Source organism: Oxyura jamaicensis, chromosome Z, assembly GCF_011077185.1.
Source record: "Oxyura jamaicensis isolate SHBP4307 breed ruddy duck chromosome Z, BPBGC_Ojam_1.0, whole genome shotgun sequence".
Classification (NCBI taxonomy): Eukaryota; Metazoa; Chordata; class Aves; order Anseriformes; family Anatidae; genus Oxyura; species Oxyura jamaicensis.
In genome coordinates this window covers 64,462,141-64,596,907 of record NC_048926.1, presented here as the reverse complement: position 1 = coordinate 64,596,907, position 134,767 = coordinate 64,462,141, and the positions used below count along the sequence as shown (strand labels likewise).

General features: G+C 39.5%; 1 protein-coding gene across 2 annotated transcripts; it reads left to right on the top strand.

Annotated features, from left to right (window-relative positions):
* The first annotated feature begins 13,688 nt into the window (after positions 1 to 13,688).
* Positions 13,689 to 105,118, top strand: SNCAIP (synuclein alpha interacting protein). 2 transcript variants are annotated; one of them, XM_035310107.1, is made up of 13 exons: positions 13,689 to 13,806; positions 14,410 to 14,483; positions 48,454 to 48,556; positions 55,708 to 55,780; positions 70,587 to 71,449; positions 73,168 to 73,347; positions 75,945 to 76,058; positions 80,481 to 80,606; positions 84,056 to 84,225; positions 91,428 to 91,520; positions 94,011 to 95,073; positions 96,789 to 96,859; positions 101,411 to 105,118. In XM_035310107.1, exons 3-13 carry the CDS (start codon positions 48,500 to 48,502, stop codon positions 101,493 to 101,495), a joined length of 2,895 nt encoding a protein of 964 aa, XP_035165998.1. In that variant the 5' UTR covers positions 13,689 to 13,806; positions 14,410 to 14,483; positions 48,454 to 48,499; the 3' UTR covers positions 101,496 to 105,118. The 2 variants fall into 2 exon arrangements, with proteins under 2 accessions (XP_035165998.1, XP_035165999.1); XM_035310108.1 differs by lacking the exon at positions 96,789 to 96,859 and having other exon boundaries at positions 13,690 to 13,806.
* The last annotated feature ends 29,649 nt before the right edge of the window (positions 105,119 to 134,767 follow it).

Here is a 134,767-nt window from a genome sequence, read left to right as displayed (position 1 = left end):
CCTTCCCTTCCCTTCCCTTCCCTTCCCTATATATATTTTTTTTATTTTCTTTCCTATTTTTTTTTTCTTTTTCTTTGGCTCTTGTTGAGCTTTTCATCCACCAGAACCCGCAAGTCCTTCTCTGCAGGGCTGCCCTCAATGAGTTCTTCTCCCAGGCTGTGCTCATGCCTGGGATTGCCCCAGCCCTGGTGCAGCACCTTGCACTTGGACTTGTTGAACCTCACTAGATCCACATGGGCCCATTCATCCAGTTTGTCCAGGTCCCTTTGGATGGCATCCCTTCCTTCTGGTGTATCGACTGCACCACTCAGCTTAGTGGCAGCTGCAAACTTGCTGAGGGTGCACTCGATCCCACGGTCTATGTCGCTGATATTTGTCTATGCCATTTATTCATTCCAGTTCCAGACATTAAAAAAAAAAAAAGTGGGTGACAGAAACAGAAAATATACATACCTATTAAATTTCAATGCCTCCATCTAGACTTATATGCCAAAGGTAAGTGCACAGATAGCAAAGTGGATATTTTTATTTGGTCTGAGTTTTTCTACAATACATTTCTTATTTGGTATCTTTCCCTTTATTTTATTGTCTGTTTTTCCCGTGTTTTGCTTATTTTGGCTGGTTATCCCTTTATTCTTCTGTACCATCTCGTGAATACAGAGCCCTTCTTCTCTAGTCTTTAATAACCTAGATGTGACTTCATACTTCATGAATCTCATTTTGAAACCAATTTAATTGAGAATATAGCAAAAGATGCAATGAGTAACTTTTTTTTTTTTTTTTTTTTTTTTTTTTTGATAGCTTTACTGGATATTTTAAGTGCGTGCTTTTCATCCGTACCTTCAGAAAAGGTGATCATGAAGGATAGGTGAACTTCCCATCACTGTATTTGCAGTGCTCCAAGGAGTATGTAAATTCTGGTGTGCTTTGAGCACCTCAATACTTTGCAGACTATCAGTGTTTCAGGAGGGGTCCTGGTGGGAGGAGGAAGTTGTATTCCTTTTGCTTTGTCTCATTTCCCCCACTAGCAATTTGTGCAATGCACGCAACCAGTGGGGTCTTCAAATATTTCAGGTGACCATACAGTGTAAGCACTTGAATTTGATCTCCACGTATACATAATTTATTGAAGCAAAATGGAAGGTTATGTGATATTTTTCCTTTAATTATCACAAAATTTTATTTAAATAAAAAAGGTAAATTTACTTGCATGCTGAATCATCAGCTGACAACTCGAACTCCTGCCCTAGTTTTCAGACTGTGCTAGTCTCCTCTAGTGAAAATCTCATATGTTAAGCTTTTCATGAATTAGACTTCCAGGATTATAGCTGACAAAAACACTACTTATAAAGGTGTTCTTTCATGTGTTAGGGGAAAGTTTTATCCAGCTTGATCCTGTTAAAGACTCTGTTAGCACAGCTTATACTATTACCATGGCAGTGCTCCCTAACACTTCTGTAGCTGAAAGTCTGTCATTATTTCTCCAAACGTTAATCTCTCTGAACAACACCCACCTCTTCTTTTCTCTCTCCTAGACTTCACAAGCGTACGTGTTTTAAAAATTTGCTTTGGCTAAACAAGCAACAGAGATATCTATAACAGTTGTGTGAGTCCTTAGGTTGCAATGTGTACATTGAAAATGGGCAATAACATCAAAAGCATGTGAACAAAAACAATAGAGTGGTGGTGGACTTATTGCTTGGAATTAAGAAAACAGCTTAGTGGAATAAATGTCTATTTCCATCAAGTATCTGTATTTTGGTATAACCACAAAATGTTCGATCTAAAAGTAAAAATATGAAATGAGAGCCTTGGCCTAAGTTCCACCATAAAATAAAGCACTAAGAGACCTTTTCTTTTGTTTGTTTGTTTGTTTTTCAGCAGAAAAGAGGGAATTGATATTTCAGGACTAATTTGCAATCCAACCCTGTCCCTACAGACCTGTTTCATTCTTCCTATTTTAAACTGTGACAACAGTTTAATTACAACAGTATAGAGTTACATCAAATACAAATTTATTATATTAGCAGTTGTTGCACTCTCTGAATCTCTCAAAAAGATTTGAACTCTAAGTGTCTGCCTCACTGGATCTGCGGAAGGAAAACATAGGTCAAGTAGCAAATCCATTGACTACTATGGTATGGAAGTGTGGCATCTTTCAAGTAAAATCCTGACCCTAGTGAAGCCAGGGGAGGTTTTTCCTTTTTCTTTTTGGTAGAGATAAAATTACTCTGTACATGGGTGCTCGCAACACTTTTTTAACACACTTTGAACCCTGTACATTTTTTTTTTTTTTTCAAAAAAGAGAGGCAGCAAACTGAAAAAGATTGTTTCAACTTAGTTGATCCACTTTTCTTTACCAGAACTAATGGATGTAGTGACAATATATAGTTTACTCTGAAGATCTGTGCCAAAACAACAAAACAAACAATTAACTCAAAATTAATGATAGGTTGTCCCTGAGAGAGTGAATTGATCCATACGTTACTGAAAATGGAACTGCATTACTATGTCTCATTCACAACAAATTGAAAAAAAAAAAAAAAAAAAAAAAACTAATCTTATTCTTTGCTGTGGAAGTCTTCCATCATCTTCAAACCCGAAAATATTCACAAACAGGGAAATGAAATCCGTTAACTGCAGATGAAGGGAACTCAAAAAAATTGTAATATTATCTTTAGCACACTCTTTCCTTAAAATCTTAAATATAGTAGGGTGTCTGTAGCCAACCATAACTCTGACCATAAATCCCCATTTATGGGATGGGTTTTCTCTGTATCTTGAAGTTCACTTTATGTATAATATTTTCAGTATTTGTGACTGATTATTTTGGAAATTTAGTTTGTCTCTAACTCAGAGAGATATGGTGAAAAAGATTTATGTGTCCCTCTCCAAAGGACACATATATTAAAATGTGAGAAATTTATGTTATTTATTGCTGATGTAATAGCTGAAATAGCAGGTCAGGAATTAAATTCATTGCACAGCAGCTTGTTCAGCAGATGCTCTGTGTATCCCTAGTACATTTAGCTTAAAGCCACTCTGCAATTAGATTGAAGATTGAAGTATTCCACTCTAAGTGGCATATACTTTGTCATTATTTCTCATAGCATCATGATGCCATTATGATGCCATTGCAGAAAATGCAGGACAGATGTAGATTGAAAGTATGGAAATGTAGGTCTCCACAGCTGAAGTATGAAAATGCAGAGCTAAGGTAGGAGGAGGAGGAGAAAGGAGATGTGCAATGAATAGATCATGGACACCTTGGAGAAATTTTGAAGTATTTTTTTATTTCCTTTGAGGGACAATTAACTAGATAGCCAGGATTTTAGTTCAGATGCAGTATTTTATTTTTTATTTTATTTTATTTTATTTTTTATTTTATTTATTTGTTTTCCTGATAATACTCTGGTTGAGGTTCTTTACTTGTTTTTCATCCCTAGTTACTGTTACATATGAAAGAATTACATGAACTGAAAAAAAAAGAGGCAAATAGAGTAAATGAAAGGGATAGGTACATAAAGTCAAGAATATTCAATCCAAAGTAGCAGCTGACTGAAAGAATGCTTGGCAAGGCAAATAACAATGACAGAGATATGCATCTGGGTGTTGTGTCAGAATTACTTCATATTCAACTGCACAAAATGTTTTACTGTTTTCTTTAAGTCAATAAGCCTTTGAAAAGCCATCCCAGCAGTCCAGGGACATATGCTATTTATATGCAGTGTCAGAATAGATGACTAAGAATGAGCTGACCCTGGCAACAACATTGGACTTTCGTATAAAAGACTAATAAAAGAATACATGGAAGAATTCTTTTACCTTATCAGTGTCACTTAGGCAGCTGCTTGGGCACTACTCCCTGTTCTCACCAATTAAGGAACAATACATTTTATACCCATATGGTCTGAAATTCCTTTGAGGTATTTATCTTGCATTTAACACTGGTCTGACCCATTTTCTCTGGATCTGCTGACAGTATTCCCATTCTTCTTTCATCTAATAATCAAGTTCTCATCCAGACACACTACACCATTTATAAACCCTCTTCTGGATGCTTGTTGCAGTGTTTCCTATTTCTCTACATTTATTGTGCCTTCCTTTTCTGCTTTCAGGCTTATACCCACTTTCATGTTCCAAAATTTGTTTGGAAAAATTTTGTGAATTTGGGATGATTAATCTTGAGGGGTGCTGAGACTCCAGACTCCCCTACTTTCCTTAACTGAGGTGGCTTCACAGGGAGATGTGGGGTTTTGGCACCTGTCAATGTCAGATCAAAATTACTCTTGGTTTGTCTAGGTTATCCTTAAAACTTACAAATCCTTTCCTAGCTAGTTCATAATTACTTTCATGTTCTCTCCAGTGTTGAACTATTGCCTACACTTGCTTTTGCTAACATCATCCTTAAATGAAATAAGTGACCTCAAACTCTTAGATCCACTTGTGAACTTGGCCTTTTCAAGTACCTGGAATCTACAGGCCAGTCAGCCTCATCTCCGTCCCTGGAAAGGTGATGGAGCAGCTCATCCTGGAGGTCATCTCCAAGCATGTGGAGGGTAAGATGGTCAGGAATAGTCAGCATGGATTCACCAAGGGAAAATCATGCTAAACCAGTGTGATATCCTTCTGTGTTGAGATGACTAGCTGGGTGGATGAGGGGAGAGTGGTGAATGTGGTCTACTGTGACTTCAGCAAGGCTTTTGACACCATCTCCCATAACATCCTCATAGACAAGCTCAGGAAATGCGGCCTTGATGAGTGGACAGTGAGGTGGGTTGATAACTGGTTGGATGGCAGAACTCAGAGGGTTGTGCTTAGTGGTGCAGAGTCTAGTTGGAGGCCTGCAGCTAGTGGTATCCCCCAGGGGTCAGTATGGGGTCCAGTGTTGTTCAACTTACTCATCAAGGACCTGGAGAATGGAACAGAGTGCACCCACAGCAAGTTTGCTGATGAGACAAAGCTGGGAGGAGTGGCTGATACCACAGAGGGCTGTGCTGCCATTCAGAGGGACCTTGACAGGCTGGAGGGTTGGCCTGAGAAGAACCTCAGGAAGTTCAACAAGGGCAAGTGCAGGGTCCTGCACCCAGGAAGGAATAACCCCAAGCACCAATGTAGGCTGAGGGGTGACCTGCTGGAGAGCAGCTCTGCAGAGGGACCTGGGAGGCCTGGTGGACAGCAGGCTGACCATGAGCCAGCAATGTGTCCTTGTGGCCAAGAAGGCCAAAGGGATCCTGGGCTGCATTCGGAAGAGCATTGCCAGCAGGTCAAGGGAGGTGATCCTCCCCCTCTGTTCAGCCCTGGTGAGGCCACACCTGGAGCGCTGTGTTCAGTTCTGGGCTCCCCAGTACAAGAGGGACATGGAGCTACTGGAGCAAGTCCAGAGGGCCACTAAGATGACTGAAGGACTGGAGCATCTGTTGTATGAGGACAGGCTGAGAGAGCTGGGCCTGTTTAGCCTGGAAAAGAGAAGGCAGAGGGGAGACCTCATTAATGTGTATAAATAACTGAGGGGAGGGTGTCAAAAGATGGAGCTGGTCTCTTTTCAGTCGTGCCTAGTGACAGGACAAGAGGCAACTGGCACAAACTGAAGTACAGGAGGTTCTGGCTCAATATGAGGGGACAATTCTGTACTGTGATGGTGACAGAGCACTGGGACAGGTTGCCAAGAGAGGCTGTGGAGTCTCCTTCTCTGGAGATATTCAAAACCCACGTGGATGCCACCCTGCACAACATGCTCTAGGAGCTCCTGTTAGGCAGGGAGTTTGGACCAGGTGATCCTCAGAGGTCCCTTCCAACCCACCCATTCTGCGATTCTATGATTCATGGTTCACCATTACTAGACATCCAAATAGCAATAACTGGCAGAAGTGCCTTGACTATTGTGACTGGACAGGAGACAGCCTGTTTTGGCAGATGGAGAATTGGCTATGATGACCAATGAGCTTGTGAGCCTTCAGGCTTCATTTTTGCAACGTACAATATCTATCCCAGAATAATTTCCCACAGGGTGAAGGAGGTGACAGCCTGTCCCTGTACAAATTCTGGAGTACAGATACACCGTCTGATCCAATAGGTTTCTGGGTTAAACTCCAAGTTCTTGATGTAGATTCTCTGAGGCATTCAGTTTCAACTTGGCAATCACATAAAATGGGGTGTGGGGAGGAGGGCGGAATAGCTTGATCCTCATGCTGGTTCACTGCCAGCTGCCAAACAGTTTAAAGCAACCAAAAGGCATTTCTAAACTACACCAGCTGCTAGCAGCTCCAGAGAAAGCATCTGCCAGGTTAGCACATCCCAGTGCAGTCATGGCCTGATTATGCAGCTTCCAGTTCTTACAATAGGGTGATAAATTGCATGTCAGACATCAGCTAGATGTTAATGTAAGGCTTCCTTGGAAATTAGGAAATTCTGTCCTGGCAGCTGACAAGTTTCAAGCCCCTTTATACTGTGCTAGTATGGCAAAGAGAGTGAAGGAAGAGAGAAAAGATACAATTCCACATCTTCTTTTCCAAACTCTCAATAGGCAAAGTAATCTGGACTTTTCCTCATTACTCTAGCACACCACAGTAACAACAAATATCCAGAACAATGGAGTTGTCACTAAGTGCAGAGGCTGGTACTTCCATGGTGGCCCAAGGGTGTGCAATATGCTGCCAAGAAAGATTCAGATAGATCTGTTTTCTTCTGGAGAAAAATTAGGAACCAATTTCTTTGCCAGTTTGAATAGCAATAATAGCTCAAGGGGAAAGACACAAAAGAAAGAGGAGGAGGAAGGAAACTCTTCCAGAGAAGAAAGAAAAATAACTATAATGTAGTACACAATACTAAAAAGACAAATACAAAGGAAATATGAACATTGTGTAAGCCAATGTGTTATCATTGGCTACTATTAAGATCCTTACTGACTTACTGGAAAGAAGAAAATGAAAGATCAGAGCTGGAATCTCCACGGGTGGAAATCAACATCATTTTCCTTGACTGCAAAAAGCTAGGCCAATTTAGAACAGCTGTTATTTAGCTGGTATTTTTTTTTTCCTCCTTTTATATTTGTAAATCACAGTGATGATCATGGGACAGAGGATGGATTGACAATATGAGCTGTGAATCTCATGGGACATGTCTGCTGTTTTTAGTTTTTGTAGTCCTTTGAATGCTTAATGCAATGCTATTTGAATAACTAACAAGGTTTTCTTTGGCAGAAACCCTATTTGGTATCAGAAGAACTAAATGAGGACTTCAAATTATAGTTAGCTAATTGTGTTATTGCTGGTTCATAATTACATGTTTGAGTGTTGGGAGATTGAAATTAAATTCTGTATCATTGATTGTGTCAGGCGAATTGTTATTCTGAGTTCAAGGGGAGTTAGTTTAGACTTCAACTTCTGCTTTGAAAATATGTTGCTTTTTTTTGTTTTGTTTTGTTTTGTTTTGTTTGTTATGTTTTGTTTCTTTGTTTGGTTGCTTTCCTTAGAGAAAATAACGTGTTGTTTCTTAGTTTACTTTTGGTCTATTTTGCCCCCAGTCCTTATCTGATTGTTAAGGATACTTACAGAGTATCATCATCCAACACATCTTTATAATTGTGATTCTTTTACAAATGAAATATTGCAAGCAAATAAGAGTTCATATTACTTAGTAACATTGGCAGAGTTGTAGAAAAAGAACACATTTTTTTCTTTACTTCACAGTTCTTTAAATAGCTATATGCTAGACTTCAGAGATGGCAAACAGATAAAGAGTTAGAACAGAGACAAAAAAAAAAAAAAAAAAAAAAAAAAAGTGAAAGAAAACATGCCATAGCCAAAAGAAAATGCTGTCTGAAATGATCTGGTTTCTTATCCTCTGTGCAAGGCTGAGAAAGAGGGGCTTTCCCTACACAACTATCAGAAACCCTACACAACCCTTAGTCATGTTAAGTCAACTCTAAGAGTCACAAAATAATTCACTTTATCCACCAAAAATTACAACATTGCTTAAAAATCTTCGATTTGAAGTGTTAATTATGGTAAATGAAGGTATCATTCTCATTATCCTGTGTTCTTCTTTGTCCACATTACTATTTCAAATCTTAGATCACACAGAAGACAGGGAGTTGGTTTTAGCAACTTCTGGTGAACATAGATTTGCTAAGTAAGTCATTTGAATCAGAATTTCTGGGGCTTGATCAACCTGGAGAAGAGAAGGCTCTGGGGAGACCTTATAGTGGCCTTCCAGTACCTAAAGGGGGCCTACAGGAAAGCTGGAGAGGGACTCTTTGTCAGGGAGTGTGGTGATAGGACAAGGGGGAATGGCTTTAAATTAAAAGAGGGGAGATTTAGAATAGATGTTTGGAAGAAATTATTTACTCTGAGGGTGGTCAGGCACTGGACCAAGTTGCCCAGATACTTTCTGGATGCCCAGTTGTTGGAAGTGCTCAAGACCCACCATCTAGTATTCTCCATCAAGTAGGTGGGGGCGGTGGCATCCTTCCATGATTCTGTGATTCTATTAATGCAGCTTTAATGTTCAGTTGTATCTTGGTCATGTCAGCCACATAAAAGGATGAAAACCTCAACACCTGATTACAAAAATGAGACTGTTTTTTTTTGTTGATGCTACAGGTGAAGTGGCTGCTTTCTGCGGCAAAGTACCACATTTAGTAAAAGTTTCCTTAAAGTCCTGTCAACATTCATCCATGAAATGCCTGTACTCTACTTCAGTGCTGTTGTCATGTTCCCTGGATATCATCCTTCTCAATATCTTGAAATTTAGTTATTATTTTTACCCAAAGTAGCATCTTTAGCTTTTATTGGAGTATTTTGAAACGTTGTCTAAGAGGGCATAACAACGTGTGATCTGTGACTAGGTAGTGTAGTGACTATCAGCATCCTTACTTTTATAAGAAGCAAAGCAGACCTCAACAGATGAATCCTACTGCCTCCTACATGATACACAGAGAAGCAAGAGAGAGAAAGAATTGGTGTTCTCTTCCAGGAATCAATTTTCAGGGCTAGTTTTAGATATCACTGTGACAAGTTCCTTTCATATACATAGATAGACAGGCAGATGTATGTGTGTGTTGTCTGAGATCCAGCTGTACAAAGAAAAAGAAAACAGCCACCCCGCTGACTGTTTAGAAACTCCTTATATTATCTCTGTGGCCCGCAGGTTGCTTCCACACAGAACTATTGCAGAACTCCTCATTTTAGCAGGGAAGTACCAGACCCCAGTGCAGACATTTGGTCAACTCCCAGAGTTGAAGCTTCTCCACCCTTAGATTTTTATAAAAAATGCACCTTCTTTCTCATGTAGAGCATCATTGTGAATTAGTCTGGAAGTCTTGTTTTCCTTTTATGCCTTTTTTACACAGTCAGCTGACTTCAGAGATTTCTCCAGACATGTTTTTCATGTCATTATTTTAGCAATTACTTAAAAGTGAAATGTCTTACTTTGACCTAATACAGGAGATGGAACTTTCTGCCAAGAGATTCACAGTAAGCATAGGTTTAAATTTTCTCAGAAACCTGTCATTAATGAGAACATCTTCAAAACAGCTTAATTAGTAGCAATGTATTGGTTATAACTGTAAAAAATCTCATTAATTTGTAGAATTGCTGTGATCAGAATTCACTTACAGCTCTTACAATAAGTTTATGGGAGTACTTGCTTAAGGCTCAAGTGAAACATAATATTTGGCCATAATCCACTTCACAGTGTTGCACAGTCAGGATTTCCTCCAATGACTCATTCATACCCCTACTGAATTGAAAAGGATACATGTGTAAATCAACATTAAACTTAAACTCCAAGACTTTTGACTTTTTGTCTTATGTCTAAATTGGCAACACACAACATCTATCTGTACATTCTAATCATACAAAGAAGTACCTCCTCCTTTTTATTTTTCATTTTTTTCTTTTTTCTTTTTTTTTCTCTCTCTTTTTTTTTTTTTTTTTTCTTTCTTCTCCAATGAGGTCACATCAAAGAATGCAAATTGCACATACAAGAAGAGAGGAAAGCAGAACAGCCAGGACACGTGGACTCTGGACAGCCAGCTACATATGTATTCCTGGTATGACATAGTAGCCAGGCAATCCCACAAGCAAGCTCTGATTATTATCCAAGTCTCAGGAAATTCAAGTAAATATTTGAATATTTTGAAAGGGGGGTTAAAAAGGTACCAGAAAAACATGCATGGTAAGAAAACCTGTGAGAGAGGAGAGCTCTTTTATTTATTTATTTATTTTTGGAAAGGTAATCGGAATCAGAATCAGAATTGGAAAACACAAATATACAAATGAGAAGCTGGACAAAGCACACATAATTTAACAGTAAAGCTAATTATCTATTACAACAATGTTGCAAGGAGTGTGATGATGGGGATTAGATCACTTTCTGAAAAATATTCTCCAGCTCAACCAGGAGTGATGGGCTTTTATGCCAGAAGCTAGAGAAGCTGATTATGGTAATTTTTTTCTGACCTTTTAATCTGTAATGCCATGTATTAGCTTTCCAACCATATGTGTTATATTGAATTATTCTGTACAGTTCTGCTGAATTTGTGAATTTAGGACCTTGGATGTCCCATTGTGAATAATCTGACTGATTCACCCAACAGAACAGACCAAATCAGTAAGCATTTAATAAAGCCCAGGCTTGAGACTTTTCTCCCCTCGTGATAGCTGCCAAGTAAATGGCCTCTGGAGATTGCAGAAAATACCTGCATGCACAATCCCAGAAACAGAACTGAAAATGTCTTCAAATTAATTATTCAAGTTTTCTTAATCTCTTCTTGTTTTATGGGTGAAGATCCCATCTGCTTTCTTTTCAAGGCAATGTTTTGCTTTCTGAAATTCATTGACAGCAGAGCGATCCATTGTGAGCTAACAGATCAGGTTCAGACATCTGAACACTGAGGAGAAAAGAGGAAAAAGGGGAAGGGAAGGGGTACCAGGTACAGAGTGTTATGATTTCTACAGCTGTAGCACTTTCATAAATTTAAGGTGGTATATATGGTACTCTTTGTTGTAAACAGTAACTACAGTACAGTAACTCAGTACTTCTAACAGTTTATGAAACGTTGTCATCATCCTCTTAAAGGGAATTATGCCTATGCTTATATTTGCTACAAGTTTACATTGTTTTCAGAATGAAAATACTTTCACAATTTGAGTAAAATGTTAGATATATTGTAGGGCAAAGTGAAGATGGGAAACCTAAGAATGATTTTTGGAATGTTAGAAGCAAGGTTGTCTTGTCTGGTGTCCCATTTATCTCTACTCAATAGGAACAAAGGTAGGAACGAAGCACGTGGTCTGGGCTCACTCTTTTGAAATGAGTACATAAATTCTGTCAAGCTCTAAAAATAGTCATTACCCTTGCTAAGCCTCTTGTGTATATATATATACACACATATGTGTGTATATATATATATATATGTTTTTTAAGAGAACATCCAAGTGCCACAATGATTGCTCTGAATGACTGTGATTCATCATGAGTCATCCTATGACCAGCCTAAAGCTTGTTCTTTGTTATTTCAGGAGATGCACTTATTCTGTAATTGCTAGTTTTTCCTTAATATGATACTGTCTGCGATGTTCTGTGGTGGGGATATCACACGCCAGCAGTCCTAGGTCACCATCTGGGAGTCCGCTGGCTGCCTTTACATACTTAAAAAAAAAACCCTAGAGCCTCACCAACTGTTAAAACATTTTGTACAGCAGAATGCAGATTCCCAGTCTTGCTGCACTGGAGAAAAACAGGGATGTACTGCACCTTCCTGGGCCCATCTCTCTCAGGTTTCTGCTGTCTCCTTCCTGTTCCTGCCCGCTCTTCCCACCTCAGGAGGACTGCACATTTCCTGAACAAACACAGAGGCACCAGTACTGGTCCTGCACAGGTCAACCAGGCTCGTGGCAGACACTTCTCTAGGGGCTACATGCCTTAACCGGAACGTGGCCACGGCTTCATGAGCAGAATTATCAAACAGCACACTTCTAAACCTGGCTTGAGGTCACCTCCCACAGAAGTTTCAAAACTGATGGAGAGTTTTTCTCATATCGTCATAGAAACCCAGAACCAAAGAATGGCTTGGGCTGAGTTGGCCTGTAGGCCCCCTTTAGGCACTGGAAGGCTGCTGTGAGGTCTCTGTGGAGCCTTCTCTTCTTCACATTGAACAACCCCAACTCCCACAGCCTATACTCATAGTAGAGGTGCTCCAGCCTCTTGATCATCCTCGTGGCCCTTCCCTGGACCTGCTCTAACAGATTCATGTCCTCCTTGTGCTGGGGGCCCCAGAGCTGAATGCAGTGCTCCAGGCGGGGCCTTACAGCAGCAGAGGAGTCATTGCCTTCACTGGATGTGATCAGTGATGGATGGTGTGATCATCACGGCCTTCCACAGACCCGTGACGAAGGCCACAGGATTCAGTTTTTCAAGATGCTGCTGTCCCACACAGCTCCAGCCTTCCCTGCGTGCACCCAGCCGCATGCTGCACAGCCCCTACCCAAACGCCAGCCCCCGCTGCACCGCGCGGGGAATGCTGAGGCTCAGCAAACCGTGAAACGATCCTGCAGAAACTTGCTAGAAAAAACAACATGCAACACGTTTCCAATCCATCTTCCTTTTCTGGGAACAGAGCGACCAGTGGGGAGAAGTTTCCTTTTTTTTTTTCCCCGCAGGCCTTGTGTCTGCAGGCGTTGAACGGGTGGCCCCGAGCATGCCCTGGCGATTTTAAGGACTTTTTTTCTTGACTTTCCCCCCCTCCTGGGAGGCTTTGAGGTGTTTTAGGGTTGCTCCGCACAGTGCTGGTGGGATGCGCCCCCCCGGGGTCCTGCGCACTGCCAGGACCCCCCCAAGGCACTGGGGGAAGCGGGGAGGAGGTGGCATGGGGAGGAGGGGGCTTGAAGGGGACCAAAAAAGAAAAAGAAAAAAAAGGAAAAAAGGTGAAAAGGTGGTGGGGGCAGGGCGGGGGGTGAGTCACAAAGAGAAGCTAAAGGAAAAAAGTTAAAGGAAAAAAAAAGTGAAAAGAAAAAAGATACAAAGAAAAAATAAAGCTAAAAAGAAAAAAAAATAAAAGAAAAAAATAAGGAAAAAGCTTAAAAAGGTAAAAAGAGCTAAAAAGCTAAAAAAAAAAAGGTTAAAAAGATTTAAAAAGCTAAAAAAAGCTGAAAGCTAAAAACAAAGCTGAAAAGCTAAATGAAGCTAAGAAAGGTAAAGAAGCGGAAAATGTAAAAAGCTAAAAAAAAATGCTAAAAGAGGCTAAAGAAAACCCAAATAAGCTTAAAAATGCCAAAATATTTTTTAAAAAGCTAAAAGAAGCTTAAAAAAACGCTAAGAAAAAGCTAAAAGAAGCTAAAAAGGCTAAAAAAAAAAAACCAAAAAAAAAAAAAAAAACCAAAAAGCTTACAAAACGTAAAGACACCTAAAACCGTGTTAGAAAAGGCCAAAAAAAGCGCAGAACAATAGAAGCGATAAATAAATAAAACAAAGCTCCCCCTCGCCCCCCCCCGACCCCCCCCCAAATCCCCCCGCGCCTCGCGCCCGGGGCCGCGCCCCCCCTCCCCCCCCGGTCACGTGCCGCCGTCCCCGCGCCCCCTCCCCTCCCGCAGCGCCCCGCTCCCTCCCGCATTGTGACGCAGCGGCCGCCGCCCCGGGAGCCGCGGGGAGGGGGCGTGGCCACGGATCGGCCGGGGGCGTGACCAGCCGCGGGGGGGCGTGGCCGGGTCCCCCCGCGCCGTGCCGGGGAGGCGTCACCTGGGCCCGTCCCCGTCTCCATCACCCGGCGGCGGCCGTTGAGCGGCCGTTTAACGGCGCGGCGAGGTGAGGCGAGGCGAGGCGGGGCCGCGTTGTGGCGGCTGCAGCGGGTCTGGGGGCACCGGGGAGGGCCGGGGGAGGCCGGGGGGCTCGGCTCGGTGCGGGGCCGCGGCCGGGGCCGGGACCGGGACCGGACCGGGGCTGGGAGCTGCTGTCTCGAGGCGCCCGCGACGCGGGGGAAGGAGGAGGCGGCGGCGACCGGGCCCGGCCCTGCGGACCCGCTCCCCGGCGGGCTCCGGCGTCGCTGTCGCGGGCGCTGCTCAACAAGCCGCCCCCGTCCCCAGAATCCCCGCCGGGAGCCGTGCCGGCGGCCGTGCACGCCGCGCTGCCTGCCTGTGCTGCCGTGAACGCGGCGCGCCGCCCGGCTTCCCGTGCTGCCAAGTCCGCGAGTGCGCCTGGTGCCGTGCTGCAGGCGTGCCCGGGGCTCTGCCCCCTAAACCGGACACCTGGTCCTGAGGGACACCTCGGTACCTAGCTCAGAAAGACTTTCGGTGAGAAGGGCTTCCCGTGCAAAGCAATTAGGGTTTGACCCGTCCAGTTGTCAAGAAGAAACTTGTCTCGCCGCTCTCGTTACCGTTCGGAAATTAAGTAGCAATTTTTCCTTTACAGATTCCTCCGGTTAACGCACAGCATCCGTGCCTGCTGCGAAAAGGAATAGTTTTCAGCGCTCCTCGTAAGGCGTGGTATGTTTCTCGTCTGCACATTCTCTGGTGTCAAAAACTGGCTTATGCGAACAGGCTGCTACGTTTCGCCCAGTCGCTGGTGATACCGTAAGCCAGCAGATCTGTGAGGTTGTTCGGGTCTTTGTGATTTCTGATCTATGCCATTGGCTCAATGTGCAGCAAAAGGGGATGTGGCTTGTATCTTGCTGAGAGGGTGGGTAAAATAGGCACGTTTCAGAGGAAGGGGCCAGTGAAGAGTTCTCTCCCAGTCCGAGAAGCCTCCAGGGGACCAGCCTGTCAGACAGTGGGTAGCCCAGTGTGGGCTACTCAAAATATTGTAATTGGGATTTTGGCGTAGGGAGAAAGACAGTCTTTCAGGTAAGGAAGTCATGTAGAAGGTGATAAACTAGATAGCAATGGCTCCTGTCCTTAGCAGTGTTTTGTCTCTGAGAACAGAAAAGGATGTGGTAAGTATGACTTGATTTCTTTGGGACCTGATTCAGAGCTCGCGAGCCACATGTAAAAGGTAAACCAGTTGGACGAGGTGACTGAATGGTATCTTTGGAGATGCAGAACCTCCCCTGGGTACTGTGAAAAAGTGATGGGTAATTTCTCATTTATTTTTTTTCATGATTGGGGAACGAGAATCCCAAATATCTACGTACTTTATAATCATTTTTGGCAAGGCATGAGCAGAACTTCAAGGAGCTATGAAGTCTCTCCTACTGCCCCTCTGCTTCCCAGTTGTCCAGCCTTACTGGGAGCTAAAACCTGTCCCCACGCAAAACTCTGTAGCACGAGGCAGCTATGGTATTTTGGGATCACTTCTTCCCAGGCATGTGGGATACTGCCCGCGGTGGTACCGTTCACCATCTCACACAGGACATCCCTGTTCTGTCTACACTCACAGCAGCTTCATCCTGTGTGGACATTTGCTTGATTAGAAGCAGGAAAGGGAAAGCATGACAGCCTTGCTGCAGCTGCTTTAGTTTGTGTCCTCTGTAGCAGGGATGTTTGAGTAGTGCTGTCTGATGCTGTGGTGAGATGCCAGCAAGTCGCAGGAGTGCAGAGGCAGAAGCAGCCCTGCGTGGGATGCACAACTGTGGTGGAGAACAGCACAGAAGATGTGTTGGGAATATTGCAGGGGTGCTGGCACTCATAGCGGTGGCATCATTTGGTGTCGCGTATAATTGGACTGGTGACACCAGTGCAGGCGTAGTGCACCTCAGTGCATAAGCACAAAGACCCGTAGTTCCAGCAGTCCCTGGGAATGCAGTGCATTATCTCCCCTCACTCTGTTTTTGGGTGTTTCAGCTGACTAGAAGGAATGTGCAGCAGAGCTCTATTCCCTTGGCCGTCTGTCTCTGATTACCTGCCTGAAGCTCCAGAAGACATCCGTGAATCACTAGCATGGTTACAGGAAGGAGAAGGGAAAGAGAGAGGAAAACCTACCATTTTGATTTCAGCTTTATTTACGGCTTGGTTTTAAATCCACTTTAAATAAATAATTTTTGATTTATTTACCGAAAGTCTGTATCTTTTCTGGGTTACAGTTGAAATTGGCAGAATGGGAATCGTCTCCTCTTCCCTTACAAAGCCATATTAATTGCTGTTAAGTAAAAGAAATCTTCTATTTGGGGGGGGGGGGGGGAAAAGTTTTTTTGTAAGAAGCCAGTTTGCCAATGCTTCACTGTGTTTTACTTAGAAAATAGAGATTTTATACAATTGATATGTATTTTCACTGTCAAGGTGAAAAATATGGTAAGAAAGCATTGGGAATTAATAGATTTTGGAAGGGTGTGTAGCCATTCTTTTCACTCATCAGAACAGGCTCATAGCTAAACCAAGGGAAATTATCCTGAGATAATTGGCAAGAGAACTTGTAAGAAGGTTGTGTCCAGGCTTGCTCTTTTTCTGGCAGATATATCTGCTTCTCAAAGGAGGCAGAGAAGATAGGCTTACATGGAACAGGTGCATAGTAACACAAGGGAATATCTCTTTCAATGCAAATGTAGCTGTGCAATAGATTTGTGTGCACAATGGAAGGAACTGGGAAACCATGAGGATAAAACACATACATCACATACCTTATTGATTTTAGGTCCCAAGAGAGTTTTTAACCGATGGGGAAAAAAATAATTAATTATTCTAGTAGAAATATCACCTGCTGCTTACCTGTCTGAGGTGGAACTGTAAGCTCATCTTCCAAAGTTATAAGTGATTCTGAGGTATGGAAATCTCTCAGTTACTAAAGAGAAGTACAAATTAGGTGTCATAGCTTGGCGGCTGGGACAGTCAGTCATTCATTAGGTATATTTTCTTGTGTATTAAGGACCATTTATGAAAGCTTATTTTGAATATGAACTTGGTGTATTTGCACTTCATATAGAATTGCTGGGTAACACTTGAAATGTGTTTTGCTGGTTAAAATGCAGCATTAGCTTTGTAAGGTTTGCCCTAAGCATTTCCTTTCCAGTTTCGTTTCCTCCTCAGTTCTTGATTGCAGTTGAAATGCTGGCATTATTTTTCTTTGTTTATACACAGAAAAAGGCATTGTCTCACTTATCTTTTAAACTCAATACAATGTATTGCATGACCTCTCCTTGTATATAAATCCCTCCCTCCCCATCTGTTCTATTGTTACTCTATCAATTTGGAACTTGTCCTTTAAAATGAAATTATAGTCAGGAACTTAACACTTCCCTTCAACTCTACCATTTTAGCAATCTGTGTTTACATCTGTGCTGCATAGCTTTCTCGCATGTGCATGACAACACTATGCACATGATTATAATTTGGAGTTATACTGCCCTGTTGGTTATTCATCCATAAGGCCTTTTGTGGGATCTGGCTGTAATGGCGGGCATTTTTCTTAAAAATGGGAAAAACCTTTAACTATCCAGAATAACAACATAAAACTGCTGTCATGTTTCAACATGCATGTACATATCTCACGTTTTCTTTAGTAAAATACAAACCTAAGTGTTCTGCCTTTTGTATGCTACACAGTACCAGTTGTAGTCACAGTAGTAAATTTATAAAAAGCCTAAGAGTTACTTTGATTTGGCCCAAGATTTTGAATATTAAAGCTGTCATTGTGATGAGAGATTTATGTGAATGTTTGTAAGTGCTGTGTCCAGGATTTAATTAAAAAAAAAAAAAAAAAAAAAGAGAGAGAGAGAACAAAGCACAATTGGGAAATACAGTGCACTCAGAAGCAGAAGAGTACTAGCAAGGTAAATAGGCTGCATGTCATACTCTGTGACCTGCAGTTCTATTGTACTTACGCTAGACATTTGATTATTTTTCCCCCCATTTGTGCATTCAGGTAGTCCTAAGATACATGTGCTAATTGCATTGAATATTAGGAAATTGTCATTCTAGTAACTCACATGTTGAGCGCTGGATAGAGCACAATACTTGTGCTTGTTGCTAGGACATGGGCATAAATTTATCTTTAATTACAGCATGGAATCACTACAAAATGGAGTTATACTTACAAAATTAATTATTTGCTTTTGATTAACCTAAACCAGATTTTAAATTAGAGGTGAAGGATTTTTGTGATGGATAAATACAAGCAAATGTGAATACATTTTGCAATCATGAGCTCTGACAATGTTTTTTAGCTTTATATCTGTAGAACCATAGTTACCTAGACCCCCTGGTTAACATCATTGATGTCTAAATTAATGGGCAGTCTTGTGGCAGATGTGAACAAAGAGGGGCAATGTAGCCAAGAAACGAGCAACAGGTTAGACAAAGGAGGATTCAGCTGTTCACTGCCCATTTGGATATGATGCACTCTATAACATCTTGATGCAGTACTTCCTTACAGCAATTTGATAGCAAAATTCTCAGAAGGCTGAGTTTGTTTTTCATTGCTCCATATACGTGCTTGTATTAATTATTTGTGTATGGCGTCTTAGGGCACCCTTAGGAAAGGGAGAACCACCTCTTAGTCTAATTATGGTAACAGTAGTTTCTGTTTTGTTTGAACAGGCCAGATATTGGATAAATATATATATATATATATATGCTGGTAAAGCAATTAGTCACAAGGTAAAATAGAACCAAATTTGTGATGCGCTGTTACAGAGCATGTGGTGCTGTTCCAAAAATTAAACGTTGAAATCTGTGCGTGTAGTTCAATATGTTCCTGTTAATGTTCATTTGTGTTAGTGTATCATGTTGTATCTTTGGTGAATGGTAACGATGCTACTTTTGGCATTAAATTTACTCTTTAGTTCTAGGTTCAGGAAGGCCTTGTTTACAAATTGCTCAATACAACAAATCTTGAGAAGATTTTTGGTAGCACCATTATCTCAGAAATTAATATGAAATCATTACTTATTGTTCAGCATTATGAATGTGCTGCAGGTATATGTGACACAAATTCAGCAGTTTGAAAAGCTTTAATAATGTGTTTCTGTTCATTCCATATGTGCCATCTCCATAAAGTGTCATCTCCAAGACTGAAGAGAGGTAGGAATTAAACCCTCATCCACTTCCTCACAGTTGTTCTTGAAGGTTGCAGTTGAAGCACGTGAGCAAACAATGCAATTGGAACAGTATTTCTGGTCTTTACTGTGGTGTTCCCATTGTGTAGGAGTTAACTCACTGCCTCACTGCACTTCTTATTAAAGTACCTCACAGAACAGTCCTTAGATGAAATGGCTTGAGCAGTGCTGCCCAAGCGTCTGGAGTTCTAGTTGGGACCATATGCTGTGATGCCTGGATCTGAACAGCAAAGTGGAGCGTGGCCGTGTGTGTGCTCAGGGCTTCTGCAGACAGACAGCAGCACTGGATTCTTATCTGTGTGCCCGGAACTTTCTGCCTCTCACTACCTCACTTCTTCCTGTGGTAAATTAGCCCTGATGTAATCCCTGCTGCTGTGATTTGATTCCAACCAGAACTGCTGTTATCTGAGACAAAACTAGCTTGTTTGTCTTTGCACTCCCCTCTTAAGGCAGCTAAGCATGCCTTAAGACTTAACACTTAAGTGTTCCTTCTTAACTTATGTTCTGGCTGTGATTTAGCAAAATGGGCACAAAATCTCCCTGGAGTGTATCACTCAGTATACGGGTTATGAATGTGAGTAAATCCTTCTGGTCACTAGCTGGACAAACTGTCATGAGCCATCCTTGACTGCCCTTTCTTAGTGTTTGTAGCTCCCTGTATGACAAACCACCATTTGAGGGGATAAGGTCCTGAATTTAAAGGACTTTATCAACTGCTGGGTTCCTGCATTGCAGTAAGTTCTGCCTCTGTTAACAGTGGTTATGGTTGAAGGCGTTACTGATGTCTTGATATTCTTCTGAAATAACTGGCCTTGAAACAGCAGATAACTAAAGTGCCTCCTTAGATTAGGATTTAGGCATCTGGCATTAGTCCTTTATGAAGATGAGTGAGTGCCATTTACATCTAATACAGTTGCCTCCAGCTGCCTGGAGAGTATAACAGTATCTCTGCATTAGACATTAAAACCAGGTGAGTCACTGTACCTGAACATTCGGATTAATCTGTCCTGACTCTGCCAATCCCCACAAGAAAGGCCAACCAGCAACTTCTCATTTTGTCCAGGAGTTCAAGGAAAGCAAGTTGTGTTGAGAGAGATCATGCCCTGCTGATGCAATTTAGTAAAATGGACACTCTCTCAAGCATGTGTTCCTCATCAGGTCCCATATGCTTTACACTATGTTCCCAGGCTTTTTTTTTTTTTTTTTTTTTTTTTTTTGCAAATGCAGTCTTTAGACAAATGTATCTACAGTAGCACATTTTCTGTATGTGTCTATGCTGCAACTGAGTAGCGTGACTGCAGCTTCATGTGGTCAAATCTGTACTACTTAAGAGCAGATGATGACAAAGCTGACAGTGACTACAAGAGGTCTCAAAAAAAGGAAAAGAGCAAAACAAGCTGAACAGGTCCAAGGTCCAAAAATGGTCCTTCTCCACTGAGGAAGTTTAGATTGGACACTAAGAGGAATTTCTTGAAGGTTTTCAAGCATTGGAAGGTGCTGCCCAAGGGAGTGGTGAAGTCTCCATCCCTGGCAGTATTCGAGAGGCATGTGGACACGGCGCTAAGGGACATAGTTTAGTGGTTGGACTTGGTAGGTCACGCTGATGGTTGGACTTCGTGATCTTTTCCGAACTAGATGATTATGTGATTCTACCTTTAATGTATAAATGATTTGAAGATATACCAGCCTAGATATAAGGGCGGGCTGTCCAAACAGATCATTAAGCCATGCTGATGGCTGCTTTCATCTGTCTTCACTGCTATTTTTAACTGTGCTGTCTAGATTAGCACTACCATGGATACTCCTACACATGTTGAAATCAGTTCATGACTTCATGCCCACTACTTCTCTGCTATGTTGTCTGTGGATGCTCTGCATCTGGTTATGTGTCCCTTAGTCTTTGTACTGATACTAATTTTCTTTTCCACTGATTTTAGTTGTTTATTTATGAATTCCTTTGTAGGGAATTATAGGGAGGGCACCAAAAGATAGGAGAGACTTCTGGCAATGTTCCACTACAAAATTCATGTTATAGTCAATTTTCCAAGTTAGATTATTTAGCTCAGCCTTAACCTCCAGCCCCAGGCCACAGGTTTTTGCAAGAGGTAAAATCAGTACAAGAGACCAGATTAACAGAGCAATGTCAGAAAGTTATCATTTTATAATATTCTACATGAAAGCATTGAATTTGGACCAGAGTTATATGAAAAAAATATTTTTTTGTGAAAAATATCAGTTACTACAATAACGTGGCTACTTGTGAATCTGCATAACAACCATTTACCATATATAAAACACTGTATTTCATTTTTTAAAAGGTTTGCATTTTCAACCGGTTGTGTGTAAACATTTTTTTTTTTTTTTTAAATATATATATATATATATATATATTTCAAGGAAGAGCCCTGCCCTGCTGAGATTTCCTTGGGAATTTCATTTCATTTCATTATGGGTATAATAATGATTATTTCTTTGCTTTGTCAGATTAATTATTAAGTTAATCCACAGCCTTCTCAGTGAAATGTGCTTCCGCTTAAGGTAGAGAGAACAAAGTTTGACAGCAGCAAGTGTACTTCCACATTAGATTTTAGTATTTTTTATTCAGAAATATACTTTCCTTCTGACTTAAAAGCAAACAAACAGTGACAACAAAAAGCAACAGAAAACAACAAAAATGATCTGTATCTAAGGATATAGTCTGAAAAGATCTGCTGACTGTCACTTTCTTTTTTACTGTGTAATTTCCATATTATTTAACTAAGACCCTTAGAAAAGATGGCTTGGAAATTGAGGTTAGGACATAAAAAAATGTTTTCATGCAATTTTTTTTCATGCCATGAAAATATTTCACATAAAAGTGAGTATTGTCTCACAAAGAGGAGTACAAAATAGACTCTAACAAGGCATATGTTTCTGTGACATGAGGCATGTTATAGAAGAATAAGGTGAAGCTGAGCGTTTCAGCCTGGTGGAATGTTGCACTTACTTATCTGCCAAGAAAATATTTTGTCTCTGGATAAATTATTGTACTGAAATAAATACTCATCTTTCCTTAAGTGGATATACTTTCCTTAAGTATTTTCCTTAATAGTTATCTTTTCCTTAAAAAATGAAAAATAAAAATATTATGGTTGTACTTGATGCCCTCCAGAGGAAAATGCTTTGGTACATTGGATGGAGCACAAGATGTAAGCATGTACCTGCTAAGTCTGATTCTCACACCAGGGGACCTTGAATGAGTTATCTTAAGCTTTTCACTTATCGTTCTGTAAAATGAGGAGAAAATGTATTCAGGAACTGGGGTAATAGAATTGTTACTGGCAGTATCATTTTGTAATATGGAAATCTAACATTACCTATTATTTTGCTTTATGAAAAAGGTCTAGCCCTTTCCTGAACAGCACCAGCACCTTCATGGTTTGAAGGTGCTAGAGTTTGAGTACATTACCTGTGGGGTGCTTAATCTTCTTCATTCCCCTTACTCATCCTGCATAATGCTACAGGAGCCCTCCTGCAGGACTGTGCGTTACACACAAAGCTGGCTATATGCTGGTAGACAACTCGGTGTTTCATTGCAGGTGAAGCTCCTGAGGAAAAAACATCCGTCATTGGAAATCACATACATAGTTAGAAGATGTTAGAAGATGGTAGGTGATGAAGACGATAGTAGATGTTGCGATGGCTACAAAATCAGATGCTCTCAAATTAATAAATGCACAAACGAACAAACATGAGAGAGAGAGGATTTACTGTGGCAGTTTGTGCTGCTCTCACTCTCTCTCCTTTTGGCAGGTTGCATAGTGGTCAGGGTTGTTTAACAGATATCTTGACTCGTTTGACAGGAGAGCTGGAAAGAGCATAGATAATGGGCCAGGCAACACTGTGGAATAAAGAGATGTCATTGTAATTAATACAGACAAGGGAACATTGACCAGTCTGTGTCCCGGCCTCTGTGGTGGCGGTCTTGCATGATGCTAAGCAAGAAACCCAATTTATTATGTGGCAGGTGGCCACAAAACCTGAATGCTGTCACATTCAGGTTGCCTAAATTAAGTCTCTTGGGTGTTTGCTATGTAAAGGAAATGAACTGCAGTGAGAGCTGTCTCCCATTTCTGGCAGTGATAAACACGGTCTGGAGATAGGAAGAGATACACAGGTAATGTTGTATGCCGTTTCTGATCCTAACCCTTCTAGTGCACTATTCTGTGGCTTCCTATAAGTCCCTTTGTCTCTGTTTCCAGTTTCTAGATGGGGTCAATAATGCTTTAATATCTTTTAATGGAGGTTGTGGATGAATTAACAACTGCAGGTGAGATAATTGGACAATACAGATGTGCATCCTTGAAAGTGCTGTGAAGATGTAAATGATCTTCCATTCAGTTTAGGGCTTAGACAAACTAAAATAAACAAGACTTGGCTAGGTAAATGCTGGAAGGGGGAAATAGGAAATGAAAATAGCTTCCTGATTTTCTGAATAGCTTTGGTTCTGCCCCGTATGAGGTAGGTATCCCTTTGAACAACACTAAATTGTGGTAATTCTGTTAGACTATATCAAAGTCAATATGAGTAAAGGAATGTCCCAAATGCACACATTATATAAAATGGTAGGTTTTGATGTAGTGACATCTATTAATTAAATTTCAATTTTGAAACTATGTTAAATTTTTAAAGGTTTTTTTAAGAATCCATAAAAGAAGACAGTACTAAAGTACAACTTAATACTTCTACAGTTAGAATTTAGTTTTGTTATAGTTCTAATGTCTGTACCTCTTAGTGTTAATATTATGCTGTACCTTCTGCCCATATGGTTTAAAACAAATAGTATTCATAGCAATGAAGCAGTACTACAGCACTGTATAACTGCAGAAGTGCAGTGGCAGTCTATTTCCAATTATTCTAATTAAAAAAGAGTCATGACAGTTTAAAAAGACTACTTTCTGATCTCAGGGGCACAAACATGTCTCAAGAATAATTTGGTTGTTAATCTCTGAATTTTCCAATTTCTATGAAACTACTGGTTTAACTTCTAATAATTTTAGTCTGCAACATCATAGGCTCTGTTTAGGGAGTAGAATGTGAAAAATTTGTCACGTTTTTTGTCCTTTGTCCATTTTAATTTTATCAAAATGAAGACACTTGCATAGATGTTAATGATCAAGTTCCAGGGTTAATTGTCAGAAATGAATGCCTTTATTTGTGGTAAAATTGTTAAATGTTTTTTTAAAGTACGTGCTTGTTTTAAAAGTATGTACCTATAGTAATATATGCATACAACCAAATTCATGTAATTCATTCTGCAGTCTCAAATGAAAGTGGGGTGGTCTAAGTAACAAGAAAAGTCAGGTTTTTTGTGGAAAAGCTTTTGACTCAGGGTTTGTTGTTTTTTTGTTTGTTTGTTTTGTTTTGGCTCTGGCCACAGTATACTTAGATACATGCTTTGCATAATGTGCCCTTCCTGAGGCTGACTCATTTACCGAATATAAGTGCATTGCTGGTTGCTCACCAGTGCACCAGATCCCAGCTGAGAGCAAAACCCACTTCACATCACTGGGACATTTCTCTTTGCATTTGGAGTACAGTCTGTATCTGCATGTACTCTTGGTTGGTAGAGTTTAACTGTTTGAACATTCTGGTGAATTTCAGTGTGCAAGTGATGGGGCAGTAAACGTGATTCTCCAAAGGTTGTTGGTTTTGTTTGCGCTTTTTTTTTTTTTTTTTAAAGTGGTGTGTGTGTGAAGAATTGGTTATAGAGAACAGAGTGGGAAAGTGGTTTGGCCATGGCCATGTATCAGAGAAACACGCCTTTTGCATATGAGCAGTGCAGTGCGTAGGCTTTGCACAAATGGTGGATACACTCCACATACTGTGAACATTGAATGGAATGTTACTTACATAGGAGTTTTCCCTTGAATTTATAATTAAAGCTTATATGAAGCAAAAAAATTGTAATGGAACTAAATTCAGGATATATACTTTGGCAGGCAAATATAAATGAGGCAAGTTCTAAATTACTGATTTTTAATACAGTATTTGAATGTTACAGACTTAAGAGAGTACCATTTGGCATTAGTACTTTCCCAAGATATTTCTAAAAGTAATTGAACAGACCACTGTGGGACTACAGGGTGTTGAAATTCTAATGGATGATTATTGAATTGAGCTGAGGAATTTAAATGAGAAAATGAAAGACATAGGGAAGTGTTTGAAAAAAATGCCTTTTTCTGATCTTAATAATAGTAATAATAATAGTAATGAAAAAAACATAACCTAAAGATGCTGTCAGCATTCAAAATATGTTGAGCAATGATATCTCACATTACTTGGTTTATTGAAACAGTTATAGATGAAATGTGTTCTTCAGTGAAAAAGAAGCTTAGGAAGATTTATGGGGATGGTGTACTGATTAAATTAGTTCCATATTTTTCTGTGATCGGGGCCACTGTGGAAGATAAGTTCAATAAGTGTGTTGCATGGCACTAACGAGACAAGCAAAAGTCAGGATGTGAATGTCATGTCATGAAATGGCAGTATCAGGTACTATGATTTAGTTGAACTGATTTTACTGACTGTAGAAATATCTTCTGTACAGTTGCTACTGCAGTGCTAGAGCCCCCAGTGCTGCTGCCATTGATTCAGTGGAAAAAGGAGAGACCTGAATTTCTGATTTTAAATGAGAGTGCAATGAGTCACATCTGCTCTATAAAGCTGTTGACACAGAATTCCCCACCTCCCCAAAGACCAACACATGGTTTGGAAAGACTGAGTTCTGCTATGGTTGATTTCATCCTAACATGAGCGCTGGAGCCTACATTAGCCGTGGTACTTGAAATAAGCCCTTTGCTGCTCCATCGTATTTTGGGGCCAAGTATCTGATTCCTGGTGGATGCCATTGCTAGGGAGTATTATTTTTGGATTTTGCATGAGAGCTAGGCTACCAAAAGAAGGCATCTTTTTTTTTATTTCTGTAGCTCATGAACTTGCAACAGCTCTACAGATGGTGGATATTCATTACCTTTGCCAAATACTTTAGAAGTTGTGAATGTTTTTACAGCACAGTACTTTTCAAATTGTACCTGGAGTACTATATGACTATTGTTAAAACAAAATGTCATGTATATTTCTTCTGGAGTTGATTGGGAATGATATGTCACCATTAAATTTCTCAGTGTTATGTTCAATTTTCCTGAAAATTCATTCTTCTGAAGTTTTGTTCAAGGAAATACCGCTATGCTCACACACACTTTCTCATGTAGTATTTCTTTGCTTTGGTAAAATTTTATGATGTTGTGGAATGGTATAAGGTGATTCATGGGCAGCCACTTTTAGCAGCCGTTGAGGGTGTAGTGGTTGAATTTTCATTTTCCTGTGTGTTTTCCATACAAAGGAGTCATGTTCGTTGTCTTGACTAAAGGTCTATGGTGCATTATGGGACTTGATGTGGAATGTGTAAGAGGAGCAAAGCAAGACTGTGTTGGCATTCAGATAGTTAACTCCCTCTTATTTGACAGTGTTGCTATATAGCTGCACAAAGCTCTGCTGTTTCTTTGCTTACATTAGGAGAGTACCCATGGCATCAAACAACTCAGGAGTTCTGTCAGCTGATACCCCAATTGCCATTTAGTAGTTCCTGAATTAAGGAAAAGAAATAAGCGTTATCTTTAATGTGGATTGTGCTGTATTTCAGTCACTAGTATTCTTTGAAATAATGAAGTGAACTGCAAATAATCTTGACCTGAAATAGAACAACATTTTATGTCTCTGTTCCAGTGTTCCAAGCAACCATGACTTGATTCATATAAGTCTTTGGTTCAGTCTCAAATCTAAGTTTAATGGAGGATTTACAGAAATGTTGAACAGCACTAGTACTTGTACATGATTGATGCAGTGTTCTATATATATTTTACAGTTCTGTATTATAAATTATTTGGTGTTTTAGTATTAAAAACAGATGACAACCTATAGCTTTAGTATTATGTTATGCATAGAAGATGGATAAATACCCATGCGTACTCTTTGTATTTGATTGTTGAACCCCTATACTATATTAAAATGTATTATTCATTTCTGCCAACAGCCATGAGTCAGTGGAAAATAATGAGCGCAATCATTTGAAAAATGCGCATTCACAATTTGCTTGTATTCATCTCAAAGTTCAGACTGCAGATGTGTAACCATTCATTTTACTGTTCTCAGTGATGCATGTAAGCCTCTAGAGTATTCACATTTATGAACTTCCTGCATTGCCATTGATATTTAAAGTAGAGCGGATAGGTAACATGAAATAAAATTTATTTGTGCCATAGAATTTACTGGTATCAGAGGTTGTTAGTTCAGCAGCTAAATTTTCACTTGTAAAGTCATAAATTCAATTTTTAGTGGGCTTTTTCTAGTAATTGCAAATGTGTTGGCTCTCCCCCCCCCGAGGAGTTACACTTTGGAGGATAAAGTGGCTTTTTTTTTTCTTCCTAAAATTGTGCAGAAATTAAAGAAAAAAACAGATGGAATATCTTTTAAGGTTACTTTGTTAAGCCTTTTTTTTTTTTTTTTTTTCCCTTCAAATTTCACATTTCTAAAATGACAGAAGAATTGAATTGTTAATTCCTGATATTTCTGCTCAATCATAATTTTCCAGGAAAAGCTTCATTGTATGCAATCATCCAATCTGTATGCAAATATGTGATTTTGGCCTGGGTTTATTGTTGTCATTAAATTACTGATATTCAGAACAAATATATTGGAAGACTACTTTGGGTAGCTCTGCTTACAAAAATATTTTTAAAGCACAGAGGTTATGCAATGAACTAGTTAACAGTTGTCCAATTAAAATGTGAGATTTTGTATATTCAATGTTCCTAAATATTTCAGTGGCAGATTTCTCACTCTTATTCTTGCTCTGCTTTATTACTGATTGGTCCAGATTTTGTTTCTGGTTGAAATTATTCATAGCTTGACAGGAGATGTATTTTTTTCCCTTTGATTCAGTTGTTTTTGTTTAGTTTTTCTCCACTCATTGACCTTACTGTTTTTATTCATCACTTCGATAAGAAAAGAAAAAAGCCATTCTGTAGGCCTCCTTAACAGAACTACTTTTTACGTGTTATGGAAATCTTGCAATTTCAGAGGCTGTTTTACTTGTAGGGATAGTGCAGTGTGATTAATCATAAATTTAATCCTACGAGAACCTGCAAAAGAAAATACTGCAGTATCAACCTGTTGCTGTAATTTTAGCTCTTTAAGCAAGAGGTCAGGATCTAAGAAAAAAAATAATCCTTCTTTTATAATTTTTAAAACACATTGAGATTGATGACTGTGATGAGGAAGAATGTGAAACAATGTTTTAACTACAGGTATCGTGTAATACAATGTTCCCTAAGTGTATTTTAGATTTCCAACTGCAACATGAAAAATGCAAGTTTCACTAGGACCAACAGACTCAAAAATTCTTTTGCCCTATATGGAGAGGTTTAAAACAAACAGTATGCTTGAAAAATTATAGTACTTGCAAAATCTTTTAAAAATATTTGCAGATCACAAATTTTCCAAGGCATGAGCCTCCTGGATGGCAGCATAATAAATAATTGGCTTTGAGGGAAATTACTTCCATAAAATTGAGAAAGTGAAAAACAAATTGCCAGTACTGTACTTACATCACCGTAATTCTGCAGAGAGAAGGAAGTTATTCTCTTTCTTGCTCTGAAGTCTAAATTTAGTTTATATTAAGAAAGCAATAGTCATCTTTTTATTGCATCCATCATTCTTGCCCTGTGGAATACTCTAAGGTGCCTTGTCCTGGCTGGGAGAGGTGATGAAGCTGAACTGTCAGCGAGCGCCAGAGTTGCTGTGTCCTTCACTGGTTGAAGCATGAGGATAATCAGCTCCTGCTCTTTTCTATACTCAGAGGGAGCTTTTCAAAGTTCTGAACTGGAAAGTGGATGTATATCACCACTTCTAGGGTCTTAGTTACCTTCCCCTGAGTTCAGCTTTTGAGACTGGTTGATTTGGCATTTCTGTTTTGCAGGCTGGTAGGTGAATCTCGGTCATATTAGCCGCAAATCCTTACTGGTTGGTTGTTCAGTGTAATTTTGAATTCTAGGCTCTGTAGTACATTAGATAGTGCATGATATTCAGTAAAATGCTTGTCATATGCACTCTTGGTTTCCATATATACACAAGTACACAACAGTGTCTTTTCTGTCCTAGTGGGCCTGCCAGCTGATTCTGAAAGAGCACATGGATCTTATTTAGATTCAGTTTCCTCATCATGGAAATAACCACTTAAAAGGTTCTGCTACATTTTTAGAGAATTTGTACAAGCTTTAACTAACTTACAGGCAAACAGGACATTCAGTCATCTTGCAGGAAAAAGTGTGGTTTAGTAAGTGGTTTTGGTGATGGGCTCTGTCACCATTTGAATGGTGACAGGGGATGTTACTATCTTTAGCAGTTAAAGGTTTAACAGAATTGACCTCTTATCGAAACTATCCCACAAGTCATAAGCTTAGTAATTTCTTTGAATCTCCTTAATGCCCAGTGGTTCTGCATGTGCACAAAGGCCAGTTTCTCATCTGCACTTGTGACTGTGTTGGATCTTTGAGTGTTTGAACAGCTGAAGAGGGTGAAATTCTTCATTAATGGTCAGAACATTGAGAACTTGGCTGTTAGAGATGAACTCTATTTTGGGACCAGAGTTTCTGTAGTGTGTGGAGGATGACGTCCTGACATAGGTGGTGAGTGAGCCAACTAGGGAAATTCTCTCACCTGACCTGTTATTGGCAATTAGTGAAGGACTTTTGGGTGTTGTGATGGCTGAAGGTCATCTTGGGCATAGCAGTTGTGAAATTACAGAGTTTTCACTCTGGTGAAGTAAGGAAGGTGGTTAGCAGAACTGCTACCTCAGATTTCTGGAGGGCAAACTTTGGGCTATTTACAGACCTGGTTGACAGAGTCCCTTCGTGAGGTGGTTCAGGAAGGCCAGAACTCCTCTTCAAGAACAAAGCCTTAATGGTAAAGGAGTAGGCTATCACAGTGCACTGAAAGTCAAGCTGGCAGGGGGGAAGACTGGCCTGGATGAACAGAGAGCTTCTTCAGGAGCTCATGAAGAAAAAGAGTTTATGAACTGTAGAAAAAAGGGCAGGCAACTCAGGAGGATGACAGAGTTGTTTTGAAGTTGTGTGGGGAGAAAACAAGAAGGGCCAAAGCCCACCTAGAACTCAGTTTGGCTACTGCAAAAAAAAAAAATAATAATAATAAAAAAAATGCATTTATAAATACATCAATAGCAAAGGAGAGATTAAGGTGAATGTCCATCCTGTATTGGATGTGAGGGGAAACAGTGATGGAAGGTGAGAAGGCTGAGGTCCTTAATGCCTTTTTTGCCTCTGCCTTTATTAGTGAGGCCAGTTGTTCTCAGGGAGCTGTCAGAAGTGCTCCCCACTTCCAGTAATTTACCAGCTACCCCATTGACTGGAGGTTAGCTAATGTGACACCAGTCTACAAGAAGGGCAGGAAGGAAGATCCAGGGAATGGCGGGCCTGGCAGTCTGACCTTGGTACCAGGGAAGGTTACAGAGCAGATCATCTTGGATGTCATCATCAAGCATGCATGGGACAATTGAGCAATCACATGCAGACAGTATGGGTTTGTGGATGACAGGTCCTGCTTGACTAACCTGGTCTCACAGAATGGCCAGGGTTGGAAGGGACCTCTGAAGATCTCCTTCTATGACAAGATGACCCACTTAATAGATGAGGGAAAGGTAGTGGATGTTGTTTACTTGGACTTTAGCAAAGCATTTGATACTATTTCCTGGAGAACCGTGCTGCTCATGGCTTAGACAGGTGCACAGTTTGCTGGGTGAAGAATTGTCTGGATGGCCGGACTGAAAGGGTGCTAGTGAAGGGAGTTAATCCACTTGGTGGCCAGTCACTGATGGCACCCCCTAGGACTCAGTCTTGTGGCCAGCTTTGTTTAACATTTTAATCAGTGGTATGGATGAGGGCATCAAGGGTATTCTCAGTAAGGCTGTGGATGATAAGAACTTCAGAAGTGTCAATTTGCTTAAACTTAGGAAGGTTCAGCAGGAGGATCTGGCTAGGCAAGAGCCCAATCACATGGCATTCAACAAGGTTAAGTGTTGAGTCCTGCACTTGGGTCATAACAACCACATGCAGTGGTATAGGCTCGGGGAAGAGTGGTTGGAAAATTGCCCAGGAGAAAAGGACCTTGGAGTGCTGGTCAATGACAGACAGCTGAATGTGAGCCAGCAGTGAGCCCAGGTGGCCAAGAGCATCCTGCCCTGCATCAGAAATAGTGTAGTAAGCAGGAACAGGCAGGTGATTGTTGCTCTGTACTCAGCACGGGTGAGTACCTTGAGTACTGTGTTCAGTTTTGGGCCCCTCACTACAAGAAGGACATTGAGTTGTTCAAGCATATACAGAGAAAGGCAATGAAGTCGGTGAAGGGACAAGACAACAAGAGTTAAGAGGAGTGGCTGAGGGAACTGGGGTTGTTTAGTCTGGAGAAGAGGAGGCTGAGGGGAGACATCATCACTCTCTACAACTATCTGAAAGGAGGCTGCAGCCAGGGGGTTGTTGGTTTCTTCTGTCATGTCGTAAGTGATAGAAAATGAGGAAACAGCCTCAAGTTTCACCGGGGAGGTTTAGATTGAATATCATGAAGAATTTCTTCACAGAAAGAGTGGTTAGGCTCTGGAACAGGCTTCCCAGGGAAGTGGTAGAGTTGCCGTCCCTGGAGGTATTAAGAGACATATGGACATGGTGCTTAACAACATGGTTTAGTGGTGGGTTGATAATGTTAGGTGGATGGTTGGACTGGATGATCTTAAGCGTCTTTGCCAACCTAAATTATTCTATGATTTAGGGTTCACTTGCTTCTGTTATTCTACCTTCTATAAATTCAGTATCATTTTAAGGCAGTAAAGGTACAGTATACGTCTGCATAACTGCATACTCAGCCCAGAATCTGTACTGTAGTTCACATATAATATAATATTGTGACTGTTCACCAAAAAAAAAAAAAAGAAAAAAAAATGGTGATAACATAAAGGACTTTTATATTTTACATGAGTTTGAATCACTGACAAGAAGAGTCTGACAGCTGCAGGCAATGTCTTTTGTTTGTTTGTTTGCTTTTTATTTGCCCAGCAGGGGTTCTTCTGCAATTTTTAAAGACATCATCTTTCATCTCCTAAAAGTACTTGTCAGAGTTACAATTGACTTCTGAGTAGCAAGAGTCTCCTTCTTGGAAGACAGATTTTCTAGATAGCAAGCAACCTAAGATCATGTTCATCAGTGGCAGTTAAATGCTGAATTGACACTGTGATGCAGAGTTCTCTTACAGACTATACAGCTATGATAAAAAACAATGAATCATCTGTGTAATTGAAACACCATATGAACATTCTAGCCACATAAGATTCCCAAAGTCTACAGTACTCCAGAATGCAAATTATGGGATTGGCAACACGTCCATTTGTGTAGTAGGGTGTATGAAACAGGAAATCCATGTTTCTCCCTGCTTTCCAGATATATTGGTAATATACCTTTACCTTGTAACAAGTGAATGGATGAAATTGGAGCTGGTGTAAAATGAATAATCTCTTAAAACAGTTGCAACTGGCACTGATTTGTTCTGAACGGTATTAAAGCTGTCTTTCCTGGAACTGGGACAGGTCCTAACTGGAGCATTGTTTCTTGTTTCAATGTATGTATATGTGGGAAAAAGATGTAGTAAAAGACATTTTTCTTTTCTGGAAAACTGGAATAACTGTCTTACAACATTGCCTAGCCAACTGCATTTATTTCCAGTGAAGTGACTACACTTGCAGCTTGGTCAAATGCCAAGGGTGATGATGTGCTTTATAGATGCAGAAAGTTGTATTAATAAAACTAGAAATTATAGCGCTACTATCCACAAGCACAGACTTTCCTATGACAATATTGTTTACTTAAAAACTAAATATTATAACATTAGTGCTTTTTTTTTTTTTTTTTTTTAAATAATTTGCCCAGATTTTTAACCAAATCTAACCAATCAGTGTTTCTGCTTACTTGTCAGTTGCAGATAACTAAATATTTGCTTATGAAGCTAAGCTGCTGTCTGCCAAACATTCTGAGTTAGATTTTTTTTTTTTCCCTCAGTAAATAGACGTCTTCCCAGTTTCTTGTCTTATTCTTTTACACCCTCCTAGAACTAGAAGTAGAAATATTGTTTGTTCTAATTTTTGGTGAAAAAACAAAGATTGTGGTATTTGGACATACATAGAGTCACAGAACCATTAAAGCTGGAAAAGACCTTACAGATCATCTGGTCCAATCATCTGGTCCACCCTACTACCAATGTCACCCACTAAACCATGTCCCTAGGCACCACGTCCAACTGTTCATTGAACACCTCAAGGGACAGTGACTCCACCACCTCCCTGGGCAACCCATTCCAATGCCTGACTACTCTTTCTGAGAAGAAATTTCTAATACTTTCCAGCCTAAACCTCCCCTGGTGCAACTTGAGGCCATTCCTTCTAGCCCTATCTCGAGATATCTGTGAGAAGAGGCCGACCCCCAGCTCCCCACACCTTCCTTTCAGGTAGCTGTAAAGAGCAGTAAAGTCTTCCCTGAACCTCTTCTCCAGACTAAACAACTCCAGTTCCCGCAGCTGCTCTTCATAGGACTTGTGTCTGGGCCCTTCACCAGCTTCGTAGCCCTTCTCTGGACATGCTTTCAATAATCACTATTAACAGATTATACTAAACATAATAGTTGTTTTGGTAGGCCCAATGGTCATTACCACGGATGCGTTCAAGAGTTGAGTACGGATTATCTCAGTAGAGGTGGAGGAGTTGGGGGAACTGGAAATGGTAGTTCAATAGTGATAGCTCAGTCCTACTCTTTATATGATAAGCAACTCAAGCACATAGTTCCTGTATCTTCTTACACTACAGTCTCTTTCAGAGGTACTCCAAAGGGATATGGTTGCATAATTTGACTTGTGAAGGCAGGTGGCTAGGAAGCAGAATTGGAAATTAGAAAACAGCAATCAGAGTTTAGAGCTGTCTTTTCAGCTTCCTTTGTTGTTGCATTAAACAGAAATGTAGTTGGTGTGGAGCAAAAGTGAAGCTACCAGTGAGTAAAAAACTTAATTACAAATCAGTACCGATTGTTGTCCCAATCTGTTTTATCACTAAGCCATGTCTGCTCATCTTTGTTATACTCCCTAGTTCTCTCTGTGTGGCTCACTACATAGTTTGATAGCTTTATGAATGATTTACACCTTTTTCAGTTAAGCTTGAATAGAGTATATAAAATAAAGTAAAACATGTTCCAACAGTTTTGAAAGGATCATCCTTTTTAATAGTTTTTATTTAAATTTATTTAATATTCATTACCTTTGAAACTCTGACATAATTGCCCCAATTTTTGATCCATTTGAGGATGACTTTTGAGTCATTCGGCTTCTTCATATGCTTCAGTGAGAGGCACTTGACTGTTTTTCTCAGCTGCAAACATTTCCTTATCTAGCACCAGTTTTTCCTACTGTTGTCACCCATATCCATGTATGCTGGTGATTTTTCCAGACAACAAGGCTGCTTTTTGGCTCCTTCATTTCCTTTCCATGTGTCCTTAATTAACAGTGACACCCACTGAAGTAGTTGGAGTCCTTTAGGCAGAGCACTTAAAATCATGAGCTTTAAGAGAGTCACGTGTAATGGAGCAGGGGAGTCTGAATATTAGTTTGGAGAGTAAAATCCTGTATGGAAAGTAACAAAAGTGCAAATGAAAAGTTTTTCTGTTTGTTTAAGTAATTTATAGTGTGGAGTCAAACCCAAGAGATAGATTTAAAATTTAGCAGTAGGACGTCTGTGGTCTAGTTTCCAACTGTAGTAGCAAGTCATTGTGGCCAACTGACATCCAAAAAGTTAAAAATACTGCTGCAATATTTTTGCCTGTGGTAAAGGAAAGCACAGTGGTTTAAAAACTAATCTTACCATCTGTGGTATTTCAACATGGAGGGCATAGGTTACAAATTTCTGTACATTCATTAAACTTTTTTTTTTTCTTCTTTTTTTTTTTTTTTTTTTTTAACTATTTCCATCAACGTAGAGTAAGTGTAAGTAAGAGTAAAATACTGGTAAATCAGAATGTAGGAGTTCTAAATCCATGTACAAATGTAGTGAGTTACTCAAGACAGAAGTGCTCTCCCTCCAGTTACCTGTATTATCTGTATAGTCTTTCAAACACGTTTGAAACATGCACAGATTGTAAGGGTCAGTGTTGCTCCAGTGAGTGGAAGATAATGAAGTATGCTTGTTTATCTGTCTGGTGAACAATTCTGAAAAAATAGCATTTAACAGAGGAGCTGATATATTCTTTCAGACAGAATATACACAGTAGTCCTAGCAGAGTTCTGACTGATAGCGGTTCTATTTTGGGGTAAATATAGGTAATTACCGTAGATGATAGTGGATGCCAATGATGATAGTGACAGAGCTCTTCAGGAAGACTAATTGCTAGGTGTGTAATTTGAGATATGAAAGGAACACATTGAGAATAATAAAAAAAATCACTATATTTTCTGCATATTATTTTTTCTCCAGTTGCATTCAGAATGTTTCCATGTCTTGTGTGATTCTTGTTTTCTTTCTTTAACTGAATTGTTTTGTTTGATGTAAGAGGATGAAAACTCAGAAAAGAAGTAGCAAAGAGAGCAGCTGAGAGAATCATGCTGCCCATTTTAGATTATAAAGAGTGATCTGCATTGTTCAAATGGTGACTTTTTAAAAATTGTCATTGATGTTATCATTTCCCATCTAGAAATTTGTGAATTTTATATGTCCCTAATGGTTTATAGATATTTAGCTGAATGACAATTAGTAAGGGAACTGTTGATCTGTTTGTGTTCTTTTTGATGTATCGGTCAATAGTAAAAAAAAAAAAAAAAAAAAAAAAAAAAGTACAATCAATTTCAAAACCTCTTCCTTCCAATTACATAAAAAATAACGCCTATATTGATTTCTCTGATATTTGTCCTGGCAAAATGATAGGAGTTTAATGATCTAAATGTATTGAAATGCATTTATCAACAGACTATGTATTGGATATACTGCATTAGAAATAGGGGGATCTGGATGTGAACTTTAACAGCTTCTTTCAAGGCTTATAAAAGTGCAGAAATCATGTAAATAGGAGAAAATAATATTGCAGAATACCTGTAGGAAAAGGCAGACATTTCAGAGGAAATGTAAGAGCAAGGTCCTCTGTATTAATCTAGCAAATTCCTTAAAAGGACACAAAACACAGTCTGTTGTACATATGTTCTAGATTTTATAGAAGAGACTTTGTGAGAAATATTTTCAGAGCCTGCTGGGATATAGTTGAGATTATGGCAATTTCCCATAAGAACATGTGTTTACCAGCTCCAGCTTCCTTTTGAAACACTATAAAGAATTGCTTTCATGACTTTTTTTATTTTTTTTTGGGGGGGGGGGGCCGGTTGGGTCGGGGGTAGAGTGGAGTGGTGGTGGTTTTGTTTCTTTTTGAACAGGCAGAACAAACAGGATATCTTGGTCATAATGAGCAGCATAATGCAATGATAAGTGCATCCTAATTGCAGCTTGTTTATATAATGATTATGCCCACAATTATTTCAATGGGTATTCCTGTTTCTACACAACCTAAGAAGTTTTTAAGCACTATTGTCTCTTTTTTGTTCTTTTTTTTTTTTTTTTTTTTTTTTTTTCAGTTGAAGACTTCCATCTATGAGAAGAACGCTAAAATTAGAAGTATTGAAACCAGGCCAATCTGTAAAAATGTATATAGAATGAAAAATTGGTGTTTATCTATATCTTGGTTTTAGTTGTCAGTGTCGGATATCCTACATTACTAGCCTTATGGTATCCAGTAAGCATTTGAAGTTGTAGAATCATTCATATTGGAAAAGACCTCCAAGATCATTTAGTCCAACCATTAACCTGGTACTAAAGTCTACCACTAAATCATGCTGCTAGGTTCTACATCTACATGTTACTTGAAGACATCCAGGGTTGGAGACTCAACGTTTCACTGGGCAGCTTGTTCCAATGCCACACAACTGTTTCAGTAAGGAAATTTCTCCTAATATCCAATCTAAACCTCCCCTGGCACGAATTGAAGTCATTTCCTTTCATCTTATCACTTGGTGCTTGGGAGATGAGCCCGTTTGCTACCCTGCTATAGCCTCCTTTGTGGTTGTTGTAGAGCACAGTAAGGTCTCCCTTGAGCCTCCTTTTGTCCATGCTAAACAACCCCAGTTCCCTCAGCCACTCCTCATTAGATTTGTTTTGTAGACCTTCACCAGCTTTGTTTGCTCATCTTTGGACATGCTCCAGCACCTTGATGTCCTTGTAGCCCAAAACTGAACAGAGTGTTCAAGGTGCATCCTCACTAGAGCTGAGTGCAGAGGGACAACCACTTCCTCAGTCCTGCTGGCCACACTATTCCTGATACAAGCCAGGATGCTGTTGGCCTTCAAGCCACCTGAGCACACTGCTGGCTCATGTTCAGCACGCTGTTGACCAATACCGTCAGGTTCCCTTCCACCAGGTCCATTACCAGCCACTCTTTCCCCAGTCTGTAGCGTTGCCTGGGCTTGTTGTGCCCCAAGTGCAGGACCTGGCTCTTCACCTTGTTGAACCTCATACACTTGGCATTGACCCATTGGTCCAGCCTATCCAGGTCCCTCTGTAGAGTTTTTCTACCCTCAAGTAAATCGACGTTTATTCATAACTTAGTGTCTTCTGCAAACTTACTGAGTGCACTTGATCCTCTCCTCCAGATCATTGATGAAGATATTGAAGAGAACTGGCCCCACCAGTGGAGACAGTGGGAGACACCACTAGTGACTGGTCTCCAGCTGGATTTAAATCCATTCAACACAGCTCTTTGGGCCTGACCATGCAGCCAATTTTTAACCCAGTGAAGCCTACACCCATCCGAGCCTTGAGCAGCCAGCTTTTTCAGGAGAATGTTGGGGGAAATGGTGTCAAAAGCCTTACTGAAGTCTAGGTAGACCACATCTACAGCCTTGCCCTCATCCACTAAGCACGTCACCTTGTCATAGAGGGAGATCAGGTTCGTCTGGCAGGACCTGCCTCTGGTAAAGCCATGCTGACTGGGCCTGATCACCCGGTTGTCCTGTAGGTGCTGCGTGATAGTACTCAAGATAACCTGCTCCATGAGCTTCCCCAGCACCCAAGTCAGACTGATAGGCCTGTAGTTTCCCATAGATTGGCATCACCTTTGCTAGCTGCCAGTCTATCAGGGGCCTCCCCTGATAGGCAGGACTGCTGATAAATTATACTGCCTTTTATTTAATTTCACAGAAATTTACATACTAGCAAAATAATGGAGAATAAATGCTTAAAGGAAGAAGTAATTGTTCAGAGAACAGCCTCCAATACTAATTTGCACATCTCTTCTGAGATCTGTTTGGAAGAATCCAGTGTTATGGCTCTGGAGAAAAGAGGGTTCCAAGAGTCCTGGTCAATATACAGGGATTACCTCCAAGCTCAAGTGATGTCCATCCCAACAGGCAGGAGTTCAGGAAAAGGTGGCAGGAGGCCTACACACTGCATAGATGAACCAGGAGCTCCTGCGTGAATTCTGACATGACAAAGAAATGTACAAGAGGTGGAAGCAGGGGCAAATAACCCAGGAGAAATGCTGAGCTGCTGTCTGGAATTGCAGGGGTAGGGTTAGGAAAGCCAAGGCTGACTTGGGGTTAATCTGACAAAGGATGTGAAAGGCAAGAAGAAAGGCTTCTGCAAAGAAATAAACAGCGTAAGGAAGGATAGGGAAAATGTGAGGCCACTGCTGAATGAGATGGAAAACTGGTGACAAGTGACATGGACAATGCCAAGATACTCAGTGCCTTCTTCATCTCAGTCTTCACCACTCTGGCTGGCTGCAGGAATCTCTGGCTACTGAGACCAGAGTGAAAGTCTGGAGCAAGGAAGACTTGGCCTTGGTGGAGCAGGACCAAGTTAGGGAGCACTTAAACTGGAAACGCTTACAGAGGCAAATGGTTTGCACCAGTGAGTGCTGAGTGAACTGGTTGATCTCAGTGTGAGGCCACTCTCTATTATCTTTGAAAGGTTATGGCAGCTGGGAGAGGTTCCTGAAGACTGGAAGAGAGCAAATGCCACTCTTGTCTCCAGGAATGGCAAGAAGGAAAATCTAGGAAACAGCACTGGTCAGCCTCACTTCAACGACTAGGAAGTCAATGGAGAAAATCTTTCTGCAGAGCACATCCAGAAAGATGAAGGCCAAGCAGGTGATCTAGATTTATGAAGGAGAAATCATGCTTAATCAACCTGATAGTATTGTCACCTACAATGAGGTGACTGGTTTGTGGGTAATGGGAGAGCAGTGGATGTTGTTTACTGAGTCTTATTGATGTTGTCTCCCGTAACATCCACACAGAAAAGCTTACAGAGGGTGTGTTAAATAAGTGGACAGGCGAGTGGATTCAAAACTGGCTCAATGGCTTGGTCCAGAGGGTTGTGATCAATTATGCTTAGTCTAGTTGGAGGCAAGTCATTATTGGTGTATCGTCAGGGCTAGTACTTGTGCTAGTACTAAGTTTGCAGGTGATAGAAACTAGGAAGAGTGAGAGACACACTAGATGATTGTGCTGCTGTTAAAATGGACTAAGGGATATGGGTATAGTTGAAGATAGGGCAGATAGGAATCTCCTGAAGTTCAGCAAACAGAAATGCAAAGTCCTACATCTAGGGAGGTATAACCCTATGCACCAGTACACGCTGGGAGCTGACCAGCAGGAAACAAGCTCTGCTTTTTGTTTTTTGTTTTTGCTTTTGTTTTGTTTTGTTTTGTTTAATAGAATTATTTCATGTACCTCTACATGACTGGATTTTATATTTACAAGTAGATCATTTTAAATTGACATCAGTATTTCACCTATAGCCTAGATTTGATAGCTAGTTGCCTGTTCATCGATCAGAAACACTTCAGCATTTTAGAGTCACAGTGTCATAAAATGTTTAGTGGGAAGACTCTTGAGAGAAGTTTTGAGAACGAGTCATAACTGAGGACAACATGAGGTTAAATATATATCTGTAGAACAGTTTAAAAGAAGAAGCAGAAGCTCATTACCATTTAAAGGCCCTTTCTAAACAAGTGAAGGGAACAGATGTTGTGCCCAAATAGGGTCAGTGACTGGCAGGAAGTAGTTTTCTGTAGCTTAGGTGAATGGAATGAAAGTAGCATGGCAAATAAGCTAGGTAGAACTACAAGATGATTTCTACACTTGACTCGTTTAATACCCTTTGACAAAAAATGACTGAGATGAATGAACAATGCATTGTTTCGTTCTATCCCCCATCAGAGGTAAAATCTCATTCTTTTTCCCCCCCTTATTAATATGGAAAATTACTAAGGAAGGAAGGAACATGATTATTAGTTATGATTACTTTGTGGTCCCTGTGTGCAAAACATGTAACAATATGTAACAGGGAGAGAGGAAAGTATGCTGCTACAGTGTGCTCAGTAGAAAGTATACCTTTGTGCTTGGCACATCAGTGAAAACACTGCTTTTCTTGCTAGCACAAATCGTCAGGTGGATAAGTGGCAGAGCCAGGCCAGGTTCAATTTATAGTGCAAAAGTTAAGATTGTTAGAAGCTGAAGTAAATCACACCACCTGCATTTCTTGCAGTTTGGCTTTGGCCTGCATCAAAAGCAGCAACTATACATTCCAATCCAAATGCACTCAGTTCAGTACATCCATTGTCCTACTGCGGCCTCTGTTTTTACCTGATCACTGCAAACAGTGGCATTATAGAAATAAGTTATAGTAATGGACGTGGAATAGTGTGGCATGTAATATTGCTGTGTGCTCTAGAGAAGTTTCTGTCTGGTCATTCCCTCCATTTATACATACATGTGCAGATGTCATATAAAGAGGTGAGTTGTTGGATCTAGTTTTGATCTGCATATCAATGAATCTTAAAGGCAATAGAGTTAGCTGGTGGGAAATATCTGAAGCAGTTGCCATATGAACTAGAGTACAATGAAGTAAACATATTAATATTGAACAACTGCAGAATATTTCGTATTATGAGTAAATAGGCTTGTACTAGTTCAAAGGAGAAAAAAATCAACAATCAAACAGCTAAACAAACATCTCTTTTTAAAAAGGTCAGTTGATCTCTTATTTATTTTGATCTTTCTATTAAGATTAAGCAGAGAGTGCATTAGCTTTTGTACCGTGCTTAAATCACGTATGCTGTTTCAGTTTTAAAATAACAAATATTAATTTCCAAATCCAAAGGTTTCTTCTTCAAGGCTAATTGAAACAAACATACTTATTTTTCTAGGCCTCATTCCAGAAAACTCAAGTGCATGCATTCTTGCTTAATGCCTGGGGTCCATTCTTCTTTCTGCTTGAATCTTGAAGGAAATATAAAACTGTACGGTGGAAAGGATGGTTTTATTATGAGAAATCTGGAGTGTTTCTGAGTGAAGAGATGCCTTCCAAGTTTTGTTAGAGTACAAACAACTCTTCAGTAAGTCATGTTGCTCAGTAGCCTGAATATTAACCTCATATTTGTTACATTGCTGTTTACTTTTTTGTCACGCTGTGGAACCTGATACGTATGTGCCTGGTACAGTGCCAGTCATTGTAACTGTTAAAAATACTTGATGTTAAAATACCTCAAGTTGTGAAGAATTTTCTGTTCAATTCATAAGAAGATGAAGCAAGCAAACCACACACTATTACCTGTCTTCACATGACTTCTTTAAAATAATTTCCCCTGAAACTCCATAAAATTGTTTTATATGCATGGTTGGTTAAATTTTGAGATCTAGAAGTCTGTTTACATTTGACTAGAAAAAAATACATTTGTTCTCATCTAAAATCTGTGCCGAATATGCATTGACTTCATTAGGAACAGAACTGGGCTCAGTATCTGTGCCTCTTTAGGGCTGCGGGTGCGTTGTTTCTGCGTGTCTGGAATGCAGAGTTTTTCTGAAGTTATATTTTAAAAATAGCATCTTTTGCTTGTTGGAAAATCATTGTATTTTGCTGCATTCCTTCTTCCTGTACTATAAGCGTAGCTTGTGCAATAATGGTACTTGCATGCTGATTAAAAGCAGTGCTTTTACTTTGACTTGCTGTAGAAGTACCATACTGTTATAAATTGCTGCTGTGAACTTTTAAACTCAGGAAAACTTCTGAATAAACGTGATAAGGGATAAGGTAATCCCAGTCTCAGAATTCATTCCTTCACTGAAATAAATCACATCATTTTCAGCCTCACTGTTAACTTCTCATTTTTCTAGCAACAAGATGTTCTTCAAAATTCATCTTTATTTTTCAAAATCTCCTCCTGCTCCTATTAAGCTTTCCCCTATATATTTTTTATATTTTAAAGTTGACTAGACATATAATTTCCTTTGCATGATATATTTTTCTTGGCTTACATAGAAGGAAGAAAAGTAAATAAAACAAACTAGTACAAAAGAGGTGCTCAGTCAGTGAGAGACAATCCAGACACTGAGCAGAACAAGTAATAGAAAAAATGTTATTTTGCATAATTAGAAAAAAAACACTTTGGAAGCCCAAGAAGGTAACAAAAAGTGGTTAAAACTTCAGACTGCATTGTAGTGTCACAAACCTTTGAATGACTTAATAATGTTAACACAGTCTAGCCATGCCAGGTTGTCATGTTATTTCAATGCATGAACCTGAAGTGATACCTTTCAGAAGCAAATAAATCTCTGTTTGTGCTACAGTGTTTCCCTTTACATTCTTAAGTATGCTTGAATTTTTACTGATCATATTCCAGTAATTTCCCCCTCAGTGTTATTGAAGAGAATGTTAATGTGAATGAGGGGTTTTCTAAAAGTACATGTTGGTATAGTATTTAAGGTATTGCTCACACATGTGACATAAAGATGAAGCTGCAAGCTTTTCATGTCTTTGATGCTTTCCTCTTATGTTCTGCGTTTGTTACCTGCAGAGGTGCCCTCTGTATTTAGTGAATAAGAATTTTCAGTTGTTCTGGGGAGCTCCTACACAACTTCATGTAGATCCTCCGCCAAAGTCCATTGCACTGTTTTCGCATCATGTTCATTATCTGAATTCCTCTTGTACTGAGGGGCTCTGTTAACTGACAAGGACACAGACTGTGCAAAAGGCCAGACAGACACAGAGAGGTAGACCCAATACCTGTCCCAAAGAGCATATAGTCTTTAATATCAGACAGTACACAGCAGACAACAGTAGCATAAAGCAGTAAGATAAGTGTGATGGCTGGAGAGGCAGTGGTCTCAGCCAAGACTAGCTGTGCTAGGACCCAGTGACCAAGCTTTTTAGCTTTCATTCATTAGTGCAGTTCCCATGTTCCTTAATTATGGTAGTGCTTCTAAATGTGTTATAGTGCTTTCCTTGTGCTTTGTAGTAAAATAGCTAATACAAGGCCAAATTTATTTGGGTAGAACTTCACTGTTACAGTGGAATACAAGGGTGGAGGAACTGAATTCTAAGTTCTTGGTATTTCCTACTGCTGAAAGATGATGTGCCTTCCTGAACTGTGGGCTTTAATTGGGTGCTAGGCTTTTCACTGTCATTCAACATAATGCAAAATTACACTGTTCTACTTGTTTGACAGTGGAAAAAAAAAAAAAAAAAAAAAAAAAAAAAAAAAAAAGGACACAAAAAGTTTTTCTTTTCTTTTTTTTTCTTTTTTTTAATTCTCCTGACATTTCTTAATGCTAGAGAATAAAATTTGGACAGTTAAGAGATTTAAAGTGTTATTTGAAACATGTATTGTGTCCTAAATTTAAATATGTAAAGCCTTCGTTTTCCTGCCCACGAAGCTAGTTCATCTTGAGCTACTGTAGCATCTGATGCTTATGAAAGGCATCTCAAACATATAATTGTAAGATATAACATTATTTTAATTAAAAAGCAGCCATCATGGCATTCTGGGATTTAAAGTTCTAAGTCTTTAATATTAACTGTGCTTAAGGAAACAGCCTTTTCCAACCACTATAGAAGCATTTACATCTGATTTACTTTACATTTGATTGAAAATTTAAGTAAATCCCCAAATATTTTGGTTTAGTTGTCCTGAGATGTGGAAAATAAAATCCCAAGTGGCATTCAGTAGGATTTCATAGTTACAGCTGAAATAGACATTTAATTGACAGCAAATCTTTATTGTTATTTGTTCTCGCTATTTGTATATCCATAAATAATTAAAATGATACATTCTCAATTACCAGTGATAAGTTGTTTTGTTTTGGTTCAGTAAAGGACATTTCCCTTGTGCACCCTCTTGGATTTAGTCTTTCATGAGCAACTCTGAGGCTGTTCTTGGCTGAGGTACTGGTTCAGATTCCTTTCTAAAGCTACTGAATTCACTACAACTTTGTAACACCATAGTTTTGCGTTGAACAAGCAGAAGAAGAAACTGAACCTGATGCTTATTTACTTTCTGCCTCCATACCAGTCTTTTCATTCACTCACAGTTAATTGACAAACAGGCAAATGTTCATCTGTGTAGCCTTGTTCTTGTTTGATGTCTATGAGCATGGATAAGATAATGGCCATTGACTTTACAATGCAAAATCAGTGGCAGGACTGGCTTTTAAAGCATTCCCAGTGTTCCCACATTGAGTCTTCACCCTCATATGGCAGTCCATACCAGTCCCTTGGGACTGCTGTTGGTGAGGCTGTTTTCTGAGGCTGTGAGGTGAGACAAATCCAGGACTTGATCTAGGTTCAAAGAGAAACGCAAACAATGTAAATTTTTCACCTGTAGGCAATACCTGCCATCAGCGTAGAGTGGAGTTTTAGCGTTCACAGAAAATTATCAGATTTGTTTCCGTTATCTAATACTTCATTGCTTTTTTTGTTTTGTTTTGTTTCATTTTTACCGTGAATTGCTTTCTTTGTCTGTTTTATTATTATTATTATTTATTTTATTTTATTTATTTTCCTGATTCACCTAATTGTATTGAATGTTTGTAACAGGATTTGGGTTCAGACAAATAGTTTTAGCACAGAAGGACAACATCAGAGGAAATCCTCTGTTTTGGAAAAACAGTGACAATTGTTGTTTGAAAAGGAGAAGGATGGTGGTTTTTCTATTTTGTTCTGTTTTGCAACTTAATCACTGTTCAGTAAGTATCTGTTGCAAGGCAACATATGCAAGATATTATTATGCCAATACTACTATTGCCACATTTCTGTGTGGTAATTTTTAGCTGTATGACTTCTCCTAATGGAAATGTCTCATGCAACAATAAAAAACACTTTTTCTTGAGTGATTGTATATCTTTTATGCAGTTTTCTCCTATTTGCTTTGAATTTTTTGGGCAGACAGGATTTATTTTACTTGTGTAAGTATGTATGTGTCTCTCTCTCTGCAGACAGGAAATGCCTTTTGGGGGTTAAAATTTAATAAAATTTTAATGTACATCTTCCAAATTACAGTTAGGAAAATTGATTTGGAAATAAATTATTCATCTACTATCATCTGTTATTGGCAGTTGCAACTTTGATTGTAATTATTTTTACCTTGAATTTCATCAGTTTGCTTATTGTCTGCTTGTGAATGCTATTCAGATTGTGTATACCTCTGATGATATGCTGGATTCAGCCATTGCAAAGGTCTCAAAAACTGTCACAACCCTGGGTACTGTCCTTACCATATGGTTTGCATTACATATGGAGTAGTTCCACCCTCTGAAATTGTTTCAGAAAGTGCACCTCTTGAATGACACTCTAGGTACTGTCATGGAAAATCTTATTTAGTAATAGTATTGTTCACTAAGTTGATGTCCAGTTTCACTGCATTGAGAAAAAAATTGAAAATCTGTAATTACAGCAAACGAAGCATGAGTTTTGTACCCTTTCTTTACACATAACCAAGCACCATCTTCAGAAAGAGAATCTTTCCATAGAGAAAATCTGTTTGTTTTGATTACTGACTTTCTCTTCAACCGTTCTGTGTCTCATAGTCTCTTTTGTGGAGACAGAAGATACTATTTGAGGGAAATAATGTTACAAGGCTGTGGACAGACATGATGAGGTTTATACATCTTCAGCTGAAATACAGCCTTTTCATCAGCACATATGGATGTAGTATTTTTTTTTCCTCTATGGCTTCATGCAATTTAGAATTTAAAAATTTCAAAAGGATGAGATCTTTTCATTTGAGAATCTTGAGATATGTGTTAGCCAGGATTATAGTTCTTTTATCAAAGTTATATTTTTTTCTTGTTTGGGCTGGTGTGTTTTTCCAAAATAAATCAGTTTTAATAATAATAATAATATTTTTTAAAAAAAAAAAAAAAAAAACAATGTTGAGGTTACACACTAGGACGGTTTATTATGTGGCATGTTTAGAGTAGCTTTATTTATCTCTTCCATTAAACATACTGGGATTTTATTTGTATTTTAAAATCCATTTAAAAGGGAGATTCTAGTAGTTCCACAGAAACTATTTTGGCTCTTAAATTGCTCACTCTAAAATGGTTGACAGTGGAGATTTTGTATCATTTGGCAAAATCTAAATTGTACCTATGCAACAGTGATCACCAAGTGTCCATACAAACAATACAGAAATTGTTTTTCTGGGGTCTTGCGCTTGTAAAAGCAACTTGGTTGTTAATGTCATGGTGGTATAGGTGACAGAGCACTTTGCTACAAGTAAGCTGTAATGTTGCCCAGATACAACATGCTAAAGCACAAACCTTAAAAAAAGAAGTATTCTGAAATTCTATGCTTCTGTTAAGAAAGCAAAATCGGTAATGAGAAGAAGAATCTTTAGACTTGAATGTGTTGCCCTTATTCACAGCTAATTCCTTTCTTTGCAAGGATTTTGCCTGGTTTAGGTGATTGCCTCTAATAATAAACTTAGTATTTAGGAAGTTTGAAAAATGAACACCTTCTGATTTGTTTTACTTTATAGCTCCATTTTCTTACATAAGTTTGGAATGAGGGCTTTATACTGTGCTTACCTTTTTGTAGCTATCTCATTTCCCTTGCTTCATTCAAGACTAACTGCCAGAGAGACAAAAATAGGTAGCTGAAGTTGTTCTTTCACTATTATAAAATTATACTGAATACTTTGCCTTCAGTAGTTCAGTGAAAAATAATTTTAAAAAAAGTTTTCCAGCTCATTCAGCTTAAAACTATAGACGTGCTTCTTGGTTCTTCTTTCAATAACTTTTCAACAACATCTGTCTTAGGATCAGCTTTGTGCTTGTCCGGGTTTTTATCAAGGAGAAAGAGACTCATGATTAAGATTTTGTCTGCCAGTAAGTTTAACACCTGCAGAAAAGTGGACAGTCTTACCCACACATAAGTGACTCATACAATGATTTTATTTAGACCTCCACAGCTGACTTGTCATTATTCATAAATGTATTTCTTGGCAATTGCCATATGGGTAATCTGGGCTTGCGTTTTTTTTTCTTCCTTTAGCCATTTCCTTTTGTTATATACAAGTGCTAGCAGGATAAATTTCCTTCCATAATAATACTTAACACTTACGTACTGTCTCACATCATGTAAAAAAGATTATCACTTTTTTTATCAGCTTCTTCTAAAATAGCTTCCTCCTCCACTTTTATTTCTGTTATACTTGTCTTTGGTGACAATGCAAGACTTCGTTCTACTTGGGATTAAGAAAGTTGTGTTTTATCTTTGATCTTCTGAATGATTAAGCTGCAATTTGTTCATAAATATATATTGAATTTTCCAGCCAAATTTCTTGTTTTGGAAGAGAATTTTTGCTTCATTTTCCCCTTCCTGTGAGAAAATGTTGAAGAGCCCTGAAAATCACTGCACATAGATATACTTCTGCTTTTGCCTTGGTTATTGTTCAGGAGGAAGTGAAGTTGCAGGCTGAGGACAGATAAACCACCAGTCTGTAAAGCACTGTCTGCATTACGTGTCTGTATGGAGAGTGGAGATAAGGTGTGATAGGATTGTGGTTTCTGTGCGCAGCATGCTGCTCAGTTCTTTTCTGCCTTCTTGAGCAAAGGAAAATTGTAGTAGCAGAAGTCGCTGTGTTCTGGCCAGTAAAGTAATAGCATTCTTAAGAGAAGATAGGTCATTAATGTCTGTGGTTAAAGGGTGGTGAGGGTGCTCAGCATCTTAGGTGTTTATGCTTATATTGAACTTCTGGAAAGACAGAGTGATGCTGGGTAAAGTAGTTATGACTTCCATTTCAAGTACCACTTAGCTATCCTTTCTAAAAAAAACAAATGACTTTTACGTGATACACGGACTAGAGTTGAAAAAATGTTTAGCTTGTAGTATTAATTTATGGAAGACTTGTCTGTTTACCCTATATGTTTTCAACAGTCTAGTAACTATATTAAACTATTTCTGTGTGGTTTTGACTATTTAGTAGACAATCCATTTTTCTTTTCTTAATTAGGTCTTTACTACTATGCTGAGTCACACAAGATGTCCATAGAAGAATAATGGAAGCCCCTGAATACCTTGATTTGGATGAAATAGATTTTAGTGATGATATATCAGTAAGTACATGTCTTTTTATTTATTTATATTTAAACTTTAATATAAATTGAGGGATTTTTAGGTATCTCAGTCCTGATATAACAAACAAGACACCAAAATGATGTTTTACTTCTTTTTTTTTTAAATCAAATAAATTTCAATTGGAAAAAACAAACAAACAAACAAACAAACCAAAAAAAAAAAAACAAACAAACCAAAAAAAACCTATCTCTCACCTGTGAATTGCTCCTTCTTCATGTAAGTTGTTGTTTTGCCCTTACTGACAGAAGCCAGCTCCAGTCCAGCAAGATTTTATCAGTAAGAGTAATACAGCTTCTTGTGACATGGGAGAGTGCAACAAGAGGCAGAAGGACTTCCATGGATTCAAAGTACTGATCTTTAATGTCAAACGTCAAATAACTGCAACTGTAACTGCCAGCAAAAAAAGGCTGTTTTTCTAAATTATATTGTTAGTGGTTCTTACAGAAAGCACCGATATAGTGTTATTCTGTTACTCATAATAATGTTGCTCCTGCCAATATTCCCGCTTTTTTGAGTTGCCAGTAAGCTGAGTATCTGATAAACAAAGGACTTGAATACACAAATTAAATCCCCCATAAGAAGAATTTATTAATTCAGTTTTCAGGTCAAAGAAAGTATGCTCCTATCTCCTTCAACATTCTTCATAAACTTAGTTTGGGATAGTGTTGTTGTGTTTTGTTTGACTTTTGTTGTAGTTGTTTTTTTAAAAAACAAAACAAAGGCCTGTTTTTTCCTTTAGTATTGGGGACTCTTGATTCATTTTAAAACATTCCAGATGCTTTATTCACAGACAGATTCCTTTTGGAGAGGATTTTAATTTTAGATATTGTAACATTGAAATTTATTAAAGAAGAATATGGCAAATGCCCAAAATATTACAAGACAATAAGCCAGTCTCGAAAGAATACCTTATTCAGGGCAACTTTCTTTTTATTACTGTTATATAGTAGATCATGTCCTGGTATCTGTTTCTATGCTCAGTTTTGCAGAACTGTAAAGCATAATAGATGTAACCTCTCCATGTCTCTCCCGTTGTGACTGTTGCTGCATACTGATGGGTTAGGTTACTCACTTTTCCACTGAACAGCTCAGGCTGCCTGCTTTAATACACTGTTCTCTCATTGGATGCTGAACAATGACTTTAAAAACAGCACAAATTATAGAGGTAGTGGTTTTATTCCCACTTCAGCAGGTAAGGGAACAAAGGATTTGTTGCCAGGAGCCAGATAAATAAGAGAATTCCTAGTTATTCTAGTGCTCTACTCGTCTGTTACTGTGTACAATTTAGAGATGCCTGACATTCACACTTTACTATTAGCCTGCCGTGTAAAGAGCAGCTGCACAGCACTGGAGTCAGCAATTTAAATTGCTCCTTTTGGCCCTCTGGTTTTAATCCAGTGCAGAAAAGTACTGGCTATAAATAAGGGCAGCAAGAAGGTTGTTAAATGATGCACTCGTACCTGAGTTAGAAAGCCACTGTGTTAGCAGAGGTCCTTGTAGACCATTTCAGCAAAAATGATCAGAATGTAATAGGCATAGAAAATGGACTAGGATTTATTTTAAAAGGCAAATGGACTTGTAAGTGTTCTTGCTTTGTTTTTTGATTAACACTGTAAGTAAGTAAATGAAACTACATGTCTCCAAAATAACATGTTTCTTTGGAAAACTAAGATGATAACATTTGCAGATGCATCTGGTATAGTATATTTGAGTGTAATTTAGACAACAGAATAGGTTTATGGGACTCTTGCTTACATTAAACAAAAATAATATTCTGTTCACAGTGACATTAAAAACCAAACTTACTATTTTCATTTATTACTTCATGAATAATTATTCACACCAAAAAAAATAAGAATAAAAAAAACCCTAAGACCTTTATTGCATTAAATGACAGTATGTTTTAAACTTTCCCTTTTTCCCTTTACTACCCCCGATTTTCCCCTAAATTTATCCCTGCTTCTAGGTTGTATACCATTGTTATGGCTACTTGAAGTTTTCCTCATCCTTTAATTAAAATGCAGAATTTCTATTGCACAATTAAGCAAATGGAAACTATTATAATAATTTATTGGTTTACAGAAATAATACCAAATATCTCTACACAATATATATAAACCAGAGCTTCTGGTGCTAGATATTTGTAAGCTACCTGGAGCTGAGTTTGTAGATATTCAAATAGCTTTGTAAGAAAAAAAAAAAAAAAGCCTTGCTCTGTGGAGCCAATGCAGGACTGTGTCTAATGTTTGTGAAATGTGAAAGCAGCGAAAACAGTGAATGAGTTAAAACACAATGAAGAAGCTGCCTAGTTGCCAAATATTTCAAAATACTTAAACTTCATGTCCATCATCAGTAAACTATTTATAGTCAGGATTATGGCCTATCTCCTGACCCCCCAACTTAGCAGGTGCAGGTTATGTCCTGAGCTTGCTGTAGCCCTACCTTGGCTATGGACAGAGTTGGTGCACCCCTCGGGCTTCCACAAGTGTGCAAGTTATACACAGCCAGACTTCCTCTACCCAGCAATCAGGACTTCAGGGCTCAGCATGGAGAGTCCTACACAGCTGTGCAGAGACAGTCACTGACAGCAATGGCTTGATTTGTTTCCCACCCATGTGATTAACACCTACATAACTGTCTTTTTTCCACTCTCTCTCTTCTCAGAATTTAAAAAATGCAGATAGCTACTAAAATGTACTTAGAAAATAGTAGATTCAGGCAGACATTTTGTACCTTTAACAGAATTAGTGTCAGTATAGGTATCTTTTGAAATTAAAGCAAGAATAGCATTAAATGTGTATATAAAATTGTATAAACAATGCATAGCCCAAATAACCGAACTGGTATTCTGAAGATGCTGATCACAGACACTAAGTAAGAAACTTTTTGCATGGGGGAGACCAACTGTTGTTGCCTTACTTGTTCTTAATGTAGCTAGCTGCTCCTAAATAAACATCTAGAACAAAGGGTAGCGTTACAGATTAAGCAAAAGTAATATAAATATATTAACTTAAGGGGCTTTGAATATTAATCATAGAATCAATTAGGTTGAAAAATACTTCTAGGATCATCTACCCCAACCGTTGGCCTAGCACTGCCAAGTCCACTGCTAAACCATGCTACTAAGCTCTACATCTGCATGTTCCTTGAATACCTCCAGGGATGGTGACTCAACCACTTCCATGGACAGCCTGTTCCAGTGCTGCAAAACACTTTCATTAAATAAATTTCTCCTAATATCCAACCTAAACCTCCCCTGGCGCAACTTGAGGCCATTTTCCCTTGTCTTATCACTTGGTGCTTGGGAGAAGAGCCCTATCCCCACCCCACTATAGCCTTCTTTAAGTCTGTTGTAGAGCACGGTAAGGTTTCCCCTGAGGTTCCTTTTCTCCATGCTAAACAACCCCATTCCCTCAGCCACAGCTCATTAGACTTGTTCTGTAGACCCTTCACTGGCTTTGTTTGCTCATCTTTGGACATGCTCCAGCACCTCGATGTCCTTGTAGAGAGCAGCCCCAAACTGAACGCAGTGTTCAAGGTGCGGCCTCCCCAGAGGGCAATCACTTCCCTAGTAATGAAGTGGTTTCTTTTCCACTATAGCAATTAAACTGAAATGAGGCCATTGGATGGCATACAGTAGTAACAACACCTGGGAACATTATGAAGAAGGAGGGTGTCTGTTTTCTCTATCTAAACAAAAACAAGGAGCTGTGAATGTCAGATCAGGACATAATCACAAGGGTCTTGATCCAGTGGAGGTAAATTAGATGAGCTTTGGTACTGACTCCAGATGAACCAGGACATAGTGCTTAGTATTCTGGGGTTGTCATTGTTCTGATGACATGATCTGAGAGTCATGCCACCTGTCCAACTTTGCCATTTGACTCTGTTTCAGGAAATACTAAAGATGTTCTTGACAACAGAAACTTAAAAACTTAAAATGTTATTTTCACTTTTTTTTTTTTTTTTAACTCTCATACATGCATTTCTGTGCCACAATTTGTGATCCAGTATTTCTTCTTTCTGCTACTTCACAGGTATAAGTGAGTCTGCAAGTGGCAGACAAGTTGCACAGCCAGAACGGCCTTGCTAGAGATTGAAATTTTCATTCTCATGTCTTGTGTTAAAATTCTTTGCATTAAAATTTGAGAACCAAGTGAAATGTAAATTGTTGACATTTTCCATTCATTCAAATTTTGTAGCCCAGTTTTACATGACTTACAAATGTTTCTATAACAAAGGAGGTTATATTTTCCCCTTGGTATTGTCTGTTGAAGAAAATTGGGAATGTGGGAATATCTTATATTTAGGCAGTTGTTACTGACTTTTATTTCCTGTTAATACTTTTCCTCCATCTTGCAAAGTTCTTAAGGGTTTTCTAAAATTAACTATGTCAGGTTGGCCATAGGAATGCCTTAAAAGCAGGGGAAAAACAAACAACCCTCACACAGCAGTCAAAAAGGCTATTACGTGCATTAACCTGGGAAGAAGCCTGTTACTGAATTTTACTGTGAACCACAACACACTTTTGTAAAATAGCAAAGACCACAGATACATTAACTGGCAAAGCAGTCTGATGTACTTACCTCTCACACTGTCACCTATGCCTTTATTTATGATCCTCAGCTCTTGGTTGACTTGGTTACTTTGATGGGGAACTGTGAGAAATTGGGTTTATTTTTCATGTAGAACGATTTAAGGTTATAGAACGAGAAGTGGGAAATGATGAATACTAAAAGTCATTGAGTAGGCAGTGAATCTCAGTGATGTTCTGGGGGAGAGCTGCAGTTTCAGCCTCTTTCTCTGTCACTCTGATACTCCTAATAACCTTGAAATTCTGGTTGAAGAAAAGCTAGAAAATGTTACTGATAGATCAGAGTTGGAACTAGAATATGTGAGAAAGTAGTTATAGAAGGAAGAGCTGGCAATGCAGTGTGCTTATGGTTGGGAATGGTCCATTTTAAAGAGCAATTTTAGTTGCTTGCTAGACTGAAAGCCAGTTCTCCACAACTTGGCCACAAAATACAGATGGCAGAAATGTAAATGTGCAAAGTCTTTTTTGTGAGGACAGAGGTGAGTGGGAGGAAATCTGTTAATGAAATCAAACCAATATGGTGAAAATGCATAATCAAATTTATAACATTGAATTAATTTTTGTAGTGGGGAGGGTCAAATGTAATTGAATACATTTTAGTGAATGTATTGAAGCAGAAAAAAAATGTTTTTTATTTTTTATTTTTATTTTTATTTTCCAGGAAAGAACAGGAAAAAAAAAAACAGAGAAGGGTTGTTTTTTTTTTTTTTTTTTTTTCTTTTTCTTTTTTTGAGGGTGCCTGACAAAACACATAGCAATGGAATACAAAAGGCCTCATTCTAATTGAATTACAAACTGTGTAATAGTTTAAACTGCACCAGCTGGTCTTATGAAGCTACCATATTCCTTGGAGACATGTTCCTTGGATTCTCTTAAGAATCTTACTAGACCAGTTCAACATTGCCTTCTGAATCTTTGTGCTGAAATAGCAAGATGTATAGCTTAACAGCTCAATCTTTATTAAACAATAACTACAGTGAAGCAAAGCACATGGTGTTTGTGCATGTGTGTGTTTAACTTGTATTAATTTGTATTTAGTAGCATCTTTCTCTCTCTCTCAGTTCTGCTGTTTGTTGCTTTAAGTTGTCAGATCCTAGAGCAGTCACAGCCTTACAGTCAATCCCATTTTTAATGAGGATTGGAGTCACTGGGTAGGTCTGCTACACATACTAATTAATAAGTTCGTTGTTCATCTTGGGAATACTTATGAGAGGTTCTTGTTGTAGCTGAGGTTTATCAATACATCTCTGAATCAGGCCAGAAAAGGAAAAAGTGAGGCATGGGAGGTTTTTGAGGCTTAATAAAGTAACTACAATCAAGTGAACAACAGTCTTACTTAAACTTGCACCAGAAAAGTAAATAAATTCTGCAATTGATAATGAGGTTGGCTTTAGATTATTTTGAAGTAGAGTGCCAGCTGTGCATTAGAAGCAAATCAAACCCTGAATGACGAGCTGTCAGCAAAAACTAGGACAATGTATGACCATTTATGTTTTGTGCAAAAAGCTGGTGGGGTTGTAGTTGTATAAGTAGTTGTTTTGCTTCACTGGTCAATCACATACCAGCAAAAAATATCTGTTTCCTTGAAAACATATGGAGTTTATGTATTCTTTAAATTTTTTCAGTTGTGCTTATCCTAAGTGCTTTTTTATGTCTTAGTTTCCAAAATGCTGTTTTTAATAGTTTTTTTTAGTGGGCAAAGCCATTGATCTTTCACAGGCATAATGATTTTCATTTGCTTAAGTGAAGATTCCTATAACATTTAAGCATTATGTTAAAGAAGGCTTCATATTAAGTAACTTAATTTCTGGTGTTTTTTTCTTTTTATTTTTTTTTTTCTTTTTTTTTTTTTTCCCCAGAGTTTATAGTTTTATAACTCTGGATCATATGTATTACTGAGTAATTATCATATGTATTCCACAAGTTTATTAAAAAAATAAAAATAAAAAAATCTGTTTTGTAAGATACCCTTTTAATGCTGAATTTAGAGAAAAACATACCGATCATTATCAGTCATATACTGTCACGTCACAGTAATAATGCAGGATTATTTCAATAAAGCCTGAATTACAGAAATTAGTTTGTTGTCTGATAATATACATATATATGTATCCACCCCTGAAAATAGATCTCTTAGCTGTAAATACATGCCAAGATGGGCAAAGTGAGACCCTACATCTTTACTGTGAAGTCTAGATTTATTTTTACCTTTGATATATCTGTGCATTCCATTGAAAGAATGTGTAAAGTATATTTGTGACTTGAATAATGGTGATATACAGGAAGGAGAACTCTGAGGTGGGGAGATGCTTTGCTGTGGCTTTGAAAATCCCTTTGAGATCTCTTGAGGTGGGACACAAAAGCAGACATCATATGCTCTTTTCATGCAAAGATGAGAAACCATCACACCCCCTGAAGTACCCTCAGCTTGGTAGATCTAGACAATGCCAATGGTATCAGGACCTCTCGGAAAGTCTTACGTTTTATCTTTTTAAAGAAATTACTTCATATATTTTTTTTTTCATTTTTTTACAGTATTCTATAACTTCTCTCAAGACCATCCCAGAATTATGTAGAAGGTGTGATTCACAAAATGAAGACAGATCAGGTATGATTCCTACTTCTGTCCACCCATCATTTTCTAGGCTGCTTTTTATCATGTACAACTTGGCAACAATTGCTTCTTGGCAGTGTTCTGTTTTGTTTTCTCTCATTTTTGTACAGCTTTCTGGAAACATGACTTTTTTTTTTTTTTTTTTTTTTTTTTTTTTTTTACAACAGATTTTATTTAATTAGAAGGAAAAAAAAAAGTTCCAAAAAAGGATTTGGCTGTATACAGATAAATGTAGGGCTTCATCTCAGCAGCTCCAAACCACAGTATATGCAACAATTTACTTGAAAACCCGAGAAACCATTGGTGACAAGACGTAATAATGTAGGCGCCAATGAAAAAATGTTGGATACATTTACTACCCATATGGCCATGACCAGTTTGAGGGATGATGTTTTGCCAGAGTCTGAAACTGTATCAAGGATGCTACATGATAGAATCCACTCTAAGGCATACTGTACTAGTTAAGATTAAAGCAGAGTTTTTGAGTTTAATAGTGTAAACTAAATGAAGAATCATGGCATATAGATGAGAACCAGCTGGGGACCTTCCCCCTTCTCTCCCTCCCCCCCAACAAAAAGTGCATTCAGTGTTGTTTTTCACTCTGTAAATCAGATTAATCCCTTTTTGTTTTTCTCTTCCTGATGGAGGAGAAATGAATTGGTGAGAGGAGCATTTTTGTTGAGCTATGAAAAGTTTATTGTGCTTTCATCTGATGCTTTAATTGAATTTTCATTAATGTTGTTGAATCAAAGACTTTTATAACAGAGACGGCAGACCTGGAATTTGTGGGATGATAGAAGGCTTTAGGAACTGTGCTATACTTTGGCAACTTTCATTTCTATATTTCCTTTCAGAGAATTGTAAATTTCTAAGCTGCGTAACTAAGTTGAAACTTTATATGAGCTAGTTCTTCTGCCAGAGTCATTAATGACCAGGTCACCATAGCCCTGTGCCACTGCCCTTGACGAAAAGGGAAGTGAAGCTTTCCTTACCTTATGTTCTTGTGGTGTTTTTGCCCACACAAGGCACAGTGGTTATAGTGCAACCAGCGTTACCTGCTGCAAGCAGAAAGGCATGGAATACGAGGAAAGGGAGAGGGTCCCCAGTCTCCCCACCACCTCAGTTTTCTCTGTCCCATCCTCTCCCTGTACGCTCATTCTCTGCCTTTACACCCTCCATCTTTGACATCCCTTGCCTAAGTCCTTGGCCCCAGTCCTCCCTTCTGTCCTCGTGCCCAATCCATCTTGTTTTGTCTCTGCTGTTGTCTCCTCCCTGTTCTCCAATTTCCCCACACACAATCTCCCTCGTATTCTTGCCTCTATACTTCCATCTCTTTCCTCCCTCTTTCCCCACTTCTTTCCCAGATATTTTCCTTTCTAACCCACATTTCCTCCCCACTATTTTTCCCTCCCATTCCTCTCCCTGTCATCCCCACCATCATCCCACCAAGTCTTTCCCAATATTCTTCCCATTTTACTTCTAGACCATTATTTTTCCCATTCTTCTCACCATTGTCTCCACCATTCTCCTCCCCACTATTCACCACTCTCATTCTTGCTCCCTTAATTTCATCCTCAATGCACTTGCTCTTTTCCCAGCCCTCATTTTCTCCCACAGTGCTATTGTCCTCCCTCTTTCTGCCTATCAGTATTAACGGGTGATTACATGGCAGCAGGGCATTGCCTTATCTTGTCACAAAAAGGGATAGTCATTCATTGACTTCGTTGCTCCAAGAGCAAGGTGAGCCGGAGAAAGAAAGCAAGAATAGCACAAAAGACATATTGTACTCCTAGGTCTATTCATGAGTACTGCTTAGCCAGAGTGACAGAATCAATGTCTTCTTTCAGGAAGGAGAGAGTATTCTTTTAAAAATACAGATAGTAGTCTTAAAGGAAAATACCCACAAATGACAAGGATGGGGCATTGGTCATGAGTTCTTCTTTAAGACCCTGGGATACTGACAGCTTATTGTATAGTCATGTTTCGTGATTGCCTCTGCAATCAGCCATTTTTCAGCGTTGACTTTAATTACATCTCCACTCATCCATTGCCTTGAAAAGGAGTTGACAGAAGTAAATACAGGCATTGCTGGAAGACAGTAGCAGCACTGGGGAGTCTGCCAGTGGAAGTTAATTCAGAGCGTTGTTTAAAATTCTTGAGTCAAAAAATAGGTCTTTATTCTGATAATAATATCAGCAAGCTGGAAACAGTACTAAAATCTATTTTTTTCGATCTATTTATCACTTAAGAGTTTTGGTGAATTGAAAATAGTACTAAAATCTATTTCTTTTATTTTCTTTTTTTTTTCTTCTTTGTTTTCTTTTTACTCAGTCAGTAAGTACACATACATAGTGTTGTACAGGAAAGCATCACTACATCCCTGCACAGACTTCACTGAAATATCAATGGAGTTGCATCAGTCAATGCTGTTTAAGGTCCCATCTGCTGATTGTTCATAGTTGCTTCTGTTGCAGTCTTCTGCCTTCCTTATATCATAGAACATTAAAAATAGTTGCCCAAATTACTGTTGTTGTGTGCTATTTTTGGTGAGGATATATTATATCCTGCACTGAAAGATGTATAAATATACATACATATATCTGTATCTGCACCAATATATATATTTTTTGAGACCCCACCTGGAGCACTGTGTTCATCTCCGTGGGCCCCAAAACAAAAGGGACATGGGCCTATTGGAGTGAGTCCAGCGGAGGGCCACAAGAATGATCAAGGGGCTGGAGCACCTCTCCATTGAAGACAGGCTGAACGAATTAGCATTGTTCAGCCTGGAGAAGAGAAGGCTCCGGGGAGACCTTACAGCGGCCTTCCAGTACCCAAAGGTACTACAGAAAAGATAGGGAGGGACTCTATCAGGGAGTGCAGTGATAGGACATGGGGTAATGGTTTGAAACTAAAAGAGGGTGGGTTTAGATTAGACACTAGGAAGAAATTCTTCCCTCAGAGGGTGGTGAGGCCCTGGCACAGGCTGCGCATAGAAGTTGTGGATGCTCCATCCATGGAGGTGATCAAGGCCAGGCTGGATGGGGCTTTGGGCAACCTGGTTTGGTGGGAGGTGTCCCTGCTCATGGCAGGGGGTTGGAACGGGATGGTCCTTAAGGTCCAGTCCAACCTAAGCCATTTTCTGATTTTATGATACCATAAGGTATTAGTGTGCATGATGTTCCTGCTATGTTGAATCTGTATTCCAGTAGCAATTTAAGTAATTATGCATAGAAAGCTCGTGTAGCTTTTTGCCTCATACTGACTCCTGTTTAGCTGAGGTAACATTTTTTCTCTAAAACAGAGAAGAACATGGAATTAGAACTCTAGAAGAATTAAAACAAAACAAACAAACAAACAAACCCTAAAAGTTAAGAGTAAGTTAGCTGTCAGACTAGACATGTCAGGACCCTAATAATCTAAAAAACAATTGTCTCTTTCAGCCTTTTCTTGGAAAAAATATTTAGTTCACTAAGACAATTAAGACAGAGGTATAGAGAAAATAAGTTTCAACTTAAATATGTATATAAATATGCTGGCAAACATTTTCACCATGAGATTGTTAGAACAGATCTAAACCACAGTTCCTCTTTCTGGAATTATATTTTTTAATTACATGGCTGGTCTTACTGTTCATTGTTCACAGATAAGTTTAGTAAATAGCCTTTTAAGTCCCATTTTCTTTCCACATTTCATCTAAATGTTGAATAATATGTTAGTAATGTATGAAAGTGTTTGGTTACATTGTTTCAAATTGCTCTAAACACTTTCAACCCTAGGCAAACATGCCAGTGTTTACCAGTCAGCACACTTTCTCACGCATTTCTCATAAACCTTTCACAAGATTTTTTTTAACTATTTCTTTCTGCCTGTAACTTTTGCTCAAATTGTTCTTTTGCATGAGGAGAAACTAGAAAGTCTGAGAAACTGAACTGCTTATAGTTCTTCCTCCCTGAATTGATCAACTCCACACTGCCTGCTCCCTTCCTTAAACTTCAGTGGCCATGATCTGTCGCTATGGGAAGTTGTTGTGTTTTTTTTCCCTCGGTATCTTGCAAGATGTGTCTGAAAGTCATGCAGTTAATACAGTCTCACTGTGACTCCTCCATGTTCTTCCTCAGATTAAGGGAATTCTGGCTGGGGAAAATAACGGGATTTCTGGAACCACAGTATATCTGTCAGCAACTGTGGGTTAGAAGGTAAAATATTTACAGGACTGGAGAGAAGGTGTAGGCCAAATCCTGTTTTACCCACAATAATGTGAGAATAAGGATAATCATTTTTTCTTCCATTATCCTTCTAGAGAACAGATCTTTTTAGTTAGTAGAATAACCAATAAGAAGTGCATTGTTCCTCTTCAGAGATCGAGAATTAAAGAACATAGTTTAATTATGTTTAATTAGTTTAATTAAAAGAAGTGTTAGCCAGCCTGCCCACTGAATTCTGGCATCAGAAAACAGTCCTTTATGCCTTTGTTATTAAGCACGAAATTGGTTACTTTCTTTCTGGGCAGGTTTTCTAAGGCCACTTGAGTAAATGGTTCAAGACACCTCATAGGATCATGGAATATCCAGAGTTGGAAGGGACCCGCAAGGATCATCGAGTCCCACATCTGTGTTCAACAGGCTTCTCTAAACCATATCATTGTGCTGAAGTATATCTACCAGCTACAATGACTTTTGGTTGTCCTTAAATGTTTGTCTCAAATAAGAAAAATATTATACTTTAGATCTTTTTTACATGTTGATAAAAGCAAGTTTATTTTTAGCATCCTTCTGCAGTGCTTCATTAATTCCCCACATAACCGTTACTTGTGAAAGAATTCAGAAAATCAATTTTCTATTTGAGAAAACTAAATTAGTGAGTGTAAAATGTCAGGAAATATAAAATTGCACACAATTTTTATCTCAAGCTCTTTGTAATTTTTTAGCTATAACTGAAATTAAATTTTGATTTGGAGGCAGAATCATATGACATTTATTTCTAAGTGTCCACAGAGTTCCAAATACCTCCCAGGGAAGTATGTCTGAAATAGTACCAAATTGATTGATAATTCCTTGGTAGAATTCTGAAGAAGTATCTCAAATAAAAAATTAAAAATATAAAAAAAGGAAAACAAAATTAGAATGGTGACTATACATACATATACACTGACGCTGGTGATAGCTATTCAATTTCTTCTCCTACCTCATTTTCACATCCATCCACTTCCTGTTTTACATATTTGTGCCAGGAAAAGCTCTTCTGATTTTTCAGTAGAACTTGACTTGCTACCAGCCTTTTACATCCTTAGATCTGTCTGGACAAGGGTAAACCCAATTTGCTCATTTTGAAAATTTCCTTGCCTCTTCTATTTATTTACATTAGAAATGACAGCTTTTATAGTGTTCTTCCTCAAGACAAGATATTAAAAATAATTCATTTACCGATGCTCATGTTAAGGTTTAGATTACCTGGAAATAATGTATCATTATTTAAAGGATGAATTATTACTTTTCCTTCTTTCTGTCATTTCCAGGCCCTTTGTTTCTTCTTTACAGTAGCTTCAAATTCCCCTTAAGTGGGAACAAACCCACTCAGTTTTTGTCTGTGCAGGGTTGTTCTTTAATTCAGACTGTCATCCATAACACTCACATTAGGAACCGTAAAATGTACTCTTGGAAGTTATTAATATATTAAAACTGTAAAACAGTGCCACCTTCAGTTACAATTGTTAAATATTATTTCAGTTATATTAATAAAACAAATAGAAAAACAATAAATAGTTATTCATAATTGCTTTTTATTATCCATTGAAGGGACATCACTTCCTCCCTTCTTTGGAAATTCAGTATTGCTGCCTGTTTTGGAGATAAATCAGTGTTAAAAAGTATGAGAAATTTTCTAAAAATTTCCCTAGTGTAGACACCACCTTGTTGCTTGTATACAAAGTCAGAGTTACAGTTCTCTAAATGGATCTGCAATGAGTCATTAGTGACTTAAGACTCTTTACTGAAGTTCTAACACAAAGAAGATGATCAGGTGTTTATTTCAGAGTTTAAAGACGGTAAAACTCCAGATGTGAAACTTTATATATATTTAGTGATCCCAAATAATTACATAGTTCTTGAACAATATGATGAAATATTGCATTTTTAAAAACATAGGTATGTGCATTTTTCAATAGTAATGCCAGACTTCCTTAATGACAATGATGGAAAGTAAACTGCAGTCACGGAGTTTGTGAAACATGGAGGAAGTGTTTTGGATAAGACACTAGAATGCATTCATTCTTTGGTGGCAATAGAGCCAACCTAACAGAGTTTGTTCTCATAAATAATCAGAGCCTACATTGTAAAGAAGCTTGCTGTTATGTTCTTAGTAAGGACAGAGAGTACCTTCCTGTATTTTGTACTGGAAAACTTCCAAATATGTAGTGACAAGTTGTTGAGGCAAAAGCCCCCAAACCGTCTCTTTCTCTTGTCTCTTTGACAGTTTTTCACATAGATTCCAGTCTTGCTGCTATGTGCAAACAGATTGTGTTCTTTCAGGGTGGTTACATCTTCATCATAGAATAACTGAAGTCAGAAGGCACACCTGAATCTGTCTCATCCAACTCCCTGCTCAGAGCAGGTCTAGTTACACCAGATTGCTGTTCTCTGTTCTCTGATGTTCTCAGAATGACTGTTACAACAGAGAACATTCCACCAGCTCACTTTGAGAAGGTGTTATTCAGGGAGCAACCATAGTACTCCTGGCTCATTGTCAGCAAATAATAACCGTATTTAACCTCAAAGATTCATAGACCTTTAGGAAATCTACTAGGCATGATAAAATTAGCAGATGGACCTGCAATGCTGTAGGATTATCAGCTTCATTGCTCAAGCAGAATATTGTTCTCCATTACTCATAATTTTCTTGTGTTTTGTGACTGTGCAGGTATAGATAGAAAGCAAAGGTTGAAATACAGTGAGTTTAGAATTAGCACAGTCTGGATCAGGTCACTGGACAGAAGTAGCATTAATAGCATTTATGACTGATAACTATTTGCATAAAGGGATGTCAGGCAGTTTTTCTCCTGGACAATGGTTCAACACAGTTGACCAGTAAGGTGTTGCTGTCTATCCTGTTAAAGAACAGGGACAGCAGGCTAAAAATGCTACATAGTGATATAACAATGATGAGGGTCACCACTTTCCACCCACAGAACAGGAATGAACTAATACACTTTGTCATTTGTGTTAGAGGTCTATCTGTCAAGTGATCTGCTAGAACAACATGGATTCAATGCCAACTGATCTGCAACTGACTCATATCTTTAGAGCCATTTCCTGCTTGCCTGTACCACTGCCTGTTGTATGTCCCAGTTGTTCAAGAGCAGCAGTCATGGCTACAGAGATCAGTCAGATCATAAACTAAATGAGGCTGTGGTGATGGTGACAGAAACACACTTTTAGTAGTTTGGCCTTTTCCCCCGGATCTGCAGCCAGTCAGTGCTCTGCAAATGTGAATTGTTCTGGGTTCTTTGTTAGGCGGATCCATGAAGATCTTGCATGGCAGCGTCTACAAATTACACTGTGCAGTACTGATGTTAGATATACAGCTCTTTGCCAGCTCTTTCTTGTGCTATAAACTAAGTGCTATAAACTTCATGAAGCCATCAGCAGTTACAGAATGTTATTGTACTCTTGTGCCAGGGAGACGAACTCCTGCATGAACATCAGAAATGAATTTCAGCAGTAGTTTCCCTGAAATAAAAGCTGAGCTCTTTATTTTCATTATAGTCAGGACAATTTAAACATATTCTAATGTCTGGCATTGGGTTGCAAGAAACATAGAAATTGACTGTCAGAATTCGTCTGTGCAGAGAGTAGTCTCAATGGCTGGACAAAACTCATATAATTACTATATATTTCCGTAGATGCTCATATACCAGATAAGACTCTCTCACACACCTCTCCCTGCCCTAGATACTTAGATAACATTGAAAAAATGCCCTGAAGTCAGCAGATGCTTCAAACTGAAAACATGTTTTAAGAATCTCTCTCTGTCTCTCTCTCAAAGTTCAAGGTAAATTTTGAATCTTGAAATAAAACATGTCAAAGTGATTGAATTGGCCAATAAATTAATAAAACTGTAAATATGCCCACAGGCCTCTTTATTCAAGTTTTGTCCTTCTTCCTCATGAAGATCACAAAGCATAATATATGGTAAAGAACTACTTTTGCAAATTTGACTTTTGCAGATTTTCTTCAGATAATATTTTCTGCCAAGGAAATGCTTTGCTACTTCAGGTGTATCAGACCTCCACATCTTTACTGATGGCAATGAAAAGTCTTCCCAATATTTCTGTTCTTCTTTCTTAGTACTTAAGCATCACAACAGTGAGATTACCCAAGCCTCTCATATTCGTGATTAGAAGTTAAGGAAAGAATTTTGACTACACTGTTAGAAAAAAAAAAAAAAAAAAGTGGTCATCACCTTTTAATATTTGAAATATTCTAGCCACATAGCCCAATCCCCGGAAGGCTCCAGAAGGGCCTGGGAGAATGAAGAACCACACACTGTAGGAGAAGATCAGGTTCAAGACCAGCTAAGGAACCTAAAGGTGAACAAGTTCACGGGACCTGATCAGATTCATTCAGGGGTCCTGAGAGAACTGGCAGAAGTAGTTGCTAAGTCACTATTCACCATAGCTGAGAAGTTGTGGCAGTCTGGTGAAGTTCACACTGACTGGAAGAGGAGAAACGTAACTCCTGTTTTTAGAAAGGGAAAAAAGGAAGACCCAGAGAACTACAGGCCAGTCAGTCTCACCTCTCTGTCTGGCAAGATCATGGAGCAGATCCTCCTGGAAACTGTGCTAAGGCACATGGAAAATAAAGAGGTGACAGGTGACAGCCAGCGTGGCTTCACTAAGGGCAGATCGTGCCAGACAAATCTGGAAGCCTTCTACATGGGGGTTACAGCACTGGTGGGTAGTGGAAGAGCAGCTGATGTCATCTACCTCGACTTGTGCAAAGCATTTGACACTGTCCTCCATGATATCCTTGTCTCTAAATTGGAGATGCATGGATTTGATGGTTGGACCACTCAGTGGGTAGGGAATTGGCTGGATGGCTGCTCTCAAAGAATGTGGTCAACAGCTCAATGTCCAGGTGGAGGTCAGTGACAAGTGGTGTTCCTCAGCAGTCAGTACAGGGACCGGTGCTGTTCAACATCTTTGTTGGTGACAGGGACAGTGTGACTGAGTGCACCCTCGGCAGGTGTGCCAATGACCCCAAGCTGTGTGGTGTGGTCGATGTGCTAGAGGGAAGCGATGCCATCCAGAGGGACCTGGATAGGCTTGAGAGGTGGGCCTGTGAGAACCTCACGAGGTTCAACAAGGCCAAGTGCAAGGTCCTGCACCTGGGCCAGGGCAATCCCAAGCACAAATACAGGCTGGGCAGAGAATGGATTGAGAGCAGCTCTGAGGAGAAGGACCTGGGGATGTTTGTGGATGAGAAGCTCCACATGAGCCAGCAATGTGTGCTGGCAGCCCAGAAAGCCACCCGTGTCCTGGGCTGCATCAAAAGCAGCATTGCCAGCAGGTCTAGGAAGGTGATTGTCACCCTCTACCCTGCACTTGTGAGGCCCCACCTTGAGCACTGCATTCAGCTCTGCAGCTTCCAGCACCAAAAGGACGTGGACCTATTAGAACAAGTCCAGAGGAGGGCCATGAGGATGATCAGAGGGCTGTGTACAGACCTTGTCTGTGTTCACAGTGAACAGCTGTCTCTCCATGAGCTTAGTGCTTTTCAACATCCTTTGATGTGTGGACCTTTCAAAAATGTGAACTGGAGGTGGACACCCCCACACAGAGAGTTTAAATCAATGGAAGAGATGGGCCTGTGAAAACCTCATGAAGTTCAGCAAGGCCAAGTACAAAGTCCTACACCTGAGCCAGGGCAATCCCAAGCACAGATACAGGCTCGGTGAAGGATGGATGGAGAGCAGCCCTGAGGAGAAGGACCTGGGAGTGCTGGTTGACGAGAAGCTCAACATGAGCCGGCAATGAGTGCTTGCAGCCCAGAAAGCCAACCGTATCCTGGGATGTGTCAAAAGAAGTATAGCCAGCAGGGTGAGGGAGGGGATTCTCCCACTCATGTGAGATGTTACCTGGAGTATTGTGTTCAGCTCTGGGGTCCCCAGCACAAGAAGAACGTGGAGCTATTAGGACGAGTCCAGGGGAGGGCCATGAAGATGATCAGAGGGCTGGAGCACCTCTCCTATAAACACAGGCTGAGAGGGCTCGGGTTGTTCAGCCTGGAGAAGAGAAGGCTCTGGGGAGACCTTACGATACATAAAGGGGACCTACAGGAATGTAAGAGAGGGACTCTTTGTCAGGCAATGTAGTGATAGGGTATGGGGTAATGCTTTTAAACTAAAAAAAGGTAAATTTAGATTAGATATAAGAAAGAATTTTTTTCCATTGAGGGTGGTGAGGTAGTGGCACAGGTTGCCCAGAGAAGCTGTGGATGCCCCATCCCTGGAGGTGTTCAAGGCCAGGCTGGATGGGGCTTTGAGCAACCTGGTCTAGTGTGAGGTGTCCCTGCCCATGGCAGGGGGGTTGGAATCGGATGGTCTTTAAGGCCCGTTCCAACCCAAATCACTCTATGATTTTGTAAGTACTGGTGCACAGAAGAGATCTGTTTTATCCAAGATTATACCAGACTTATTTTTCAGATTCTGGAATCATTTTAGCTGTTCCACATTCTAGTCCACTGCCTTAAGCTTAAACCATCCTTTATTGTTGTTTATAAGAGAATAAAGCAGTATTTATTTGACCCAGACTTTTAATTGCCCCTGCCTGCGTTCGTAAGTATGGAGAAATGAGCAAGACACTTATCCCCTGGAGCAGCTGTTGAAGACTACTTGCATAACTCCTGCTGTGCTGGTGTTTTGGAGGACATAGGCATTGCTTGCCTTTGCTTCTTCAGAGAACAAACATCTTAGAACAGAAGAGAGGAGATTCAAGCAATGCCGTGGGCCATTCTGATCAATGTTCTCAGTGTTTTGTAGGAGGAAACCATGCTGTAACTGCCTAAGCAGTAATGCAGTCTGTACAGCATCCAAGTGAATAATTGCACCAGGGATTGCATCTACCAGTTTGATTAGCTTTCCTCCCTAGTGCTTATGTGATTAATTACCATGTTCTAATCCTTTATTAAAGGCAGTGTAAATTCATCATCCCATTTAAGTAAAGAATATGTTCATAAGTCAGTAAAAATATTGCTAATTGTTCTTAGTGTCCCAGTTTGTTTTTCTGGAGCTAGTATTTGTAAAGAGATGCTCCACCAATATGTTGGGAAGGAAAACAATGAAGAATGTGATTGCCTTACTCCACTCTAGCTGTAATGAAAGAGAAATATATGACTGTGCAATGATCCAAGACAGATTTGTAACAAAGGTCATTGCTTCTTTGCGGTGTCCGATTTTACAAGTTTATCAGTGGTTTCTGTAAATACTTGTTATTAAGGTTAGAAAGGAGAAAAAACAAAGCAACAAAATAAATGAAAGCTTAAAGAAAGTGACGACAAACAAAATGTTGATGCCTTTTCCTCTGTCTAGACCCCTGTGTTGAAAGCAGTGTTTTCATAAAACGCAGACAGAATTCATTTCCATACTGAGTGCTTAATAGTTCCTGTCAGAACAAAACAGCTGGGAAACATATGGTATCCATTTCCCTGTATCACTTGGAAAAAATTTCACATGTAAATAAAACCAACATAAAAGTGTAGGCCTTTGAACCCTGAATCTTATACAACACATAAATAAATCAGTACAGTGCGTCCTTTGTATTGGCCCACTAAGTTACATGCCTTCTGATTATTATTATTTTTATTTCTTTTTCGGAAACATATTCTTAAGCACTTCCAAAAGTATTAAGGTAATTTTCAGACATCCGTAACTACTAAGCTATACTAATATTTCACTTCAAACATTAAAGTTGCACTGAAAGTGTATATATCTGTTTCCTTAGGAAGGTGTTCATGGCAAATTGTGTGTTTTGACCACAAATTAGATCTCCCTGATATGCAGTTAGCATGTGTAATAAATCTGCTATGTTTAAACTGCATTCTTGAGTTTGAGAATGTATTAACTCTTAATGTACAGTAAGAGGAGCATAGAAGGAGAAACTGCCTAAAGGCTTTAGTGTTTTTAGTACTGTCTCTCTAATGAAAAAAAAAAAAAAAAAATCTTTACCAGAGTTCACTGATTAATGAGAACATAAATATCACCAACTGGGACTGTAGGAAAGAATGCAGGTCCAGTAGGACTAAGAGCTCAGGTATCTTTAGCTCCCTTTCTTCTCTGCAAGTCAGTCTCACTGGTCAAGCTCCAATGTGCTGAAATAACTCTCTGGAAGTTCCAGAGCTATAGGTACGTGTGTGTGTGTGTGTGTGTGTATAAATGTATGTACATTAACAGATGGAAAGTTGGATTGAGAAGCCCAGCATACGGAGGAGAAATGGAAAAAGAAACATTGCAGCTGAATAAGTAGGCTTAATTTTCAGATCAGAGAATAGTTTAGGTTGGCAGGGACCTCTTGAAATCTGGCCCAACCTCTCCTCATGCGGGGTCAGCTAGAGCAGGTTACCCAGGACTGTGTCCAGGTGAGTTCTGAGTATCTTCACAGACATAGAATTTACAGAATCATAGAGTGTTTTGAGTTGGAAAAGACCTTAAAGACCATCCGATTCCAACCCCCTGCCATTGTCAGGGACACCTCCCACCATACCAGGTTGCCCAAAGCCTCATCTAGCCTGGCCTTGAGCACCTCCAGGGATGGGGCATCCACAGCTTCTCTGGGCAATCTGGTCTAGCTCTTCCAGCCCAGGACCACTCCTGCCCAGCTGCTGGGGCCCAGCCCTGTGCCCAGGGACCCAGGGTTTCTGCCCAGGCTGGGGGGCAGAGCTGCCATTTCCCTTTTGCAGGGTTGGATAGTGCCAAAGCTGAGCACGTGTCCAAGACACAGACACATTTGTATCTCCTGGTGGTAGAGGTGCAAGTTTACTGGTACAGGCCTGCACACAGCACTCTGCAGCTTCACAAGCACATGCACATTTGCGAATCCTTCAAATGCCTGGCATGGCCCCTTTGTCCAACCAGCACCCTGCCCAGATCCCAGGGCCCTTCCCTGCTTCGTGGGTCACCTACTCACTGGCTGGTCCAGCTTGAAGCTCACTGCAGACAGGCAGCACTCACACACTTGCCGTCACACACACCACACTTACAAGTCCCTATGGGCACACCGGCATGCACCCCCTGCATGCTTGATACCGTGGCAAGGACCCGAGGGCCCTGCTACTTGTCAGCTAGTCCAGCTGAAAGCTTGCAGGCGAAAGCACGTGCACACCCCGGGCACACCAGGTGATCAGCTGCACAGCCCAGCTGGACAAGCACACTGACCTTCTTAATTTATACTGCAAACCTTTTAAACTCTTTTCAACTTATTCTTTTTGTTCCTCTTGCTCCCTTTTCCTCCTACACACCCCAATGGATTTGCAGAGGTCTGCAGTTTCTGCAGCCTCCCAGTCCGGTCTCCCCCAGCCCTCCAGTTCACAGTGTTATCATCTGCAAAATCCAGGTTGATCTTCCTGGAAGCTGCACCTGAAGTTAGATGGCCCATCCACTAGTGTGTCTAGGAGATTTATTTCTTGCCATTGTCCCCATTTTTGTTTTGTCAGGTCTGTTTCTAAGCATTTTGCTCATGGTTCTTTACTTATCAACCCAGCCCAGAAAGCCTCACTCAGACAACCTTGCTTAAATAACTTTCCCACATTTCCATCTTTCTTTATCAATTGGTAAAACTGACCAAATTATAGTTCCCACCACTTCCTCCCTTATCCCTTGTTGTATTGGAAAAGGTTCTTCACCAAATGCCCTTACAGTAGCAGATAACTCTGCTTCTATATAGCCTTACACTTCCCTTCAGCTGGAATTTCATGTGTTCCAGTTTGTGCCCATTGCCTCTTATCTGGTCAGTGGGAGCCACTGAGAAGAGCCCAGCTCCCTCTTCTTCTTCACCTTCCACCATGCTTCATACCTGTGGGTAAGATTCTCCTGAACCTTCTCTTCTTCAGGCTGAACAGTCCCAGCTCTCTCAGCCTCTCTTCGTATGAAAGAGGCTCCAGTCCCTTAACTGTCTTTGTGTGTCTGTGCTAGACTTGCTCCAGGAATTAAGTCCGTGTTCTTCTTGCACTGGAGAGTCAGGACTGGACCCAGTACTCCAGGTGTGGCCTTGCCAGGGCTGAGCAGAGAGGAAGGATCACCTCTCGACTCGCTGTTTTAACGAAAACAAGATTTCCAATTCCCGTGTTAAAAAAAATACATCTTCTGGAGATAACAAGCCTTAAAAGAATAAACTGTTGCTGTAACTAAAACAAATTCACTTAAAACAATTTGAACCAAGGAGGTTGTCCTACTCTTCTTATGTATCTCTCTTCAACTAGAGATGTGCAAAAAGTGGAGAGAAAACTAACATAGCTGGGTAAGGCCACTGTGAATGCTACTGGACTCTTACAGGTTCCTATTACTTGATTAAAACTACATATAAATGATTACAATGTCCTGTTTGAAGATTTCTGTTCTAGAGTGTGAAATTCTTCAGCTGTTTTCTTAGAGTTGCAGTTAAATCTGTTTCGATATGAATCTGGCATGGTGTCATGTAATTCTGGCTACCAGTGCTTACCCAGGTATATCTTTGAAGCATGCTATATATATCATGTCACACATCTGGCAGCGATCAGCAGTTCTAAATCATATTCCTCTATGTCTTCAGTTTCCAGCAGCAGCTGGAACTGTGGAGTCTCAACTCTTATCGGAAATGCACAGAAACCAACAGGCATTGCAGATGTGTGCAATAAATTCAGACCAGTGAAGAGGGTTTCCCCACTAAAGCACCAGCCAGAGAGCTCTGAGAACAATGAAAGCGATGACCAAAAGAACCAGAAGGGAGAATACCAGAAAGACAGCGAATCACAGCCTGCACCTCCAAATGATGACCAGAACCCAGGAGAAGGGGAGAACCTTAAAAGTAAAAACATTGAGCCTACTGTTCTGCTCGGGGAGCTGGAGCACTATGACCTGGATATGGATGAAATTTTGGATGTGCCTTATATTAAATCAAGCCAGCAACTCGTTCCTTTCACAAAGGTAGCTCCTGAGAAAAAAATTTTGGGTGTATGTTCAACAGTCAATGGTGTTAGTGGCAAGACCTGCCCTACAGGGAGCACAGACAACTCGCCTTCTGGGGTAACACAGTTCTGTGTTCTCTCTCCTGTGAAAGGCTCTCAGCTGAGAAAAACGCAGCCCATTGTCCTTGATCAGCACAAGCATATAACAGAAGAATTAGAGCTTTCCCAGCCTTTAGTTAAGTGTAGCTCAGTCCATGAATCTGAAGCCCAGGGCAAGGGTTTCCTCTGTAGGACATTTGTTGATCCTCAGGCACACAAAACTGAGAAGACTATGCCAAACTGCCACCTGAGGACTTTTCACCTGCAGACAGCAGTGGCAGAAAACAAGCAACTGGAGGAACTGAGTATGAACTGGAGCAGTGCAGGGAGCCCAGAAGAAAGGAGTGAAGAGGTGAAAAAATTTAAGAGCATCTTAAACATTGTAAAGGAAGGCCAAATATCGTTACTGGTAAGTATCATTTTTTTCATAAACCATGTAGAATAAGAGGGTTCTGTGGCGTGGTTCGTTACATCAGCAAAATTTATGAAGTGTGTATTTTGCATCACCACCCTTTGTATCTTGTATGCTCCTTATAAATTGGGCAAATTGGCTTCCAGATAGGAAGTTTTCAACTTTAAAACAAGTATGTACCAAAAACGGGATACTAGTTTTATGTGAGTATGGGCAAGGTTGCTAGTTTATGCAGTAAACTGTAATCATATAGAAGGTAGGCATTTTAACTCTTGAGATCATTTGAATATCAAATTTAAATCTTAAATGGGCTTTGCTTTTCACAGCATTTGTGGTTTGTTTTGTTCAGTTACTAGTGGTTTACCCTGTTGTTATTTAGAAGCTGACACTGGGAACAGAGGGGCTTCTGTTGTATTCTGATTATTATTCAGGAGTGTTTATGCTGGCTTGTTTCAGCAGCATTCTCAGGCAGGAGCTTTCTCTAAAGCCTCGGTGGCCTCTGACCCATATGAAGTTTTCAGTAAATTCTAGCACAGTGATTAGACACTATCAATGATGTTTTCCAAAGTAACTAGATGCAAGTGAACACAATGATGCAGAGCATGTGATCTGTGGTCAGAATGGCTGGTGGAGGCCCTGTGTATGTATAAGAATTGTTTTTGTTAGATTTTTGTTTAGCTTCTCTGTTTACCAGTCTAGCTCAAGCACAAAGGCATGCTATTAACATAGCAGTAAAAACAAAGACAGACATTCAAAGACTAGACAGAGGCAGAAGAGTATATTAGAATGTTCACTAAGAAATAAAAGTAGATGGAATTCACCCAAAATAGGAATTGGTAAAAATAATACAAATAAACAAACAAAACAAGGTCATAATAGGTAGGCAAGTGGGCAGAAAATATGTATATTTTTTTCCAAACAGATCAAATCCTGTAAGTAAAGTAAATTCATCAAACAGTACTCTGACAAGTCTGCACAACCCTAGAAACTTGTCATTGTTACTGCTTAACTCTGTGTTCCTTCTTCCATTTTCCTTCTGGGGTTTATCAGTCTAATTGTTTTGTCTGAAAATTAGACTTGGGCAGGAATAATGTATTAAGTCATGGTTGTGAATTACTTTGGGTAAATATTCCAAGAAATTATTTTTTTAATGGAAACAAGCTACTAAATAAGAGTCTTCTGCCTCATGTTTTAAGTACAATTTAGATTGTGCTTAACAATACAAGCTACCACTTTGTGGTGTGCAAAATTAAACAGATTTTTAAGAGTCGCGGATGATTTCTCTTCAATAACACATTATTATAATGCCTTCTGTCCCTCCTCCCCACTCTCTCCTCACCCCCACCCCTCCCAAAGAAAATAAGAGAAACCAGTTGCAAAATTGACAGAAATTATGAAAATGTATTTTCTTACAACTGCATTGTTGAACAAACTAGTACAAAGACTTAAAGCTATTCAAGAACCTTGCACTTCTTTATGGCATTTACCCTAGATGGAGAGAAATTAAGCAGTGAATGAAGCCAATGAGCATACTGCCTCTATCCTTTCACTAATGGTAGCCAGTTGCTGTACCAGGAAATTAAAAGCTGCTGGTTATGAGTTGTGAAAGAATGTGACTATGGGAAAATGTCTTTTGTATCTTGGGTTCTGAGGCTTAGAGTTCTGTGTATCTTTCTTATCCCTAGTTGTAACTAACATAACACCTTCTTTAACAGCCACATTTAGCAGCAGATAATTTGGATAAGATTCATGATGAATGTGACAACAATCTGTTGCATGTAGCAGCATCAAAGGGACATGCAGAATGCCTGCAGCATCTCACTTCTTTGATGGGCGAAGACTGTTTGAATGAAAGAAACATTGAGCAGCTAACTCCAGCTGGATTAGCAATAAAGGTAATTTAGTCTGTCTCTACTGTAATGTGACATAAAGGTGATTTAGTTTCTTTCTGTGACAGCAGTAGGTATTAAATCCAGCAGGATGCCATTTTCAAGCCTTTTGTTAAATGGGAACAAAAAAGAACAGTTGTCTGGTACCTCATCAGCAAATAAAAATGGATTACTATTCAGGATGCTCTGTCAGCTGTATACTACTGACATTTTTATACATAGTTGTCAATGAATATATGTTCATTTTTAAATCTGTTAACTGTCTAAAAATTGCTATATTCTGAGGAACATTCATTCAATCAGACTCAGTCGTGTCTTCAGAAAGTGTAAGAAAGTTAGAAAAAAAAAAAAAAGGTGTGAGACCATGTTTACAAAGTGTGAAATAACTCTGATCTGCATCTGGAGTTGAAACGTCTTGGTTGTCTAGAACAATTGCATTGAAGTTAAAATGTACACATTACAGGGCAACCAGTCAGAAAATGTGATAATTAATGTCAAAACTTAAAACAACTATTATGTAGGGAAATGTGAGGATAATTGGTGTTGCTGCCCTAAAGTAAAACCTAGAGGTGTATAGGAAGGCTGATAATTTAGCCAAACTGATTCTGGGTCTTCAATAAGATTGGATTGTCGAATGCCATTCATCTTAGTCACGGAGTACCTTAAGATGAAACAATGGCAGGGTGACAAGGGTTTCTGATTTTTCAGATATATTTTTTTTAGTTATTATTTTTTTCTTGGAAAACTTTAGAAACTGGCAGAGAACTGGTGGACTCCCACCTGCAGGTTTGCATTCTTCTCTTTGTGTAAAAACAAATCTGAAACTTTAAATTGATATTTCTTTCTTTCCAAAATAGCTTTTTCCTTTCTATGAATGCAGAGAGTATTTTATGTTTTCTGTGTTGTCCTGTATGAGATTTTGACTGCGGGCTTGAAATTATTGTTTTAGCTATAAAGACTATAATAATGTTTATGAAAATGACAGTTAAATAGTCAAATAGGACCTGCATTTAGTGAGGTATAATTGTTGAAAGAGAGGACACTGCAGCAAGAGAAGCTGCTAAAAGCTGTTGCTTTTACACTGGGTCACAAAGATGCTCTGAAGAAGATGTTCGTCTGTCTTTCACAGAATCACAGAGTGGTTTGGGTTGGATGGGACCTTGAAGACCACCTGACTCCATCCCCCCTGCCATGTGCAGGGACACCTCTCACCAGACCAGGTTGCCCAAAGCCCCATCCAGCCTGGCCTTGAACACCTCCAGAAATGGAGTATCCACAGCTTCTCCAGGCAACCTGTGCCAGTGCCTCACCACCCTCTGAGGGAAGAATTTCTTCCTAGTATCTAATCTAAATATCCCCTCTTTTAGTTTAAAGTCATTACTCCTTGTCCTATCACTACACTACCTGACGGTGTCCCTCTATTGCTCTCCTGTAGGCCCCCTTTAGGTACTGGAAGGCCCGCCCCTACAAAGTCTCCCCAGAGCCTTCTTTTCTCCCGGCTGAACAACCCCAACTCCCTCAGCCTGTCTTCATAGGAGAGGTGCTCCAGCCCTCTGATCATCTTCATGGCCCTCCTCTGGACCCATTCTAACATGTCCACATCCTTCTTGTGCTGGGAGCCCCAGAGCTGAATGCAGTGCTCCAGGTGGGGTCCCACAAGGGCAGCGTAGAGTGGGAGAATCCCTTCCCTCACCCTGCTGGCTATACTTCTTTTGATGCATCCCAGGATACGGTTGGCTTTCTGGGATGCAAGCACACATTGGCAGCTCAGTTGAACTTCTCATCAAACAACACCTCCAGGTCCTTCTCCTCAGGGCTACCCTCAATCCCTTCTCTGTCCAGCCTGTATTTTTGATTGGGATTGTCCCAGACCAGATGCTAGAACTTATACTTGGATCAAGGTCTTTGCAGCATCTACATCCCACTTTGTAGAAACTTGTAAACCTCTCTGAGCATGCATAGTAATTTGGAACACTTGAGAATGGGCTATAAAAGGTGCTCAGGGCAAGAACCCTCTCCTTGTTTGAGTTTGTACAATATTGATTGTAGGTCCTAATCCAAGAAGTTTAGGTGTTCGGATACTAAGTACTTAATAATAACTTAGGAAACATACACTTAATTATTGAGTTTGTAGGGAGAGAGATTGTTCACTCTGCTCCAGTAAATGATCTTATTAATTTTAAACTTGGAGCCTTGTTGTAACAGTGATAAAAGCAGAGCTATGGTTTTGGTCTAAACAATTGAACAATAGGGATCAGATTGTGTATGTAGTACTGTTTCACTGCCTCTTGAGCTGGTGTCTGCTGTGATGCCATTCAGCTAACATTCTGTGCCAACACATTTGCTCAGCTTTAGTTTTAGGAGGCAAAAGATGGAAATCACAAGGCAAGTTTGAGGAGACTGAAAACTGTAAGTAGCCAAATAATATTTGATCCGGGACAGAAAGATAAACAAGTGCAGTATGTGAGGACAGATAAAAGAAAAACTTTTTTAAAAATGGAATTTTGTGACATACTACATTTCTGATACACTTTTCCATGTTTAGTAGATTTGCTTGGAATGAAACAGCTGGAATTTAAATAATCTTTTTGTTGTTTGTTTAGAATGGTCAGCTGGAATGTGTTCGGTGGATGGTGAGCGAAACAGAAGCTATTGCAGAATTAAGTTGTTCCAAAGATCATCCGAGCCTTATTCATTATGCAGGTTGCTATGGTCAGGTATGGTTTTCATTTACTTTTCAAATAGATTATTGAGATGCTTATGCAGGAATTTCAATTTAAAGCATCTTTATTATTTTATGGCTTTTAAACACTGGTGTTCATAAATAGGTTAAATATTGAAAGATCTTTCTCCCATTTAATCTGTGTATTTTTCCAGTATTCTCCCTCTGAAGTCCTTTTCTTTAAGCTTTAAATAATGTCTCTGAGAAGATTAGATGACATATTATGCCCGCCTATCAGTCCCAAGAGCATCTACTAAATTTAGCCTTTATGATCCCTTAGGGGTCCCCTTGGATATCAGAAAATCATCAAACATTTTGAATAGTTCACATCCATTTTTCAGGAGAGACTAATCTCAAAAAAAAGGCAAATTGTGGCAATTTATGAATTCAGTATATTGGCAGTAAAATGTAGTGTGACAGAACTTAAATCATCTGCCTAACTCTAGCCAGTCTTATTGAGAATTACATATAAAAATATGTTGTAAACCAATCCTGTTCCACACCTAGCTTATCTATAAATCTAATCATGGGAAACCACAGAAGTACAGCATTTTGGTGTTTTGCTAATGTCTGGGGAAACGTATACTGCTTGAATGGACCACATTCTCCTCCCACACGCTGTTTTTTCTAAATAAACCTTGCAACAACTCCTCTTCAAAGGACCTTCTCCAGGATTTAGTATACAAGTAATAGTGATTGGTTATTCTTCTCTAATGCCTTTGGCAAATGGACCAGTTGTATCATCCAGTTTCTTCAACAGACATTAAGGATAAATGCAGAAAAAATGCTAATTTTGTGCTAATGCTCTTTTCTCTCTTCCTTGCTAAAACAGAGGACAAGCAAAATGTATTCCCTAAGAAAATTTGCTTTTTCTTTCCTGTACAAACATGGTTATCTTATTCAGTGCATTACAAATATTGTGGCATGTTTTGGCTGTTAGTTGATTCTTTGCAAGGGAGGATTTACTATAGGGGGATGGAAAGAGAGGGGCATATCTGGAAAGCTATGGAGCTGGAAGTCTACCCTTTCTCCTGCTGTTTCCTAAGGCAACACAGACACCTTTGGTCTTGGCTGTGCAAACACCTTCATTACTCTTCGCTCACCTGCTATGCAGATGTTACTGGTGCAAATTAGGAGAACCTGCTGGATACACTGATTGATATTATCCTGCTTTCTATAACAATATAGGCTTGTAAACTTAAAACTGATATATGGAAGCTGGGAGCCCACTCAGTACTGGATTTGAGAAAGAAATGTTTAGTACTGAGAAAAAACTTTGGAAAAGAAAGCTTCATATGAATTTCTGTTCATGTCTTCTTTTCATTAGCCTAATTTTGTCCTCATCTCTAAAGATGTTTACACAAACTAAATCCAGTCAAGTCCAAGCTCTGCTGTCTACTGCCAGGAGCAGATCTGGCACAGTTTATCTAGATATTCTTTTCAGAGCAGGACGGAAGCTCCACCAGTTAAGAAACACCAGCTACAGTCAACCATGCATGAAATTTACAAAGGTGATATAAAAATTACTGCCAAATTTTCTTAGTTAGCTGAATGCCAAAGAAAGTTCATATGTAATGTCAACTATCTTTTTTTTTTATAATCTATAAATGTCTTACAAACATGAAGGAATGTTGAGGCTGAAGGGAAGCCAGACTATCTCGCCCAATTGTGTTAGGAAGAAAAAAAGAGTTGAGATATTCCAAAGCGTAATTGGCACTATCCTCAAAGTTTTAATTTATTTTACCATTACTTACATGAGAGATAATCCATGTAAACACTGGTCTTGGCAGAATTACAACAGTAATATTTTTACAAGCAAGACCTGTTATTGAATCATTTTCTATCACAGCCAGCCCATCCATTGTTTCCCCAGGCATTAGGCATGCATACCATATTTTTCTTCAATAAATATAATTTAGAATGGGCAACAAAAGTGATTTCATAGCAAAGCTCCTATGTTAAAGGTCATCAAACCACAGTCATGACCAGACTCCAAAAACATCTCAACAATACTGTATTTTGTCAAATGACAGAGGAACCACATAAATTCATCTGATGAAAGCGAAGAAGAGCTTAAAGCCAACCGGTAGCCTGGTCTGCATACCTCCTACCTAGGGCTCCTTTAACCATGAGCTTTTTGCAAGAAGCAACCATGGTGGGCAGGGCTCTTCCTGCCAGGTTGTTGGTGTATGGTAGATCACATACTAGCTGTTCCTGACACCACACAACAGGAGGGAGTGATGGTGCAATCCCAGGTGCACATATTAGGTCCTAAGAGCTTCAAAGGGCTGTAGCTTTTTTCCAGCATGGATACTGTCATAGCATGGGCCACACTGGTAAGAGATGGAGGGTGGGGAATGCCAAGTGTTTGTTACCTCAAGAGAGTCAAGAGGGACTTTGGGGAACCAGAGTTAACACATGACTGAGAGCCTTGGGAGGTTTCTGCGTGCCTCTCAGCAGTGGTGTAGTGCAAGAGACCACAATGTGGGCACAGTGTGTGGCATTCAGATATGCAAATGCACATTTATGCACCTCAAGATGATTATTTTTTCCTTTGTAATGTAATTTTTGTGTTCCTTTCACACACCTCAGTCCTTTATTCATAAAACCTAGTATCTACTGATTTTTTTTAAAAATCAATTTCAAATAATGGGGGAAAGATTGACTGTCAAGTCTGTACTCTTCGCCATCCTAATCCTTCCATTTGTAGTATATTTAATCATTTAAATGGTCTTTGCTAACTGCTCTTTCTGTTTCAAAAGCCAGCTGATGGATCCAGTCTGCAGCCTGTCCCAAAACAGAAATTATGAGTTGTGACATTGTCCCAGAATCCTTTTTTTTTAGATAGGTTTGCATTGTTGTAGATGTGGAATATGCCAGAGGGATAATAAGCACTGCCACAACATAAGTCAATTGAAGGTCTTAAAATTATCGGCTATACTGAATAATTTGTCAGTATATATCAGGTCCTGTTACATAACAAGTATGTGACTATTTTCCATTATCTTAATTTTATAAATAAATGTTATTATTCTTCATTTTGCCTGAGTAAATTGATGATTATAAACTTTTTCCTAATAAAATTTTTCTTCCAGGTACATAATATGAGTGTTACAAAAGGGATATATAGTATATTTTGATAAAGGATTTTTCATTTTTCTGTATGCAAGTGAAGAAAAGTGAAGTTATTTTACCTGTGTTTTTCATGTCAAGGGTACATCTGTTAAAAAAAATAATCATCTGAGGGAAACACAAACTGTTCCAGTAGGCCTCTAATGTAGTGCCTGTGATGAGTTAATACACAGATACTTCTAAGTAGAGATGATGTTATTTAGTCATCCAGGTGCTTGATTTCTATGTTGATAACATAAACGACTGGAAAGCCTAATTTTCTTCCGTGTTGATTGTGATCATAAAATTACAGGCCGTGCTTGACATTTTGGTCACTGTTACATTTTGAAGATATATATAATTTCACAGCTATAACTGTATTCCAGTTCCGCAGAGGAATGTCTCTAAAATATCTTTCTTTTTATTATTAAAACATAAGGGAAATTCACAGGAGTAGTGTAATCCTTCTCCACTGCTTGCCAACACCACAGGCATCTCCAGAAATTGCTCAAAAGTATTTTAAAAGGGATATGTGATCTTAAGTCCTTCCTCCATGCTGGCTGTCATCTATATTTGGCATTCAGCCAAGAAGTATAAATACCTATTCCTTTGCCCTTAACAAAAACCAAAATTTCTGTTAAAATGGAAATTCAAAGAGGATAAGTTCCAGACAGTTTGTCCCTCTGAAGTTAGAAAGCGGAGATCCAGGTGCCTGCCTGAATGGATGGAATATTCTGGAGGAGACCTAAAGAATCTGAGGTTCCATCTCCTTTTCCTTGAAAAGTTAGTGCACTGAGAGCTCGGGATGGACAGATTTCCTGGGTTTAGTTGCCTTGCTTCCCTTCTTGCACAATTGGAGTATAATGATAGATTTGAATAATCTAACTGCTCATCTCTGTGATCTGTACATATTCCTGCTGTAATTTTCCAAAGAAGCTTGTTAAGTTTCACAAAGTGAAACCTTGAAAAAAGGTTTTCAGACTGATACAAGCTGTTCTGCTTCAGGTGTCCTCTCCAAGATATAGGCATGCATGCTTTTCAGTGTACAATTTGGCAGAATGTGTTACAGCAATGTAATATCTTTTTATAAAGCAGATAAAAATATTTTGGTATATTTCCTTTAAAAAAAATCAGCCAGACAAAATCCTGATATATTAGGTCCTACAGAGTTAAGAGAGGCTGAAAGCAAGGTCTCATGAAAGGAAATATTGATCATTATTGGCACCAGATGACAATACCGGTATTCCTCCTGTACCTGTAGATTTTCATAATATCTTTTGTGGTATCTGTTTCCCCCTTCTCTTAGGAGAAAATACTTCTGTGGCTTCTTCAGTTTATGCAAGAACAAGGGATTTCACTGGATGAAGTTGACCAAGATGGAAATACTGCTGTTCATATAGCTGCTCAACATGGCTATCTAGGATGCATACAGGTAGAGTAATAGCTACATCAGAAACATAATTTAAATCAAACTTGAATAATAATAACTATTAAAACATTTACAGGAGGTCTTGCAAGTCAGAATAGCATTGATACCCTAAAATATACTGCAAGAAAGAACTTTTAAACAAGTAGGACTCAGACTAAAATACCAGAAAGTTCTTATTTTTGGATTCTGTTCTATTGGATGCTATTGTATTGATGTTATTATAAACCTAAAGTAATCATACTGCAAGAAGAAACCATGATTCTATACTATATAGCATATATAGTATATATACAAATACATATCTGTACAAATATATATACGTTTTAATGTTAAAAAAGAGCAGCCAGTATAGATAAACCTGCTCTTCTTACTGTTATGATATTTTCTGTTTCTTTTTCCATTGAAGAGCTGTAGCTTTTAATCTTTTCCTTATGAAAGTCTAGAAGTTGCAGTTTGTTTTGCATTGAAGGACTTCCACCTTTAGCAAACCATCCCTTCCAGACTTAAAATCTTTAAATCTATCTGTGCTAAACAAAATAGCATGATGGTGATATCTTATACAGCTCTCCATGAATCAGGTTGGGCACTGAGTGGCCAACATAGATTTCTGTTGTACAGAACTGCAATAAAGGATAGTTTGGCCTGCTGAGAAGGCTTACACAGCTATAGTGCTTTTGAGAGTCAGATCTGAATAAACCCGTTTAGATACCTCTGTACAGTACCAGTGTTCAGTGTAGACAAAACAAGAAAGCTCTATGGTTGAACTTGATGGCTTGGTACAAGTATCTTGACTATACCTTGAGCTGAAGAACACAGACGTACCCTTTGTCCATCAGAGTCGTGAGGACCATTAGTCACAGGAGTACATTCTAGTATTCGGGGTTTGTGATCACTTTGCGTGAAAGCTATGTGGAGAAGAAATAAAAGTAAAATTATTTCAGGTGATTGCAGAAATGTGTTTCATAAACAAATTAGGCATTGGGAAATAGCTAAATTAGTAGATGAGTCAGAAAGCCAAGAAACAGAAATCAAGGTGATCAAGTCAACATGGGGAAGAAAACATGTCTAAGGAGGAGGAGTATTTCTCAGAGTCTAAGCACTCAGCTTATATCAATAAACATGTTAGTCCTGTTACCACAGGTGAGTTGAGCAACAGTACCTCTTAGACCACTGCAAACACAGAGGATTTGCAATATTGTTCAACCATAAAAGAAATACACCTACTTAATTCTTGTTAGCTAGCCTCTCAGGGAGCTAAAAATATTTATGTACACTGTAACACTGAAGCTACAGATGCGTAGCTGCTTATTATTATTATAGCAGTTTATTTATATGTCTGGACTCGGAGAAGACCTAACTACATACAAGCCAGTTTGAGAATGTGACACAATTTTTAAAAGAGAGAGAGAGAGAACGAGGTGGCAATTGAGCTGAAGGAATAAACTTGGGAAAACAAAAACAAAAAACAAACAAAAAAAAAACAGTCAAGTAAAAAAAAAAAAAAAACAGTCAAGTAAATCTAGAGGGCATGACCACCTCTGCATTTTCTTATTGATGGAACATGTTTTTTCTTTTAAAGGTGTCAGGAATGGACCCTATACAGACTCTTATAAGAATCTAATAAATAAGTCATAATATCCATGCAAAATTTAGTGTTTTTCTTACTATATACTAGCCTATTGCTGTGAACAGCTGGAAAAAAGTTGATAGAAGAAATGTTTATGATTTTCTAATGGGAAGCTATTGTTGTAGATCTGGGCTTAACTGTTAACCTCAACAGTTCCTCATCAAGATGTACAATGTACTTAGGGGAGAAATGGAAGTAAGCTATTTTGAACAGGGTGGTGACATCTGCAGGCTGTTTTCATGGATAAAGCTGAACAAGAAAGAGAATGGCCCTGCTTCCTCTATGAAAAATGAACCTTAATGAAAATCAAGTTGTGATTTCTGTTGATATGAAGTCACGAGTAATAAATCATGAAAATATCTAATGACAACAAAAATAAACAACTTTAGTATATATCACTTCATTAACACCTCACAGTGCTAACTGCAGTTCATGTTTTGCTGTGCTGTGAAACCAAATAAGCCCTCTGTCGAGTGAGGTAACAGTCTAGTTTTAAACAGGGTGCAGTGTATGATTTGGTAAAAAAAAAAAGAAGCGATAAAGAAAGCAGAGGGATATGACTACCAGTACACCAAATGGATTGTAACAGGGAGTCAGTGATTCCCTCGCTCTCTCATTCAAAGTTGTTATGAACAGGCAACATGCCTATCATTTTCCAGACTATATGATTCCTTTTTGCAGGTTCATAACTACCACCTTATTATTGGTAAGTTAACCCCAAATTTTTCACATAAGATGCAGTGCAAGACTGTTTGTAAGTTTCTTTTGTTTATAGATTTAGCAAACCAGATAGCCTACCATTCCTCTTTTCTGTCAGCAGATGTAAAGGTCTCTGTGCCTGTTATTCTGCATCAACAAGGCCACGCTAAACCCTAGTTGGCTTACCAGCTCTGCCTGAATAAGTCAGCCAAGAGCTCAGCCATCCGCTTCCTCTGCATCTAATGATGCTGTAGTTTTTGGACACTTTATGGTTTTGTTCAGCACTTCTTCCAGACTGCTGTATGCAGTGTGTATCCAAACAATGCTTCAGGCACTTAGGTCATATTGTAGTCACGAGTAGTGTATAACGCTGATTATCACAAACAAACCTCAAAGAGTGAAGCTTGGGTTTCAGTTCTTGCTTCAGTTATTAGATGTCTTGAAGTCAGCCTGACATAACTTCTGTTGTCTTTACAATGCTCTGGATTCAAGTTCCAGGAGTTACTGAGAGACCATATTCATAACCCAGACAGTTCTCCAGCAACAAGCTAGGGTTCTCAGCTACAACAGCGAGTCACACATCAGTATCCATCAAAATAAGAGGCATTATTTTTCCTAAAGACTAGCAGCTGACAATTATTTCCGTATCTTAAAAAGATAATAGGGGGTAACCGAGCAACTATAAAACGAGACTTTTTTCAACATTACAAAAAATAAAAAAATAAAATAAAAAATTCTTCAAACATATTTCTTTCTGCAAAAAGAAATTTGTGCCTGCTTCACCTGAAATATTTTTTGGAAAGTATCTACCATACCTTTCAGATACAAATATTACATGTCTAAAGGATCAAGCCATTGAAACTGCAGCGATGAGTGTAGTGTAATTCTTCTGAATTCTTCTGAACCACAGAATGCTATTCTGTTACCCTTGCACCTGAATAATAGATTTTAGTAGTATATGTTCTGAGTTCAAAGTGCATACAGACTTGTCAAAGTAATTGGTTTTTCAAAACGTTCAAACATTTTATTCAGCAGTAATTTGCACCCAAATGTTCTTGTTGTTGATGAGATTTCAGAGCATAGATTTATGTTTAGAGATGTCAATGTTTTTTTGGTGTTTTTACAGACATTGGTTGAATATGGAGCAAATGTCACCATGCAAAACCATGTAGGAGAGAAACCTTCACAAAGTGCTGAGCGACATGGGCATACCATGTGTTCCCGCTACTTAGTCGTTGTGGAGACATGTATGTCATTGGCCTCTCAGGTTGTGAAGCTAACTAAGCAACTAAAGGAGTAAGTGTTTAATTCTGAACAGAGCGTTCATTCTTAAAACAATACTGTCATCTTCAGTATATTGTGTCCATTTTCTGCTTCTCGTATGTGATATTTTCAGATCATGTTTCTCCCTTATTTCAGTACACTTTCTTGCCCCTTCACCTTTAGCAGCTCAGTTTTTCAGTTGTCCTTTTTGTGGCAGTTTGCTGTGAACATAGATGAAAGGAGTGGGAGTGAAAAAAGGTATGCATGAGATACATACATATATATATGTAAGCAGTACTGTCCCTTTTCCCTTGAGTTAACATCTTTGCTAATCATAATTTCATTTCACACAGCATGGTTTTCTATATAGTGGGTGTCTCTACATACTTACAGTATTGTTTTTTGATATTGTGAGGAAAAATGAAAATAGTAGTTGGAGGGTGTTTTTGTGACTTGGAAGATAGCTAAGCCTACAGTGACCACACAGAATATATCCTGTGTTCTGCTTTTTGTTCACAGAAGCTGGCATGAATATTTTAGTATGTTTTTTACAAGTACTCTATAAAGAACCTATTATATTGAAACATTAATTTATGCAATTGCTTGCTTTTATTACAGGTTTAGTAATTGTGATTTAGTGTGTAAATAGCCTCATAAAATAAGACTCTTAGAAAACACGTGCACTGATCTAGCTTGGTTCCAACTTAGTTACATCACCAAGAGCTTCTCACCTACCTCAAGCCATGAAAATGCTGGTTGAAAATAACATGTTTAATGGGACCATACCATGTTATACAAACGGCATGTGGACGATAGTATTAGGTGTAAACTACAAGGTTTTATTAGCACGTGATCCGCAGAGGTGGCCTCTGTGAGAAGAGGGTAGGGGCTGCGTGGCACCAGACACAGATGGTTGCAGACAGCTCCACAACAGACCAACTGAGTGTATCAGCCAAGTTGGTGATGTCTCAGTGGAAACATTTTAATAAGGGCAGAAGATGAAAGAGAGAGAGGAGGAGAGAACAAAAGATGAACAAAAGGAGGGAACAACAAGGTCAGAGGAAAGCAGGTGCTCCACGGTGGAGCAGGCACACTCCCAAAGTGACTGTGACCCATGGAGTACTCACGCTGGAGCAGGTACACTCCTGAAGGGACTGGAGCCCATGCATAAGCCTATGCCATATCAGTTATAGAATCACAGAATCACAAAATCATCTAGGTTGGAAGAGACCTCCAAGATCACCTAGTCCAAACTCTGACCTAACACTAACAAGTCCTCCACTAAACCATATCCCTAAGCTCTACATCTAAACGTCTTTTAAAGTCCTCCAGGGATGGTCACTCCACCACTTCCCTGGGCAGCCTATTCCAATGCCTAACAACCCTTTCAGTAAAGAAGTTCTTCCTAACATCCAACCTAAACCACCCCTGGCGCAACTTTAGCTCGTGTAGAGGACCCACACCAGAGCACAGGAAAGAGTGAGAAGGAAGAAGAAGCAGAAAGAAACTGCTGCTCACTGACTGACCCATGCCACCCATTACATCACTGAAGAGTCTGGGTATAACCTGCAACAATAACAAGAGGATAGGAGAGCTGCCTGGAGGAAAGCCTGGCAATGAGGCAGGAGAGGGGCTTGGAGTATAGAAGAACTTGGGAGGGAAGTTGAGCCTACAAAAGGGGAGGATAGGAGTTTTAAATGTTTGTCTTTTTTGTTTGTTTGTTTCCCAATACCTGAATCAATAATTAAAAATACATGCTGATTGGCAATAAATTTCCCAAGTCCAGTCTGTTTTACCTGTGATGGTAACTGGTAAGAGATCTCCCTGGGTTTCTCTCAACCCATGAACTTTTTCATTTTTGTTCTTCCTATTTTCTACCCTTGTCCTACTGAGGACGAAGGGAAAAAGGGACTGGGTGCATGAGGTGCTTAGCTGCCAGCCAGAGCCAACCCACCACAGTGATACCGTTTTTATTAGAATAATAAAATATAATATAAAATAAAGTAGATAAAACTATTTTATTATAATCAACTCTCTGTTTTATACAGTTTTTAGAGAAAGAGTATGTAATAGTAGTCCTTTGTCCTGACAGAATAACTTACTGCACTTGAAGTATGCTTTTTTATGTTTATGCCTCAAAGCTTTTATGCTATAAAGGCATTTTCTCTTCAAGCAATTATCAGTCTTCTTTTACATTTATACTTTTGTAAATACCAACAGTGAATTTGGGATTATAATAATTTTTATGATTTTATTTTCTGGCACTGTGTTCACTAGGCTTTTTTAAATAATAGGTGTTTTGTTGTTTGTTCATTTGCTAAGGAACACTAAAATACACAGATCAGCTGATACAAAGAAGAAAAAAAATGTATTTCCCGAATAGCCTGCATCAACCCCTGACTCATCTCAATATCTAATCATTTGTTTTCCCCATAACTCTGTAGGAAAAGAAACAACAAGCACAGGTAGTAGAAATGGCAACCATGGATTCTCCATGTTTCAGTCTCTTCAGTGCTCACTCAGTACTTGATATGGTTTACTTTTTATATGGAAAAGAAACACCTCTTATGTCAGAGCAGGCTATTTACTCCCATAGAAACAGTGTGGTTCTGACTTTCCTGACAAAAGCATTATAATTTTTCCAAGGATCCCCTCTGTCCTCTCACAGTCTACATGCACAGGAAGTCATTTAAATGATTCTTATCTGACTCCTGATGTGTTCCTTTGCTTGTCTCAGCTGGAGTTCAATCTGCTTCCCTTCAGCAGCCTATTTTTTCAGGCTTCTTATTTATATCCAGTAAATGCCACAGCAGCTTTTTCTTCCTCTTCTACAAAGAGACATGAATCTTCTGTGCTACCCTGCTACAGTTTACTGAGGCAGTGAAACACTATGTTTTCTGCTTGAAAGAATAGTTACTGCATGGCTATTTGGGCTGAATTCTTCAAGCTCTGAGTAGTAGCCTAAAGAAGCACTGCACCATGTTTAGAGGCCTGTTCTCAGGAGTCAGGGGAGATGATGGAAGAAGACTTTTACCATCGGTATTGGCTGCTTAAAAATCCAAGTACAGCATGATACATGTGGCTGGGGCAGGTTCTCCAGCTTCTCAAGGAACCTTACCTGTAACATAGCAAAGGAATTCATTGGTTGCAAATGAAACCAAAAGCATCAGATTAAAGTCTAGTTTACAGTCTAAGTCACTTTAAACTTCTTTTACGTGGGAAAGGCTCCACTTGGTCAGCTGTGCTGGCTTTGCTATATTTTCTCCACCTACTTCCGCTGGTGTTAATTGTTTTAGATACAGCTGGATCATGATGGATCACTTGAATGGAAGGGTAGTAATATCAACACACCAAGCGCTTATCTGCTGCTTTGCAACTTTCTCTCAGCAGCTGTAAACATGAGCTGATCATGAAAGCTGCTTTTATCCTGGGCTTCTTATCAACCAAAGCCTCTCTCTGCTATGTGGTCAACTACAGGAAGACTGGAATGGTTGACGTTGTGCAAGAACAGCAGCACAGAAACTGTCTTAGACTGGCACCTAGCAAATTCTATCTTCAAAAGTCTGAATCCAAAGAATAAACCTTCTTTCATTCTCTTTTGAGCTGTTCCAGTCATCAAGACAACACAGAGTAGTTCTAGAGAGAAATTATCCCAATCCATCACAGGCTTTGGAGCCATTCCTGAAAAGAAGGCAGAAAATAAAACAATAATATCACAGTCTGCCAGAGTTTTCACATCTTGCAGCTCTTCAATCCAAAGCAGTTCAGATTAAAGATACAAACATAACAAGATAGCACAACCTTTTGAGTTGGATCGAAGTCTCCATTCAGAAAGAAAGCCTTGATATTTGAAAGAAGGAAATAAGTTGTAACTAGAAATTGTCCATCAAATCATCACAAGGGAATTAAGTGAGTTGCCCCCAAAGAGTGAAGGAACCAAAAGTCCTTTCCATAGCTAAAAAAGGAAAGCAGCCCACAAAAATAATAATAACAATAATAAATAAATGAATAAATAAATAAAATGCTGTTACTGGCTTGAAAATAAAATCTTTTATTTGTATCTTTTGTTAACTGTAGAGATTTGGTTGAACCAGCAGGATTTTCTGGATGAGAATACCCAATGTAGTCACAAAAGTTTTTCAGAAAGCCTATCAAAATAGTGGTTTTCACTTTGCTTTCTGACATCTCTGCAGGCCTTACAATCTTACTTATTCTCTCACTAATTTCATGTGTCTACAAAAATGTTAGCTGCCAAAGTAGAAAATTTCTGCCTGCACAAGTGCACGGTTTCCATCACCGATTACATTAGCCGTAATGACTTGTTTGGGCTTTCCTGGCCTGAAGAGACCAGGTCAGAACCAATGACATAAAATTAATGCTTGCCTAGGCTTCTTTTACAATGCTGTTTGATGACAGACCTGGTTTCCTGAAGGGTTGCTCCATCCTATGTTTATGAACCTGGATTTACAAATCAAATAATGAATTAGACACTTAATAATAACTTCTTGATATACTACCAAGCCAAAATCTCTGGCAAGGCAAAGGTCAAAGCAGACCATGAGACAAAAGAAGGTGAGAAATGGTCGAATGCTCTCTGTTGACAGCACTTTTCTGTGTTCTGTAGACAGAAGCCATGCTTTTCCTGTAACTTCACAGGAACAGTTGTAAAAATGACTGACAAAAAAATATGGTAGTGGTGGTAAAATAAGGTGTGTACAAGTTGCTGGGAGATTTTTGTTTGGTAATATGCAGGGAGAAATATAATAACAGACAATATAAACGTTATAATGGTTGTCTTTTTCTGTTTTTGCTTGTTTGTTTTGTTTGTTTGTTTTTTAACTTAATTAAGCTGTTTTGGTTTTGCTATATAGGGCTGTGCTTTTTTGTTTTATTTGAAAGAAAACATAGGAGTAAGGCAACAAACCATGGAACCTTCATGAGAGCCTAATTCCTTAGCTTGTTCCCTGTTCCGTTACTGAATACCCTAGATTTCATTTGGAGGTAGATGTGGCCCACAGTTATTTAGGTATCCTAAAGTAAATAGAGCCTCTTACCTATAATGTTACAGTGGTCTTGTCTCCTGAATCAGCCTGTTTTTAATACTTAGCAATATTGCTGTTCCAAGGAGCTGAGATCCCTTATTTTCAATGTTATCATAGATATATGTGTGTGTTATATATCCTTAGGGATACTGCTGGCAAGATGTGTGGGTTTCTGTACTGTGAGGTATTTATTAACTAGTTGAACTGTGAAAATGGAGGAAACTTTAATTCTTTTAGCACAATAAAATTTTTAAATGTAATGAGGATTTTAACTGCAGAAGAGCTGTCAGACATTTCCATTAAAGCTAAAGTTTTTAAGACATTGATTACATTATTTAGATATTCAGAAAATAGAAGTTGAAAAAATATAAAGGACAAGTAAAACAGTTAAACTGCATCACAATCAAATCCCAAATCAAAATTTCTCTGTTAGAAGAGAGTGTCTCTGCAGAGAGTTGCAAGATAAGCCAGTGTTCACAGATGGTAAGAGTGATTGTAAAGTAGTGTAAGGAAGTGTGTAGGCAAGAGGAAGGAAGATGGAAAATTAAAGGAAGCCAAAATCTACCTAAAGCATGATTGTGCTGTAAAATGTAATGGCAAGGCAGTATGTCAAGATCCCATCTCTATTTCTCTAGTACTTTTCAGATCCACATTGATATGTTAGAAGTAAAACATTTAATTTTGTCAGCCCTGCACGTACAAGCCCCTACTCTGAAAAGTCATCTGGATTCTTTCTGGCTTTGACATTGCCAGTTATAAAGACTGCATTTGGAACATAGCTAGCTCTTCTGCTGTTGGTATGTGAGCTAGGAAAGAATCCAGCTCGGTGTTGGAGAGCTGTGTTAGTTCTGCAGGTCTAATAAGAGTAAAAGTACTGAAAACATACTACTTCTCCAGCAAGAGAAGTAGATCTTGGAAGAAAAAGATAAGAAGTCATTTTCACATGTTCATTTTTTCTGATAAGAACCACGGAATAAAACCAAATGTGCTGATTATATTCAAGGTGAAAGACAGTGTACATACATTAATGAAAAGCTGGAAGTCCCTTGTTTTCCAGTAGTGTCCCAATAATTCTACCTGTGCAGTGTTTAGAGGCACTGAATCCTACATATGTCACTAAACAAGATTGAATGTTATCTGTTTTGATAATATGCTAAAAAGATATTTTGATGTTAGAACAGAGCGTCTAAATGAGATGGGGACAGGGACAGGGATTAGAACTTTTGTAGCAAATTCCTTCATTTTGGTTGAACCTCTTGAAGATTTGCAGATTAACTTATTAAACTAAGTCCTCTGGTAATAAATATGTTAGCAAGACAACAGAGAATGTTCTTACAGTTGTGTGGTAAATGGAGTTTCCAATATGGATGTCACTTTCATACTACTAGTGATTTATATCTACTATATTTTTTTTTAACATTGGACTCCAAAATTATTTACAGAGTGATGTAGATCACAATACCACACTGAAAGTAATAGACTGCAGGATGTACAGCAGTACTGAATATAATGTGGGTGCAGAGCACAGGTAGGACTTTCAGGAAGGCTGGGCAGTAAGCAGATAAGATTTTTTTTTTTTTTTTTTTTTTTTTTACTCCCTTGGAATACATAGCTCCATCCTGCAGCTGAGGAAACTTGGACTAGCCCTTCCCAGTAGTCCAAGACTCCTCTCTGAGTTCATTTGCAGGGAGAAAAGGAGAGAGCAGTTGTCTGAGCGATTGTTTGTTCAGTAAAAGCCATCCACCAAACATGGCAAATGACTTCTTACTCGGTCCTTTTCCTCTTCCTTTCCACAACAAGCAAGAACCAAGTGGCCCTAATTTTGCTCTCACATATCTTTGTTTCTGGAATATTACTTTCTGTGAGTGACTCAAATACAGTGAACTGCTGCTTATGCTCCCACTTTTGTCTTTATATGAAGTAAAATAAATAATATTTGATAAAGGATCATCTTTATGTAGGTATTGTGCAGTGACCACAAAATGCCCTCAGGATTTCAGAGACAATTTATAGAAGTATGAACTCTGCATATGTCATTATTTATAACCTCCGTCTTTATTTACTATCTAAATTATAAGTTAACAAGGTTTCTCTGTGGAATACAAAGTTGAACAAAGAGTATCATTTATCCTGTAGCTTACTAATGCTGACAGTTCTAAAATTCAAGGTAAACAGTCTTACATTTTCTTGCAGGCAGACAGTAGAACGTGTGACATTACAGAACCAACTCCAGCAGCTTTTAGAAGCCCAGCGGTCAGAGGGCAAGGCACTGCCCATGTCCTCAAGGTAAAGTGACTGGAATTCTACTGTAGCATGGATTTACAGTTTCATGGTGTAACGCTTATCAGGAAAAGCTGTGACCTGACAAATAGTAGATGTGTTCTGTCAAAACAAATGCGTTTCTTTTACCTTGTGGGCTTGAAGCTGAGCTTTTAGAACTTGACAGTGTATAATACTGTATAAATATTGGACATTTTGAGTATGGTATGAATAGTCCCAGTTTCCCACCAGAGTAAAAATCAGATTTATAGTGGACTATAATATATTTTGTATTAGATGAATTGCAGAGAATCCCAGAAACCCCTAGGAAAGTTGTAAAGTTTGACCTTATGGTGGTCCACCATACATTACTGCCAGCTGTGATTCATAAAACCAGTTACCAACAAAACCTGCTTTCAGATTAATAAGACTCCTTACACTCATTAAATCTTTTGCCTGCAGTAGCTTGTATAAAAAGTCAAAACTCCAGAAATTTTATGTATTGTTTATACTCTGTCAGTGCAAGTCCCAGAAATAGACACAAAATGAGCAGCCTTACAGAAGAGGAAAGGGATCCTTCCAGTAGAGGTCCATGTCTGGAGCCTAGAGTCTCCTGACATTTCTCTCTGACTTTTGCCATAGATTTCCAATATGGTGCATGGTAATCAGGTAAGCACACAACTTCCCTCCAATAGCAATCTCAAGATTACATTGAAATAAATAACTCAGGTGCAAATAGAGCCTGGTGTATCATGACCTTCTAATTCAGTTTCCTCTCTGGAAGATACATGCAGTGTTTCACAAAGTTTTTAGGGTATTAAATATATGTTAAAATAGCCGGCATAAAAGCTTCTTCCACTGGCGTCGGTGGCCTGAACTTTGGGACATCATGTGGGAGCAGTGACTGCTTTCTGTTCTGTTTTTACAGAATCTCATGCACTGTTCTGGACAAGTACACCGTGTCTGTGAAGTCAGTGTTTCAGACAAGTGCAAACACTTTCAGCAGTAGATAAAGACATTGGGTTTGGTGATGCATTTCTTTGAAAGAATTTTGGCTAGGAAAGGGCTGAAAAATCTGAACTTCTGAAGCAGAAAACCACACTGGAAAGAGTTGTTCTGTCCTTTTTTTTAATAGACTCATGGTCTTTGTATTCCATGTCTGCCAGCTCAGCAGGGGCAATGGGACCAAATGCTGTCTTCCAGCTCATTTGGTTTCTGTGACTTTTGCTGACTGGACTTTCCAAGTGGTCTTTCATCTGTGTACTTGTGAGCACCAGGACTGTTGCACTTTCAGTATCAGATAAGATCAGGTGAGAGCAGACCTCTCATCATTCATTATTTCTGTAAAAGAGTAGGTTTCAACATCATTTTAGCTAAATGAGCAAGCCTGAAAATGATCAACTATTATTTTAAATTTGATTTCATAGTTGGCTACTGCTTTATTTCTTCCAGCTATAAATCCCTTGTGGATTTTATCATCTTCCAACCAGCCAGAAGCTGATCTAAGAGAATCTAACCATCTTGATAGGATTATCTATTTCAGACATATGCATATTCTTCAGTGACTGTTTTGGTTTGCCCGTCTTCTGGCAGGGAGGAGAACTCAAAATGGATTGAAGATTAAATGGATAGTACACGTGCATTTTGTATACTGCTTATGGACTCAGCAGGGTAGAAGTTGCCTGCAAAAAAAGAAGATTTATAGAGTCACTGGCTTACACCAACCTTAATTTTGTCACTTTACCTTTGCTTAGAGAAAAAGTGGCTTAAAATAAGAACATGGATTATCAAGAGCTCTGACATATGTCTTGGGGAAAGAAATGGCCTGTGTAATTTATGTTCTTTGAAAATCAGATTTAAGATAACTGTTTCATCAGTATATAACATTTGGAGTTTTAAATTTAATTTATCACTCTAATTGTTCTGAATTAAATGAATGTCACTGTTCACATGCTTTTCAGTATTTCATATCTGAGAAGGTTTTGAGTGTGAATGGATGTGATTTTTTATGAGGTCTTACATGGCTATTACTAGTACCAGATGAAGTTTAGATTTATTAAGCCATTGCTATGCAGAGAGCTGATACCTTATCAGTATTTAGAATAACCTACTTTTGTATTATGATATGACTTGCCCAGGAGGCATTTGTCCTTGTGGCTTTTTTTTCACCTTCTAAACCATGTCAACTCCCAGAAAGAGGAGACAGTAGTTTCTCAAAAGTTTTCCCGAGAAACTCATCTTTGGCATTGAAATAATGATCCTAAGTTTTTGTTTTCAGGAATTTTCTTTGTAAAAGAAAGTAAAGAGGCTCAAATCCTAATTAGGAATGGAAGCAGGGTTGCATCCTTCTCTTTGTGTTCTTCACTGTAGCATCATAGTAATGAGTTCCACGTGAATAACAAAAAAGAGGATAAGTAACTATAAGCTGAGACAGACTTGTAAACTGGAAATGGCAGTTTTGCATTTTATATGTGCATTAATTTGGCTGTGGTATTTCCTCCTCTTTTTTTCTTTAAGCTCGCCATCATCCCCTGCCTCTGGCAAACCCCAGTGGAAACCATCTGAAGTAGATGAATTGTCTCCACCAAAAAGTAAATTGAACACCCAAGATGGGATTCAGATTCTTGGCAGCTTGGGAACTTCTAGTCGCACTCGAGCCAAGATAAAAGATGAGGACTCAGATAAAATCTTGCGCCAGTTGTTGGGAAAGGAAATCTCTGAAAATGTCTGTATGCAGGAAAAGCTGACTTTGGAATTTCAGGATGCTCATGCATCCTCCAAGAACGTGAAGAAGATTTTGCCAGAGAAAAGGGAGCTGAAGTTAGCCAGACTGAGGCAGCTTATGCAGAGGTCTCTCAGCGAGTCTGACACCGACTCAGCTAATTCTGAGGACCATAAGAACACCCCTGTGAAAAGAACTGACAAGCCAAGGCCTCAGCCCATAGTGGAAAGTGTTGAGAGCACAGAGAGTTTGCACCTGATGATTAAGAAACACACTTCAGCAGCAGGGCGCCGCTTCCCTTTTGGTACCAGAGCTTCTAAGTCAGTGGATGGCCACAGCCCTTCCCCTACTTCAGAGAGCAGTGATCCAGATAACGAAGCCCAGTATCAGTCTGGTACTGTACCTCAGAGCCAGTTTTGTGGAGACAGCTCTCCGTCCAGCACAGACAGTGCCACTGCTCAAAAGGTTGCCACAAGCCCCAAGAGTGCTCTCAAGTCTCCATCTTCAAAGCGCAGAACCTCCCAAAATTTGAAACTCAGAGTAACTTTCGAGGAGCCTGTGGTGCAGGTGGAGCTAGCAGAGTCAGAACTAAATGAGGAAAAGGACAAAGATCGGGGCAAAGCACTTTTGCGGGCTCCACCCAGCACTGGGGAACCAGCAGGAGACCAGCTAAAAAGGCCTTTTGGAACCTTTAGATCCATAATGGAGACGCTGAGTGGTAACCAAAATAACAACAACAACTGCCAAACAGCAAATCTGATCAAAACCTCATCGACGCTGCCTTTTACGTCATTAGGAAGGAAGACAGCAGACAGCAAGGGAAATCCAGCAGCTCTCACAAAAGGAAGAAACAAGCCAGTGAGTGCACTGAAAGGAGGAAGGCCCCCCCCCCTTTTTTTTTTTATTTTCTTTTAAAGTAATGAATGTTTGACATCTTCCTATCTTTCTATAGCAAAAGGATACACACAAGTAATTTATCTGAGCAATAGAAAGCCAGTCCACTGTTTTAATCTTTGAAGGCTTTCTCGAGGAATGGTAGGCATTGCTAGTCCATCCTTTTAGTGCATGTGTTCTGTGTTGAAAGCTCTCCACAGAGACATGATTTATCTGGAAATTATGCTTAATGTTTCTCTGAGTGACAAGTCATAAAAAGAGAATTCCATACTTGAATCCATGGTATTTTCTGAGGAGTAAATACCTGAAGGACCAGTCCTTTTTTGTCCTGTAGGCATGACTGATGAGGCTGACAGGATAAAAGTAAGTGTCAAAATATAAAGAGTAAAAATAGCAGAAGGGGTTCTCCCTGCTTCTGTGGCATCTACTGCCATCCCCTAAGTATCTAAGTTGCCAGTACCCACCCTCTCCTTAGAGCACACCGTCTTCTCTTTCCAGAGTGTATGTTTGATCTGTAGCAAAATGTACTGAGTCCAGATCATCCCCTCTCTGCGCAGAACAGAGTTCCCTTCTGGGGATCACAACAGAAAAAGCAACATGTCCATCTACAAGGCTGGCTCTCTTGTTCAAAAGAAGGAAGAAATATACTTTGAACTAATGTGTCTTCCAAGAGAGAAAGAAAGAGGTATTGAATGAGAGAGGCAGGTAGAAAATAGTGTGAGCATGGTGTGTTTGTGGAACGGAAACAAGTTTGGGTATCTGGAGATATAATAAAGGGTTGAATGAAAGAGAGTGGTAGATCATTTAATCTTCTGTGAAAGACAGGGTGAAAGGGGAGGGGTGGATGGAAAGAAATGAGGCAAAAGAATAATTTCAAGATAAAAAAAGAGAAAGAACATAAAACAGACTATGTGTAGGAGGAGGAATAGTGAATTATATACTGCAAAAAGTATGACGAGGTAATGGAAGAAAAACACAGGAAAATCTTAAGCACAGAGTAGGCAAAATGAGTATGGAAAAATCAGAAAGAGAGAACTGGGAAATAGTAAGCAGTCCATATTAATGGGTACTGCAAGAACAGTGTGATATTAGAACATGAAATTAAGAAGATCTAATGGGCCAAATTAAAGTGGAAGTTGATTTATTAAAGTTTAGTCAGAATCACAGTATGAACTTCTGATTTCAGTCTTTAAAGACACACTGTCTAATCAAAGTGCTGATTTACCATAGAAACATTTTCATAACCCAATGGCATATTATTTTTTTTCAGAAGGGTGGTTCAGATTTTGTAGTGATAGAGGAAAAGACAGTCTTTCTTCAAAGATTTTCTGATAGATTGCAAGCTTATGAGTGTTTTTTATGGTTCCCGAACAATTTTAAGGATTTAGATGAGGTAATTCTAACAGTATTGTCGCTTGCACTGTAACATGCATGTTATCTGTGAAAAGATCATGTTTGCATGTCATTGTTGTGAACATCAGAACACAGAAGGTATACATTTTGATACCATCCCAAGGGGCCACAGCTTGTATCTTGAAGAGGTAATAGATTCAGACCTTTTACTAACTTAAGAAGAAATCTGTTAAAATGTTACCATGGCTATTTTGTTAGTGTTCCATGTTATGCATGTGATAAGCTCAGTGCATGTTTCTAACTGATTTGATGTTGTACTTCCTTAGGGGCCTTACTGCAGCCACACCAGTTTTTCCTCTAGCACACTGAATGAAGAACATCTGTGTAACTATGCTTGGTATGTGCATGGTGATATTTAGCATCTCTGTCACATTGTCTTCTCAAATTGCATGTATTTGCTAACATTATTCATAACTGAAATAATAGAATTGATTGATGCAGAAGCAGGGAAATAGATGAGTAGATGAACATCTCAATTCCTAGAAAAGCAGAAAGTTATTACGAATTTTGCTGATGTCACCATTGAACTGGCTACAAGATTTCAATTCCAAGTGAGTATAAAAAGTAGTCGTAAATACACCAGGGAGTATAGTTCACTTTGGCTAAGTATTCAGCCTCTGTTGAATGGAAGTGAAGTACCAGATGAGAATGGAAATTAAATTTCCTCTCACAAGGAGACCAGAAACACCACAGCTCATCTCTAAATGGAGAGTACAGAGAACAGGAGGCAGGATACTGCACTAAGTCTGTTTTTGCAGATTTTTCTTACTGTCCATCAAACTTTGAAGTTAAGTTTATTTTTAAAAGATAACTTTGACTCATTTAAACTGCTTAATGAAGATGTATTCCAGGAGGACTATTCAGCCAGATAGAGACAAGTCCCTCAAAGTCTGTAAAGACAATGTGGAAAAAAACATTTGATAAAATGTATGTTAACTGTAGAATCAAATGCTTTGTAAAATTTACCTGTCATTGTTTTTCAACTGGTAAGTTCCAAAGTAATGTCATGATATGTTTTTTTGTTGGTTTTGTTTGTTTGTTTGTTTTTGTTTTGCTTTGTTTTGTTGTTAAACTAAGATGTAAATCATAGAATCATTGAGGTTGGAAAAGACCTTCAAGATCATCTGGTCCAACCATCCCCCTACCACCAGTGTCACCCACTAAACCATGTCCCTAAGCACAATGTCCAACCTCTCCTTGAACATGCCCAGGGATGGTGACTCCACCACCTCCCTGGGCAATCAGTTCCAATGCCTGACTGCTCTTTCTGAGAAGAAATGTCTCCTACTTTCCAACCTGAACCTCCCCTGGCACAACTTGAGGCCATTCCCTCTAGTCCTATCACTAGTTATCTGCAAGAAGAGGCTGACCCCCAGCTCCCCACACCTTCCTTTCAGGTAGCTGTAAAGAGGTCTCCCCTGAGCCTCCTTTTCCCCAGACTAAACAACCTCAGTTTCCTCAGCTGATCCTCACAGGACTTGTGTTCCAGGCCCTTCACCAGCTTCGTAGCCCTTTTCTGGCCACGCTCCAGGGCCTCGATGTCCTTCTTGTACTGAGGGGCCCAAAGCTGAACACAGTACTCAAGGTGAGGCCTCACCAGAGCAGAGTACAGGGGAACGATCGCCTCCCTGGTGCTTCTGGCTGCACTATTCCTGACAGAAATCCTTTCATTAGGCCCGGAAATGTTTGTTATTCACACCAAAATTACACATTTGAAGATACTTCTGGGAAAACTATACATTAGTCATCCTGCAGTTCAGGAGCCTAAATTTCTTTCAAATTACTTTTTTTTTTTTTTTCTAAATGTTTAATTTTTTTTGTTCACTTGTTTTCTAATGCCAGGATCTTCCCATATTTAAAATATCAATTCCAGTAACGCAAAGGAAAGTCTTTTTTTTTTTTTTTTTTTTTTTTTTTTCTGAAATCATTGGCAAAGTGTATGTGAAACAAAGAACTGTAAAGTTTCCAAGAAGTTTCATTCTGTCTTGAAAACAGGGAAATTCCAGTGTAGAAAGCTGCCTGTACAGCAGCGGTTTGAGGTAGCATCAGCGGGCAGTCTCCAGTCAAAATTCCCAGCTGTGTGTCCTGTCCTGGAGTAATAAAACAGCCGTTAATCTCACCCTTATGTTAGAACCATCCCATAGATTTAGCTAGTTGGTGTAATTTGCTGTTGCCTTGTGTAAACACTCTTGTGTGAGAAGTCCCTGGCAGGGTGGCATTTCTCGAGGCAGTAAAAGATGGTGCAGGTCTGGCGGCAGCTACCAGAGTCTCATGAAGACTGAGCTCCCACGTCTCACCATCCACATGGGCACTGCTGATCTATGCACCATGTCCCGAAGCTGCTCTCCTTTTTCATGTCCTTATGGCAGTGGAGCATGTGGAAAATCAGAGCAGGGAACAAGGAGCAGAGTATTAATTTCATTAAAATACCCAGGTACATCCAGGCTGTGTAGTTTATTTTTTTCAGATCAGTTACAGCTTAATCATAGAGAACTTTATTAAATTTCCTAGGGTCCTTATAAAATTTCAGACACATTATTTTTCTTAAGGTTCTAGCATAAATTTCAGATGCGTGGGATATCTTGGGATATTTTCCCCTTGTTGGAAGGATCGGCTTGTTTCTTGTGTATTACAATTCCAAGCAAATGCTTGTAGTTTTATCCATCTTTCATGTAGGCCAATGAACTGTTCTTTCCCACACTTTAACTCATCTGAGATCTGCAGAACATTAAAGTAAGCACTAACTCACCATATCAATACAAAGCCCTGTATTAGCTGCAGCTATCAACAGCTAAAATTGCTTCATACATCAGGGGCAATCAGCAGAATCTACCATCAGGTTTCTGTCAGATAGTAAACTGGGCATGCCTCTAAAATAGTAAGTGGATCTAACCTAGCAGATTTCCCACTGCCAGATGCAGGGCGGGATAAATTGCAGCTTCATCCCAAATATGTGCTCTAGAAAAAGGATGTTTATCTGTATGTCTAATAAAACTGTTTTGATTCAAACTAATACAATATAAAATCAATATAGAAATACTTTAGGTCTTGTCCCACAGAATTTACTGTTGTTCTCTTGTGAACTGTTATGATTATGTATTGGTGCCTGTTGCATGAGGGGATGTTGGGTAGTTCTGGGGATACAAGGACCAGAAGATACCAGAAATTTGGTTACTAGTTAGTAATATTACTAATTAGTAATATAGTAATATTTGTAATATTAGTAATTGTAATTATAGTAATATTAGTAATATTACTAGTTTGTAATATAAACGTGACCCTCTTTAAGATCACAGTGCAACTGTAGAATGGCAGAACGAGGTCTTTGAAATGCCTGGCTGCCTCTAAATGCAGGGACACAGTGTCTTTCACCATTGCAAACCTAACCTAATTCAGTAGTTAATCGATTCAAATTATCTTAGCCTTAGAAAGCATCACTTCATAAAGCTCCATATTTAACACTAAACATATTTCTGACAGGTGCAACACATGCTAAGTGCCAAGACTTTATGGCAAAAAGTTAAGTGCTCCTGTTTTACCTCCTCCGCTCAGTCCTGCAAATTCTGCTTCCCCTAACTCGGTTCTGTGTCTTTTGCTCTTATGTTGGGTATGTAAGCGACAGCATGTGAGATGAATGCAGGGGGCTCAAAGTAAAATGCTCCTTCCTACCCTCTTACCAGCATCTGCAAGGGTAGTCCCTGAGAAGGTCAGCCACTGCTAAATCCTGAAGTAACCACAAGGATATCTAAGCATACTAAGAATCAGCCTTTTGGGAATGTCTGGTTCTTTGTAGAGACTGTAGACTGGAATAAATTAGAGTGAAATTCTGGTTTGCAAGAATCAGACTCACAGATTTGTAAGCCCAAGACAAAGGTTTTATATACACTCTTGCCCTTTGCTGTGGATTTTTAACCATCAGGATCTGTCCTTTGCAGCTAGTCATGATTGTATTGCAGGAGTTTCACCATTCAGCAGTAGTAACTAAAAATGAAAGCTCTCCATGAAAGTTCCTGTGGGCTGGATGCTTAACCTGAAATCCTTCATCTTAAAGGAAGGGGAACCATCTGGGTATTCAGAATAAGGGCATATGAAAGGAACTGAAGAAACTTAACACTGAAATGTTTAATGTTTAGTTTTTCTACCTTCAGTTAGAAAGTAACATTTGGGTCAAATACACAATAGACAGATTTTTTAAATTAAATTTTACATAATGTGGAAATGAAGACATATTATAGAGAAACGATCCTTATCTGTGCATCTGGTAAAAGTCTTAACCATTACGATTAAGATACTACCTAATTACAATGTTAAATAAGGTATAGCACCTGCCTTAGAAAGAAGCATATTCCTTATCATTTTTTCCTATTGCACATGCCACCATCTTCTCCTGAATTAGACACATAAAGTAAGTCCAGTGAACCACCTTGTGAAAGTATTTATTTCTCTCTGATGGTTATTGGTGGTGTCTAGAAGATTCCCTTTCAGGTAGAGTCAGGAACAAGCAGGATACATGTGATGGTTGTTGTAGTTGGTCTTTTTATCACTGCAGTACAGTTTTCTAGAGGATTGAGGGCATTTGAGACATTCTATCCATTATTACCAGAAAATTCTGACAATTTATTAATTATTGCTGTGTTTTTAAAAAGTTTCTCATCTTTTTATTGCTTTCCAGTTTTGATTCCAGAATAGGAGCTATGGGAAAGTCAGTAACAATCTACAGTATTAAGAAATAATGTATATAATACCCGTGTAGAGAAATAAGTCCAAAGAAAAAGAGTAATACAGAGTTCAAAACTTGCAAATCAGATAAAACAGGGTAAATAAACACTGAACAAATCCCTCTAATTGTCAGTGTTACCATGAGTAATTTTCTTCTTTTTCTCTCCAGGCATGATGACATCAGTAAGAAAAGCCAGAAATCCTACAGTCAAAAAAGTTCTGAAGAGCCAGAGCTGCAGGAATTTTTCCTCTAAACCACATCTCATGATGTCTCACTTTGTTTGAAATGCCTGAAATAAATCCTTTTGAAACACTAATACGAGACATATCCCTCACCAGCAAAACAGCAGCTGTTAGGATGCCTTAATTCGTAGCAGTTAGACCATATACAAGACTTTTTTTATGATATGTGTGTATATGTATCTTGTTTGTAAGCTGTACTGTGTAAAGGCATGGGTGAGCAAAAGTAACAATTTGAAAATTGTTATGACACAGGCAACCTCCAAAATGTTTGTTGGGCCACAGAACACGTTTTGTACTTTGTCTTTTGCATGGATATATTGTCATATATCTTAGTTCCCTTTGTCAATGAAATATACTATCAAAGTTTCAGCCAGGACTCTGCCTGCTCCACTCTTCAATGAGACTGAGGCAAAAGCATTGATTTTTTTCAAGTAAGTTTTGTGTGTTATTTCTACTTTTGTAAAAAGGAAATAAAACAGTGTTAATAGGACACATTGAGTGCAAATACTTCTCATATTTAACTCTCTTAAGCTTCAAGTGTTTTGTTTCTCTTTTCTGTGTTCATTTGATAAGGAGGCAGTGTCCAATATCAGAATTTTGGTACAATCAGTTGAGTCAAGAATTACTTGAATGTTCAATGGTTCGTTTCAGTTTTAAAATACATAGAATTTTTTTAAATGAAATTTTAAATTATCGTTTACTGTTAACTTGCCAAACACTGGTAATGTGCTCATGTCTGTTCAAACCACCAAGTGACCTGCTAAAACCCCAACCATACTTTTTCAAAGTTGTTATGATCCTTGTACCGAATGCACTTGGAACCTTTGAGAGAAAGTGAATCTTCAGTGGTTTACTGAATTCACTTTTTTTCTCGTAAACTACAGTACATTCTGTAGGTGTGTCACATACAGCACGACATCCAAAAGCAGGTTAGGAGGCAATTTCCACTTGAAGCATTTATTTTTAATAAACAATTAGGTATGTATTTTTTTTATCCATATTGAGCCATTTCCATTTGAAGACTGCTATGGTTTTATGAGAAAGATCCAGATACATGAGGATTTCTTTTAATGATTGTTGTAATAAAACATAGGGAAGACATTTTTTCAAAAATGTTCCACAAAAGATGTACCACACTGCTGAAATTATGCAAATTAATTTCCTACAATTTCATAACTCATAAGTGAATAATGTGGGCAACCAGGAGGATTTTGATGATGGGAGTTACTTTTTTTTTTTTTTTTTTTGCAGTTTTTCTTGCCCGTTTTTTGCTGTGCACAACTTAAACTTTGGGCTTCCATTCCATTAGAATAGTTAGGGGCATCCTTAATATGATTCATCTGACCTTTTTTAGATGCCAGCACCTTCCTACTTACTGCAGGGGAACTGGAGGTAGTAGAGCTGTTGGAAGAGTTACTTAGTAGTTGGATACCTATAATTAAGTGATATGAATGTTCTTACTTGGTTCACTCTTCAGAGTGATGTCATGTTTGGCCATACAGCTGCCATACACCAAGATGACCGAATGCCCCAGACACCCTACTTAGAGGCTTTGGATAAGCACAGAGTACTACTGGATAAAATGGAGCCAATTTAGAGATCAGAAAAAAATACAACTTGAAATAAGAAAAGCATCCACTTACAAAAATTATATTCTGAGTTTCTTTCCACAGTTCTTATCTGTCACTTGGCAACGCTTTGGTTTTTGAGCTAAAGTAATAAACTTAGCACTGTAGCTGACCTGAGCTATGTTGTTTAAAGAAACAATCAAACCTCCAAAAATATCTGTCAGCCAGGAACAGCAGTACCTCTAACTGGGCCTCCCACCGTCTGTGTGTGCATGAAAAATCTAAATGCAAATCGAGGAGAGACACATGTGCTGCAATAGCCTGTGTGCTGAAGTAGAGCATAAGAAAGAGAAATCTGGTGTCAGTGGATGGGCTCAGAACAAATTTGTAACCTGCATTTTTGAGAACATGAAGATCATTGCCTGTGGTCATGGCAGAAGCATGAGTTAAATAAAGATTTGCGAAGGACAAATATTCAATATGAAAAAGCAAATATCCAGTATGTTTGAAAGGTCTTAACCCTCACAAATCACCCCTGATCACACCTGACCTTTTTTATTATTTTTTTTATTTTTTATATTTTTTCTTTTTTTGTGTGTGAGAGTAGTGAAAAGGCTTGAAGGACAGTTTCAATCTTAAGGGACATTGTGCAGACAAAAAGATAAAAGCATGCCTGGTGATCTTGAGTTACTGGAAATTTGTGAAGTCCACCGTAGTTATCTAATACCTAGGTGCAGCAGGGAATAAATCTGAACAACTGTGAAAGGATCTGAAACAGGTTAAGGTGTAAATATTGTCAAATCCTAGAATAAATAAATTACCAGATGTGGGGAATGAGGATTTAAAAGTCACCTGCTTTCTGCTGGGTTTCAGTTTCTGAGAGAGTATTCTTATACAGCACACATTAAAACAAATTACACAAGAAATTGTAGGGCAATAGGAGATTGCTAAATGAGATAGGATTGGGATACCAGAAGACACTCAGGGTTTTGTGGTTAAATATATCAGCTAGGTAATCAATGTTGTGTCCCAGATAATTGGATAATTGCATACAGCTGGAAAGCCTGGGTGTTTTCAGTGAGATCTGCACATGCTGCTCCTATGACTCCCCACTGTTCTGATCATGCTGGGGCAGAAAGCAGTCGCCAACTTGATGCAAGCATGAAAAGTAGTGTCTGGAGGGTTTTATCCCTGGAGAAGGTGAACTCATATATAAACTGCTGGTTTTATTGTTCCTAATTCGTAGTTTGTCTCCTACCTAGGGCCCCAAAGCCTACACGTGGTACACTCTGATGTCATTCCTATTAGAGAAATGCTGAATCTGTGATCTTCGGCTGGCTGAAGCATGTGCTCTGTATATTTGTATCCTTAGTAGCTATAGAATCCAGGTGCCATAACTCCTTCTGTTTGGTTTATAATCCTCCAGGCAGATCCCCTTGGCATGGGTCTAAGTCAGGCTTCTGTCAACGAAGTATAAGCATTTCCCAGAAGAGCTGATCAGGGATTTTCCAACAAACATCTTCAGAAAATATCAGTTGACCACAGCTTTCAACAGCAGCACAGAAGCTTTTAAATTACAGCCCTTGCCAGAAAAGGTCTTCCCCTGTCCACTGGGAAATTTCGGGTCAAAAGGAGGCAGTGGAGTCATTTGCTAGTGAACCTCTCTGTGCCCCAGTAATGCTCTATCTGTGGGCACCGTGGATGTAAAGAACGGCTTTTCATGTTCACTGTCTCCCAAAGACTGCAGAATAAGACCTCTCAGTGTATGTCCTGTAAAACTGTATCAAAGCCAATTGATAGGGCATTTGAGAGCCCTGAATTCACAGTTTCATATTGCATGGCTCTCCTAATTTTTGAAGAATGATACCATTTTTCAAAATGAGCAAAAGTCATTTTCTGGGAGCTTTGTTTTTTTTTGCTTGTCTTATTGTTTTGTTTGTTGTGGGTATTTGGGATGGACAACACCCGGATACGTGCAGTATTAGGCTGTGAGTGTGACATCCTATGTCATCAGTAGGATGGTGGGCTATGCTTTGTCCTGTATTAATAAAGCAGCATTTTAGTAATATTGTATTAATTTCCCTTTCAGTCTCCAGGCTAGGTGGCACATACGTTGGTTTACTAGGTTACAAGTGAATAAAATAACTATATTCAGCAAGTTTGGCATATGAAGGGGATAGAGACAAGTTAAGCAAACAGTTTAGATCTAATATTCACTTCACTGAGACTGTCATTAAGAAAACTTCTTGTAGCATCAAGCTAACAAGATCAATATCATGACAAAATATGATTGACAGCGTAGCCATAAAAAAAAAATACTCAAAAATCCACTTATTTATAATAAAATGGCAACTGTCTCAAAATGTGTTGTCTGAGAGTCAATCCATTGCATTTTTTATCACCTACCACTACAACAATGTCAGAATATGGCCGTGCAACACAGTTGAAAGTAAAAATGTCAGCACATCATCTACTTGGCATGAATTAATAAGTTAGTGAATGGATCTCGTGGCGCAATAACTTCTGTCTGCTTGTGGAGTGAGATTCAACTCCCTAGTACCAAGGAAATATTTTTTTTTTTTGCCTTTTAAAAACCTTTGCCTTTTTCTTTGCCTTGAAGAAAATCTGACAGGATGGACTGTGAAAAAAATATGGTCTCTGCATTCATGGTATCAAACTACTAGGCTTAATTTTCTGTCATGAAGTGGTTTCTCAATGACATACTGGGCATAATTTCTCAAATTATAGTGCATTTCCTATTGTAACATCAGAAATATCTGACTGTACAACTGTGACCAGGTATAGCTTGTTACCTAACTGGATTTTGTGTAATCTTGTTTCATTGTTTATAAATGCATTTTGAGGTAGAAATACTAAGTTACAAGTAAGTAGGTAATTGTGCATGAGGACCAAGGAATATAGGTGAGCACTGGCTAACCTGCAGTTGTCATCCCCTGCTTCTGCACAGTACCATGATTAAATCACCTCCTTGCATACACCAGACATATCACCACTGTCTTTACCCATCTTTTCTTCATTATATTGACCAGTGAATGCATAACTTTGACCCAAGTATCAGACTGCAGCCAGGAGAAATGAGGTAGATCCTTAATATGCCACATAACCTCTTCAAAATAAAGAAGGGGTAGTACATAAACGGCATCCACCATCCATCCCCCTAGCACACATTTATTAATGCCTTGCCAGCTTTCCAGATACTCCAGCTTTTGTACCATGGGCTGTTTTTGTCTAACATATATGGACTGCTATAAATACCAGCTCAAGCCATCTGTTTCCTGAAGAGAACATTACTCTTTGTCTTTGACATCTGCACAGCCACTTCCTTTCCCACTCTAACTGCTAGGTGTTTTGGTATTGTGCTTACCAGCAAGCAGTGTATGGCAGGAAGGAAAGGATTTATTCTGGGTATATTTGGGAAACTGATAAGAAATCCAGAGGCTGTTTGAACACACAGCTAGCTTTTATGTATCTCTTTTGTCAGAGTCAGTAGTACTGCTCCAAGAAAAGATGAAATAAAATCATGTGGGTCTGCAAGGGAAGCAAAGAGGCCTGGAATGAATTTAACCTGCTTCAAGTATAGATGTGAACACAAATGTTGATGGTGTACAGATTTCTGTTGTGTCTCAAAAAACTGCAGTGTGGAGATCAAGACACAGGTTTGGCGGTGACTATGGCTCTGCCATGCTTGTGTGTGTCTGTGCATACATGCAGATAGATTAGATATCTATATGGAAGTGCTATTAGTAGAATAAGACAATCTTTGCACTTTTTGTCACAGCTATGGATATGGACAGCAAACTTTAAGAAATATATTTAACAAGGAACCACATGTAAAGCCCTAAGGAAGCAATGAAAGCAAGTTATTTACCGGGGAAAATAAATACATAAATAAATTAATAATAAAAAGAGTGACAAAGGAAAAACAACTGTCTTCTAGGACATAATTAAAAATGAGGTTGAGAATAAATTGACCCTCTTTGTTGCTCTACACATTGTCTGCTATGTGTAGACGAAGCAGCAGTAAATATAGAACTGTAATAAAGGGGAGAGAGGTCATGTGTTAATAAAACTTTCCACAAGTAATGATAGCACCATAATCAATAGTCTGGGGGAAGATGTGGGAGAGTCATAATTGGAGGATTTTAAGAACAGGTGGGAGAAAAAACTGTCAGAAATGTGATGGGGCAGGCAGCTGAACTTTGATGACCTCCTGAGATCCCTTTCAAGCTACTCTCTTTTAATGGGTCTGTGATTCAGCTGTGGCAGAATCAGCCTAAGAGAGGAGAAAACTGTTGTGGTCGTTACAACTTGTGTCTTTTATAGCACTGTCAAGACAACCAGCAGTTCTGCCAGAGGTCTGTGATATGGCATTTATTATCTGAGAGCATTGTTCAAATAATATCCACATACAGGTTTGCTAAAGAATCTAATAGGTGGCATACATTTAGACTTCCTTGAAAATGTCTGTCTGAATTGTGTCAGCTTCTAAGATGTGTTTCTGGTCCATTAAGAGACCAGATAAATTCCTTCTCTTCAGTGCAAGGCCAGTTTTCACTGGGTACCAGCTTTCTGAGCCATAAGAAAAGGTTGTTTTCCAGCATCGTCAGGTTTTGCTGTACACACGGTGGTACAGGAGACAAGAGGAGAGAGATCGCTCACGGAGAGTGGTCCACGTTTAGTGAAAGGGCATCCAGCAGCAACTAAAGTTGCCCAGTTTGGTGAAGAGAAGTTGCCATTGCCATAGGAGCAAGTGTGGGATGGCAAAGTGGCAGAGCTGAGAGCGATCCTGGCCCTGTGTGGTGCCCATTTCCTTCAGCTCCCGTCCCTGTTGCTGAAATGTGTATGCTGTCTCTCCCTTGCTTGAGGTACCCATCAAAAAATCAAGCCAGAGGTGTCAAGAAGATAAATGTGGCTTCTACCAGCAGCAAGGGAAAAAGTTGCTTTTGCCATTCCGGTGAGAAAGGGTTGGGCTCTTGGCATGGAAAGGCCGCAGTGGCAAACAGCCCTTGAAAGGCAGAGTTGCTGGGACTGCTGCTGCCAGGTTCTGGGAGGAAAAGAGGAGAGGTGAGCTGCTTCCTCAGCCACAGCTGCTGCCCTGAGCACTCCTGCCTCTTCCCTAGCAATAGCCACGATGGCTTCTGCTGCCTGGACACCTGCAATGGGAGCGAGGCTTGTGCAGAGGATGAGAGCTGCACTGAGAGAACCTTTGTGCAAAGCAGGCTAGTGGTGAGCCTCTCCCTCTGCTTCAGGTAAAACGCCTGTGGGATGCCGTTGGTAACTCTGTTACAGGTACTGCCAGCTCCCTTGGGACCTTGTTTCATGGCACACGCTGCACCTCTCACTGCCTGCTGCCGGAGTCGGGGCTGACTCACTGGTGCTGCTCACGGTCTCGCTTGGCGTTACACACGAGATTGCTGGCTGCACCTGTGTCACTCCAGGCCCTTTACGTACCTGGACAAGCCAGCCAAGTTCTTTTGTTTTCTGAAGCAGGATGCCTGGCAGTTCCCCTAGGAGAGACGATAAACTTCACCTTGGGTGAAGATCTGTTCCCCAGGACAGTGGCTGAGGCCACTGTCTTTGTACAAAATACTTTCTCAAGTGCTTAATAGTGAGAATATGCTTCGGGCCACTCTTTTCAGATTATGTTTCAGTTCACAATTGTACCTGAACTTTATAAAATCTTACCAGCAATAAGAAGTATCCTCAAAATTCTTAGCCTAACATTTTCCTTGTCAACGCTTTTGTAAGAAAGCATTTTTCAATGCACAGCTTTTAAATAAAGTGCAAGTGCTTCTGCGTGCTGTGTTCTGACTGTTCTCAACTAAAAGGCACTTGGAAGTCTCAATCTCTTGAAAGTGTTTGCCTAGCATTTTCCCAGGCATACCCTCCTAAGCTTCGTCTCAGAAGCTATTTTCCCACCGTACTCTGAAGCAGTTAGGAGACGGACAAACATATTTATGGGCAACACTAATTATCTGATGGAAAGTTCACCATTTTCAGTAGAACTGTGCTTTCTTTGTAAATGTAATGGTGGTGAAGGTAGATACTCTAATGCAAATGTCAAAGCTTTAAAAGACAACATGTACAAAGAAAACTCATAAAACTGAGCAAATGTAGCAACAGATGCCACAGTAGAAGAAACAAGGAGCAAATCATTTTCATTCTGTAGAAAAAAAAAAAAAAAAAAAAAAAAAGGAAGAAATAAAAGAAAAAGCATTCTCCTTCTTTGCATTTTATTATACTTTTACAACAAACATCAAAGATGCACATATTTCAGGCAACGTTAAATAGGCAAAATATCCATATGGAGATCAGATGCTTATGTGTGCCCTAATTTGTTTTGGAGTTTTATTTATAAAAGTCTGCTACTAGAAAACAAGTCATACTCTTTCTTTGAATTTGATTTCTTTTGGTGTACAAATTTGCCACACTTTGAGAAGAAAAAAAAAAAAGTCCTCTATAATGAGGTGTTATTCATTGCCTTTCCAGCCCTTTAAAATCAAAAAAAAAAAAAAAGATTTCTGCCTCAACATAGAATTTTCAGGGGAGAAGTTGTGTGGTTGTGTGTGCTTAACAGATGTGTTATCTGCTCTGAACAGGCTTTAAAATAGGGCCAGACCATATCCAGCAGAGACTAAGGATGAGAGAGCTTGGTGTTGACTGAAACCAAAGAAGCTATGGCACTTGGAGATCTCTGTTGCTCTCTCTTAAGGAAGTAAGGAAGTGCAGGGCTGTCAGGAGACCACTTCGTGCTTCTCCTGTAACAGCACCTTTTGAAGCTGCTGTAAGTCACCATCTCTTGGGCAGGTAAGTCAGACATGGGAACAGAACAAATTTATTCTGGGAGCAGAGAGAACACAAGCATCCAGGAATAGGAAAACTGAACTTTTGACAGGGAGAGATTTTTGCTCCTCCGTCCTTGTCCTACAGATGGATGGGTTGGTAGGAAGGTGGGCATACTTCCACATGTATATACAAATATGTCTATACCAAAAGAATTTAAGATGTTGCATAGGTCTAAGACACAACTTGGCAGTTACCTGTTAAACGAGCAGGTGTTCTCTGGCAATAACAGGTGTGCTCTTTATATATATTTGTGTAGCAGAGCTTGTGTCAGTCAGCTGCTGCGCATTCAGCGTGATGGCACCTTCAGAGCAGTGAAGGTGTGCTGTGCTCACACTGGTGAGCTGAATAGGAAATATTTCAGATTAAAACCTTCTTAGGAGTTAGAACTTTCCTGATGATATATTTAGGTCTTGACTCACTATCAGTTTGGAAAGAATTTATTTACCAACTTTTTAAAAGTTAAGTTCAAACTACATTTGAAACTCAGTAATCACAAAGTCATGTCAGTGGTATGAGCACCCAGTTATCACTTACCCTTAGTGCATTCATTTCTCTTTCCAGGCACTTTTTGTGTGCCACTTCCAGGGAAGCCAGGTCCAGGTTTTAGAGCATAGCTCTCGCGTGGTCTCCAGTGCCTGGCACAGTGGTGTTACGGGAGCATCTTTCAGCAACCTGCCGACAAAATGGTTACTGCAGGGGTTGAGCTGTCAGCACTTAATGCTTGCAGGCTAGAAGACACGCACCGTTTGCATTCGGCCACAAGTTTTTTAAGCTGCAGATGAGCTGTGTCCCGCATGTAGAGCGCAGGTGGCAGTGAAACTGCAGCTGCGGGCAGCGGATGCTCCGGGCCATGCAGCCGCCAGGCGGAGATAGAGCAGGGCCCTGCACGGTGAATAGGGACCTGGCCTCAAGGCAGGGGGAAGCTGTTGCTACTAAAAAGGGCATGTCTGCATTAATATTTAGTTGTCTCAATACCTTTTCATCTAATAACATAAATTCTGGGGGACAGAGAATTGCACGTTCCCTTTTATAACCGTGATTCTTGCAATTAGTGTGCTGGGAAGACAGCAGGGATCACCTCCAGGGCCTGACACCTCCCCGGCTGTGAGACCTGCCTGTGAATGATGAACTCAAACCTTCCCTGCCAAAATAATCAGCCAAAATAATGATTTAGTGGTCCACAGTGGCAATGACTGCTGGAGGAAAAAAAATAAAATAAAATAAAAATAATCTGACATTATTAATCTAAAAATCATGGTGTTGCTCCAGGCAATAGACTGGCAGATCTCAGAGGTGTCGTAATTACCTGGACGAGATGGGTTCTCACAGCTACCAAAGCTAATCAACATCCTCTGCTCTCAGGAAGCAAGATTTGCTAACTGCCTAGCTGGCTGAATGTCTCTGCTCTGGTTTCTCTCACACCTTATTGATAGGAAAGGAAAAATTGGCAGCTTATTGATTTGCGAGTAGCTGGGGTGTCAGACACTGTTTTTCACTGCAAGCCCATTCAGTGTGGTTACTCTGAAATGTCTCAGAGCAGAACCATCCTTTAATGGCCAAGATAATGTGGAGGCTCAAGTACTCTGTACTACAAAACACACACAGAAAATCTGTCATTTCTCGCCTGCGCCTGCCCGTGATTGTGGGAGGAATAGACTGCTTTGCTCTCACTTTAAATTAGCAGGTGCAGTACAGTTTTCAGCTATTCAAACACAGTGATATGAAGAGGTCTTCAAAATACAGGGGAGAAAGACCCAGCTCCCACGGCATACAGTTGTTCTCTAAGGTAACAAAAAACATTTAATCAGGAATTTTGTCCTGTTCAGAAAAGTGTCTTTGTGTACAGCTCTGGCTTTGATTCATTTTGGCTATTGCAACTCCTTTAGTTTAAGTTTGGAAAAAGTGTTCCATATGCCGGTTTTATGAACCATTTATTTTGCAGTATTGAAGTGAATGCCATTTCTGGATCATTCAGGCCAACAGGATTACCTGGTTGGTAATTGGTTGGGTTTGGCTTTCATGGAAGTTTTTCATGTTTAAGAATAAGCCTACACAGCAGGCACATACTATTCTTTGGTTAATTTATTTCCTCTCAGATTCCAAGTTTCTTTTTTTTTTTTTTTTTCTGTTTCTAATTCTATTTCTAATAAAAATAAAAGAAAATTATTTCTAATATTGTTTCTAATAGAGCTAAGCTTCTTCTGTTTTTACATGAATTCTACTTAGCGGGTAAGGAGAAGCAGCTGTATGTGTTTTTGCAGGAAGTTCACGTATTCATCTCAATATGATGTGAGCTGGATGTTTGTGTGTCAGTGTTAGCTTAATTTGCTTTAGGAAATCTTCATGTTAGAGCAAACAGGAAGTTAAACTGAGGACAAAAAGTTTCTGAAGAAGGCAAAAGCTTAAGGTTATACCTCTTTTGAGCACCCATTCCAAGATTTCTTTAGAAAATATACAGTACTATAGCCTTTACTTTTTTTAAAATTTTTATTATTATTTTCCTATTTTGCTCTTTATTTAGTCATTTACACTGTATCCATCCTGAAGAAATTTAGCCATCTGTACTATGTCATATGAGCCAAATACTCCTTCAAATGAAGTCCATGGGAATTTTGTCATTAATTTTCAGCTATACTGGGAATTTTTCCCAGTGTTCTACAATTAAGTAATGCCTTTCATTTCCAGAGACCCTCAACGCTTCCCACTTGCTGCAGACCTGCCCCCAGGATCCCTGCTCCTTCAGGGAGCTCGTTTCCAGTTATGGGCTCCAGGCTGTCGTTCAGCCCCCGGGGTGTTGGGTGTGCATATATTTCATGTTTTTATATCAAAAGCAAACGGTTTTGCGAGGGAACTTGTGTCTGCATATGCTTGGGCAGGCTGTGAGCTTTCACCAGCAGAGGCAGTGAGCTCCTTAGGAGCCAGGGAGACAGCTGAGATCCAAAGAAGGAGTTCGTTTCTCATCATCTGCAAAAACATTTTCTCGGCAGCTTGGCATAGCCTGCCGTGTGTGTGTGTATGTGTGTGTGTCTCACAGCTCCCTGCTGCTGGAAAGGCTGTTACTTCTCCAGACCTTCAGGCAGCTTCGGTGAGGAAAGACCTCTGGCAGCATGAAGGTGGAACACGCAAGCCCTTCCTATGAGAGGCTGACTTCAGAGAATTATTTTTCTTTCTTTCTTTAATATTTTGATTTGAAAACTAATATACATTTTGATAGAAACTGCTAATAACTCGCCTGAGATCTGCATGGATTGTGTTGGAGCCTGAGCTGCCCTGGCCACTGGTTGCTGCTCAAACTCCTCCGTACCTTACTCCGTGCTCTTTCTCCTTTCCCCAAATTCTGGAGGGAAGGAAGGGTTAAATCCATGTCCTCACAGAGGAGTAATAGTTCTTCCCAACAGACAAGTCACATGCAAACTATTTAATTGTACATGTCTCGCTGAAGGATTGGTACACGAGTGAGACATGACTTCATCCTTTAACCCACATGCTTCACTGGTCTAGGGAACCCTGGTGGGCTTGGCCCACTTTAGTCATAGTTGTCATGGGAGAGCCTTAATGACTTAGTAAGGTAGCTTAAAAAATCTCCATATAGAATCCAGCATATGGTATATTTATTGGCAAATGCTAATCCCCCTAGGAACAAGTTCTGTAGTAACAAATGATGAATTATGTGGCTTCATAAGCACTCATGTCATCAAATGCACCATTGACCTTTTTACATTTTCAGGGGGATTTTCTGCTCTGCGCAGTTTCTCTGGTTTGGAAGTGAAGCAGTTTAACAATGTGTCCTGAAGGAAACAGGTAATCAATAATTTCATTTTTGGTTACCGTAAAAGGTAAATGAGACCCATATATTTGTTGGGCAAGTAAGCAATCCAGGGGTTAGTGAAGCTGAAGCAGGAGCTAACAAAGAACACGAATGCTCACCTTACAGGAACACGAAGAATTCCTTGTTGGGGGAAAGAAGTAAGAGTAGGTCAAACGTATCTCATGAGAGAGAGAAAAATGTTTATTTTAAGCATGCTTTTTGGGCAAGAAGCAGAGCTGGGAAAGCACCTAACTTCAGTGAATAAATCTGTTGTGAATTTTAGCAGAAGATGCTTATAAGGTAGCCTGCTGTTACTAACCAGGAGGGTGGATCCCATTCAGATTAATCTGGCAGGTGATCAGAAACAGTTGCCTGGATCCTATGAATAAAACTTTGGGCTTGGGCTTGCTAAGACACAGGAACTGTAGGATCTGTCTTGGGAACAGGAGCAGGACTTTGTGCAGTGACCAGACTGAGAAATGGAGCAGAGATCGGGATACAGCCATGCCTGCCCCATCCTCCTAGCTGGACACTAACCTGGCTGCAAGTACGTGTATGTATCGCAGACAGGCCTACGTGCACAGTGCACAGTCTGTGCTGGTCAGGCACCCACACACGGCAGTGCAGGCAGAACTGGGACAAATAAACCTTTATTTTTTCTCATTGACCCTTGTATGTGTTAAATTCAAAGCTACACCCTGCATGGAGCCAGTTGACAACTTTGAGCTGTTCTGTCCTCGCCTGAATCACCGCCACAGCCTGCTGTGCCCAGGGCTGTTTCTGAAGGCTGGTGCCAGAGCTGGTGCTAGGTCAGGCAGCCCAGCTGGGGGAAACTGAGCCAGGGCTTCACAGGCTGCCTCCGCTGCCAAGTGAAACCAAAGGACCCATGGCTGCTGTGTGATGCATTTATTCCTGTGCTGGTCTCTCCCTGCACACCACGCAACAGCTGAGATGGACTAACGCGAGGTGGTGGTACCACGCTTGTGCTGCCCAGCTGCAGGTGGGCAGATAGCTGCGGGTAGCACCTCTTCTCCTTGTGCCCAAGGCTGTGAAAGGTGTGTGAGTAAACAGAGAGTTATCTTGGTTGCGATTTACTCGTAAGGTTGATGTCAGCAGAGTCCTGTGAAACAGCTCATATTTATTTGCCATGTGTTGCACTGGCACACCAAGTGCCTCTAAAACCAGTGATAGGGATCAGTGATTAGCCAGAGGGAAAGGACAAGTTCTCAGATGGATTGCCACCCACGTTTCTTCATGTTGCCATGTTTCCTATGGGGCTTTCCATCCATGGCCTGACTGAGCTGGGCCATACATCACTGCAGAAGCTGAGCAGGCGGTGTTGAGCTAAAAGTGCCACTCTTGTTACAGTCATGAAGACTGCCCATGACCATGGTGCAGGTGCCTCTCCATCACACATCAGGCTGCCTATTTGTGCCCACAGTAGAGCTGACCCTCCTCTCTCCTGTCCCTGCTGCTCACCTTTTCAATCCTCAGGTCCCAAGATCCATAAATGCCTTCTCAGCATCGCAGAAAGAGCTCTTGAGGACCCACTCCCCCTAGAAGTGTGAGGCAAACCACATCAGACCAGCACAGGCACACTGAAAAACAGAGTAATTTAAGCAGTCTGAATTGCTCGGGGCTTGGGCTGCCAAGGGAATTTTTGGGCCCTGAGAACATTCATATGCCTCAGGCCTGGGACGCTTTCTCCATCCCATCATGACTAATGGTCCTAATTGATTGGAACTGCCAAGCCCAGCTGCCAAGCAGAATATTTTTACAATCTCGGGTCTATTTATGCACTGACAAATGCAAAACTTGGTGTCAGAAAGGAAAGTGTGAAGCAGAACTGCAGGAAAAGAAACACGTCTGCGGAGAGGGCCGTGAAGAGCGGAGGCTGTCGTGGCCCAATGGGGTGGGACCGGCTGAGAACCTGTCCCTGGTGCCACCACAGGTGGGCTCCCCCAGGGCTCCAGGCAGTGTGTGGGACATCCTTTGGGAAGGGATCCTAATCTGAAACATTCACTGGCCTCTGCAGGAGATAGATGATACACTTGCCTTTCTGCTTTTAGTCTATTTCAGGGACAAGTACCACACAAATTTGTCACTTGCATCAAAGTGCATCAAGATAAAGAACCAAAGCTATTACAAAATGACAAAGAAGCTCAGTAAGAACAGGTTGTTTTTACTGTTAATGACTGGGAAAGAAAATATTTAAAAAATAATAATAAAAAAATCCCTCTGAGGCAGGACTGCAGCTTGTTCAGGGAGGCAGAGGAAAGGTGTGTTTCCTGGTTTGACCTCTTTTGCTTGCTGGACTCATCAGCACACCTCCACTTGCTCCCTGGAGGAATCACTCTGGAGGAACTTGGTACACTAGCACACAAGAACCAAGCTCACCCAGCCTGAGATGTCTTTTCTCTCCCTGTGCTGCCTACAAAGGGCAAGAGCACAGTGGTGATGGTGGAGATGGGTGCCCCTGCTCATGCATGAAGTAGGTGACCTGGTCTTTTTCATGATCCTCCATAAGCAGAACTGCTACCATCATTTTCACCACAAGGCTGGGAAAATGGTTGTTGAGTTTTGTCCTTCTGTCTGCCTCCAGATGTGAAAAATGATTGTGTATCAATTATATGGCACCTTGGCTTCCCGGTAACACCATGAATTAGGGCTTGCCCACACAGGCTGGGGTGAGGGGCTGCCGACACACAGTGCACCCTGCCATGCTCCCCATCCCGGCACCGCTGGCAGCAGCAAGCCGGGGGCAGAAAAATCGCCACTTGTCCCCTGTGAGGGGACACGAAGCCGCGCAAGGCCGGGCAGCACCGGGCACGGTGGAGAAAAGTGTTTGGAGGGTGGTGGCATCGCCCCTCTCCTCGGGGAGAGGGGCGGCCAAACCCTCTCGGCATCCCTTCCGCAGGAGGGATGCTGATGGGCTTTAATGTTCCCCCAAAAAAACAAACACGGCTGAGCACAAGAGCGCCGGCGCCAGCCGAAAAAGCCTGTTTTTCTCCGGAAACTCGTTTCCTGGAGGAGAGCAGCAGAGGGGGCTCTTGCCCTGCCGTGCGGCACGGGCCCTGCCGGAGGGGAGGGAGGGAACCGGGACCCTGCTGCCTCTCGGGGAACTGGCGCCCGAGTTTAGTTAATGCCCAGCAGCGCCACTACGGAGGGAGGGCAGCCCTGTCCTTGTGCTGTTCCCTGCTCCAGACTCCTTTTCCTGCAAAGGGAAACCCGAGAAAATGGTCTTCCCCATCACCCCCCAGTGCAGGGTCCTCATGTTTGCGCCCCACTCACGGAGGCACCAGCTTGGTCATGGGTGCTTTTGGCGTGGGCAGGCTTCTACAAGAAAAGAGAAATCCAGTGAGAGTGAAGTGTTCCCTTCATTTTCAGGAAAATCAGCCACTAAGTGTGGCACACACTCAGTCCTATTTGACTTCTGTGGAAGTAACTGTGAACAGCACACATTTGCACCTCATGAGACAAGAACAACAGTCTGCAAGGAGAGAATTCTCCAGCTTATTTTCCCTGTGTATCAAGTGCACTGTATGAAACTCATTAGAAGTATGGAATAAGTTTTCACTAAGAAGGCTTCATTTTTTAAGTCTCGTGCAGAATTAAAGAACAGATGGTGAAGAACTGATGCAGCACTCACCCATCACCAGATTTTCGTCTTATCTCTGGGCCTGAGCCAACGACGCAGCACTGGTGGCGATGGGGTAGCACACAGACGTGTTCATGATGAAATCTTCTTGTGAGACCCTGACCTCACGAAGTGTAACTGTGACAGCAGCTATCACTGCAGAAATGTTTGTTTTAGTAAATACTGTTTCCTGAGGGTTCATGTTCTCTACAGGAATAAGAGTGATGAACCGTCACGTATGATTCACATTTACTCCATTAGTGTTTGTTAATCAAGAGCTATGTTAATCAAGAGCTCAGCATAAAAGGCAACCAATCTATGCTGCGCCAGCCTACAATTTAGACAGGACACAGAAACAGAAGGAAAAAGAGCAGTACAATAAAAATACACTTTTTTAGAATCACGGAAAGATTGAGGCTGGCAGGGACCTCTGGAGGTCTGCTGACCCCTGGTCCAGCAGGGCCACCAAGAGCAGGGTGCCCAGGACTGCGTCCAGGCAAATTTTGGAGGTCCCCAAGGAGGGAGACTCAAGAACAACTCCAGGCAGCCTGTGCCAGTGCTCCTCACCTGCACAGCAAAACAGCACTCCTGGTATTCAGAGGGACCCTCCTTTGTCCAGTCTGTGCCCAGTCCCTCTTGTCCTGGCACTGGGCACCACTGACAAGAGCCTGGCTCCATCTTTCAGCCTCCCTTTGGGTATTTATACATGTTGTTAAGATCCCCTTGTGCCTTCTCTTCTCCAGGCTGAACAGCCCCTGCTCTCAGCCTTTCCTCACAGAAGAGATGCTCCAGTCCCTTCATCGTATTCATGGCTCTTTTCCAGGACTCTCCCCAGGATGTCCATCATATTAGGGAGCCGAGAACTGGACCCAGCACTTCTGGTGTAGCCTCAGCAGGGCTGAGTAGAGGGGCAGAATCACCTCCCTCCACCTGATGGCAACTCTGCTCCTATTACAGCCCAGGTTACCATTTCTTGTGGCAAGGGCATGTTGCTGTCTTGTGTGCACTTTGAAGTCCACCAGGATGCCAGGTCCATTCCTGCAGAGCTGCTTTCCGTCTGGCTCTCCCTCCACCCATACTGGTTGTTCCTCCCCAGGTGCAGGGCACTGCACGTCTCCATGATGAACTGTGTGAGGTTCCTGTCAGCCCATTTCTCCAGCCTGTCAAGGTCACTTTGGATGACAGCATGGTTCTCTGGCATATCAGCCATACCTCCTAGTTTTGTGTCATCACCAAAGTAGCTGAGGGTGCATTCTGTCTGATTGTCCAGGTTGTTAATGGAGATGTTTAACAGGATTTGAGTTGGTACTGGACCCCTGGGGTACACTGTTAGTTGCTGGTTCCAACTAGACTTTGTGCCACTGATCACCATGCTCCGTGCCCTCTGGGCCATTCAACCAGTTCTCAGCCCACCTCACTGTCTGTCCATCTCGAGACATAGAGTCACAGAATCATTAATGTTGGAGAAAAACTCCAAGATCATCTGGTCCAACTGTCCCCCTCCCACCAATGTCACCCACTAAACCATGTCCCTAAGCACCAGCTCCAAACTTTCCTTGAAAACCCCCAGAGACGGTGACTCCACCACCTCCCTAGGCAACCCATTCCAATGCCTGACTGCTCTTTTCTGACAGGCCTGTAGTTCCTCAGGTCCTCCTTACAACCCTTCTTACAGATGGACGTCACATTAGCAAGCCTCCAGTCATCTGGGACTTCTATGGATGACCAAGACTGCTGCTAGATGATGGAAAGCTGCCCAGCAATCACATCCACCAACTCACCCTGCACCCTCGTGTGGAACCCGCCTGGCCCCATGAACTTATGACAGTCAGGGTGGAGCAGCAGGTCCCTGTTTCCACCTGAACTGTGAGGGGTTTCTTCTGCTCCCCATCCCAGACTTCCAGGTCGGGAGGCTGAGTACCCTGAGAATAAGTGGTCTGGTTAGTAAAGACAGATGTAAAGAAGGCATTAAGAACTTCAGTCTTTCCCTTATCCTCAGTAGTCATGTTCCCCCCGGAGTCCAGTAAAGGATGGAGATTCTCCTTGGCCCTCCTCTTGCTGTTAAGATTTTTGTAAAAACATTTTTTATCTTTTACCATAGCAGCCAGGTCAAGCTCGTGCTCAAGAGCTTGTCTATGAGGACCTTACAGAAGAAAATTAAATGTTTGAGTCCTCAGGTGGGCAATTTTTTAATGATGATCTGGCAAAGAATTTGTGCAGAAATTGTAAAGTACTTCACCATTGTGTTTTTCTGTTTGTTTGTTTGTTTAAGTGTCTGGGCAGGAAGGCAGCCTGAGAGGGGGAATAAAGAGATAAAAGCACTAAGTTACATACTCTAATTTTAATAGTGGTTTAGAGTTTTCATGCATAAAGGAGAACATGATTTTCCTTCATGTTGTTTTTAATTAGTCAGGAGGAAAAGTGTAGAACAAGTGTGGAAAAGGGGCAACAACTTGAGAATTTGAAAAAAAAATAAAATAAAATAACAAAAAAAAAAAAAGCAGCCCATCCTTTCAACAGCTGTGCAGTATGTGTGTCTCTGAGAAGGCATCACAAGGTAGCACCAAGCTGGGCTTGCTTGGGACCAAGCACCAGGTCAGTCTGAGGGCACCTGCACTCCTCCGTGAACTTGTGCCACCCCAATGCCAGCTGAGAGCCTTGGAGCTGTCTGATGTCCATGCCTGCTTGTGGATAGCCAAAAGCACAAGGAGGCTGGTGCCTGGGCTAGCAGTCATCACCCAGTGATGCTGCAGCATTGAGCACCTTTCTATGAACCTTCAGTGAACTTTCACCACAAGCAGTCACTGCTTCCCTCAGCTGGGAAAGGATGCACAGCTGCTCCTGCCTTCCTGCTGAGCAGGGGCAGAATAGTTACTTGACTCTCACCACCTCAAAGCATCACATCAGTGCTGTGCCTCCTCCCAGTATGTGGCTCAGCACTGTGCTACGGTGTCCCTCCCGCCACATTCCCACAGGACCACAGGCTGGAGGTGCTAGGTCCCTGCTACAGTGCCCATCTACGTGGAGAGATCCAAGTCTGCCTTGGTGTTTACTGTGTCACTCCTATCATTGTGCATTAGTGCTGTTGCTGCTTGCTGGATCTTGGTTTTACAATAAGTCTTCTGAAAATAATAATAGGAGTAATAATTGAGCATAAATAATGTGCAGTAATGATTATTCCTGGGGACCTGGTCTTCCATATTAACCCAGAAAACCATCCCTTACTGACTTGCATTATACTGCTGAGATGCTGCTAACCTGATACTACTTCTTGTACATCCTGACTAAAAAGGTAGCATTTGCTTTGGAAACGGTACATTTTTTATTTTAAATGGAATAGAAAAAAATTGATTTTAAGCCCTAATTGCATTCATGTCAAATAACACGTCACATTTAAGGGCTGTCGTGGGAGCCAAACGGTGTAATTGTATATGGACAGTGTTATCTAATTTACCCTGGTTTGTATGATTTACTGGCATGTTTTGCTATGGGCTGCATTATTTAGTTGTTTGATAATCTCTTTTTACTTTCTGTTGTGATTTATGAGGCAGAATTTCTGTTTGTTTTATATCAGTGTGTTATTTTGTCAATCACAATATCTTTGTGCAACAGTGATGTACCAAAAAAAAAAAAAAATGACACTGGAGAACAACTCATAGAGTGTATGTAATGTGTGTTTTAAGCATTATTTATGGAGAAACATATCAGAGGAACCAATTTGGAAAGCAACGGTTGGTTATATGTAAAGAACAAATGCTGCAATCAGCACTCTGAGGGTTTACTTGCATATGTCTGTGGATCTGTACAGTTGTCTACATGATTAATGAGCACAAAATGAAAATTCCTTTTTTCCTTTTGAGCCTTTTGTACTTTTCCCTTCTCTCTCCTGATGGTGGAGTCATATCCTCTGTCTTTGCTGCACCGCATTTCCTCCTCACCTTCCCAGCTGTGTCGGGACCGAACACAGAGACGTGTGTCTGTCGCCTTTCCCCGCCAGCAGGCTGCAGATGCAGGCTGGGGGAACTTGGGGATTTTCGTGGGATTTGGTCACTTCGGGCTGGTGGAAGAAAAAGGTGGAAGCACACATGCTGAGTGGTCAAGGCACTGTGCATATATGGCACAGGCTGAGTGTAGAAAAATAACTTTATCATGGTCCTTAATATCTCCTAGTGAGATGAGGATGCAGGTACTCCTATTGATCTCTTTCTACATCGCTGTCAGATATACCATTTCATGGTATACATAATTTTAAAAGCTCTTTAATGACTGTTAAATTAGGTTTTTATCTGGGAAAAACACTAAAAGCAACCACTTACTGAAATTAAATAAAATATACTTTAGACCTGTGAAACATATGGTTTACTATGAACTCTCCAAAAAACATGGTAATGCAGTGACAACAATGAGAATGCTATTGTACAAAATAATTATTGTACAAAATAAAAAAAGCAAATAATCTAGTAAAGGTACCCAATGCTTAAAAGAAAAAAAAAAAATCATATTAAATGTATTCCATTTTATTGGAACTAATTCTGCTGAAACAGATAGCCATTCATATAATCATCCCAAGTCCCCAGTTTTTGTATGATGATGGATGCAGTACATACAGGCAGCCTATCTGCATTCTTACAGAGGCATAAACACTCTGCCAAATTGGTGCTCTTTAGTTTTGTACCTCCAAATTCACAGTTCTGTTCCTGGCAATTGCAAAAATCCAGTTGGCTTCTCTACAAGACAAAAATTCACCCACTATATTAATTTATGAGCTGAAGCCTTCAGTCTCTAATTATGACCTCAAGTATTTAGTATAAATATGATTTGTGTAACATACAAATATATCAGCATGATGTAACTGGGAATTTGCATTAATATAAAGAAAAGAACGATAAAGGAAAAATGAAATTACCTCTCCTGACAGGGAGCAAGTACATGAGTATGAAATAACTTGGGAAGCTGGGGCCAGTTTGTTGATTTCAAAGAGCTTTGAGGGGCATGCAGACCATTTAATGCAATGTTAGTATAAGGTGTGCTTATACCTTTAACGCACTTCACATATTTGTTGGGGAGAAAAAGTGAATCTATTTTTAGAAACAAACTTTGCCTGAGAAAAGGGAGCATGAGAAAGTGCAGTTCCCACCTAAGCTGTGAACTGGTATTTCCGGGTTAAGAGACCAGCAGCCCCCATGTCCCATGTGCAGTCCCTACTCACAGCTACAGTTTTATTTTTTTAATGTAATTTAATTTAATTTTATTTATTTTTTTCCCAGCCTTTATCTCTGCACTTACACACTCACTGGGTGAGAGGTATTTGGCCAGAAGATGACAATCTATTTTCTCAAAACAAGGAAAACTCACAGGTCTGTGTGACTTCAAAATTTTCAAAGAAAAAAAAAAAAAAAAAAAAAAAAAGATGGAAAATGAAATAACGTAATTCTTTAGCTGCTCAGAAAAATCCAGGACTATTCATACTTTATTATTATTTTTATTGTTATTATTGTGATTGTTATTATTGTTATTATTATTATTAATAATAACAATAATTTTATTTCTAGGCACCCAAAGAACATTTCCAAGGAAGTTAGAAGACAAGCAGGATTCTAATTTAGATGGAGGAAATAAGAAACAAGCACGGTATTTTGTTATCTTTCTGCCAAAATGTAAAAATTCAAAAAATTAACTGCAAAGGCAGTGTTCACAGTGTGTATAAACCAAAGGCTTTCCTTTAATCTATTACTAATCCCTTACTTATCTCTCCTACTGTACAGGCATTGTTAACAAAGATACAAATGGAGCAGAGACACGCAGGCACTCTAAGGGAGTTAAATTCCGATATTTCAAGTCCAAAATGCAGAATACCTTCCACTGAAAATGGCATTATTTAATTATTAATACGCAGCATATTTAATGATTAAGATCTATAAAACATTTTCACAGTAGTTAGTAGCTCCCATATGCACATTTGTAGATTATTGAAACATTTATTTTTTTTCTTTCCTTCTTACTATTTTTTTTGACTATGTCATATATGGGAGATTTTTAAAGATAATGTAATAATCACCTTTGAACTATACCAATGTACTAAATTCTCGTTATTGTTTAGGAATAAATAATGGAAATGTAATTAAACTTCCATTTTTTCATGTATCTTTTATGAGAGCTATTGAGTTAAAATATTTACCTTTTGCTAGAAAAATACTTCTGGTGGAAGAAAAACAGAAGATGGTCCCTAAATGATATTTTAGTCCTTTTCTGAAAGTTAGTCCAAAATGAAGTTTGGTGGAAATAGTGTAAATTATTGACAGGGAATGCACTGCTTATATCTGAAGAACAGACCATTCATAGTGATAATGAATTTGGCATTTGAGTGTTCCAGAGACCTGCACACTTTTTTAAAGGATACCATGCAACCAGAATTTTCAATCTGCTTTATTTCAGACAATTTAAAAGAGACATGGCTACAAAAATGAAACACAACTTTGACTATTTAGGTTAATCTTGGTTTTGTTTGATTCTGTTACATATATCATTTTGATTGTAAAGTTGCAGTGAAGGGGAAAATCTTTGCAGATATGACTTGTATAATCAAGTGTTGTTAATTCCACATCCCTCAGTGTGTATTTTAATGGCTAAATGTGAAGGATTATCAAGTCATCGAGTGTGGAGGTGTCTGTGACCACATTATTTAATACTAGATATTTTATGAGAAATTTGCACCATTGTTCATTTTGTACATGATGTTGCTGGAGGAGGTGTGAAGCAAAGTTACAAACAAACTGGGGGGAAAATTAAAAAAAAAAAAAAGAAAAGAAAAAGAAAAAGAAAAAACTCTTTAGAGACTGGATAAATAGTAAGAAGCATGTTTAATACAACTAATTTATAGATGAATGTGGTGCCAAGCCAGAATACATTAACAAGGTAAGGCTGCAGGGTCTCTAGGTAAGATAATATATTGCTTTCATTAAAAAGCAATCTGCATGGACCATATCCACTAACACTGGAAACTCTGCAGCTGTCACCTTTATCAGGGGAACAAGAGCAAGCCACTACATTTTAATCACTGGAGTTTGTCAGGAACGAAAAACAGCCAGCTTCCCACAAATCAACAGACATGTATCCTGATAAGGAGAGTGAATTGGAAAAGGACAGCTACACCCCGCACTACACCACCTATTCTGGAGTGATCAAAGTGCTGTAATTGTAGCAGATAAATCTACTGAATTAGGCTCTGGGATGAAACACCCGTCTTTTCACAAAACAAATGCGTGCTTTCTTGGGTCATCCTTGACACAATTCACTTTTTAGTTTGAGTATTTCCAGTAGCTCACAAATGCAGTGGCAGAGAAAAATAGGATGCTTGTATCCAAAATGTGGCAGCATTTTTCCAGAGTCTCTTTCCTGATCATTACACAATAATTAATATCTGCACTGCAGCTACTGAGCTATTCTTTTGAGTAGCTCTGCCAATAAAAGTAAACTTTTTTTAACAAAAATATTCCTAGTCCTTAAATTTTGTCATATCTGATATATAAAACAACAGATATTATTCCTCTATGATAATTAGTCTTTAAAAAGACTGCAGTATGGAATTAGGAGGAGCAATGCCCTGAGATGAGAACTTGAAGGTTTTTGCAGAATACATATTGTGAGAGAAAAATTTTTACCTCTAGTGTAATCATAGTTATGTGATAGCTATAAGGCAGGCAATGATAGTAGATGTGACCCCTGTAGAGATAGCGTATTTATAATAAGGATTTCCTTTAATGAACAAAGAATTAACCATAAAACTGTCATAGAAAAATCTGTTGTACAGGGCAAATACGGAAATATTTGCTTGTTTGTGGATGGATGACTTAAGTTTTTTTAAGGGAGGGAGTGATGGATGAGTTTTCTTGAGAGTTTTTGTTATGTGTTTGTTTCTTTAATGAATTAGCACATTAAAAGCAAATTAGGTTTTGCGGAGAGGTACTTTCATTTGTAAGAACTTTGGAATACTGATTTAAAAAAGTATCATGTAAGAGATGTCTTTTACAATGAAGTATAATCAAAACTTGGAGGGAATTAAATAAATTGGCTTCATAGGATTCACAGTTCTACTCCCCACTAACCTATTAAATTAGCTGGGATTAGCGCGTTTCCGTGTGCTGGTGCAGGCCTTGCTGTCCAAGTGAGAACATTTAGCTAAACAGCTTATTTGTACCTGTAGATTGGGTTCTTCACCAGCAGTGAGAGGGGAATAAAATAACTATTCTTCACAAGAGAGCAGTACTAATTTTGAGAAATACAATGCACCGAGGATCATTACTGTGATCTGTTATTTGCTGCTCATTAGAAGATCAAATTTAGATGGCACTTTTCTTCTTATTGCACTACAAAGCATTTTAGTATTCAGAAAATATTCCAAATAAATCAAGCATACATATAGTGTTGGAAACCTTCAAGGTAGCGGATGTGTAAGATGCATTCTCCATTGTTTATCTGCATACAGTTAACAATCATCAAATGGTAAGGGCACAGATCTCAGAATTTAAATTTATTTCATGATTATAGAATTAGGTTGCTGCATAAACTTAGGAAGTGCCTAGGAAGTTGTACAGTTTGTGTACCCACCAAAGGCTCGAAAACGGAGGCTCTAAATTCTAGGGGCAATTTCATATGTTCATATGATTTTTAGCTGCGTGGCTGCTTCCCCCCACCCCTTCCCCACCCTCATAAGTCCATGCCAGTGCACACAGAGGTCACAGGACTGTTCCTCATTTCTTTTGTCTGACTGTAGGCTTGGCCAGCTATGCTTGAAAAGGGCGTGAGGTGATTGCAGTGCTGCCATGCTAAGCAAGTAACTACACAAACCAGACCCCAATGTAGTTCTGGTTGTACCAGAAGCTGTGACATCCAGGCATCCCCCCCTCAGCTTCCACAGACACAGGCAGAAACATGCATGCCCATGTCATCAGCTGCACTGTGGGATGCATCCACAAATACAAGATTTTGCCTGGTTTCACTAAAGGATATACATTTTATTTTATTTTATTTTATTTTATTTTATTTTATTTTATTTTATTTATTTTTAATACTACAGAAGTGGAGATGACATAATTTGTTCTGCTGGGTGTAGGAAAATCCCGGAGAGAATTTTATAATATGCTTGAAACCTGTTGGTTAGCTGAAGACCAGAAAACCAAATATAAGTCAGTATATTGTTACATTTCACCTTTCAGAATCCATTATTTTTATTTCTTCTGCATTTCAACACTCCTATTAAGGGTAAAACAACATCCAGAATGTAATGAAAATCAAAGATTTCTTTTCAGCTATCATTTTCTTTTGGAATAAAAATTCATGTACTCCATCATCCAGAGAGCTACTGAAATAAAATCACCAATAGTCTGTCAACCCTACTAAGAAAGTCCCATTGTCTTTCTGTTTTCTTGTACTTTACAAGAGAAGATCTGAGTATTTCATGTTGATAGCTTGATTGGCTGCACTGGGACTCTTTAAAAATACTAAAAAAATCAACAGTCTGGTACAAATCAAACACGGGCCTCTATCAATCACGTGCTTGGAGTATTATCTGAGGTTTTTACCCAGAAAGATGTCATTAAAAGTTGCAGAAATTAATTGGTGCCATTGGCTGTAATGGCCTTTCCTGACACAGTTTCTCAAATGTAAAGAAAATTATGGATAAGGCAAATTCCTCATGGGATTTTTATAGATGTCTGCTTTGTTCTGTTATTGTTTATTGCAAATGTTATTACTGTGATCTATTGCCCCATCATGCTTAGTCTGTAATGCTTATGCCATTTTGCAGCCCGCAACAACTGAGGGCTTCCGTCACTGACCAAGAGAGCATTTATTTTTAAATTCTATGTTTTACATATTCCCGTAGCAATCTCTAGGTGTTAATTTTGTATGTTTAAAATTTCATACTCAAACAGATCTTGTTCTGATTGATTAAATGTTGCCAATGATCTTCCTAGCACAATTGTGAACCTTCTCTCACTATGTGCATCTTCTACAGTTGGTTTAATTGCTGTAAAAAGCAACATTATTTCAGTTGATGCATTTTGAATACCTGTGAAATATGTTTGTTACAAGGCTGTTTTCACTGTCTTCATTTTATAATTTATTAATTATAAGATTATTTTCTTAACTACAAATTAGGTTATCCTGAGAGCTAATCTTCAAGAAAGGTAAATCTAGGAGCAGAAAACTGTAAAAATGCAGCCTATGCCTTGCAGCAAGTGCAAATATAGCAGTAAGTGAATCCAGAGTTTTTGATTTAAGATTCACAAAAGGTGTCATATTTAATACCAGAAGGTCTTCTGGTCCAACTGAAGTTGGATCATGCCATTATATAGCACTGCATTTTTCATTAATTCTGGGGCTTGAGGGGCCCGTTTAAAGGTATTTGGGAGCATAAGTCTTGCTTTATAAAAAATTCTGTGAATTAAACTTTAAAGTATTTCTTCATTAAGCATCCTCAGAATATTCTGTGTGTAATTTATTGTACCTTTAGGTTAACCTGTTCACAGCGCTTTCTGCAGAATGCCATAAATTGAGTATGAAATGCTCTGGCAATGTAATCAAAACCCAACAAACGCAGGGAAACAGGAATACCTACTGCTATATTATAATTTTAACTACGTAAGAGTGTTGTTTCAATGTGTTTGTTTGTTTGTTTCCCTAGTCTGGGCTTCACACTTATCATACACAAACACATGTGAAGTAACATAAAAGGACCAGAGTCTCTAACCATCTGCCCAGCCCTTGTTCACTAAAACAGTGATGTTTCGCCTGTCATCTTCCAGTATTAATCTGCTCTTGTAGTGCACATTAGTAGTCTTTCTGCCTATTTTAACTTTGTGTTTGGTGGTTCAGTGACATTATCTAGTTCTAACTTCAGCATACAGCTTTTGAACTCACATTTTCTCTTTGTGACTGTCAGTTTGTTTTTGTTTGGATAGCTTCAGAGCTGTGCTTCATTATTTGAATTGATTATCCTGTGCTAAAGTTGTAAATCCTTTCAGAGCCTCAGCAAGGGTTCACTGAAAATGGGAACAATGGGCTGCATGGCTCCAGGGATCAGTAACAAAAAGGTTTTCTTCTGTACAGCTTTTTGTGGTGCATGTTCCCTCACAACTGATAGCCTTACCATAGGATAGGCCTTTGGTGCTTATTTGACACAGCATTGTAGTCACATCCTGGTTCTAACAGTCAAACACAGCCATAGCAAAATGTGGCCATTGTCGTGTACACTTTTGTTGTCACTCTCGGGAAAAACGGGGTCTACATTTTAATAACTTAAGAGGTTGTTTCATCCTGAGGATCTCTCTGATCAGTGGGAAAGGACGGTCTCTACCCTTTGCTGGTGATTTCCAAGACTACTACTACTACTACAACTATAAGCCCCATGTTCCTTCCTCAGGGTTCTGCTACCACGTAACTTGGTAAGTGCTTCTGCTGTCCCACACAGGCAGGTATGGAAAAATCCACCTGCTGGAGATTGCTTACCATTAAAGCAGCCAGGGCACATGTATTTCTGTGGCACCTGGGACTTAAAGCAGTGTTTAAAGCATGCTGACATTTTGCCTCCACTTTTCTGAGAACCTCTGAGCTCCATATGTTTTTCCAGGTGCTCATAAATATGCTGAAGCCATTCTGTAAAGGTGTGACACAGACGTCGGGTGATATGGCATATATCTGACAGTTGCAGTAAAAGCTGGAAGTGCTCATAGGCAGGCACAGTTTTAAAGCCAACTGTTCATCATATGATTTAGATTACCCATTATTTTACAAAGTTGAGGTCTCTTACCAAGCAGATCACGAAAAAGCTATGTTTGCCAGACTGTTTTCAACACCCTATTCAGCTCTCTGTAATTCACGCCTAGAAAGCTAAAGTGACATGTCTGAGGTCTCATAACCACTGTGTGTCCTTGTTTGTACTGAAAAGAGAGACTGGGCTGTAAGTCAAGTCTCTTGCTTGTATTTGTTTAAATTCATAGGAAGAGAAACCCTTGGATGGTGTTCTATTTTTAATTTCTCATTCAGATACACTTGTACAAATGCACTCAGAAGCAAGGCATTAGAAAGATCCTGGGTGCCCAAGCTAACCACCCATATCTGGCACTCTCCCTTGGCTGCAGGTTCCCACATTAAGACCCTGAGCAGATGTGAGGAGCACCAGCAGGGAGGGTGGGCAGTCATTTCTTCCACATATTATCTTCCCTGCACCTTACAGGGCAAGGGAGCAGGCTGCTCTCACCCACATCTGATTTCCACCAAGGGCTGGTCAAATGGTACTAGATGAATGCAAATACATCATCTTGCCAAACCTCAACTCATTGCTCTGCTTTGCACCAGTTTGCAGTAGAGGCAGAGGTCTCAGAGTGGTATTTCCAATCTGGGCTGCGTAGCACAGGCCAATTATGCTTTACATATTGCTCTACATATTGCTTTTCTGACCACCACCACCCTTACAAAGAAGAGCTGTAAAAGTAAGCCTGCCAAAGTGCTTTGGGAATGGAGTCAGGTTCTCTTGGAGGATATAATTCTCGTTTATGGAACCCGAAGATCAGTTGACAAAGTAACTAGAGAGAAACTTTTATTTTTATCTGGTCATCCATGCAGTCAGGCTACAAGCCGCTGTGTGAACATCCTATAACATACCAAAAAAAAAGAAAAAAAGAAAAAAAAAAAAAAAGCCTGCTGTACTTCTAGTAATGTTGAAGAGATACGAAGAGGACCTTCTGATTTCTCACTGTGTGATTATGATGCTCCCAGAGGTACAGGAACAGTACATAAGAGCATTATGTGGTCCATTTAAAGCCCTAGAACAAAAGACTGCAGACCTGGCCAGCACTTTTTCAGAAATGAGCATGTGCTAGATCCTCAGTTTGTGTAAATTGGCACAGCTGTGACTAGCTCTAGGAGGGAACTTAAGCGATTTAAAACAGTTGAAAGACTGGTTCCCTAAGCAGAGTAATGAGAAATGTAGGACAGCTAAAATGAGACACAGATCATTAAAAACATGTTGATAATAGAGATTCTATATATATATATATATATGCATATATATATACACACACTAATTTTGTCTTTAATCTTTAACGTTTTAATTTTTGCTGTCTATGAGTCAGAACATGACGAATTTTTGATATATTTTCAAAGGTCAGGCCCAAAGCCATGCTCCTTTAGAGGCCTTATGACTGTTTGTGCTTTTTTTGATGTTTGTACCATCATCCAGACCTGATAAGTAGATGAATGACCGTGATAAATGTGCATAATGAGAAAGTGATAAGAATTCCAGCATCTGACATGAGTTATGTCTCTCTTGTCCAGAAATAGAGATGCTCTACTTTTATCTTTACTTTCTAATTTCTTAATTAGAAAGAAAGCATATTTTCCACCCAGTGCATATGTATTTGGCAAGCATGTTGTCTAATAACAAGACATCTCAGCCAATGACCTTATTATAGATACTGCTGTAATTTTATGTTTAAAAATGTCTTTCCACCCTGTAGAGAATGAGACACAGGACAAAGCTTTATGCAGTGATATATAACAAAAATTGCTGTACATAAAATCTGATGGGATCCTGATGATTTGAAGAAGAAAAAAAAAAAGGAAAGAAACAAAATAAAAGAAAAAAGAAAAAGGGGTTAGGGCCCAATCCCACAAGCTTTTGAAAATACATGCTCATTTACTCACATATATGGTCTGATTCAAGTTGCTGGGATTAGTTATATGAGTAATGACACACACATGTATTTAGAAAACCTAGCTATGCAGATCAGATTTAAATCTCAGATGCCCAGAAGGTCTGGATCCTGAAAGCCTTATATGGTCAAAATTCTCTTTAATGAGATTTCTTCCATTGATAGGACTCTGGCTTTAGAGAGGCAACAAAATCAGAGCCATTAAAATATTTTTCTTAAATGAGCCACTGCTGGAGAATTAGAGCTGTGGATTTTTTAGCAAATAGAGTCTGTATTCAGGAACCTTACTTTCCCAGAAATCAAATGAATGTTCTGAATTAATTTATAGCAGGGATGCTTTTAATCCAGTGATGGTTCATAATAGTCTTATGTCTCTGCTCTGCAAAGATTGATGTGCATGCTTTTTTGTGACATGTATTTCTGCTGGAAAAAAAAAAAAAAAAAAAAAAAAAAAAAGGACATACATTTGTGGAAGCAGAGCTTAATGGATTGAACCTACTTCTCTCCTAGTGAGTGGCAAAACTGTTCACTTGAGTGAGAGGAAGATAAGATTAACCACAATAAAGCTATACTAAGTTAAGAAATTCTGCGTGCTGAAAGCCACAAAACTGTATTGGCTTCAAAGTTACAGAAAGAGAAATTCATTCATCTCTTTTGATTAACTACTGCACAATTTCTGTAATACAGTATTTTATTCTGACATTTAATTATTTGCATCACTTTACTGTAATAACACCAGATTACTTGTGCTTAAAAGCTATCATGAACTGGCAAAAGCAACAACTGTCCCAGGTGGCTCTAATAGTATATTGTGCATTACTTTTTTGTTGGTTTGTATAAAAATACAAAGTTTAAAAACATTGGCAACACAATGTGTAGCAAGCAAGAGAGAAACATTTTGTGGAGGATGTTTATTTAGATTTTCTTGGTTTCCTTTCAAGCTGAGATTTGTTTACTAGAGGCATTACAATTTAGTGAGACAAATTAGGCTAAACTTTTTATCTCTGGTGGTTTGCACATGCACTGATTGAACTAGTATTTCTTCTAAAGATTGCCTAGGAAGATAAATGAACAAGAGGAGCAATTAGAGTAAGGAAAAACTAAAGATTGGCTGACATGATTTAAGTTTACCGCTAAGGCAGTTTGTCATTTTGTCTCTATAATCTCTATCAGAATTGACTAAAACCGTAAACATAAATCATTATACTAATTTATTTCAACACACTGTGGTCTGGGAGAAGAAGATTTCATTTTTTTTCCACAGACTTTGGGGGATTCAAGCATTTGCAGAACTTTTTTTAATATAGTAAAAAACAAGATAGCCTAAAGAATCATTGATTAGTATTTCAGCTTCTTTAAAATCTAATTTTTTTGGTGGTAAGCCAAGAAATGCCCTATTGCTGTTGCTAAAATAACTATTAAGAATTCAGAATAAATGGGCATGGATTTGATTTTTTAAGTGACTATATTAAGCTTAATGCATGACAAAATGTAATGCAAGGCCATCAGTTAATACTTCACACTAGACCAGTTAATAAGCAACCTTCTCTCCTGAGATGCATCAGAACAAAGTCTGTGGGATGGTGGGATACCTTTGTGGGAGAGAAATCAGTAGATATCTGAGGACATCCTGCAGTATAAATCTCCATTGGCTGTCACTAAGCCTGTTATAGACTCTCCAAAAATAGAGCTCTGTATATCTTCATTAGGAACTGTACTAACAACACTGCCTGCCTGCATTTTATTCAGAAGCCACAGCAGAGCAAGGATTATACTATGTTGTTCTCATCAAGTGAAATATTCCTTATCAGAGACTTTAAGGGAATGATTTTCCAATGCCATTGATACATCTAAGCACTGACCTCTCTGGTTGTGAATGGTCCATTCGACTCATTGGAGCTCCTTGCAGATGCCCATGGCAGCAGGACTGCTGCCTGCATTGTTCCCCCAAAAGAAGATGTTGAGAGATTTAGCCTTCCCTATGCCTGCACTCCTTCAGACCCCTGACAGCATCATCTAATTTCACTGCCCACCAACCCTACAAAACCAAAACAAATCAAGATCAGTTCTGGTACCTAGATCCAATGAAGAAGGGAGGTAGCGGCTACCTCACGGTCTGGGAGGGCAGTTAAATCAGGTTAACTAAGTTGCAAATATTCAGAGTATGTTTCTAAACATGGGCCAGGGGTAACATTTCCTACAGAAACTTTACTTAAGAATAGGTAGTTCAGTAATCACTGGAACTGGAAGTCTGGTTTCCTGTTGGTTTGTGCTTCCTGGTTAACTTGCTTCATAGCCAAGCAGAGTGTCTGGCAGAGCCATGTCTTCTGTCAGATTATCTATAGGTCTCTGTGCTCGTCCTTGGCAATTATTTTCATGAAACCTTATGGAGTTTCTCTCTCTCTTGGACCATTTCACCTCCTACAGCTCCATGTAATCAAGAGTTCAAATGGTATAATGACAGACAAACAAATGGGGTTATATACAGACAAATATTACACATAGCTAGAGGGCATGATTGCATAAGCCACAGGAAATTATACTAAACCAGGATGCATCAGTATTTTCAAGCAGAAAGCTTCAGGGTTTTCAGAAGTCTAGCTTGCATTGATAAAAGTTCCAGTTATCAGTCTGTGTCTGTACTCAGCTTAATTTACACTAAATTCAGCACAAGGAAAATATGGCAAAAAAGTGTGTCTCTCATTACTTTACTGCTGCTTAACATAATGCACACACCACAGATATGCACATTTCATTGAGAAATGTGTATAGGATTTAATATTCCATTGGTTTCAGAGACATATCCATTGCAGATGGCAGTTCAGAAAGGGAATTATCCTATGAGGCAAATTGATCCTCCGTAGTCCCTGCAAAACCCTGAAGCAGCCGAAGGGGTAGGGTGTAAGCAGTGGGATAAACTCTGCTATCTTTATTTTCCTTTCCTTCCATTTCATGAGTTTCTTCCCCTTTTCACTGGAATGTATATGTAACTGAAATCCCACTCTTTTTTATTATTTTATATCTAGACCAGAACTTTTACCAATTAAGTTTTGTGAATTTTTTTTTTTTTTTTTTTTTTTTTTTAAAGTGGCTCTCAACAGCCAAATTCCCACAGAAGACAATAGAATCACAGGGACCATTACTTATTTTCAACTTGATTTCCTGTGGTACTTTTAAAAAACTTGCTGCAAAATATGTTAGCTGAGCTTTTCATCCGTGTTGTTTTTTTTTCTCTTCTGTGGTGGCTGTTAGATCTGGAACATTAATTTCCATAATTAATGGTAATGTGTGGGAACAAGAAAATGCTGATGCCCAGAAATGCTAAAGACTTCTAAGCTTCTTTGAAACTTTGTTCTGAAGTCAAGATAAGCATTAATAATGTAATGAACCAAGATTAGCGGCACTGCTGGCTTGGCCCGAAAGCAAAAAGTGCATTTTCAAGGAAAAAATCTTTCAGTGCTCTCTATACCAGCAGGCCAAGGAGGGCAGACTGACTGAAAGCCAGAAAAATTCCTGCTCTGTTGAAAACTCTCCGGAAGGATACAAAGAGACTAAAAGTGAGAATTATTCTGCCTGCTCACAAAAGACATTTCGTGTTGAGGAAACGCTCATCCCAGCTTTGAACTCCAGAGGGCAATAGTCCACAGCACGACCGGTATGCAAGTATCTACTGGAGAAAAAATGAAAAAAA

What these genes read in the sequence shown, in the direction of transcription:
- SNCAIP (XM_035310107.1), top strand. Translation starts at nt 48,500, where the DNA reads ATGGAAGCCCCTGAATACCTTGATTTGGATGAAATAGATTTTAGTGAT. An exon ending in GCTATCTAGGATGCATACAG is followed by an intron (nt 80,607 to 84,055) that starts GTAGAGTAATAG and finishes GTGTTTTTACAG; the next exon opens with ACATTGGTTGAATATGGAGC. An exon ending in GCACTGCCCATGTCCTCAAG is followed by an intron (nt 91,521 to 94,010) that starts GTAAAGTGACTG and finishes TTTTTCTTTAAG; the next exon opens with CTCGCCATCATCCCCTGCCT.